The 144,179-nt window shown below is 34.8% G+C and overlaps 1 protein-coding gene, 1 long non-coding RNA gene and 1 pseudogene across 2 annotated transcripts; all 3 read left to right on the forward strand.

The window, feature by feature from the left end:
* The first annotated feature begins 35,461 nt into the window (after positions 1 to 35,461).
* On the forward strand, positions 35,462 to 83,363 carry LOC144371495 (uncharacterized). The gene is given in 6 exon segments (XM_078033801.1): positions 35,462 to 35,501; positions 72,262 to 72,388; positions 77,456 to 77,534; positions 80,484 to 82,398; positions 82,400 to 82,444; positions 82,446 to 83,363. Coding segments are annotated over 6 exon segments (2,775 nt in total). The 5' UTR covers positions 35,462 to 35,465; the 3' UTR covers positions 83,019 to 83,363.
* Positions 83,364 to 97,427: 14,064 nt separating this feature from the next.
* Positions 97,428 to 109,179, forward strand: LOC144371496 (uncharacterized). The gene is made up of 2 exons (XR_013431465.1): positions 97,428 to 97,577; positions 109,098 to 109,179. It is a non-coding gene; the product is annotated as an uncharacterized LOC144371496 (long non-coding RNA).
* A 34,143-nt stretch (positions 109,180 to 143,322) lies between these two features.
* Positions 143,323 to 144,179, forward strand: part of LOC144371249 (TNF receptor-associated factor 4-like) — a 1,640-nt pseudogene continuing 783 nt past the window's right edge.

Here is a 144,179-nt window from a genome sequence, read left to right on the forward strand (position 1 = left end):
CTATCGGTGCTAAAAGATAGGCATAGAAACAAATTAAAGACACTTCTTTGGGAGTGGTGATTCAGACACAAGTAGCCAAATTGCCATTGCAATATATTATATTTTTAAACAAAGTCACTCTTTTAAGAAAATTTAGCCATTAAATTTATATAGACTGTTATTTTTTTATTCCAGTGATCATATTCTTAGAAGGCATACACAAAATGTAGTGACAGAACATATATAATTTACATATGTGTCATGACTTCACATAAACATGTAAAAGAAGAGGAACATATCTTGAATTATATATTAGTTTGGATTCTTTTAATTTTTTGGGGGGGGTGCTGTGGATTGAACTCAAGGCCTTGTGCAGGTGAAGTAAGCACTCAACCTAGCCCTTGATTGGATAATTTGATTTTATTTAATAAATTTTCATAATATAATAGACAACTGAGTGTGTAGTTACCAGTAATTTACTGTATAAATAATTTTAAAAGTAGTATGTGTTTGAGAAAATAGAGCCATGTCTTTATGTTTTATTTTACTGTGATCTCTGCCCTACCAGTCTCTGCTCCAACCCCTTTTCTTACCTCAGCACGGGTAGTCAGGTGGATGGAGCAGGTGCAGAGATGCAGACCATGACCTGAATGAGGTGTGAGAGCAGAGAAAGCAGAGGGCCATGACAGGTTCACCAAGGGACACCAAGCCTTGCATTGGGCTGCCTGCAGGCTATGCTGGAGCAAGGTGGACAGTGAGGAGCAGGGGGGGACAGAGAGGAGGAAAGGAGCTGGAACAGAAGCCCAGCTGTCTGCCTGAAAGAGCTCACATTGGGATGTGCACAATGTAAGAACATGGAATTAAGTGTTCTTGCGCATACTGGGCAAGGTGATGAGGAACAGCAAGAAAGACTGCTCAGAGACTGGCGGGGCTGCATGGCCACAGACACCATTCTGGTTGCTCTGCAGAAAGGCTCTCTTTGCCTACATCAACCCCTGGTCACAAAGATGACAGAAAAATGGCTTGATTATTACTGTAGACCTGGTCTTGTACATCCCTAACTGATGAGAGAGGAATACAAAGATTATGACACATGATTTATAAAAACTAAGGAGCAGAAGCCCAAGGCTTCATGATCTGTGATGACCCTCAAGTGGGCCTGAGGCTCCACACAGAGTGCATGGAATGGGATGAACCAAATCTGGCAGGATCTGCTCAGAAGTGTTTTTGTGATTCATATCAGTGGAGATAATTAATGCATAAGCTGCATGAGGAATCAGATAACTTGTTGAACTACAGTTTGTATTTAACAAGTAATAATTTTAATACACAATTTTTTTCAAATTTTTAAATATGCCTACAAATACAATGCATGTGGTTGTGTAAGTAATTGTGTAATAGAAAAGCTGTACCAGCATCTTCATATCATTGAGAATTTTTTTTCCTATTATGGTCACTTACAGAAAGCACATGGCAGACCACTCTTATTCCTTTGAGATATTCTCCGCATTAGAACCTGACATTCTATTTCACCTTAAATGATCCATTTTACATTAAGTCTGAGATATGGAAACTGTACAAATTATCCACAGCAACACAGAGAAACAATCCACTTTTATTTTATTATTAATTTAGTTCCTGTTTTAACCAATAAAATCAAATCTTTTACGAATAAACTAATATATATATATATATATATATATATATATATATATATATATAGAGAGAGAGAGAGAGAGAGAGAGAGAGAGAGAGAACTTCACATAGCTTCTTTAAAGGGTATTTTTGTTTCCAATTCATCATATTTAGGTTTTCCAATATGCTTCTTTGAGCATTTAGATACTAGTGGATAGATAAGAAGGATTGCCCTCAAGTGAATGTTCTTGCTCTAGACTCTGGGCAGCAGTTTGGAAGAGAAGGAAGCAGGCATGCCTCTTACTGAGTAGATCATGTGAAATTTCTTTCTTCAACTTTATTCACATTTTTCTACTCCAAAATTGCCATGAAGAGAATCTTTGGATTATTCTCATCTTTAGTCATCATCTCTGCTCTAAACAAATGCTATTTGAAAGCCATGTTGATTGGGAATACTATACAATGCAGAAATATGATTTTTAAAATGCAGAAAAAACAATAGTAGATTAACTATGGCCTTTACCTTTAATGCTAAAGTAGTACTCATGATATACCATGTAAAATTAATATAATAGATACACTTGCCTTTCAATATAAATATAGTATCCATAGTATGCATCTAAATATACTATCCACAGTATGCATCTAAAACTCATATAATAACTACTCTGTAGATTTCAGTACTAATATATTATTTATACTGTGGCTTCTAAATCTAATATGATAACAGTTTGGAGGCCTTTATTTCTACCATATTCATACTATAGCATGGGAAACTAATAAAATATCTGTCATATGGCTTTTACTACTAGTGTGATTTTTATATTGAAACATCAAATACATAAATAAGAGCATTCAGAGAACTTTAATACTAATATGATATCCAAATTATAGTACCTAAAATAAATAAAATCACTGTAGTGTGAACTTCAAATCTATTGAGAAGCTCATATTCTAGCATGTTGAACTAATATAATATCACCACTCTAGCTTTTAGTACTAATATGATATCCATATTATGGGCTCTAAAACCAATGAAGTAGATATCTGATTTTTTTAATATTAACATAACATCCTTTTTATACCTTATGAAACCAAAATACTAACATCTGGGTACATTTTAGTATTCATTTTATATCCATACTATAGCATCTAACACTACTATTTTCCAAGATTTTATAAAGATAAAAAAAGTAAAAGAAAAATAAGCAAAACTGTTTCTCAAATGAATAAAAATACATTCTATCATAATGCCTTCAACCACTTAATCCTCAGATTATTTTCATGTTTCTCTAGGAGCCTGATATTGTTCTTTATAAAAAATATCATTCAGAGTCATGAGATGAATTTAAGTGCTGTATTTTATAGATGCCTTTAGATTTAAATATTCCTTAGTCTTTTCTTGACCTTCATGACCTTGAATCTTTTAAGGGAGAAAGCTCATAGAATGTGCTTAAGATTAATTTTCTGCTTTCTTTATGATTGGAACTAGATTACATGTTTTTTGGCAAGAGTATCATAGAATCAATTCTGTGATTTTCTCTTTGAATCACATCATATGACCTATAATATCTCATTACTGCTGATGCTAATATTGGTTATTAAGGTGGTATTTGCAGATTTTTATTTCTATTTTTTTTCTGAGGAGATAGTTTGAGACTATAAATATCTTAGTTAATTATTCATCACTAAATTTATTCATTTATTATACCTATACAGATTCATGGTTTATTTTATTGAATATGCTGTTACTTGTTAATATTTTAAAAAATTATTTTTCTTTCAGAAATATTCTACTTTTACAATCTCAGATTGATAAAACATTGAAAGTAGTAGTGAAAAGATTTTCTAAGAAATATTCCCAGAATGTTACTATTTTTGTTATCTTGTTGTATCTCTTCTTCTCCATTTCTAGATAAGTATAGGTACATAACAGTTTTTATCCCTGCACCATGCAAGATGCACACAATGTATTTTATTCCTAAATACTAATATTTTCTAAAAATGAGAAATTATCTTCTATAACTATGGTGCAATGATCAAAATAGGAAAAGTATAACTATATAGTCTGTAAATCTTTTTCAAAATTCGTCAGTTATTTCAACAATTGTCTTTAAACAAAAATAAATTCAATTTTGGGAAATTTTTAGTATTAATTATTCACTGTGTCCTTGTTTCTTTTTTTATTATTTTTTTTTATAACTGGGATTGTTCCTGAGTATCTCTGGACTATTCATAACACCTATGATTTTTGAATGATGTCTGTCAGTAGTAGTTCTGTAGATTTTCCTTCAGTTTAGAATTATATGTTTTCTCATAAGTGGATTCAGGTTATGCCATTAGAGGAAGACCATCATGCATACAATGCCTAGTTCTTACACTAGATTGTATTCTGGCAGCACTGACAGACATGATCACAAATTATGATTAGCCTCTAGCAATGGTGGACATATCCTCCCAGATTTAGAATTAGCCTCTACTTAAGAGTAAACAAATATCTGGGGTCTCATTCACATAAGCCCAAGAAACTATGGAAGTATACAGTGTCTCCATCACTGGTTATTGTTGACTAATTATTTGGGTATGTAGTATCTGCCAGTTTGGTCCATGATAATCATAGTATTTATTTGTGTTTATAATTTATAAATATTTTATGTGGAGATACTTTGAGAGTTTGTAAATATCTGCTTGGTCCTTAAGATTTCACCCACTAGAATTAATATATTTCATTGATGATTCCTCCTTGTGTCAAATTATTACTATGATGGTAGCCAACGAACAATTTATTTTCATTGATTCTACTTTAACAAATATAGCAAAACCAACCAAAAGTGAGCAAGAAGAAAAAGCTTATCATTTTGGTACTCACATACCCCAGATATGGACAGTAACTGCCATTTCAAGCTGATTACACTGATTTTTTTATGTGTTCCTATTCATCCTGGAGTGCTTTTGACTTTCTTGCACAACAAGATGTTTCAAGCACATCGTTTATTTTCTTGTTATAGAGCTGGAATTAGCCATTTTTTTCTAGTAGCTCTGTTTTCTCTTAGAGGAAAAATAGCTGACAAGTATTTGTGATGGTTGTCATTATTACTTTTGGGGTTTTCATGTTAAGGACATTTATCATATATATAATATAAAAATGTGTATTTTTTTCTTTTTAATAGTTTTTTAGTTGTCAATGTCCCTTTATTTTATTTTTTAATGCACAGTGCTGAGAATCAAACCTATTGCCTAACACATACTAGGTAAGTGCTCTGCCACTGAGCCACAATCCCAGGCCAAAATGTGTACATTTCATATAAAAAAACATAAAGAAGGGTCTTTTGTATACATTTCTGAAATATCTTGCCATTACTATTCCTGGAAGCATATTTTTCTTGATTTTATATTATCACAAAGTTTACAAAATTTTTGTACATATTTGTGATTTGAAAAAGATTTTGAGTCTTCTGACATTGCTTAATAAAAATATTTTTAAATAGAACAGTCAATTTATGAGTCTAGAATATTTAAATCTACTTTACATGGGTGTATTTGTTTTAATCAGTTAAATTAAATTACATAAATAGCAAAATCACTGTTTTCTAATGTAACAGAATTTAAAAATTGAATTTTTTCTTGTAATTTCATTGAAACTCTGAAAAGCCAACCTAGAGGAACATGAATTGCTGCAAATATCATTTGCCTAGAGAGTAGATAATTGCAAATTGATTCAAGATCAAACTAATAAAATAAAACAACAAGATCAAGAAACACACACACAAAAAAAAATTTTTTGTGTACATTGTTCATCTTGATTTTTCACAAACTGTTATGTCCAACATTTAAAAATTAGAGCAGTAACTTGGTGATCTTATTATATGCAATTAATACTCAGGCTTATTTAAGAATGAATACTTTTACAGAGCTGCTTATGTAATCTCCAATTCTTTCCAGTTATGCTTCATAATTTTATAAGTTATTTCAATTGCATTGTAGGTGAGATATCGCCAGTTATAGGTGATGAGTTCTGCTTCCCCACATGTTGAAGTTTTAATATTAGAGAAACATGCAGAGGCAAGCATATGAATCAGGATTTATATAAAAAGGGGTAACATAGACTTCTCCCACGAGGAAGAAGGTGGCCATAGCTGGTATCATGATATCCCAAGAATCGAGGTGTTCTGTCCTTTTTATATATCCTAGGCTTCCTTTGTTCTCCTGCTTTCCCCCTTTATCTTTCTTCTTTCTGCTTACTTGACAAGGTGCAGGAATGCTCAGTTGGATGCCCAAAGGTGGGAAACAAGTGGGCACGTGTAGTTCTGAAGGGGGAAGAGCAGGACAAGTAACCAAGGTTACTTAACAAACTTATAGCTCCCTGTAGGGAGGGGATATTCCTGGCATCAGGATGGAGCAGGGGCAGGTTTTTGATAAGATTCCTCAGGGGACAAGTCCCCAACTTCCCAGACTCACTCAAAGTTGGCTTGTTAAATGACCTAACTTGATTCACCTATCCACACTGACTGCTTGTCTAATTTTGACATCAGGTGCATATGCCTATAAAAACATGTTTTTGACATGCTGTAAATAGGTCTTAAAATATGAAACAGGAAACTACCAGTGATGTAGAAAGCAATATTAACAAAATGCATAAATGTTTATAAAAGTTAAAGTTAGAAGCTGATGTGTAGCTCTGTGGTAGCCCTGGGTCCAATCCCCTGAAAGAAAATATGAGAAATTATAAAATGTGCAGTGCTAATGAAATTTGGCTTCAAAATTGCTGAAGTCAGTAACAGAAACTTGAAATCTAGAGGCTAATATCCATATTTTTTTTTTAGTCCACCAGTTCAAGCTTAGTTTTCAGTCAGAGTTTGCAAGACCTAATGGTGATATCTTTATCTTCATAGGATTTGGATTTTTATTTTCATAAAATACCATAGTAGGGGCATACTATCAGGCAGAACTTTCAGACAGAAAATAGATGCAAGTATACAAACAGCCCAATTGGTTACAAAGTCAGCTATCAGGTTGCAGATGGTGTTTGTCTTTTTTTTTTTTTTTTGTCTCCCTGATGTTATTGGCTGGAACTTTCTGATAGTTAGGAGCATTCTTCTAGCTTGAATTTCAGTCTTCTAGATAGTAAACTAGATTACAAATGGTGGTTAATTTCAAAGTAACCCTGAGGGAAGGAGAGACAGAGTAGGAGCAGGGGTGCACAAAGAAGTGGAACAATGCTAAGCTCTTATGGAGTTGTAAACAACCCAGGATTTTTTGCTAAAGGGAGTAAGAGCCTGTACAGGAGCTTCCAGTCAAGTGGCATAAAGGCCCATGGGTATGCAAAAAATCATCCCACTAGAAAATGAGAGGGTGTGTGCACCTGACTTCATCACACACCTCAGCCACAGCTAAAACTTGCAGATTCTTTGTGAGACAAGACTCAGCAACAGCTCTATTGCTAGTTAAGCATCATGTGAGAGAAGTCACCATCATTTTTCTGAGGCTGTGGTCACTCCTCCAGGTTTGGCCAGGTTTAAATGTTTGTTTACTCTCTCAGGAGCTTAGGGATCAGGTGGTTCTCCATATTTGCAGGTGTTACACTCTCATATTCAATTAAACTTAGCTGCAACATATTATAAAATGTACTAATAAATGTAAATTTGTTCTTGTCATTACTGCTTAACTTATTACATGTTGTTTATGTTGTACTGAGTATTTTATGTAATCTACATATGTTTTAATGTATTCAGGAGGATATACAAAGAGTACATGCAACTAGTATGACATTTCATATGAAGGACTTAAGCATCCCTGGGGCTTTGATATCAATGGGGATTCTGGAACCCATTCAAGCTGGAAGTTAAAAGCCAGATTTCTGGTGATGCTGACCCTCTGCAAAAGGTTAGGTGAACTCTGCTTCCAGCAATACCTTCTAAGTCTGGCCCTTGTATTCTCATTGGCAAAGAGGAAATAATACAAGCTAGTGAGTTTAAACTGTTTCAGAGATTTAATCTTAATCATTCTAGTTAGCAAGTTGGATATTAAGAGCATTAATAGTAGTTTCATTTGGTAAATTATAATTATGTAATTTCATTTTACAATTCAATTCAAATTATTATAAATATATTATTTTTATAAAAAATAAATGAAATACTGAAAAACAATTTGCATTGACAAGTCATTAGAAAACATGAAGAATTGTAAAAAACAACAACAACAACAACAACAAAAATCTTCCAGTATACGTCAAAATCCAGAAAAAGCTGAGTTGAGGCTGATTGATCTTCTAGGACACTTTTGTCACAAGAGGAGGTGGGTAATGGCTTCATAATTAGGCCAATTACACAGTTACATAGAAGTCCAAAAAATAAAATGGTAGAGATTGACATACAAAATAAAAGGAAGAGGTGAGGGCTACACAGGGTATGATATAAGGTGATGGAGAGCAAAACAGAAGATGAAGGCAAAAAAAAAATGGTTGAGGGAAACACAAAAGGAGATGAGGAGCACTGCATAGAATATGTGATTATATGACACATGAGTACACTGGAGGCCATGAGAGAAGGAGGAGGGGGGGTTTGGAGGAGGTGGTGTAGTGGAGGAATACACAGGGGCTGTGAGAGGACATAGTGGAGGGCTAACCAGTAAGACAAAGAGGAGGTAGGGGAGGGATTTCAGCACCCTTGGGAAGAGGTGGTGTAGGCAGAATTACTAGGCCAAAGAGAAAAAGATGGGAGAATACATTAATTTTTTATAAAAATTTAAAGAAAATAGTGAAAAATAAATTTTCATTGTCATTACTCTTTAACCTGTTACATGTTGTTATGATCTACTGGGTATTTTATGTAATCTAACCAGGATTACACAGAGGGAAAGAAGGTGGGGGAGATCTTTCTAGGGCCCATGAGTTGTGGTAGTGTGGCTAAACAAGAAGAGGTAGAAGAAGTGGTCTAGGGATACATGGGAGATGACAGGATCCATGAAGAGCTATGCTGGAAGATGTGAGAAGAGGTAGTAAAGGGGTTAACTGGGGCCGTGAGACAAGAAAGGGTAGGGCATGCCATATATGTGAGGCAGTGGTTGTATAATCCACAGTAGAGAATGAAGAGAGGTTGTGGAGCTTACACTGACAGAGATAATAGGAGGTGGTATAGGGCCACACAGATGAGAAGAAATCATAAAGGAATGAAAGGAAAAGATGAGAGGAAATGATGGAGGTCTGCACAAGGGATGAGAAGAGTTGGTAGAGAGTTATACAGAGTGGGGAAGGAGAAGGATGTTGATGCATAAACAAGAAGCAGAGAGAGGCAGTGGTGGAGGGCTACACAGTAGCCTGTAAGAGATTGTGTTTGAGGGTTACACAGGTTGATGTGTAGGAGGTTGAGCAGAGATATACAGGAGATGAGAGCAGTTGGTATAGGAAGACACAGAAGTTGAAAGGTGGATGGCTGCAGAGAATAGGAAAAGAAATGAGGTTAGAGTGCTACTGTTGAACACACGATGCAAAGAAAAGACCACTGATGCCAATTTTAAACCAAATTAAAGCTCATCGTTTTCTGGATCCTGCCCAAGAAATATCACAGGGAGGCCTTAGGAAATTCATGCAATGAAGCTGAAACATTTTATTGATAACAATTTTATCCAGACCAGGTGTATTGTAGCAGATGACCTCCTAGGTGTGTCTCTGTTCACCTTGGTGAACATTGGGGCCAGGGATGGGGTGGGGAATAAAGACTAGGGCTAAGAGGCAGTGCCCTTGATGCAAGCAGGGAGAGGGCCTGGGGGGTTGTCATGGAGGGCACTGGTATGGACACCAGAGGAGCCCAGATTCCAATGTTGTCTCTTGCCACTTCCTAGCTTTGTGACTTGGAGACCATTGCTTAATCTTGCCACTCCAATTTTTCCTCTGTAAAATAGGGAGGATGGTAATACCCTCTTAGGGCAGTTGTGAGGATCCTTGGGTGTCTAAAGACCTCAGCTGATATGATTACTATTTTTACTACTTTTACTGTGTTCCAAGCTGGGGCTGAGGCTCCCAGGTCAAGGGCCTAGACAGGCAAATGCGCACAAACACCTGGAGGCCATGTGAGACCGAGGAGCTGCCTACCACCTGGGTTTTAATCCTTTATGGGGTGGGCAGAGTGGATTCAGGGGCGGGGCTGTGGATAGGAGGTCAGAAGAACAGCTAGTCCTGACCATCAGGCGCCATTGGCACTGGAAAGGGGAGGGGCCAAGTTAGTTCCAGGCCGGGTTTGCTCAGCGGTGAGGGCGGGGTAGTGAGGGGAGGACCAAAGTCTCGCGAGATCTCACTGCGTTGGCGGTCGTGGCGGCGAAGGAGGCATCATGAGAGGTGAGCAGCGGGCTGCTAGGTGGCGTGGTGGCCCTTGGGGGCTGAGGAGGGTGAGAGCAGCAGAGACCAAGGCCCCTGGCGAGGGGGAGCCGTTGGGCAGGCGGGTGACCAGCATCTTTGGAGGCAGTCCCCCACGCCCCGCGGCTGCAGCGGCCGCCTGGTCTGCACCATCCCAGACCTGTGGAGGTGGGGCAGCTGGGCCAGAGGCCAGTCCCCCTGCCCAGTCAGACCTCAGGATTGGTGCAACCCCGGTCCCACCTCAGTCTCCCACGGTGGCTTGGTAGGCAATGCTGGCTATGGCAGCTCCACTTTGCTGTGTGCCGGGCAGTTGTGCACTTCCATGCTCTGGCTGCCCAGAGAGGTGCAGCACCCTGCCCAAAGTTGCACTGCTGGGACGTGGTGGGATGGGGCTTCCAACACCCATGCAGGCTTGTGCCCTTTCCTTGTATCAGGCTTTACTCCCAGCAGTGCTTGCAGCTGGTTCCCTGGGCTCCTGGTGGGGCTTCAGAGGGTGTGTCTGGGACCTACTCTGAAATTGGATGCAGCATGGTATGTGAGTTTTTTGGGACAGGATTTTCCATGCCTTTTGTCTGATTCCCAGAAGGTCTTCCACCCCTAAACTATCATTTTGCCCTGTGTGAGAGAGCAGAGGTGGGATTAGAGTGACCTTTGTGTGCTAGGGGTGGGGTCAGTAGCCCAATGAAAGTGGAACACTGGAGCCCAAGGCTTGCCTCAGGCAAAGGAATCTTTGATTCCCTTTGAAGCAAGTGATTCTAGTCTGGTACAGGTTGTTGTCAACCACAAAATCAAGGCTCCTCTCCTTGGTGTTGAACGTTTAAGGAGCCTACTTTGCTACTGAGCAGTGAGGTTTTTAAATAACAGAACCTGCCTACACACATAAGTGAAAGTGGGTATGATACATTCAGTTACATGTAGAAGAGAAATAAAGGGAGAACAATGTATGATATGCAGTGCTGTCTCACTTATAACCAGAAATTTCAGCTGTGGTGGAAGACAGCATGCATTCAAGTGCTTGCAACTGCTGCTAATGAAGAAATTTGAGTTGGTTAAAAAAAAAGTATTAGGATCTAGAAAAATCAAAGAGGGAGATGAAGATGGAAACTAGGGAGAAAACATTTGACATTGGGATAATCTTATTTATGCTAATAAAAAGCAGAGGCTAGATTGAAGTAGGGATGACATGCCAAGGTCAGTTACAGGCTGCCTCAGTCTATCCACAGGTCATACTATGGCCCTTGCATGGATCCTATTTCCCACCATGTTGCAACACATCCTTTGTGTCTTGTGCTTTGAGGTACTGCTACTTGAAGGAACAGTAATGAATTCAATTGCTAGTAATAACAGTAAAATATTAACAAGATTGAAATTTTTGGATTCATTAGGGTGCAACTTATGTGCCATCTCATACTGTTAGTATATATACTAGTCTATGTATACTTGTTATAATTTTAAATTTATGTTGAGTTAATGTGTAGTGTGAAGAAATGAACACTAATTTTCAATTTCCTTATTCTCCTGAAGCATCGCTTATTAGTTTGTCTTACATAATTTGAGGCAATCTGTGGGGTTTCTTATGAAAACTTTTAAATATTGTGTCTTAAAGAAATGCTCATTTAAAGTGGGCTTGATTAAACCATTTTAAAGATCAAAATTCTTGTGACCAGGATTAATCTTGATGATGCAGATCCATCCTACCCAAAGATTGTGTGAAGCCCAGATCCTGGCCCCCAAACACTAGATTCCCCAGGGTGTCCCCCAAACTCTTTGATAACTTTTTTTTCTGGGAAATTATCATTTTTTCTGAAGTGTCTAACATATAACAAAGACATGGTCTTGGTTTGTGACACTTTTGTCAATTATTCTAGAATCGTGGGAGGAAGGTTATTTCCTGTCATAAAATTTTGTCTGTATTTGATGAGAATTCACATTAGAAATGTTGACAACTAAACACTAGAACAATTTTATCAGTTTGATGTGAGAAAAGAGTTGGGAGGTGACAGCACTGTGTATGATAGCAGGTCTGAGTTTAGTAGAATATACATTTTTGTCATCACTTAGGGGCTGGGTTACTTATAGAGTTTGGATTGAACCCATAGGCAATCTACCACTGAATTCCAGCCCTTTTCCCCCTTTTTGAAATGGGATCTTTTGAAGCTATTGAAGCAGTCTCAAACTTGGGATCCTTCCGCTTCAGCCTCCCAGATTTTTGGGATTACAAGCAAGCAGCAACATGCCCAGCTGTAATCACTTTTAAAATAACCCTTTCTACTTACTGGTGTTCATATTAGCAAATTTGGGAAATGTAGATAAATGTAGATATACCAGTCTTCGTGGTATGACTCATTACAAATTATCTTTTCATTTGAAACACTGCTAGTTATGATAGAGAAAAATTAAAGTTTAGCTTAAACTAGCTAAAGTGTAACAAAAATTTCTTCAACTTGATTAAGTCTAAAAAGGATATATATTTTGATTTTTAAAAAAATCTTGTAAGGTGTCTTTTGCTTATTACTATTGAAACGTGCTATGAAAACAAATATTTAAGTAAAGACTTCTTGGAAAAGGATATATTTTCAATTGTCTAGAGATATATTGAATCTCTTTAACATGAAAAGTTAGCCAAGTTGAAAATAATTTATTTTTATTATTTTGAGGAAGTAAAATGTTCCAGAGTAAAAGAAGTCAGTAATGTTAAAAATACTGTTAAAAATCATTCCTTTTTTTCATATTCACATGTTACTACATAAACTAAATAAATAACAAATTACAATGATTTTGAAAATGTTTCAGTTTCTAAGCATAGTGGATGTGTTTTCAATGGACAAAACATGCGTGACTTTATGGTGTTTTACATGTGAGAGACATAAGAGTTAGCTAGAAGGAAATCAAATAATTTACCCTACAATTCTGTGGTTTATAATTAAGGCATTTCATTGATTTTTAAGATGCCCATCTGAGATTGATGGAATCTTAAAATTGGCATGGTTTAACCACATGGCAGTTTTTCTTCTGAGTGGTACATAGAATAAGAATGTTTTAGTGTCTTAAAGGTGATGGCATCTCAGAGGCAATGAAATAGGAAATATATAAAAATGTCAATTTATTGGTTAATTTTAGCACCAAAAACTATTCAATGGTGACTTGCAAAATGAAGATACACATTTCTTTATCCTTCTTTTTTTGAGGGGGAGGTGGTGAGTACCAGGGATTGAACTCAGGGGCATAGAGCCACATCCCCAGCCCTATTTTATATTTTGTTTAGAGATAGGGTCTCACTGAGTTACTTAGTGCCTCACTGATGCTGAGGCTGGCTTTGAATTTGAGATCCTCTTTTCTCAGCCTCCAGAGATGCTGGGATTATAGGCATGTGCCACTACATTTGACTTCTAAATACTTCTGTCTAAACTAGAATTCTTTATTTAGATGATTCCTATAGAGATCTTTGTCCTCATGTAAAACAAATGGAAGACCAGTGTTCATAAACATGACTACCTTTTATTTTGAAAAGTGTTTGAGGGAAACAAACTTCTTGGTGCTTTTTCATGGAGAGCACATGGTGGGCAGTTAATTCATTTGAGGTAAAGTTGCTCAGAAAACACAAGCAGAATTTATGAAATATGGATTATTTTTGTTTCTTTCTCCTATTTCTGAAAGCTTGTAGGTTCACTTATATTTTTAAGACATCCTTAAGTTGGATTTTGATGATTCATAGTTGCTATTGATTTTATAAGAATGTATTTGAAAACATTTATTCTCTGAGTACATAGTTTATGTGGGAAAGTAGCTCCATGATATATATTGGCTAGGAAGCCTGTAAAAGGACTTTTTTCATTTGATACTGAGGACAGATCTCATAGGAAACTCAACCATATGAAGGTTACATACCTTTTTCCCTAGAAGAACTTCAGCTTTGCTTATCCAAGTGTGGTCTGAGGTCCTGGAGCTTGTTTGAAATGCAGACTGGTGCTGTTATGAACCTGTGAGAAGCACCAGACAACATATGTGACTCTCATGCTTGAGGGTATTACCAGCATTGCTGGACTAGTACAAAGTTTCTGATTCAGTTGTCTGGGTGTGAGCCTGAAAATTTTAAATTTAACAAGTTATCACATGATGCTGATGCTACTGGTACAGGAACGATACATGAAGAACCATTATACTAGAGGGCCCTCATTGTACATTTCTCTCCTCTTTTCTAATTTCTTACTCCTTCAAATAGCTTTTTAAAAACAGATTATCATATCCTTTAATTTGATTGAAAGGGGGAAAAACATTTTTTGTGATGACCATACCAAGATTACTTTTCAGCATCTAATTTCGGGACAGAAAATCTCTTTAAAGCTTGGCTTTAAGTCTTATTTATAGGTGTCTCTTTATCTTCTTTCTGTAAGTATTCTTTTTAATGTTTAAAAATTCTTTTAATATAAATAACATATTTTTATGGTTCAAAAGTTAAAATTACACAGGCATGCTTGGGAAAATCTGATTTCAAACAGCTTCCACCCCCCCTTCACTCCTCTTTCTTAGACAACCTCTTTTAATTTATTTCTCATAGATGTCAATTGTTTCCTTTTATCGTAGGAGAAATGCCAGTATACTATATTCTTTTTATATAAAATGTAGCATACTATGTAACTAATTCTGTTCCATGGCTTTTTCTTTATATGCTCTTGAGATATTTTTCTTTTAATATTTATTTAGAAAGAATATAATATTTGTTTATAGAAAACACTTTTTAACAACAGCTTTGTTTAAACAGCATCTATTAAGTACATTGTTTATTTCACCAGCCCCCTTGGTGTGTATTTGGGTCATCTCTATGTTTATCACAGACCATACTGTGGTGAAATAGCTTGTATACATATTATTTTATACATGTGCAGGTACATCTGTGGGATACATTCCTAGAAGTGGGATCACTACACCAGTGGGCATTGCATTTATACTTTTGTTAAATATTTCCTTTCTTAAGTATTGCACCATTTTGAACTCCCACAAGAACAGTTTCTCCTGTTATCCATGGAGTATTGGTTGTTTGTGGATATGTAAATTCAAGGATGATTGAGTCTCTTTTATAAAAAGGCTTAGTATTTGCATGTAACTTATGCACATCCTCTACATACTTTTAAATTATCTTTAGATTTCATAGAATACCTAATACAATGTAAATGACTTGTAAATAGTTGTTATTGTTTAGGGACTAATGATAAGGAAAAAAGTTGGTGTGTGTTCAGTATGACAATTTTTTAAAAAATATTTTCACCTATGATTATCGAATCCAGTCTGGATACCACAGATACAAGAGGGCAGATTGTAGTGTATGAGAGAGTTCCTATTTTTCTGGCACCTTTCCAATGTACTATGTTTACAACCCTTGAATTTGTTAACAGTTTGATAAATGAGAATTATCAATATAGAGTAGTTTTAATGTGCATTGCTATCATTATTAATAAGGCTGAGCATTAAAAACTAGTTGTATTTCTTTTTTCTGTGAATTCTCTGTTCATGTGTTTTGCACATTTTTGTTTTGGATTCTTTTTTTCCCTTCTCAATTTCTAGAAATTTATAATTTGGAGAGATTAGTCTTGTGTGATATAAATTGTAGTTTTCCCCAGATTTTCACTTATTTCATTTACATTCACATATTTTAGTATACAGAAGTCTTACATTTTTTTCTTTGAATTTCACAGTATATATTACTTATTATGGTATCTAGATTTTAAGTCACTGAAACTCTTTCAAGATTTTTAGAATTTTCCCATGGTTCCTTTTAGTATTTTTATGGCATCATTTTTACATTTAAATGTTCAAACCAGGATTTATTCTGGTGTTCAGAATGATGTGTAGGTTCAACTTTATCTTTTATTGTGTGCCTGTTATTTTCATCTGTTGGTTTTAGAGCCCTTATTTGAACACTCTTATTGTATTTTTAACTTTTGGATGTCCTGAAGTGTCTCTGAGTTTGTATGCTATTGGTCTTTTTCTTCATGTACCAGTATCACATTATTGGTTTTATAAAAGTTTTAATAAAAAACTAACTAGTTTTTCCTTCTTGCTTTTCAGAAAGGAAACAAACAGTCTTGTCTTCAAGTCCCTCCTGTTTATTGCTCTCTTGTGTGCACCCTAATAACAGTGCTACTCAGCATTTCCCAAAGGCCCCATGTGTCCTATGATGCCATCCTTTTCACCCAGAATCTTCCACACCAAATTCTGCCACTTAAGATATGTTATCTGACACTTAAGATATGTTATACTTCCAGCCAAGTAAAAACCAGTGTCTGTCACTTCAAGCAGCTTTCCTGTGTTGTGGTGTGAGCCTTGGTAGACAGGACACTCCTTGGGAGAAACTGTTGCCTGTTCTGTAAAGGAGAGAATGCCAGAACCCAGCAAAATACCCGACAATGTTCACATTGAGATGTTTGTTAAACGAACAAATGAAGAATTCACTTTGGACTTTAGCCTTACATGTCTGGGTAGCTCCTCTCACCCATTACACATTAGTCTGTGTAGAATACAAAGACTATGCCTCTTTTCAATAAGAGTTATAAGAAATACAATAAATAATAGGGGTGGATGTGGTGAGTGGCAGATTTTTTAATTATGTGAGAGGCTATAATGTTAAAACATTGAAAGTTTGTTCTAAGAACTATTTTAGAGCCTCTGATGTGGATTATCCCTCATATTCCTTAGAAATCTTCCTTATGGGCATTGCTATTATACATATAAGGAACAGACTCAAAGAGGGGGGCTGACATGACTTGCCCTTGGTCACAGGCAAGTGGGAGAGGCAGGGTCCAGGTGCAGGAGATAAGCGTGCCATGGTGCCCCTGACATATGCACTGAATGCAATCATTTACATAGGTTAGATTTGTAATAGTGCCCAACTTTACTTCCCAATTGTCCTATTCTGTTAACTTCTGTTTTGTTCTGATTGATCTCACATGTTCACATTCTCCAGGAGGATTTCTCTAACTTCCTTGGATGCTGGCATGTGTTTGATAGAAAATAATCTTTACTTTTCTATTTTCAGGTTCCTAATGAAGGTGATAAGAAAGAATGTAAGGCCGGAAAACAACTAAATATTTTTACTTTAGTAAGTATTTTATGATTTTACATTTTAAAAATTCTTTAATTATTATTTGTTTAGTCTGGTTCGTTAAGGTGTAAAAGGGATATTGTTTTAGGAGTGTTTGAGTTTATAGAACCTATGGGTGGTATGGTGAATGCCAGGAATATGGGCTGTTTGAATAATGATGTTTGCCTTTCTCTATCTCTTTGACTCTAATATTTTAATTTCTATTATCTTGTCATTTTAAAGTGTGGTTTTGAGAAGGAGATCCTGTATTACATCTACTTGCAACATTCAATGAATTCTTTTCTTTTAACTAGGAAGTTGAAAGTATTTGAAGTAATTTTGGTGATATAGAGGCACTTCTTTATCTTAAAAGTTTGTTGTGATTTTTTATTATAATAATTAGAAAAATTTCTGCCCATATGAAACAACATAATGACAAAAGTAAGTCCTCATCTCCTGCACAAAGAAATGGCCACCATTAACACACTTTTGGAAACTTATTGATGTATATGAAAGTATATATAGAACTTTAAATAAAAATCAGTCTCTCTCTCTATATATATGAAGCTATGTGGTCATTTTTAATGTGTTTTATATATCTCTATTTGTGAGTTGAAACTGATGTGCATAATTATCTGTGATCATTTTACTGGCTGCCTCTTTTTTTTAAAATTTTTTTTAGTTGTCAATGGATCTTCATTTACATATATGGTGCTGAGAATTAAACCCTGTGCTTCACACATGCCAGGAAAGTGCCCTACCACTGAGCTACAACCCTAGCTCTGGCTGTCCATCATTTAGAGGCATCATACTTTATGTATCTACTCCTTTGATAACCATTTAGATTGTTACTTGTTTTTCTTTCTTGTGAATAATGGTATGTTAATGACAGTATACTTATTTATTTATCTTCTTAGAGGTATAACTGCCAGGTCAAACATTATACATTTTAAATATTGATAAATATGGCTAAGCTTTTATCTGTAAAAACTATTCCCCTCAATTTTCATGAGAATACTATTTTCAAAACCCTTGCTCATACCAAGTTTTTAAAATCTTTTTAATCTTTGCTAATCCAATAGGAAAAAAAGAGCATTTTTGAGGTAACATGTTTTTTATTGGTACTGGAGTTTGAACCCAGTGGCACTTCACCAGTAAATTAGATCCCCAGAACCTTTTGTTTTATTTTATTTTGAAACAGGGCCTTGCTAAGTTGCTGAGGCTGTCATTGAACTTTTGATCCTCCTGCCTCAGTCTCTTGAGTTGTTGGGATTACAGGTGTGTTCCACTGTACCCAACTATTGAAGAAAACATTGTATTATTCAAAGACTTCTTTTATTCAATATTCTTATTAACATAAAGAATTCTAATCCTTAAGAACATACTTGTGATGCTTATTTGTGATATATTCTTAGGTATTAAATGTAATGAAAATATTTAAACATATTGAGTTGTTTTTAGGTCTTTTGCCTTGATTTTAACTTATTATTAATATTTGAAAACTTAATGGTTGGGGATGTGGCTCAAGTCATAGCACACAAGCCTGACATGTATGAAGCACTGGGTTTGATCCTCAGCACCACATAAAAATAAAATAAAGGTATTGTGTCTACCTTAATTCTTTATCCTTTATTTCTCCTGTTACCTGCATTTGTTAAAATTTTTTTATACTACATTTAAATACATATTAAGACATAATTACATGGCTGGGATTATGGCTCAGTGCTTGGCATGTGTGAGGCACTGTGTTAGATCCTCAGCACCACAATCAATCAATCAATCAATCAATAGAGCTATTATGTCCATCTACAACTACCAAAAAAGACTTTATTACATATTAAATGGGTTGGATTTTGTGCATTTGGAACAGTTTCTTCCTATATTAGACATAAAGCTTAGTTTAGACTGGCATAGTAAGTGATCATTTAATTGGAAAGTTGGGTAGACAGAGAAGTTCAGTCTTCCTGTGCACAATTTAAGACTTTGTACCCTTTGAGATGGAACAGCTAGGCAGTCAGGGTGGTAGTACTGAGCTGCAGTGGGAGGAGAGATGCCAAGTGCTGATGTACAGTGTAGATGAGAGCTGCTCAGGGTTTCCTTCTGTAAACACTGCTACTGACCAGGTCTCCCCCAGGGGCACTGTTAACTCAAAGTCTTATGGGTGGCGTTTTAGAAAAGGGAGGAAAGAGGAGTAGCTTTGGGGTACAAGGTCCATAATGAGCTCAGAGCTTAGTGAAACTCTTTGGGGATATTCCAAAGTTCTTAGGAATTCCCATCCCTCTGAGGAATTTCCTCTCTTCTAACACTGAAAGTTTTTTCCAGTGTGTGGCATGATGCAAATTTGTGTGGAGATATGCAGAGTGAGTCTATTACTACAGAGTCTAGATGGTGTCTTTAAATAGACATCCAGCAATCCAGCATGGGAGTATGGCTGCAAACCACTATCACCTTCCCCACACCTTATCTATAGCAGTGCAATTGAAATTTCACACAAGCTTTTCCTTCTTTGGTTTGTACAGAGAGGACACCTTGGTGAAGCTTCTGTTTGTGTATGTTAAACCCCATGTATTTTGTTTTAGATATATTTCAGTCTTTTCTAATATAAGAAAGTTTTTCAGTATGAACATTCTAGCAACCATCACTCAAACATTAACTGCTGTCAATGGGAAAGGATATGTTCCCACATCTTCTCTTGGTGCTTGAAACCATCCCACTTCATTTTTCTTTTACTTTAAGAGCAGATAACAGACACTTGGGAATTATAATCAGATTGTATCATTTTTTATGGAAAGTTTACCAATTATTACACTGCAAAATAGTCATTTCATTCTAATAGAGAGTGTTTCTCTCCATGTCTCTCTTTCTCTTTCTCTCTCAGTTCAGTGCTCTGAAAATACCTCATAGGTGAATGAATGCTTTGTGTCATGCCCTGATTTAATATGTTTAAAAGAGACATTATTGATAGGTTTTTCAAAAACCTATGTGGGAGGTGGATGAAGGAGAAAGATTATTCATTCAATGTGAAATCTTCATAGATATTTAGATGTCCACAAGTTAGAAGGATGGCCAATGTTAATCATCCATCCCTACTCTGATATAAGTTCTGAAATGAGTATTTGCTGTGAAGAGTTGTGAACAGTGAGTATTTTTGTGGTGGGCTGTGGATTGAGCATTGCACTGTGCTCTCTGTGTGCATTACTTCATTTTGTTCTCAATACAGCAAGGACTCAGTAAAATTGTGAAGTTTGTCCTTGGGCATGTAGCAAGCATGTTTAAAAAAAAATGAAAACAAACAAACAAAAAACTTTCACTTGAATTCAGTTCTCTCTATCTCTAAGATCAAGTGCTTTCTTATGCATACAGAAAAGGGTATTGGTAGAAGCTTAGAAAATTATATGCGACTTCAGAGGCTGAAAGAGGAAGATAGATAGTATAAGGCCATCTTCAGCAACTTAGTGAGACTCTGTATTAAAATAAAAAGGTCTGGGGATGTAGCCCAGAGGTTGTACATCTCTGTGTGGTTCAATCCTCAGTTCCACAAAAAAAAAAAAAAAAAAAAAAAGGAGAAAGTTGTTTGAATGTTTTCATGGTTGTAGTCTAGATGATGGAAGTGTTGAAAAGACTGACAATAACTTTATTCTGTCATCACCACTGCCATTATTAATACTATCCTCTTGGGATGAGGATGTGGCTCAAGCGGTGTCGCGCTCTCCTGGCGTGCGTGCGGCCTGGGTTCGATCCTCAGCGCCACATACCAACAAAAGATGTTGTGTCCGCCGAGAACTAAAAAATAAATATTAAAAAAAATTCTCTCTCTCTCCTCTCTCACTCTCTCTTAAAAAAATACTATCCTCTTTATTTTTAATGTTCTTCAACATCAACTAATGAAGTCTAGGAGCATGCCAGGGTGTCTGGCTCATAGGCTTGTATAATTTAGCAGCACTCCAAAATGAAAAGTTCATGCTGCCAAGTACAAACAGATGTTCTGTGGATTGTTAATTTGGTTATAGGAGAGAATGCTTGTTTTTCCTTTCTATGTGCTAATAAAGAATCTGGAAGATTTTCTTATAAATGTAATGGATTTTGACTTGTTTAAATCGATGTAATTGAAAAGAAGTGGGCATTCCTAATAAACATTTTTTTCTTTTGTAGTGTTTGGTTAGTTTCATTCTGTAACCTGCCAGCTAATTGTGAATTGCATGCTCATTTGTTCTTTGCTCTTTTTACTTTGGATCTGGTTTTATGGTTGGTTTCAATAAGAATTTATTGGTAGGAACATAGATTATTTTCCAATTTGAACACATTGTGTGTTTTTATGACAGAATATTCTGTCACAGGCAGAGTGATTCAACCAGACCCTTATGCAGAGGTGTTACTATATGACTTTGTGCAATCATTTTAAAAAAGAACAGTTTTATTGATATATAATTCACATTGCCATCAAGATCACTCCTGAAAAGTACAATTCACTGAGTTTTAGTATATTCACATAGTTGTGTGCCTATCTTGCTGTCTAATTCTGAAACACTTTTGTCATCTCCAAAGAAGACCCATACCCTTTAGTCATCACTCTCTGCTCACTCTTGCTTCATGTATCTATGAATCTCCTTTTTCTCTTTGTAGATTTACTTGTTCTGGATATGTTATATAAATGTAATCATTCAATATATGGCCCTGTGTGTCTGGCTTCTTAGCCTATTTTTGAGGTAGCCCATATCATAATTTTATTCCTTTTTTATTGCTAAATAGTGTTCTTTTATATGGATACACTACAGTTTGTTTATCCATTTATCAGTTGTTGGATATTTGGATGACTTGCACTTTGTGGTTCTTATGATCATGCCACTGTGAATATTTGTGTTTTTTAGTTGACTTATGTTTTCTTTGGGTAGATATTTAGGAGTGAAATTAATGGATCATAAGTAACTCTACCAGACTGTTTTATAAAGTGACTCTACCATTTTACATTCCCATCAGCAATGTTTGAAGATTTCATTTCTCCATATTCTTGCCAACAGTTTGCCATGGTATTTTTTTTTCATAGTAGTCATCTTAATGGGTATGAAGTGGCATCTCATTGTGGTTTGGACTTGCATTTCCCTGATAACTAATGATATTGAATATCTTCATGTACTTTTTAGCCATTATTTATCTTTGTTAGACAAATGCCTATTCAGATTCTTTGCCCATTTTAAAATTGAGCTGTCTTTTTCTTGTTCATTTGTAATAGTTCTTATGTATTCTGGATATACACAAATGTACTCTTATGAGATATGAGAAGTATAAAATTTTTCTTATTCTATAGTCTTTTCACTTCTTATGAAGCAAATATATTTTTTGTTGGAGTCCAATTTACCAGTTTTTTTTGACTGCTTATGCAGTTTTCTCTGAAATTTTCTATAAGTTAAAAAAAAGACCTTATTTCTCAACATCTGCTATTAAAATTTTTTTTCTACAGAAACTATGATCATTTCTTTAAGTACAAAATAGGTTAGAGATATTAGAAAATATTTTGTGTTTTCAAATATTTTCTTCAAATTTAATGGGTGAAGCCCAAGTTTTCAAACCTGATATCCAGTGTACTTTTTATTTTTTAATCAGAAAATGTCTTTGAGTGTTCTGCTTAGCTCAGAATGCACATATTATTCTGTAAACATTTATAAATGTCTAATGTATTCTGAAGACTTGACTGGGCTTGGAGATCCAGGGATGCTGGGAACATTGTCTTGTCCTTAAAAAACAAGAGGTCATGTGCCAGGCTACAGATTTCTATGGAGTGTAGCGGCACCAGTGGAGGAAGAGGGGCACTGTCTGGGTGAGAAAGCCTCACAGGGATTCAGTGCTGGTATTCTGTCTGCAGAGATGTGTGGGTGATCAGAACCTTTAGTTATAGTATACGATTCTTTTTTCAGACACTTGCTGTTGTGTGTGTTGTGTACCTTGGTGCCAGTTATATAACAGCAATATTTATGGATATTGATGTAATAAAATGTAAATATCAATATGATGACTTTGATACATAGAAGAAAGCCTGAAGAAAGCCACTTTTCTTTGATTTCTCCAGGTTTTCAAGAATGGGAACTTCCTAGTTACTAATTAATTCAGTGTGGGGTGTGTGTGTATCTGAGTTCCAGCCCAAACCCAAGCAGTTCTGGGTAATCAGAGCTAAAATGTGAGTCAAGGAGGAACAGCTATTTGGATGGAGAGAAGATTGTGTATAGACAGTGGGGTGAGTCCTGTTAAGGAATTTAGATCTTTCTTTAATAATGGAGATCCATTGATGAGTTTGGGCATATGTGGGGAACATGGACTCTCCTGTTAACTGTAACACAGATGATGGTTTTGAGGACTAGAGATAGGAGATTTGTGGGGCTGTTGGACTAGTCCAGATGAGAGCCAATGAGGACCTAAGCTAAGGCACAGATGATAGAGGTGGATACACAGACTGGAAATGTTTAGAAGGTGCAATTTGGGATGCTTTGCTGCAATCAACCATCATTAATTAAAAGGAGGATTATTGAAGAAGGAAGATTTCTGAAGAAGGATTAAAGGAATAAAATGCCACAGAAGCCAGCATGATTTTAGGCCCTTGGGGGTAAAAAGTGACATAGCAGGGGGCCATTTTCAGGCTCTCCCACAAGAGGGATGAAAGAGAGTCTCCTCCCATCTGTGTTTTTTAAAATCCTAAGAGCACTCTTTTTTAAAAAAAAAAAAAATATATATATATATATATATATATATATATTATTTTCTTTACTTGTTGATGAACTCTATTTTTTTTTACTTTTATGTGATGCTGAGAATCAAACCCAGTGCCTTATACATGCTAGGCAAGTGCTCTAACACTGAGCCAAAACAACAGCACTCAAGAGCACTCTTAGCTTGGATATTGTGGCCCCTGCTCAGGCAGAAGCTTTGATGGGAGTTCCTGCCATCATCACTAGCATTCCAAGAAGAGGGGAAGGATTGTGGAACAGAACCATCTGTTTCTCTTTGGTAATTCAAGCTGGCTTGGCCAATTGTTGAGATCTGAAGAGGAAAGTTGAGAATAGTTCAAAAGTTTGTGACATGGATAGCCCACGATTACAGCATTTCTGTGCAAGAACAAGGTTCACAAGTGAGTAGACAAGAATGCAGGAAATAAACAGAGTTTACCTTTAGACCAGTTTTGTTTTGGATGTGACTGTCCAGATGTTATGTTTTTGTGACTATTCCCCTCTAGAGACTGGTTGTTTTCTTTACTATGACTTTCCAGCATGGATTTTTAGAGGTACCCTTTTCAGCTTCTAGAAAAATTAATTCATTTTATACAGTGCAGCTTATTGAGTTTTTTGTTTTCTGCCTTTTTTTGTACTAGGAATTGAGCCCACAGTGCTCAACCACTGAGCCACATCCCCAACTTTCTTTTTTCTTTTCTCTTGAGACAGAGTTTTGTTAAGTTGCTTAGAGCCCCACTAAAGTGCTAAGGCTGTGTTTGAACTTGCAGTCCCCCTGCTTCAGGTTTGCAAGCCATTGGGATTACAGGTGTGTTCCACCAATCTGGTTGAACAATCTTTCTTAATGGACAAAGAACAGTAGATGCGGTTTAACTGGTTCTTGCTCCTATGTTAGTGAAGTGTGAATTTAAATTTCTTTATGCATCTCAAAGAGAACACAATATTGTACAGCAATTCTAAAAGGGTGGAAGTTATGTGGTTTCTGTAAACTACTTTTCTTGATGTTAGCCATGAAACATCAGTGTGTTTAGCAGTTAAATAGAAATTTTTGTCAGAGGACAGTGGAAGGCTGGACTGGCACTACACTGTTACACCAACAGCATCATTCAAAAACAAGCATTCTTGGCTGGGGATGTGGCTTCCCTCACATGTGTGAGGCCTTGGGTTTAATACTCAGTTCCACAAACAAATCACTGTTCTATGTTTTCATTAATGAAATACAAAGTCATTTTTGGAGGAATGAAGTATAAATTACTCGTTTATATATCTTATTTGTTATAACATGACATGAATCATTTGCTTATGTGATAAACACTGCTACAGTTAAGATCAGAATTGTCTTGAATATATAATGTAACTTTAAACATGGTCAGGATTAATAATAATAATGCTGGTAAGGCCACTCTATAGATGTCATTTTACTAAGGATCTTGATCTTGCCTAACTTTCCAAGATATAACAATAAAGGCTAGCTGAAAGCCAAAACTCGGAAGATAAATTGTTGCACACACTCAGCTCTGCCACTATGTTTTTTCTCCTCCATGCCACGGCAGATGGTCAGATTAAGGTGAATTCGAGAAAAATAACTGTACTGAGATTAAATTGGGAGTTACTCATGATGGGATGAATCCAGTTTCTCTGGCAGGTTTGGTCCAATTTGGAGCCCTCTTGTTAAAAGGTTCAAGATATACTCTGTGTTGTCAGTAATGGGAAGTAGCTCAGTGACCTTGGACAAGTTATTTAAGGTCAGTTACACTCTACCTTTCTAAAATATTCTCCATTGTAGCATTGGTTTGAGGATGAGCACAGCTGCTGCATATAAACTGGTAAGCACAGTGCCAAGCACATTACAAATTACAAGTAGATCTTACTCCAAGAAACAGTGTTTTTCTTCAAGGTAAAATGCAGCATGAGGGCAGTAATTGACATTGGACGTATCATGAGGAACCACAATTTGGCTCTTAGCTTCAATGGAACTCAAGCTGTAGCAGGTATTATTTCACAATTTTAATTAAAATAAGTATCAGAGGTAAGATGTAAAGCTTCATAATTTTAATTAAAATTGGTTAAATGTTTTTGCTTTTTTCACCAATTTACCTAAAGCAAACCATTTACATTTGTAAAACTCCAAAAATCAATAATTAGAAGATGCAATAACTGAATACTATGGTTTGTTTCATCTTTGTTTAGTGAATATTGCTTCTCCATGAGGATGAGAATTCTTGAATATTGTGCTTTCAGAACTCATGTTCTGCATTCCATGGTTACTGAACACTTAGGATTAGTAGTGTTTAATGTAGATATGAATTTGGGTATGATGTGTTTAGAACACATGCAGAAGAATCCTGTCAGTCAAAATTTACTAAAAGCTTATTGTTTAGCAAAACTCTATCTTTGAGAACACAAAACATGACAATTCTGAAAAACTTGAAGAAATTTAGAAGAGTGACTTTCTAAGCGAATCAGAAGCACATGCCATCCATAGTTATTGCTAACAATTGATTTTTATAGATTTTTTGTGTACCTGGCATGGGTTCTTTGGATTCTTTTTTTAAAATTATTTATTAGTTATAATCAGTTATACATGACAGTAGAAAATGCTTAAATTCATTGTATACAAATGGAGCATATGTAGGGTTCTTTTAGAGAAACAACCTTAAAGGATAGTATCATTTCAAGGGAAAAAGATAGTGGAAGATTTACAAATGGATTCCCTTGCTAAGCTGTAAAATGTCTTGTATATTGTGGCAGAGCTATGGATGATTTTATTTGTGATGTATAATTAAGCTTGTATCTTCTATAAGATATAGTAATTTCCATACTTAGTCCTGCTAACTGAACTCAGTAATGAAAAATATGCTGCTACAGAGTATTATCTTTGATACAGCTGTTAGAGAATTCACTTAAAACATCCTATTTGTTATTGGTGTTAAAAATCATTTGGGGTCTGTCTTTTCACATACTTTCATATTTCTAAGCCAGAATGACCTCTTAGAGCTGGCAGACTTCATACTCACTGTGTGAGAAAGTAATTTGTAATCTTTGTTCTGAGTTCACTTAAGATATGAGAAATACTTGTAATTTTGGAATTAAGCTGTTAGGATACAGTTCTTCAGTCATATTATCATTGAAATTTATTATTTTAACCTTTAATTAGGAGAGTCACTGTTCTTGGCTGTCTGTGGCCTGTTTCCATTGCTATTCTTTCATCATGTGATTTAAATGTTTCTAAATCTTACAAATTATTTCAAAAGAAGACATGGAATAACTTTGTAGTTCGGTACTGTCCATTCTGCATGAAATCCAGCCCTTTCAACAGTGGCATACAGAGAGCACATGTGCAGTAAACATTTATTTGAATTAATAAATTGTTTTAGGGCAGCTTGCAAAAGTAATGTTGTCAGTATTCAATCACTGAGCCTTCAGTACTGGTAGTTCAGCTAAACATTCAGACTTCATTTGAAGCCAGTAAACAGACAACTGTGCAATCCAGGGAGACCAATTTGTTAACTTTTCTATCCAATAGTAATTTACTTTTTTTTAAGAGAGAGAGGGGAGAGAGAGAAAGAGAGAGAGAGAGAGAGAGAGAGAATTTTTTTTAATATTTTTTTTTTTTAGTTTTTGGTAGACACAATATCTTTATTTTATTTTTATGTGGTGTTCAGGATTGAACCCAGTGCCTCACGCATGCCAGGCAAGCACGTTACCACTTGAGCCGCATCCCCAGCCAGTAATTTACTTCTACAATCATGTTTATGTAGAGTAAATGTCAAAAGAAAAGGTGTATTTGAAGCAGTTACATGAGTAAGTTTGCTACAGTGAAAGATTTTTGGTATGCTGATGGAAAAGGGACAATTTAAAATTTATATTATAAATTCAGGTTGCTCTTTTTAAAGACAGTTTTATTGAAGTCTAATTGACATCCAATAAACTTCGTGTTTAAAGTGTATGATTTAATCAGTTCTGACACATGTGCACACCCAAGAAACCATTATCACAATAAGGAGAATGAACAGATCCATCACCACCCCAAATTTCTTTGTTCTTCTATCCTCAAGGTCCTCTGTCCCTTTCTCCAGGCAACCACCAACCTACTTATCTACTATTACTGTAGGTTAATTTGCTTATTCTAGGGTTTTATGTAAATGGAATTATAAAACATGTGTTCTCTCTCTCTCTCTCTCTCTCTCTCTCTCTCTCTCTCTCTCTCTCTCTCTCTCTGCCTCTCTCTGCTCTTTCCCTCAGTGTAATTATTTTGAGATTTGTCTCTGTTTCTGATTATATCAGTAGTTTGTTCCTTTAAGTGCTCAAAGTATTCTATTGCATGGATGTGCCTGTTCACCACTGACAGACATTTGGGTGTTTCCAGCATTTGGCTCTTAGAACTAAAACCCATCTGAACAACTGTATTACAGATCTTTGTGTGGACTTAGGCTTTCTTTTCTCTTTGTTAAATACCCAGAAGTGAAATGAGTAGACCATGTGCTAGGTGTATTTTTAATTTTTTAAACTGCCAAACTATATTCCAAGTTATTGTTTCCTTTTACATTCCTAACAGCAGTGAATGAGGAATCAGTTGCTCCAAGTCTCTATCTTAAATATTACAGTGGTAGTCTTTTAAAATTTTAGTCCTTTAAAAAATACATAGTATTACCTCAATGTGATTTTTAAATTTTTTTTTAGTTGGATATATACACAATGCCTTTATTTTATTTATTTATATTTATACAGTTCTAAGGATTGAACCCAGTTACTTATATGTGCCAGGCAAGTGCTATGCCACTGAGTCACAACCCCAGCCTCTCATTGTGATTTTAATTTGCATTTTCCTATTGGCTGATTATGATGTTGAGCATATTTTCATGTGCTTATTTGCCATTCCTTGGTAAAGTATTAAATCTTGTATGTTATTATTTATTGAGGTATTTGTTTTTCTTATTAAGTTTTAAGAGTTCTTTATATATTCTAGATACAAATTCTTTATTAGATTTATGATATTTTGTCCCAGTCTGTCATGTTTTACATTCCACTAGCAGTGTCTCTCAAAGAACAGATGTTCTTAATTTTGATGAAATTCAATTTATGAATTGTTCTTTAATGCACTTTTGGTATCATATCTAACAACTCTTTGCCTAACCCCAAGTCACAGAAGTTAGCTCCTGTTTCCTTGAGGAGGTTTATTGTTTTCGGTTTTACACTTAGGTATATGACCCATTTTGAGTTAATTTCTGTATGTGGTGCAAGGCAGCAGTCAAAATTCATAAGTTTTTGTATATGGGTATTTAGTTCTAGCACCATTTGTTAAAAATGAACATTGTCTCTTTGCTGAATTGCCTTTGTACCATTGCCAAAAATCAGTTTTGTTTGTGTACATGGGTCTATTTTGGCCTCTATTTTGTATCATGATCTACTTGTTTATCTTTATATCAGTACCACATTGTCTGAATTACTTTACCTTTGTAATAGTGTTTTATTCCAGATTTTTTCTTTGCAACATTTTTTGGACTGCTCTGGGTCCTTTGTATATGCATTGGAAGTTTATAATCAGCTTACCTGTTTATACAAAACAGCCTGCTGGGATTCTGAGATATTGAATCTATGAATCAACTTGGAGAGAACTGACTTCTTAACATCATTGAGTCTTCCAACAAATGAACATGTTATTTCTTCCCATTTGTTTAGATTTTCTTTAATTTCTCACAGCAATCTTTTAAAGTAGAAGTTTTGCATATCCCTTTCAAATTTGTCTTAAATATTTGACATTTTTAGTGTTATTAAAGTATGTTTTAAAAATTCAATATAAAATTTTTCATTACTAACATAGAACAAGAATTCAGTTTTGTATCTAGCTCTTGTATCATGCAGCTTCGCCAAACTCACCTTCTTGCACTAGCTTTTTTGGGGGCATATTTCATTGGATTTTTCTATATAGATAATCTCATCATTTATAAAATGATGAATGTCAAGTTTTTCTTGCCTTATTAATCTCTGATATATTGTTGGATAGAAATGATGGGAGTGGTCGTCCTTGTCTTGTTCCTTATATTAAGAGAAAAACATTCAATCTTTTTTAATTATGTGTGCTGTTAACTCTAGGGTTCCCCCCCCCTTGGATTCCTTTTATCAGAATGAGACTGTTCGTTCTATTCCTAAGGTTTTTATTGTTGTTGTTTTTGAACTAAGAATGGGTATTGGATTGTTATTATTTGTTTGCTAATATAATGATGTGCATTGTGTTTTGAATGGAAAACAAGCTTCACAATATTAGCATAAATCTCATTTAGTCATGAGGTATTATTCATTTTATATATTATTATAATTAATTCATTAAAATTTTGCTTGGGAATTGGATGTGTTGGCATACACTTATAATTCCAGGTACTCTGAGGCAGGAGGGTCACAAGTTCAAGGATAGGCTGGGTAACTCAGTGAGATCCTGTATCAAAATAAAAAGGACTGAGGATGTGGCATTAGCCTAGCCACATTAGAGCATTAGCTTAGCATGTGTGAAGCTCAGGGTTCTATCCCTTTTCACAACCACCCACCCCCTCACAATTTTGTATAGGATTTTGCACCTGTGTTAATGAGGGGTATCCGAACCTCTTGTAATGTCATTGTCTGCCCTTGATAGCAGGTTAATGCTGGCCTCAGAATAAGTTAGGAAGTATTTCCTCCTATTTAGTTTTCTTATAGAATTTGTATAATTTTTTTCCCTATATATTTATTGGAATTTTCTAGTGAAGCTATCTGGATCTGAAAAAAAAATTAAGAGAAGATTTTCAAGCTATAAATTTTCTTAAATATAAACCTGTGACTATTCAATTCAGATTTTGATTTTAGGTGAGTTTGGTGGTATCTTTCTAGAAAATTTGTTCTCTTCATTTAGGTTGATGGATTTATTGGCATATATCCTTTTCATGTCTCTACAAACTATGGTGATATCATCTTTTCTTTCCTGATTTTAGTAATATGTATATTCTCTCTTTTTTTTTTTTCTCATTAGCCCAACTGGAGGTTTCCAATTTTTTTTCTGTCTTCTCAAAAAACCAGTGGTTGTTTTTGGGTTTTTTTATTTTATTTTATTTTATTTTATTTTTTTTGGGGGGGGTGGAATCAAGACAGGGCCTTACACATGGTAAGCACACACTGTACTATTGAGATATACTCCAGCCCAAGAACCAGCATTTAATTAGTTTATTATTCTGTATTTTCTCTATTTTTTGTTGTTTATTTATTCATCTTTCTGCTCTTTCTTCATTACTTCTCTTCCTCATTTGCTCTCTACATGTAATTTAATTATTTCTTTTGCCATATTTTAAAATTTTTATACATAAAATATGGTTCTTTGAAGATTATGATTTAAATTGTTCCCTCCCTGAGACATAACAATATTGAGGCACAGAGTAGTGTGTAGCTCAGTGGTAGAGTGCTTTCCTCACACATGTGAGGCACTAGGTTTGATCCTTAGCAGCACATAAAAATAAATAAATAAAGATTAAAAATAAATAAATATAGATTAAAAAAAAGAGGAACTAGGAGAAACTAATGTCTGAGGTACCTTACTTTGTTGACATCTGTGGAAACATTTCTGAGAACAAATCCTAAGTGTTACTTTTTTTGTCACTTTCTTTTACTTTTTTGCAGTGGCAGGGATTGAACTCAGGGATGCTCTGCCACTGAACTACATCCCCAGCCTTTTTTATTTTGGGGAAGGTTCTCAATTGCTGAAGTTGGCCTTGAACTTATGATTTTATTGCCTCTGTCTCCCAAGCAGCTGGGATTATAGGCTTGCACCTGTGTGCCCAGTTTTCTGCTGTTAGTTTTATTTTTTTTTTTAGATGGACACAGTACCTTTAATTTATTTATTTTTATATGGTGCTGAGGATCTACATGAGAACATGACTCTCTGAGGACTGGAAGGTAAATATAATTTGTAATTTCAAAGTGGATTCCTGGAATTAGTGAAAATAGTAATTAAACCACATCTAATGAAAAGTGGCATAGCACATTTGAAAGGAACCCTCTTTTATGATTTTTAGCTCCAGAATATGATGTCAATTAGATACTGCCTTTGCCTTATTGAGAGATTTGCATCCCCATGGAACTTTATTTCTGGCAAGGGTGACACTGACGTAGCTCAGTGGTAGACTAGCTTTGTTTTCAACATGTAGTAATATAAATAAATAGGCCTAAAATGTTGACCCCATGCTTTATTTTCCAAGAAAGTTCTGGCATAACTGGACAGGATATGTAACATTCCTTAACAAACTGTTATCTGCTGAAGAAATGCAGTTTCAAAATAATGTTTATAAGAGCAACTTAAGTGACCCTGAAGTGAAGAGTTTTGTGACCTTGCTATAGGCCAGATTCTGGAACTCAGAGAAATAAAGATAATTCTTAATAATCATAAAATCTGTGAGAGTTTATGCTTAAGAATTCAATTAGAAATGGTGAACATGAGCCTAATTAACCTAAAGTTGTCATGGCAGAGGATACTGGAGAGTTTGATGTTATCCTGCTGTCAGTCCATAGTCAAGAAGTGTACCTGGTCAGGACTCTTTGGGATCTTTTTTTAGATCTTCAAAAAAACTGAAGTTCAAGAAAGTCATGCTATTATCTTTTCAGAGAGAACACACGTTCTTCTGTCACAGTGTCACCCTGTTCTTCCTTCACATCACTTCTAATAAGCTCATTGCCTGCCACTCTTATTGATAAGTTTGGAAAGTTATGTCTTGATTGAAAAAAAAAAAGTTTGCATTTGAAGGGAGTGGTCTTCATTCTACCTCAATTTTTCAGAGTGTCCCAGCCCTGTATCACTAAAAGATCCTTGCCAGCTGAAGGGCTATGAGAGACTCCCTGGAGTGTCTTTACTTCATAGTTTATACTGCTCTCTAGAGGGAGAGACCCAGGAAATGATATTCACTAGATACTCCAAAAGAATTTAGACATGGTGGAGAGACCCAGGGAATGATATTCACTAGACACTCCAAAAGAATTTAGACATGGTGGCTCTTCAAACCTTTTGTTAAGCACTTATGAAACCCACAGGTAGGACAATGTAGGAGGTTAGAATGAGGACACATCACACAGGAAAATCTTAAAGGAGGAATTTCAAATCAGATGTTCCTACACATCCTGTCTGACAGGGTCACAGTGTGGGGGATTCTGTGGCAGGGCTGCACAACCTGGAACCCAGAACCATGGGGAATGTTAAGTGTTTTGTTTATGATACTCATGAGATAGATAATAGGGCATACAACAATCAATAATAAAAGTCCATGTTGCCTAAGATTGCAGGAAAATTCCCAGAATAGGATTAAGGATACGACCTGAGATGTATTTTAGTATCTTTGACAATACAAACAATAGTGTTTTTTTTTTTTTTTTTTTTTAAGAAATTCACAGGGAAAAGATTGCAAATCAAGGTTCCTGAGAAAAGCTTAACAATTTATACTAAGCCCCTCATTCTAAAGCCACAACCTATGCAACATACATTCCCTTTACTAACAGAGCCTTCTTTTCCCTACACAGGAATTTATGATGAAAATAGGAAACACATAGTCAATACTAATAGCAAATGAGTTGAAATGCAGAGCCTGCTCTTTAATTAAAAATTATAAAGACATTAGAATTCATAATTTGATGAAGGATCAAAGAAACTCTTTAAAAATCAGTTAAATGGGTCATGTGAAAAAAGAAAATTACTTTGGAAAAACAGAATAATGTAAAATTTTATATAGGTATATTTTAGAGTCAGTTCAGAGGAGTAGGCTTTTAAGTAATAGGCTTTCACTGTTTTAAGTGTGTATTATTAGGACTTTAGTTTAGAAGCAAAAAAGCTTACCAATAATCATATGTGTGCTTTAAAGTTAAAAGTTAATAGGTCATGATACAGGTAGTCAAGTTGCATAGTCTAGTACTTAGTGATTGAAGTGAAAATGTAAAAGCTTAATCATGATTGGCAAAGGTTACAGAAACATATTTTAAACAATTTGTTCAATATCTTATGAAGTTAATATATGTCAGAAAAGATTGCAACTTTTGAAAATTATGTAAATGAAAAAAGTTTTGGGCTTTGATGCTATTTTAACCACATGAATAAATACCTTTAAAAAGGGTAAAAAAATAAACACCCCTCTATGGGCATCAGATCCTTCTGAAGGCTGCTTGTAATTTGCAACCTGTTATCCTGTCTCCTCTTTTTTTGCTGAGACCACATATCCTTCAGTATCCAATGTCATTCATACTCAGGACCCCTGGATTCCTGCTAGGGCTGGACCCTGGCAATAATAATTAAAATTTTCTTCATTTAAATTTGAGGTTGACTCTGTTGATGGGCTATATTGAATTATAAAAATATATATATATATATATATATATATATATAGACATAATGCCTGTGATTTGTGCTAATATTCTCATAGTACCCCATACCAAAGAAAAAACAGACATCATAATTTATTATTATGCTCAAGGCAAAATTGCAAATACTTTATTTTTTAATTCCTTATACTCTAGGTTCTGGAATACTGAGAGATCTAGAGACCTGGCACCATTCACCTCTTGTTTATTTTTATTAAGCTAGAAACTTTAAAATTTTATTTTTGCCCCAGATTTTGTAGGGGAGTAGGGACAGTGCTGCCTCAGGGAATTACTTATGAGTTGAAGTCTCAAGCTCTTTTCTCATAAGGCCAGAGAACAGAAATATTAAATAAAAATTTAAAGTAATTGTGATATTTAATTTTTATATAAATGCACTTCTGTCTGTACTAGATCTAAATATTGGGATGAAACTCTGTCATGAAATAATTTTATCCTGAGGCACTTAATGCAATTCACAGCAAAAAAATAAAAATAAAAGTAAATAAAATAAAAAGATTCCAAGGCTGTGGAGCAGTCCTCTAATATTGTAATATCAGTTACTTGAAAAGCCATCAGAGGAGAATTTGTGACTCTTCCCCAGGACTCTGTGTATGTTTCTATCAATTCATCAATCCATTCATCTGTGGTCCTGGGATGCTGTAGTGAATAATACCCATGGGTCTGATCTCCAGTATTTTTTTTTTTCTACTGGCAATTGAACTCAGGGGCACATTACCACTGAGACCACATTCACAGCCCCATTTCTATTTTATTTAAACACATAATCTCAGTGAGGTTCTTAGTGCCTCACCATTGCTGAGGCTGGCTTTGAACTCACTGTCCTCTTGCCTCAGCCTCTCCAGTTGCTTGGATTATAGGCATGCACCCCTGCATGCGGTAGATCCCCAGTGTTTGAGAAATAAAACAGCAGACAAAAACCTGTCTTTGAGTCCTTATTTGATTGTGATCTGGATGAAATTTACTATTACTCAAACAGTAGGCCTACTGAATTAGGCAGTCAGTGTAGATAGGTAAATTGAGTCAGGATGAATCTAGGAGGCCAATTTTGAGTGAATCTGGGAAGTTGGAGACTGTCCCCTGAGGGATATTATCTAGAAACTGCCCCGCTTCAACCTGTTACCAAGGTAACCTGTCTCAGGAATTTCCCCTCCCTACAGGGAGCTATAAGATTGTAAATGTGTCCTTGTCTACTCCATCCTGCCATTCCCCCTTCAGCCCACCGGTTTTTTATTCCTTTTGTTTTTGGAGCCTGCTATTCATTGAATCCATTTCTCTGCTTCCAGGTTTCTGTGCTACACTGGAGCTGAAAAATATATATATATATATGGGGAACACTAAGCATCTTGAAAGCCAGGAAATGGTAAGTGTGTGTTCTTATTTTGAGACTGGGTAGGGAGGCTTTATGAAGCCAGTGGGATTTGCAATGATGGCTGGAAACTCCTCATAATTGTCACCAGAGTCTGGTGGCTAGAGGGTCTCTCTTGGCAGCTCAGGCTTCAGTTATCTCTGACAAGTCTAGTGAAGCATAGATCTGTATTTGAGACCTCAAGTGTTTTGTTCCATAATTGAATGGTGTTTTCAGGGCCTTCATGAATTTCTATGTGGGCATCTGTGTGGCATTAGCTCAGCATGTCCCTAGATTGTGTGGTGAAGTCTGGGATAATCATCAGAAGAGGACCCCAACTTCATCCATTGTGTTCCTGTGTGAGAGAAGCTGTGGTGTTTTTCAGGACCCCTGTTCTTATTGCTCCTGTTTATTGTTGTTGTTTATATGTTTGTTTATTTTGGACCAGAAATTATTCCCAGGGATGTTTATCTACTGACCCACATTCTCAACCTCTTTTTATATTTTTATGCAGAGATAGGGACTCACTGAGTTTCTTAGAACCTCACTAAGTTGCTCAAGCTGGTTTTGAACTCAACATCCTCATGCCTCCTGAGCTTTCTATATGCAGACTAAGAAGTATCTAAAATCCAGAATGGCTATCTGATAGTTTAGCTATTTATAGGTCTGAGATTAAATCTCAAATTTCCAGCTCTCTTCACATTCTCAAAGGCAGGGTTCCCTGCTCACCTTGATTGAGAAAAAAATAAAATAAAATAGATAGTAAAATGACCAGGCAGCGGCATAATGGACATCTTATTTAACCACACCTGGAGGATAATGGATAGATATGTTAATGAGCACCATTAAGGCCTATTCAAATTAAAAATCACTTGAGACTCACTTGTGGGAATACATCCAACCAAATTCTTTGTCCTTGGGGTGCAGCCAGTTGGAAGTCACTGGAAGAAGGATGGGTTACAGAAAGGACAATCAAGAACCCAGTTGGTAATAAGAATGCCTTTTTCAATACTTATGTAAAATATATTTTTCCCCATGGTCTGCCAAAAACCAGAAATAAACTTTGAAGCTGACACCAAAAAGAAAAAAAACGGGGGGGGGGGGTTCTTCTGCTTTCATGCCCTCTACCACATTGTGGGAGTTATATTTCTTCTTGCTAAAATAAATCCTATTATTTTACTATTACCTCCCCTGCGTGTCCATAGATTTGATTCTTCAAAACTTGTGAGACAAGATCCCAGAGAAAATTGGTTAAATGAGAAATTTAGTTTTATCTCAAAACTTCAGTTTCAACATAATTATTTTTTTCCATGTTTTGTTTTAAAGGGATGCCTTATTTGTAATATTTTCTCTAAGAACTGGAGGGCAGTTTTAAAAGATTTTGATTTATCTTTATGAGCCTTTCACATAAGAAAAAAGCAGGGAAAATTAGATGACATTAAAAATAATGACTTTTTTTCTAAATAAAATAATGTAGTCCATGTGTCCCAGTTTCCAGGGTTCAAAATTGTGACATATGCAGTCAAGGAGAGAAATAAAATGTGTCCCCATGCTTCTGCCCTTTCAATGCTTTATTCACTCAAATTGCACTCTATAGGTTCTTACTCAAGAAAATAACAATCCTGCATGCTAGGCACTGCAATAAACAATCCATTCACAGCAAAAAAATAGGTTGATTAATTTACTGCTAACAATCCTAGATTAATTCTAAACACTGAAAAACTCACCTAATCAAGACAGGCTATTGACAGACATTTCCTCTGTGTGCTAAGTTTAAATGTCAGATCAAAAGTTTTAAGCCTTAGGCTTTTAGTCCAGCAGATGCACACTCACTCAGACGATGGTGACCAGGTCCAGAACCAAGGCAGGCTTCTCCTGGCTTAGAGTGGACAACAGGTTGAGGAGAGAACCTATGGAGAAGTTGTGGCTTTCACCAAAGTTCAGATGAAGTGGTAGAGTTTGAGAGATGAGAAATTCATGCAGAGGATCAGAAGAACAATGAGAAGTGATGGGATGTCAGGTCCTCTTCAGGCTCTTCAGCTTGAGTGCATGCTAGTTTCTGCTGGCTAAATCCCCACTCATTAGCTCTATTATTTATACTAAATTTGGGGGCTTTTAACCTCTCTTTCAATTCTTATTAGCTATCATGGGATTTCTCCATGACATCATTTATCCTGGGGTCAGAAACTTCTGGTCTTGTGGTCTCCACTCTGATTTTCTTGTCTTTCTCTCTTATCAGGCAAGTGTAGCCTGCCAGATATTTCACTCTGTTTATAAAGTTAAGGGGAAGTAACTTTTTTTAGGCCATACTGGAGTATTCTGTGTGTGTGCCTGGTGCCACTGCATGTTTAAAACTGGAGTTTTTAAAATGGAGTTGTTTAAGCTCAGGGCTAAGGCCATCCTCACGGTCCCAATTAAAGACTTTTTAAAAATGTAATGGGACCTTAGTTGATGTTTTTCCCTCAATATATGTAAGACCACTTTATTAAAATGACCTGTAGAAGCATTCCAAACATTTCCAGGAAACATCTTTGTCCTAGTGTGGAGGAAAATAAAGATGGGACTGGACTTGATTTAAACTATAAGGAAGTTTAATCATAAAGACTAGAGTACATAGTGAATCTGAACATAAAAAGCCATGTGAGAAACCTGGTACATTAAAAAAATAGTTATCAAGGGACTTTTATTTTACTTACTGATATGTGGATCTGAGGATGAACCCAGTGCCTCACCCATGCTAGGCAAGCATTCTTTTACTGAGCTGAAACTCCAGCCCTAATTTTGTACATTTTTAATAACCTGTTTTACATAGACATTAACCAGTAGCCTTAATACTTTTTCAATATCTGTTTGGATTGAATTAATAACCCAGAAATCAGTGAAGCAAAGAATCTAATTTTATCTCCAACTGTGGTTTCAGATATCACAGTGTCTGAGTTAAGATTCCCCTTTGAAGAACTTAACTGTGTGTTGTGTTCTCATTCCAATGTCCCATATTTGCCCAGTCCTTAGTTTTAGAACAGTCTGACATAAGGTGTCCACTGTTATCAATGTCTCTAACCCTATTTAGAAAATATCATTATCTGAGTCTTATCTTCTAGAGATCAGTTTGAACTGTAAGTGTGTAGCATCTAAGGGGAGTAGTTCAATGCTGTGAAGCTGGAAGAAATCTTTTGATATTTTTTTCATCTAAAAGGATGTTTTTTGAAGAGGTGCATACCAGGAATTAAACTCAGAGGCACTCCACGACATAGGCTCATCCCCAGCCCTATTTTACATTTTCTTTGGAAAGAGTTGCTTAGTACATTACCATTGCTGAGGCTGCTTTGAACTCTCCATCCTCTGCCTCAAACTCCCAAGCCCCTGGGATTAGAGGCATTTCCCACCATGCCTGACTGGCATTTCATTTTTTTTATTAGATACTATGAATAAAGCTACAATAAAAATGGAATTGCTGTTATTTATTTGGGAAAAGTTTTCCAATTCATTTAGAAATATTATTACTAGATTGTATGGCACTTTTTAGCCAGATTTATCATTATTATTTTTATTTTTGAGTCACTATAGATTAACCCATGGGCACTTTTTCACTGTGCCATACACCAACCTGTACCCCTTTTTTGAGACAGCATCTCACCCATTTGGTTACAACCTTGCCAAATTGCTGAGACTGGTCTTGAATCTTGAGATTCTCCCTTCTTATACTCCTGAGCCACTGGAGCATGGGCATGTGCAGCCTTGCTTTGCTACCCAAAATTATTATTAGTGAATTATATGTCATTTTTATCTTGAGCTTTGGAAGAACCTTAACACTTTTTTAAAAAAATATATTTATTAATTTTTAAATTTTCACTAATATTTTTACATGTATATGTATACTGGCATAATTATAATATTTCAGAAATTGTACACCTTAGTTTGTTTGGCACTGGGAGATAAATCCAGGAGTTCTAACCACAGAGCCACATCCCCAGTCCTTTTTATGTTTTATTTTGAGACAATTTGGAGAAAACAGGAGCCACTTAAGTGAAACTAAAAATGTATCTGATCCCAAGAAAGCAATTTTTTCAATCTACAGCATTTATTTTATTTTGAATATACCTCCTCTTTTCACCTATTTTTTCTGGTTTCAACAGCATGGACAAACATATCTGTAGCCTTATGCTATCATATAACTACATATTATCAGGATCAGAAACACAGTATTTTATATAGGCTTTGCTACTGTTTGAGGAATATCATATATATTAAATAAACACTTTACATGAAAAATAATAGCAATTTATATTCTTTCTCTAATTCAAGAGAAATTGTTTCTTGTCCTCATCAATACTGTGTAATTTTTTTTTGGCATCAGATGTTCACTTGCATTTTTATAATTTGTTAAGGTGTTAAGAGGTTTTAATTTTTGAACATTTCTCCTACCATAAGTGTCATTTTCTTTTTTATTAAATATTCTTAACTTTTATGTGAGCTCATAAGTTCTCTCACTTCTCTTTATACCTTTTCTTAAAATTATGTTATTATTTAGTTGTGGCTGGACATAATACCCTTATGTTATTTATTTATTGCTATGTGGTGTTGAGGATGGAACCAAGGGCCTCACATTTGCCAGGTGAGTGATCTGCTACTGATCCAGAACTTCAGCCCATCATTGTACCACTTAATAAAAAAAAGTTTATTTCTTAATGTTGCTCAATTTATATTTTTTTAACATATTTATGTAACTTTCTGAAAATAAATAACTGCTCTGTTTTGTGATTCTTGAGATTTAAACCAAAGTTGCCATTACACTCATCAACATCCCCAGGCATTTTTTAAAAGTCTTATATAGAGACAGGTTGTTGGCAAGTGGCCAAGCTAACCTTGAAATTTTAACCTTTCTGCCTTAGTCTTCCGAATAGATGACATTAGAGGCAAGTACTATGACATTTTCAATATAAGTCACTTTTATTCATGCTGGGGATTGAATGCAGGGACAACTGACAAATGAATCACATTCCCAGGATTATTTTATATATTATGTAGTGACAGGGTCTCACTGAGCTTTTTAGTGACTCTTTTTATTGTGGCTGGCATTTAACTCACAATCCTCCTACCTCAGTCTTCAGAGTTTTGAATTGGAGGCATGTGCCACCACATCTATCATAAATTCCTTGTCATAGTAACTTTTGACAGATATAGATGGGTTATTGAATCTAGGGGTGGTATACCTTTAAGTCACAGCCATATACCCCGGTTATTCAATATTTTATTTTGAGACAGAAACTTCCTCATGGTGGTCATGACCTTCCTGTGTTGACAAGGCTTTCTTTGAAATTTTGGTTCTTCAGCCTCTACCTCTCAAGTCATTGAGATTATTTGTGTAATACCATCCACAGCTCTATTTCATTTTTATATTGAAGTATATAATACTTCTGAAAATGAGTTTCTTCTGGTATTAAGAAAGTGTATAATATAGTTTTCCCCAAAAATAATTTCTTGACCCAATGACTTTTTGGAAAGAATGTCATATTTCTATTTGTGCAAAGCACTTCAAACTTTCTCTAAATTTCAAGTTTCTTGTTGTTTGTTTTGTTTCATTTTCTTTTTCTTAATAAAGGTTCTCTGTTACTTACATCTATTTATTCATATTATTATAAGGTACGTAATTATTTCTATAAGTTCATATTGTACAACAATGTGTGTTAAAATTCATCTGTTGTTCAGTGATGTACTTCAAGTAAATATAATATGTAGCCTGAACATTTGGCAATACAAAATTCTAGATGTCAGTATTCACTATGACATATAAAAAATAAATAAGATAAATTTTTTAAAAAAGTTAAAAAAAATAAAGTTCATTTCTTGCAATGTATACTTATTATTAAATGAGGCATATTTGGTACAGGTACATATATATTACTATTATATACAATTAATATTTTATTGCTACATCTCAAATTAATCATATCTCTTTCAATTTAATTTGTCTTATAGAAACACCCATACATGACACTCTATGCAGATGTACATTTTTTTGTGGTGAGAAAATTTTGCTTTTGCTTAGTATGTTCTGCCCTTTACTCTCCTTTTTATGAAATTGTCATTTCAAAATTATACATTTTCCTGAATTTTAGACCTTTTAACTAGTGAAGTCTGTAGATTTTCTTTTTATCCTCAGCTTTAGGTGCTTCCCACTATATAAAGTTCTAATGTTCTGTAATTGACCTCTAATATTCTGTAAAATTTACCCCCAATTCTTAGCACTCTGGACTATTGATGTCTGAATGAAAAAATCTCAAAATTATTTATGCAAAAAGCAGGAAATGGATGGATCAGAATGTAAGACTGGTGGATGCTAAGTATGTAGGTGACATTGGTTTTTTTTTTTTTTTAAGTATTAGTGGAGGGGCTGGGCTTAGCTCCAGATTTCTGACCTAGTACATAAGAGGCCCTGTGTTTGATCATCAGCACCACATAAAAATAAATAAATAAAATAAAGATATTGTGTCCAACTACAACTGAAAATAAACACATTAAAATTGTGGAATATATGGGGGTTGGAAGGAAAAGATAATGAAAAAAAAACTTGAGCAGCAGAAGGGTTCAGATGCAACAAGTCTACAATGGCATCATGAGGTTAGAGGGGTAGTGTTCTTGGAAGCAGAAATAAAATTTGGGAAGAAACAAAAAGGTAACTCTTGCACTATTCCCAAGTGAGAGAGCCAGTTGAGTGGGTTCTGTTTTTAACTCTTCCCATCTATAAGTGGAATTTACAATTCATTAGGTATGTCTCAGCAAGTAGTAGAACACCATATCGAAGTACCTTTACACTTTTTCAAGGCTACAAGCTCTCTTTACAATTGCAGTCACATTACATCTTTTTACTTTTAAATTATTCATTCATTCATTAAATTATTTTTTCTTTATTTATTCACTTTTTCTTGTCATTGTTTTTATATTACTAGTGATTATATAATGGCATAAATATCCCGAATGTTAACTTCTCTAATATTGGTTTATGTGTTTAGGTATATACTTATTATTTGAACAATTTCCCCCTTGCCAAGCCTGATTAATATTAGATCTTAATCTTGTTTTATAAATACTTGATAAAAACACATTATTTTAAACAGCTTAAGGATCTATCTCCTGAGCATGATTCCAATCACAAACTAAAGTGGGCATCTGGGTCAATTAAAAGCTGTATCAAATATTTTCTTTGTTCCTATTTACACCTTAAAATAGGACTCCTCTCTCACTTGTATATGTTTGAGAACATACTAATTTTTGAATGTAGCATTTAATAAATATAGATGAGTTTTCATCAACAAACCCACTATTGTTTTTAAATTGTTTAAATCTTTGACACTGAAAGTTTCACTGATTACCCCCACATCTCTCTCTCTCTCTCTTTCATACTACAGATTGAACCCAGGAATGCTTTTCTTCTAAGAAACATCCTCAGCCCTTTATAAAATATTTTATATAGAAAAGGGGTTTTGTGGAGTTTCTTAGAGACTCACTAAGTTGCTGAGGATGGCTGGCTTTGAACTAGTGATCTTTCACCACAACCTCAGAAGACTCCAGAATTACAGGCATGCACAACTGCACACAGCTTTTGATACTCTCTTTAAAATAATCAGTCACAACTCTAATAATTGAAATTGCATTTACTTCACTCTTTTCTAATGCAGTAATATATTACCATCTAAAATATTTTTTGAAACAAATTTATTAGATGACTACTATTTTATTCCCAGAATTTATTCTGTTACCTTTTTAGGATTGATAAATGGTCTTCTTCCTCTTCTTTCTTCTTCTTAGATATGTGTGGTCTCTTGTTATCAAATGGGTCTATGATAAGTGTGTTGAAAATTATGATTCTAAACCTATCAAGAATCCCAACATTTCCAAGAGTATTGAGAGCAGAAAAAGAACAATATTCATAACTAATGAATCACTTTCAGTGGAAGCATAGTACCAGTGTCCAAGGTGGAATGCAATCAAGATGCTTCAGTGGTAAGGTGGTGTCAGAACACCACCCTAGGGATTTGGGGACCTCTAAAGCACCATGTCCATATTAGAATCTTTTATTCACCTTTTAAATACAGTTATTGCTGCTTGCATACAAAATAAAACACTATATATAAGAAATGTGAATGAGAATTAAATCCTCTGGAGACACCAAGATTGATCTTTAATTCTAGCAGATAATTAGTAAAATAAGAAAGACCTTGCAATAGCCCCATCTTTCCCAACTACATGGAATAGTACATTTAGATGTACTGAACTGAAGTGACAAAAATGCATTTCATGGAGGTGGTATCAAAGAAATTTTAATGGCAGAATCCTGGAAATGTTAGATAAAAATATACACATACAGTTATACAGAGAAAAAGATAAATGATAAGCTCATAAATGCAAGGGTAAATTCAGTGTACATGAGTTGTATGTACAAGGTAGTGATAACAGCATGAGTTGTATGTACAAGGTAATGATAACACTTAAAAGATGAAGAAAGTAGTAATTGAGGTGATTCAGAACTCTATAATTGTGGGAAATAATAATAAAAATTTAATAAAAATAGATACTGTTATATCCCTTTGGGTATGCCTCTTTCCTCTGCTTTTCATCTGAATTTGATTCTCTCAAATAAGCTTAGGTGGGTAAAGTGCTTTCTGAATTTTTGTTTTCTTTTGTTTTCAGGATTTTGTAAGCTAAGTCTTATAATGCCCAGTCCTGAACTCGCTTTTGCTGCTTTTTTTTACAACTTATTCTCATCTTCAGAGGCACAAACCCACTTCACTCATTTTGTTCAATGAACTGACTTTTTTATATCTTTGCACACAATGTTTGGAATAGTCAGTCTATACGAGGGTTTTCCATATCATATAATATGGTTCTCAGACCCTGTGGGAATTGAGGGTAGTTCCCTGCTGTTTAACTATCATCTTCCCTGTGAGAAGGCTTATCTATCTACTGTAATCCACCAACTCAGAAGAGAAGTATTTGTGGTCACAAGCTAAAGAACACTAGAAGCTATAAGATTTGAGAAAATGCAAGGAATAATTTTCTCTTAGACTTTTATAGAAAGTATGGCTATTTCATCAATTTGATAAAAATTTATATACTCACAGTCATTAACACTGTGAAAGTCTTGTATTTAAATAATCCATAATTGTAAGTAATAATTTCTGGTTATTTCATTCCAGTAAGTGACTTAATTTTCTTAGCCATATTAAAAATCAGAAATTACTGAAAATCAAATCTATGTATTCAAATTTTCATCATGATAATATGATCAGAATTAAGTAGGAATTAAGAGAACATTGAACAAAGTTGCTATAAAATATGATTGAAACTTCCCTGCCTTTTCTGAGTGTAAGAAGCAGGTTGATAAAGCAACATTAAATTTCTGAATAGTATGTAAGTTTATTTGTGATTCATTTTTCAGTACTAGTTTCCAGTGCTGAGGATATAGCTCAGTAGGCAGAGTGCTTGCCTTGCATGCATAAGGCCCTGGGTTCAATCCCTAGCACACACACACACACACACACACACACACACACACACACACAGAGGGGGAGAGAAGACCTGTTTCTTTGTGATGTAACTTATTGTTATTCTTTGCTAAACCATTCTCTTCGTATTAGATACTCACATGTTCTCTTTGATTTTAGTTACTTCTGATAACTTCTGCCTTAACTTTTATTTTCTTATGAATCTTATAGGGATACATTTTATTATTTGGAACTAAAAAATGATTTTCACAAAAGGAGGTTTTCTACTGTTATATATATATATATATATATATATATATATATATATATATATATATATATATATATATATATACTCTGATCATTCTAGTTTTATATTTTGGTGATTGGCTGTTTTATTTTCAGCTTTTTAACTTACTCAATTTAAACTTGGTCAATTTGTTGGCTAGTTTCCTATCATTTGTTTCATCAAGTGAATGTAGTTTGATCAATTTTATGGTCCCATTCTCTACTTTTCTACCTCATTGATATTGGTTTCTTCAAAGTTTCCCATCAAAGTCTCTGATTGGTGGTGGGGATAATTAGAAACTAAACTCAGGGCTACTGGAGTACTGAGCCTCATACCCAGACCTTTTTTGTATTTGATACAGTGGCAGGGCTTCACAGATTTGCTTAGTGCCTTGCTGCTGAGGATAGCTTTGAAGTTGAAATCCTCCATCCTCAGTCTCCAGAGCTACTGGGATTCTAGGCTTAAGCCACCTTACCCAGCTAGATCCTGCACGTCTTAATTTGATGTCATTTTAAACTTGCAAATACAACTATGTTGCACTTACAGAAATATATTTCCATTCATTATGCAACTATTATTGTGGTAGCAATTTTTTTTGGGGGGGTAATGTTTCTCTCTAATTATTCTGTTGTACTTACTAAATTAAATATATATATCATATTAATGTCATGTTATTGGCAGTGTTTTACAACATTTACTATTTTTGTAGTTATGTAGTAACTAAAAATGAATAAGCTCATATTTCTTTAATCTTATATGACCATAATGTAGCTAGTTTCAGACATACTTTTTACTGTTTGTACTCAAACTTTTCATTTTATGATGAGTATGCCAATGACAAAATTTAGTTTCATTCAAAAAATCAGTATTTAATTGTATTTATTCAGGTTATCATCACATCTGATAAGCCTATAAAGAAAATAGTAGTGTGACTACTTCATAGGTGATTGTGAGTTGTTTTAGTAATTAATATGTTACCACAATATGTCCATTAAAAACAGCTCATAATTTACTCAGTGTACATTCATTAAAATATGATATTTTGGGAGACCTTTAGCATGACAGCATGAAGATATTCATGAAAAGTTAGCCCAGCAGAACTAGTGAACAGGAAAAAAAATCCAACTATTTATAATTGCTGGTCCAGAAAAGTAGCTTAAGAAAATAGACAAGTAAAGGTACAAACAAAAGTATAAAAGGCAATAGAAATAAACATCTTCTAATTTCTTAATGGATATTAAAAGCAACATATAAAACTGCATATTTAGAATATATGTCCCTAGTTCCTCAAAAACCCTACACTCAAAACTAAAAACAAAAACAAAAAAACCTTTCACTATGTGGTAAGCATTCTTAGTATTCTTCTTTATATTGTTTGACACATATTTTGAGGTTTCTAAAAAAAACATGTAAATAAATAGAGAGTGTCTTCAGACTGAAGTGTTTAACATTTTTTTTCATCACCCATACACATACATTTGGCTTGGTACAAAAATCCTTGTTTAATTCTACTAATTTGAACTTTTTTTTTCAGAGTGCAACCAAATATTTCAGGATGTGTATCTTCTAGTCTAGCATGTACTTAGTGCCACATTAGTTATTCACCAATGGAAATCAGTCCTCAAAAGGCACTGATTAATTAATTATTTATTTTTAAATTTTACTGTGGAATTGACTTAAGTAAATGTGTGGCTCTTTATTTTATTCTTCTTATTTTTGTTCTTCTTTGTACTAGGGATAAAATCTAGCAGTGCTTTATAATTGAGCAAAATCATCTCTGCCTACGTTGCCCAGTTAGGTTTGTACTTTCATTAGTATCAGGAATTAAACCCAGAGGAACTTAACCACTGAGTTACTTCAAAAACTTTTTTTTAGTTAAATTTCTGAGGTTGCTTTTAACCTTGAGAATTACTTGCTTTTTCCTTCTGAGCTACTGGTATTACAGAAGTTCACCATCGTAACGAGGAATCTTGTACTTATTTGGTTGGCCTCACCATCACAACTTATTAAATTATAGATGTACACTGTCATGCCTGGTGCTTGCTGAGCAAGTTTGAGGTACTGGGTTCAATTCTAAGCATCACATATACATAAGTAAATAAAAATTAAAAGTCCATCTACAACAAGATACTTACTTCACATTTATTTTTTATTTTATTACTAAATTAATATTTGTTAATAAAACTGGTTATTAAACCCATACTATTATAATTAAGCTTTATGAAACTGAATAATGAACTAAAAGTAATGTATATGTCCTGGTCTCAGGAGATTACAGTTCATCAGTTATTTACAATATATATCATGTTCCTTTGATTTGCAACTGTTAGTTATCTCCTTCAAATACAAATTAAAGTAGAGGCTAAAAAACTTTTAGGCCATATTTGTTTCACCTAAGTGCTAATTTTGTAATTTAAAGAACTATTAGATAATTAATTTTTAGTATATTTCAGATATTAGTCATTTTAAGGGTTTTGGTGATTGACCCCATTGACACTTTACCAATGAGTCACAGCCTGAGAATTTTCAATTTTAAGATATGATCTCTCTGTGTTGCATAGGATCTCACTAAGTTGTTGAAGTTGGACTCCAACTTGCAATCCTCCTGACTCAACCTTCAACATTTCTGTGATTACAGTAGTGTTCCACTGCCCCCTAAAGTTATTAGATTTTAAGAGAAGACAATTGGAAATAGAATGACCTTGCTTAGTTTGCTTTGTATTTGTAATCCTCTGACCTCAGCCTCCAAAATGGCCAGTTTTACCAATGTATGATAAATTGTGTAATTTGCATCTTTGTGAATTACTCATATAACTTATGTGTAAATAACATGTCAAGAAACTTTATGCTCAGGATCTTATTTCTCAGGTTTCATTTTGTCTTTTAGTAAATGCCTTGTGACTCCTTTTTCATAAATCTGACTGTCCCTATGCATAGTTTCTTCTGTCTGAAAACATGGCTATGAATTATGGATGATTTTTGTTTGTTTTAATGCAGACTTGTTCCTTCTATGTTAGAGTAAGACACATGACATATGCAAGAGCATAGATAAGAGAGACTGCTAACACTGAACTAGAACAAAAGCATGAGTGAGGAGGCTGAGGAGCCCAGAGAACTGAGGATTGTGTGAGACTGAGCACACTAATCAGCAGGGAGATCAAGTTTATATTCAACATAAAATAAATAGGCAATACAAGAAAGCATATATGTGAAGTATTAGAAGATACTTGTTAATCATGTGAAATTTTTACTCTCTCATAAAACAGCAACAACAATCAACAGAGTATTAGCAGAATGTTAATTAGAACATAATAAATGTTTACTTTTGCAATAAGAAATATATATAATACAGTTGAAAATTGGCATTAGATATATTTTCAATAAGTGAAAATAGATATAGTGAGACACGCCTGTAATCCCAGGACTGAGGGCTGAGGCAGGAGGATTATAAATTAGAGGCCAGCCTAATACACTTAGAAAAACTCTCTGCCAAAAAAATCAAAAGGACTAGGGATGTAGTTCAGTGGTAAATGACCCCAGGGTGCCATCTGTGATCAAATATACAAAACAGAGAGAATGAGAGAAAGATAGAGAGTGACGGGCTAAGAGAGAGACAAAGAAAGACAGAAAGAAAGGGGGAGAGAGAGAGAGAGACAGACAGACAGAGACAGAGACAACCAAGATTAAAAATATATATTTTACATGGGTTGTGGCAAAACAGTCAAACACCTGCCATGCTTGTGCAAAATCTTGGGTTTGATCTCCATTGGTGCATGCACACACACACTCACAAAAATGAATATTAATTCATATAAGAATATTAAAAACTGACGACTTTACAATAGTGGTTGATGTATAGACATAGTTTTCTTATATACTTATTACAAATTATAAAGTAAAAATGAAAATTTTAAAAGTCACAGTATATTCACATAAATGTAAGTGGATCTCATAATGAAAACTCAGTGGTTTTTTTTAACAGTAATAAGTTACAATTTTATTTCCCCATTTTACAGGCTTTAATTTTGGCTGCTTTATGAATTCCATAAATTATTTATCTTTTCATTCCTAGAAAGCACATGTGAACTTAAAATTAACTTTATAAATATTTTCAGGGTGTAATTCTTTATCATTTAGTATATTCACATGTTTACCATCCCCAGAATTTAGTTTCAGAAACTATTTTAGATGAAAAGAAAGTAGTGCCCACTAGGAGTTTTTCCTTTTTGTATTTTTCACATAGCTCTAGGTAATGACTTATATGTGTTTTGGATTCATGAATTTACTTGTGCAAAAAATTAAATATAATATTAATTGTAAATCACATTACAGTTTCTCTGTTTACTTTCAATTACCTAAAGGTTTCCATGTACACAGTCATTGTAACATTTAGTGCTCTCATGAATCATATTTGCTCAATATGGCTGGGATAATAACTCAGAGGTAGAGTGCTTTCCTAGCCTGTGTGAGGCCCAGAGTTCAATTTCTAGCAACTCGAGTATAATATTCCTGAGTAACAGTCTACTGTGAGGATTTACATGTTTCCATTTATCTATTTACCTTGAATTGATTTTACATATTGGTTCTTATGAATAGTTCAGTTATAAATATTCCTATATGAATGACAGTCTCAATAATTTCCAGTTACTTTTGGTATATTTCAGAAATAAATGCTTCTTCATCTAGTACTTCTTTATTTTACCAAGAAACCATCAATGTAATTTTACTTTTGTATCAGAGAGGCATGGAATTTTCAATATTCTGCATATTTACATTTTTTTCTTTTCCATATTGTTTTTTGTTTTAGGGTATTTTTGCAAATATTTATAATTTTTTTTTACATAATATAAAACAGTTGCTTTGGATAGGCAAAAGGAACAAAAGAATAATGTCAAAAATAAACACATAGTTGTTCACTCAAAGGTATAACAAAGACATATTAGAACTGTGGTAGCAGTTCTATGTACTCTGTACTATATACTATGTACTATGAAGTCATCTAGATTTTAGGAATTTTTATTGACTTAACAGCTTAAAAATTTGGGGGTCTCTGGGATGTATAACATTTTTTTTCAATGGTTTAGTCCCTTATTGTTGGGTAATTATGAAGGGTGCATTTTGGCACTGGAGTATGAGAGTCTAAAAGGTAATTATTTGGGCTCTGGGCTCAATCATCCTCTCAATAAGGAGGAATGACTGCCCTCTAGCCAAGGCTAAAAACTTGGAAAAGATAGTTCTTAGCAAACAAAAAGGAAAACTTTATAATTATGTCTTCACTTTCACGGTGAGGTTATTTTTTGTACAGAAGTTTTTTCAAGTCCAATTTCTTATTTTTTATTTTTACTTTGGAAGCATAATGAAGACTCCACAGCTGAATCTGATTTATAAATATGTAATTGTTTTTTTTTCTTAATTTTTTAGTTTTAATTCTTGTATTCTAGAATTAAAACACATTTTTGTTAAATATTGTACATAATTTCATGTAAAATCTAATAACATTACTTAAATCATAAACATGCATTTATTTCAATTTACATTAAAGAAGAGACTACTTATTCTCCATTTAATTTTTCTGACACAATTGTCAAAATTAAATTGACCAGAGGTATGGAGTTTACTTATAGACTTCTAGTTTTCTTCCATTGTTGTGTTGTTCAATCTTATTTGTATATATACTCCCTGAATATTCAAATAATTATAATGATTAAGGTAATAGGATATGTCAATGTTAGTAAGATATAATATGTAATGACAGAACATTTTTACTTAATTTTATGTATCATTAACAAGAACAACTAGTAGAAAAAAATGAAGCACAACATTTTTAGAAAAAATAAACAACACTTTTTTTTTTTTTACCTTGGATTGAGTCAGAGGCACTTCACCACTAATCCACATCTCCATACCTTTTCATATTTATTTAGAGACAGAACCCCTCAAAGTTGCTTAGAGCCTCACTAAGTTGCTGATGCTAACTTTGAATTTATTATTTTTCTACCTCTACCTCTTGAGCCACTAGGATTTTAGATATGTGCCATCATGTTTTGTTAGTTTTTGTATTTTATAAAGATGAAATATTGTTAACTTTCATTATTGAAAATCATTCTCACAGAAGTGTTAATAATCAGAAAACTTTAGGATAAATGTCGCCTCTTTAGTTAATAGCTGGAACTGAATTTTTATCTGTATACCAGGGATTACTCTTGTGACAGAGGGGGGTTTACGTACCTCAGGTTTCTCTTAGAATTGATTTTTATTTAAATTATTTTTGGGTTTCTATTCATTTATATTTTTTTTACTCTAACTCATATATGGATTTCTCTTGTTATATTTAAAATAATTTTTGCAATTAAATTTAAAATAGTGCTCTATCAATGCATATATATCATAATCATGGAATGCATTTCCCAATTATGTCTATTTGAAATCCTTTTGTATTGACACAAGTTCCATGTAGCTTTATGTTCTCATATAGAAAGGCACAGATAATAATCTCATCAGGGATTCTAGTGTATTCCGTGGTATCTTGTTTAAAAGTGCTGTGTTCTTCTACACACTTTCATGGGTTTTTAAATTTTCATTTTTAGCAATTTTGGGACACAGATGATGTATTCTTTTTCTAAAATTTCCATAGAATATTTTAATGCCATGACTGTGGGATGCATTGTAGCATTTTCATATTTCTCACATGGTAAGAAATTAAGAATATATTGTTGATAAATGATTTTTTTTAATTGAGACATCAGTCATTACTCAAAATTATTCCAAGTTCTTTTTAGAAGGCTCAGAAGTACACTCTTGAGTATATTATCCCCACTAGTGATGTACACAATATGGATACAGATCCTGCTCTTTTTGGTATGTCTCTGTCCGAACCCTAAGAGAGTTAGCAAATTTGCATGTAGTATGTGGTTTAGTGAAAATCTTTGGGTTTGGAGTCATGCATAGTTGATTCTGAATTCTACCTGGTAAGCTTAATAGCTATGGATATACAAACACATTTTTTCCTTCAAACCATTATATAAGCTTCATGTATAAAATAGGGTTGAATGATATAGAGTGCTTGATATCAGCATTTCTTCCTTATTTTCTGCCTTTATAAAGTACGTATTGTGTTTTTCATCTTCACCTGTTAAAATGCAGAATCTAAATTCCTAAGTCTATCTAATATTTATTTCTTTTTTTTAATTGGAGTGGGGGTGGAGTACCAGGAATTGATGTCAGTGGCACTTGGGTACTGAGCCACATCACCAGCCCTATTTTGTATTTTATTATAGACAGGGTCTCCCTGAGTTTCTTAGTTTCTCAATATTGCTGAGGCTCAGTTTAAATGTTTTTAAGAATTCTCCAGCCACAGTATTAACACTTGTATTGAGACACTTGTATTAAGTTCAGGCACCACTGTTATTTGCATTTTTTTAAAATTTATTGTGGCTCATAGGAACCAGTAAAGATGAAAGTGAATAGTATAGTACCTACACTCAGAAGATCTTGATTTCTTTTGATTTTACTTTTAAAATCCTATTGTGTTCAAAATAACAAGAATACAATAGTGGAGGAATTATCAAACCAGAGAATCAAGGTGCTTCTTTTGAGGATGATAGCTAACCCTCTGAAGTTCACCAGCCATCAGCTAACTTTTTCTACCAGAAAAACCCAGATAAGCCCAGCTTGAATTAATAAAGCAGCCCAATCATAATCTAATAAGCTCTAGAGTCAATTATAAATCATTCACCATTTATAATTGGAAACCAAGATTCTGTCACATACTTGGAGAAAATTCTGTGGAAAACAGCAGTTGCCTATTGGTAGTGTTTTCTATTTCCCCTAAGTAAAGTCTGGACCATTATTGAGGTGCTTTTAGCTTATGCAGACATGTATACATCAGATTGATGCAAAAACTGTCACAATACCTCATACAAACTGAGGAAAAAATATCAGCCTAGGTAGGCATTAGGTCAAAGGCTAAGTTACAAAATAAGGTATTTGTCTTTAATATATTTAAGTTTTAGAGTCAAGGCTGTGAAAAGATATACCAAAATGAGACATCCAACTCTTGGAACTCTCTGTTTTGCTATCTGACATCTGAAATGAGAAAGAATCTGTGTCCAGCATCAAATAGAAAAAGAAATCATTATCTTATATACTTTGTCTTTTGGTCTTCCTTCTCTTTCTGAGGGCAGTGTCACTACTGATGTTTGGTTTTGTGAAAAAGCATTTATTATAAAGTGTATTCTCATATCTCTTGTATGGAATGCAGGGGTCCACACCCTTTGACTCCCCAAGGACAGGGAAGCCATATTCTCAAAATGGAATGTGATCATTATGAATTAATTTGTGCTAGAGCATTAAAATTGAGGGAGTTGTGAGGATGGAGTTCTAAATACATATATATTCTTTATTAGTAATTTTATATTTGTCTCATAATAAGAATACTCTAGATATATTCAGTTTTGTGATTAAAATAAATTTCAACTATGTCTATTTTATTTTATATACTAAAATAGTTAAATCTACACCTGTGCCTAACATATTATTTGTAGTTGGAGATTAGGGGAGTGCTTCCCAGTTCAGAGCTCTAACTGTCTTAGATCAAGAGACTTTAATTTAAAAAAAAATTATTGCTCATTATATAGTTTTCAGTAATTAACAGTATCTATGCATTTAATTCATACATTGATATTATCCTATATAAAAGGCTTAATGTAAATATCCTATTGCCAGGATAGATTCCATAACTTTTGGATAAACTCTCCTTTTAAAAAAAGCTGCTGTCTGTACACAATTATAATCACCTTTAAAAAATGAAGTAAATGCACACAAGAACATGCATTTCTTGACTCATTCTGGCTTCCTTCATTCCTGGAGTTGATGCCATCTACTGTTATTAGATAGTAGGCTCAGTGGATTCAGACTAGGAGAGCAGCAGTTTCCAATCGGGTGCTCTTGGATGGTAATTGTTTAATCCAACATATGATAAGTACAAAAGCTATGACTTACACTATCTGATCGAGTTTTAATTTCTGGAGCTTGTCATTCTTTCAGATTAATTTCTAGGCTTTTTTCACAGTGATCAGGAGACTGAGGTTCTGCTTCCACCTAGATAATAAAAAAATCTATTGGGAAAATGCAAGTCACCCTGAAAGCCAGGCAATAGTTACTGTGTAGTGTATTGAGACTGTATCTATACACTGTAAAGGGAGAAGCACTCTGAAATATTGTGTGGAGATTATCTGGAGAGTAGTTGGATGCCCTGCACCTGAAATAAATCTCCTGAAACAACCTTCGCTTAAGTCTTTTTTTTTCTTTGACTATTGGTAATACTGCTACATGATAATGGGCATGCAGTCATTTCTTTTACTTACTCATTTTAACTCCTTGAATTTATATCCAGAATTAATTTAACCATGTTATAGGTTATTTCTGTTTTAAATAATTCAAGTTTACATTATTTTTTCAAATGACTTTTTTAAACTTACATTTTCACCAACAGAGTGCAAGGGTTTTCTTTTTTTCCATATCCATAGTTTCTTGTCTCTTTGTTTGGTATTAGATTATTGACAAAACTATTCTTCTTTTTGGGGGGTAGGAACTCGGGATTTAACTCAGAGGCACATCCCCAACCCTATTTTGTATTTTATTTAGAGACAGAATTTAACTGAGTTGCTTAGTGCCTCATTTTTTCTGAGTCTGGGCATTGAACTTGAGGCCCTCCTGCCTCAACTTTCCAAGCTGCAGGGATTACAGGCATGTGCAACTGTGGCTGGTGACGAAAGCTACTCTACCACCTGTGTTCAGTATACAAGTGTCCATTATTTGACTTGTTTATCAAATATGTCAGGGAAGATTGTGGAGTCCAATTTGTCAAGTATCCACAGAGAGAGTGTGTGGAAACCTTTTCTGGGAATTAACAAATATATGTGCTTTAAACACCTTATCTGAACTACTGCTTGGGATTTTAGAAGCCCATTTAGATGCTTGCAAATCAATAATAAAAAAAATATTTTGTGATCTAGGGGAGATTTGCATATGATCAGTAAGCTTTATTCCCAGAACTTGAACATATGGAATGGCTTTTTATTTGGGGTCCTCTGCCTAAGCCTCCTACTTTTCTTTCTCTAGAGTGTTTTCTTATATGTGAGGAAACTAGTTTCTTCCATTGAATGGAAGATGTTGAGATACATCAGTCAGTACAAAAAATTTTTTCTGCTGGGAAAAATTGGCTGTCATGGAATTTTTAGAGGGGCAAGCTGAAGACTGGAGCTCTTTGTGTGCTGAACACCCATAAATGCATAAACCAAGTTATTTGTGATTTAACTTCTCTGTTCCAATCCCAGGGTCTTAAGCCCATGGATGCCCTTGCAAGAACTATCATTTTTTTTTCTGTATTCTTAGTAGTTTTAATGTGAGCATCCTTCTTCAGCACAAGCAAAATTAAGATCTAAAGCACAGAAAACAGTTTAGAGGTAGAGTGTTATATATATGGTCCCAATCTTCCTCTTCTTGGGGTTTCACTAGCTGTTGGTAATTCTGTTCCTTTTACATAGCACATTGCCTAAGCCTGGACTAAAATCCCAGCCTACCCTAGCTTTTTTAAATCATCAAAGTGTAGACATTTTCCAAGTTGTAGAGTTTATATAAATCTTTCAACTCATTTTTTACTTTGCCTAAGAGGAACATAAAATATAATATTTCCATTTAATGTACTCATTAATGGAAAGTGAGTCAGGAGCTACTACTTATTTATATTCCCAACATTGCCCTCACTTAATGTATGCCTTTTATTATTGGGCTATTATTGTAATCCTGTGTTTTGCAGATTGTACACAAACTATTCCAGTGAATTCTTCTCCCAAGTCGATCTTTCTTCAGATTGGCCATGTCAACCATTCACATGTGATGTTGTTCTTGAGGTGTTTAGATTTATGTTGACCTTTCAATTTCTATTAAGTATACATAAAGTTTTACATACATATACATTCATCTATGGATTTTGTTTTTTATTATTTTAAAATAAGTTCTTCTTTAAATTCAGAATTTGGGGGTTGCTGGTTTCATATATAACATATAACATTCCAGATGAATTTTAGAATTTTTTCTCTGGTCGCTTCTCTCATTAAAAGTAAAATATGCTAATATTTTAATTAAGTGATATTGTAGATTTAGGGGAAATTTTACATCTTGGTAATGATAAGTTTTATCATGTACACAATGATGTGTATGATAAAGTCTTTTATCTTCTTTTGTATATTTTTATTTTCTCAAACTACATATTTTTATACACGCATGAATGCAAAATAACACATGTACGACATAAAATTATGTGATGACTCACATATTTGTCAAACTGGATATGTTATGATGAAAATGGGTTTTGAAAATCATTTTTCTCACTGTATTCCCTTTGCCTTTCTAACCTTATTCTTGTTAAATCTTTCTCAGTGTACATTGCTTTTTCTCCATGTCTTGGATTTCAGCTGTTTGGGCCAATACAGCTATATCCTTATATGTTGTCATGGTTCAGATATGCAGTAATTTTAATAAGCATATGCTTCTGCTGTGGAATAGACATGTATTTCAATAGCCATTTCTTAAAAGAAATAACAATTTTTACTCTCTCTTTAGTTCTGAAAATTTTCTTGCTCCATGTTTTTATATATACTATTTAATTTTTGTGCCACAGATATGATTTTAATTGTCATTTTCAAATTTCTAAAGCTATTGAGCTATTTTATATTTATTGAACACTATGTTTCCTTTTAAAAGGTGGCTATTGAAGTCTTTTCCCTTCCTTTTATTGGCACGGAGAATTGAATTCAGAGGCACTTAACCCCTGAACAACATGCTAGATTTTTAAAAATATTTTCTTTTGATACATGGTCTCACTTGATTGCTTAGGCCCTTACTAAACTTCTGAGACTGTGTTTGGACTCACAATTCTCTTTCCTTTGTATCCTGAGCTGCTGGGAATATAAAAATCTGCCACCAATCATAGCTCTTACTTTCTCTATTTTGGAGTCTCTGTGTTTTTATTTACTATTTTAGTGCCCAGTTTTAAAATCAGGGATTCTTAACTACTGTGCAACATCCCCTAATATTTTTATTTTATTTTTTTAAGTTTTAGAAAGGGTCTCTAATTTGCTTATGGGCTTGGATGTGTTGCTATGGCTTGGGATACTCTTGTCCTAGCTTCTGTTACTCCTTTTTTATATGTGAGGCAATTAGTTTTTTCCCCAATTTGTTACTTCAGTTTGTACCCTTTAATGGTATCATATTATAAATATGATTTTCATTTAAGTATTTTCCTGGTTTGTTATAAAAATATCATTTAGGGGATGGGGATGTGGCTCAAGCCATAGTGCACTCACCTGGCATCTGTGGGGTGCTGGGTTTGATCCTCAGCACCACATCAAAAAAATAAAATAAAGATGTTGTGTCCTCTGAAAACTGAAAAATAAATATTAAAAAATTCTCTCTCTCTCTCTCTCTCTCAAAAATAAATAAATAAATGAAGGTATCATTTAACTTTGAAAATAAACAACCATATTTCTGTCTCTTAATGTTATTATTATTTTCATTCTTCATGATTAAAAAAAGGTGTGTCATACTACTCAGACACATTCACAGCCATTTCTAAAGTTTATTTTGAGTAAGGATCTCACTAAGATGATTAAGCTGATCTTAATTTTGCAATATTTCTTTCTTTTTCTTCCAAGTAGCTGGTATTACAGTCACCAACCATTAAGTACACTGTATAAATTTCTTTCTTGTAAAAACTTTGGCATAGTTTATATTTTTCTTTTATATTAAGGTGTATTTTACCAGTGAATGATTTATTAAGTAATAACAGGAAATGATACAATGGCATCTTTTGTTATGTAGATACTCCATTGTTTAAGCAGATTTTTTGGAAAGTTTATTCTTTTTTTTTTTCTCCTTCATGGTAGTTCTGTTTCTGTGTTATATCATTGTCTAAGTGGCCAGAGTCTTCTTAAGTATTCTGTCTTTAGTTCCACAGGGCTAATAACTCACCTCATCATGATATCTATATTGATTGCTATAATGTTAAATCCAATAGTCATATGTAGCACAATGTTTTCATTAATGATGGAATTTATGTACTCTAATGGCTAAATTATAACCTAGTTGTGTAGTGGTATATAGCATGTAGAATTATGTTAGTACCCTGCATCATTAGTAAAATAACAGAATCCCCTTATGGTGTGTTTCCTATAATGTATCCACATAATTAAATGAGGCATCATTATACATACCATACATTTTATAAGTATATAATATATAAATAATATACAAATTTTACTTATAAAATTTACCAGAGCTCTTTTAATTTTACTTGTGTTCTCAATGCAACATTTGGAATTACTGATAATTTCTATGCTATATTCACTGTTAATATGTTCAAGTATTACTCCTTTGTTAGTATTTTCCCTATACTCTCTACCTATAAAAATTCCCTTTCTCAAAATATTGAGACTGATATTTAGTGAATGAATTCTTACTTTAATTTTGAATTAGTCATTTAATAGTGTAATTTCTAGTAGCCTAATTTTTTAGTCTCCCTTATGCTCTTCCCCACCAACTTTTATGAAATTAATTTGATTATATTTAAAAATGCAAATACTTGATCAGCATCACACTCTACCGATTAATGAATTATTACAAGAGGAACATACTATATGACTACTATTTCTATTAAGAAATAGAACATTAATGATGCTACAGAGAACAGCTTCATGTCCTCTTGCTTTCACTATACACTCCAGTCACCCTAGTGGTAACTTCAACTTTTTTGTTTCAACTAGTTATTTTAAAGTATTATTCTTTAAACAAACAAACAAACAAACAAAAAACAAGTGGGACCATTTATTTATTTTATTAATTGTACAAGAAATGAGTAAAATATGTATCTATTTGTGTAGGAAACAAAATCTTACACCAATTATGCCTGAAGCTTTTTTGGTGGAGCAAATATGAGGGTGATTCAGGAGTCATAAAAAAGAGGGGTAGCTCAAAATGTCAGGGATGGAGCATTAAGTGTTCAATTATGAGAGGTTACCTGAGTTTAAGGATTGGTGGGATGGTTTGAAGAAAAAGAAAAAAAAAAGATTAGGTATGAGTTACTGAAGACAATCTGAGGGAGCTCAGACAGAACAGGTTCAGAAGTAGAGGACCAGCAGTTTTAAGTTGGATGAGCAGTGCCTGGAGAGGGATAAATTCGAAGTCTTGAAAGAAAATGAGAGTGACATTTCTGGTAAAGCTCTAAGAGCAGGAAGCCAGGTGTGTGGAATACTTGATTGATTACAGCATTATGGTTTTTAGGAATGTCCAAATATGAGGCCACTGGGGTAAGTATCTGGCTGCCAAAATATTCCCTGTCTTTTTCCCCATGGGATCAAACTCTTTTCTCATCTAATACACAGTTAGCAGTTTCTTCATCCTCCTTAGATTCATTCATTTAGTGAGTGGAAGATGGTGGCAGAAGCACTGTATTTTCATGATGAAAAAAGCAGTGACAGTAACCTGTTGGAAAATTCAGAATATTTTATTGTCCAAGAGTAGAACTGATGACTCATTGAGGTATACCTATGTAGGCAGTATAAAATCAATTTTCCACAAGGCTTGTAATTTCAGTCATTTTTTTTTTGCCATTCTATTTCATGTTCTCCTTCCTGATTGATATGCAATAGTAAATTTGCTTTTTTTGTAAACTTGTCTAAATAGTCATGATTTATACTCCTTTTTGTAAATTTACATAATGGTTTAATATTTCCTCTTTAATTAAGTGAATTTAGAAATATTTTGACTGAAACAATACTCTTTTGGTATGCCTTCTTTTCCTCACAAATATAAACCACTTTCATTCTGTCATCAACTTTTTGCTACATATGTACTTTGTAAGTATTTTCTCTCACTTTATATTTTAGCTTGAATACCTGAGTGTTCCTCATCTACAGTATTAAAAATTGGCCTTCACATACATAAATCCATGAAAATAAACAGGAAATGGTCTTAAAAATTGAGTAATATAGGTCACTTATATAGTTTCTCTTTTCACAGTATTCAAATAAGTACCATGCACATTCATTGTAAGAGGATGACCAAGGACAGGCAGAAAGTATAAATAGAGTATTAGTTGGAATAATCCAAAGCTCCATGTAATTGAAAGGGTTTACAGGGTTTCAAGAAAAAAATAAGACTTCCACTCTGTACACAGCTCTGTCCTCTGCTCTGCATCTGGAGACAATGTATTATGTCATAATTTAATCTATCATAGTCAATTTTGTGCATAATTAACCTGTCTTGCTATGTTCTCATGGATAAATGTCCCCTCTCTTCCTTCATCCACTGTGCATGAAATTTTATTTTTTGTGATTCTGTCAAATACTCTGTGCAAGAATAAAAATAAGCTCAATGGAGGATCTAACATCTACGTTGCTATAATTCTCAGATTCTATGAGGCTTGAATGTTGTAACTTGTTATGACAGCACCATTCCCTCTTGCGCTCGCTCTCTCGCTCTCTCTCTCTCTCTCCCTCTCTCTCTCTCTCTCTCTCTCTCTCTGTGTGTGTGTGTATAGTCTCTCTTTATTCTTTTGAAGGCTGTATTAGTACTATAAGAAGGGAAACATTTGTAACCACAGAAAAAATACTAATAGCCATTAAAAGCAGTAATGATTTTCTTCCAGAGTTTCTGAAGGAGTGTGTCTTTGCTAAAATTTGTTATTAATCCTCTATCCTGATAATAAAAACATCCATAACTATAAAAGAATGAGTTTCTATTATTTTAAGCTGTTATATTTGTGATTATTTCCTTTAGTAGCAATAGGAATCTAGGAATTTTTTGCAAGTTTAATTGACAATGTAACCAAACTGAATCCTCCTATAGTGGTAGGTATCAAATATAAATACTGGTTTTCCAGGTTGTTTATATATATTTGCAAGTTTAATTGAAAGCTGCCTAGCATATTTTCAGAAACAGAATGAGCTTGGTAAGGCAAATTCTTCAGTATTTCATTTATTTATTTATTTAAAATCTTAGCTGCTGTTTACTGCAGATGTTACTCTATCTTTTATATAACTTCTCATTACTTATTCTTTATAAAATATTTTGTTCAAAAATACTTTTTAATATATTTTATTTTTGCAGTTTTCAAAAGTGTAGGGCTGATTGTGACAAACTTTCTGAAAATGTTTTTATTTTTAAAAATTGGAGGAATTCTTTATTGCTTCTCTCATCTACTTAATTGAGAACAGAAAATTTACAGGTTCATGTTTCTTTCACTTCTTTCACTGAGTGGATGTATTTGTTTCTCTTTGGTGGTCTTGTTTTTTTTTGTTTGTTTGTTTGTTTTGTTTTGTTTCTGAATTGTAGATTTTTGAGATTCAAACCAACGTTTTTAATATGGTAAAAGTAAGGTATATACCAAGTAGCTTACTTGTGTCTCTTGCTATTTAATTTTGTTTTTTCCCAAAATGAGTTACAACAGAGCTAAAAAAGTAGATATTTTCAAGGTCACCATAAATGAAGTGTGTAAAAATAGAAAAAAAAATTAGACAAAATGGAAAAGTCAACAAAACATATGCACTTGGGCTTCTGACTAATTTGGTAGATTTCTCGCTGAATGTTATCTAAAGTGTGCTGTTATTGTGTACATAAAAATTTGAGAGTGAAGACTTAAATTCAGAATGGTCACATAGAAGTGTTTTTCATCTCTAATGTGTGTTAGAGTTTTTACCAGGGGTATTAAAGAATCTCTATACTCCTTATTGGGTAGTGTTTAGTGACTTTGAAATCGTTTATGAATTCACTTTCCTGAAAACTTTAAAATGCTGAGAAAAAGTATCTTGTAAAACATAAAACAATCATTATAAAAGTTCTGTTGTTTAAATGGTATCTCAACCTATAAATAGTGATATTAAAAATCTATACTTAGAAATATGTGCACATAGCAAAGAAAATTTACCAAAAACTACATACCTATTAATATTGCAGCCAAAATGTCACTAATAACATTTTATAATTTCTCAGTATTATCTATTAAATTCTGTATGTGGTGCATTATTGTCAAAGTTTTACCACACTGCCTAAATTTTGTAATATATTAGAAATCTTCTCTCCTTTTTTTTTTTTTTGGTACCATTGATTGAACCTAGGTACACTTAAGCACTGAGACGAATCCTGTGCTCCCATGCCCTTTTTATATTTTTATTAGAGATAGTGTTTTGCTGAGTGACTTAGAGCCTTGCTAAGTAGCAGAGGCACTATTTGTCCTTATGATCGTACTGCATCATCCACCCAAGTCACTGGAAGTATAGGTGTGTACCACCATGGCTAACATATATTAGCAACATTAAGATTGACACTTGTTTCTCTTTGTTTTATAATAACCTATGGTTATTTTGTACAAAAATTATGCAATGTATTTTGGGATGTATAATGTGTACATAAACATTTATAGTACTTGCACAAAGTGTACGAGAAAATAAATAGTCTGTGGTAAGGTTTTTATTTTGTATTTAGTAAACTCATATTGGCTCTAAGTAAATTGAAATGATAAGATGGGAGTTATAATTTTCTTAGCAACCAGTAAAAATAAAATATAGTGTCATTGAAATACTAGGAAAGAATAAGCTGAGTGGAATAATTATTTGTTTAAAATTATTGATGGCCCCACTCATCCTAATTGTCCAAAATAAGAAATAACTCAAATATTCTTGAATGTTGAAATGAACGATTTGTAGTGCATCTATAAAATACAAAAGCAGTCACCAATAAAAAGGAACACTTTACTAATGCACACATGATTATTGACTCTTACAGCAGCTGTATTTAAATTATATTGCATTATGACAGGCAAAATAAAATTATAGTTTTTATAATACATTACAGTAACATCATTCTGGGGAAAACAAAGTTGCATGTAAAAGAAATTTTTTTTTTTTGGGGGGAGCAATGATGTAAATACTTTGTGCTTAAAAGCAGTGAAGGTTTTTAACATTCTAATTTGTTAAAACTGTATAATGTATTTCTATGACATTCAAGATTTGTACATATGACCTCACTGAAAAATAAATATACAAGGAGGATGGCTGGCCTATGTTGTGAAATGGGTAGAAGCATAAAAAAATAAAAATGGCATACAATACACAGGTATTAAATCTGGGTAACTGGTAAAATATTTACTTTTTTAAGATGCATTTTACATTTATGTAATAAGACATTCCCATGCTAGTTATTAAGAACCTTTTTTCTCTTTGGGATAGTAGATGAAAAAACTTATTTAGACTTTACTGAGCAAGGCTGATACAAAATGTGTTTACTTTTGAGTAACTTCTGAATCTTTTCATAAATGCTTTATGTGGTTTTATATGTGCATCATACTTTAATAAAAATTTTAAAAGTTATGTTTCTGAAATAATTATGTTTCTCAGAATACTAGTAACAATTTATGATTTGGTATAAATCTCAAATTGGTTTTCTTTCTATTTAATATTTTATCATTCTCAAGCATTTATTCATGTTCTAACACTTGGACGTAACTTTATTTATTTATTTAATTCAGCAACCATTTGGTAAACATTATTTTTTATTCACTTTTTTCCACAGTACACAGGGTGGAAGTAAGTATCACCAAACACACACACACACACACACACACACACACACACACACACACACACCAGTGGATATATATATATATATATATATATATATATATATATATATATATATATATGAATATATATATATATATGAATATATATATTCATTCATTCACTGGTAAAATATTCACTTTGTGAATATACTTTTTTTCCTTTGAAATGACACCATACTATGTTATGAATTCTGTCATTGAACTTGCAATCCAAAAGCATAAGTTACATTTATTGCTAGGATTATTGGCATGCAGCACAACACATGGCTTAACACATTTTTAAAATAATTTTCTCCAATTAAATTATTTGATAAAATGATGTGGTTCATAATCAAGGCACTTAAAACTGTGCCTGGTGTATTTCCAGTAATTTTTAACTGAGTTGAATTGGCAAAATGAATATCAATGATCCGTGTATGCAAAGGATATCAATAATATAATATAGGCACTCTGGTTTGAATAATTGCCCAATAATAGTCCATATATTTACGGTTTATTTTCAAGGGTGTTTTATTTAGTGGAAACTTTACAAAAATAAATCATATTTGAAATTGTTTAGTTCATTGTACAGTATGTACTTGAAAAGAATTGTTGATACCTGGTGCTTCTGTTTGCCATGGGCTTCTGTCATAATGTGCTCACTCACCTCAAACATAAAGGAATAACACCAAGCATTTATCAACCATAATCTCCAGAACTTTGATTTAAAAATAAGATTTTTTATTTGTTAGTTGATTATCACAAGTATATTTCATAGCTTAAAAAAAAAAACAAAACACAAAAACAAAAAATACTGAGAAATTGGGTGGCCAGAGTAATGAGCACATATCTTATATGTCTTTGCAACTCATTCATCAAAAGATGTTAATTTAAAGTAGTAGTTTTTTGTTTTTACTACACATGATAATTTATTTCATATCTTTCAAAGACACACATGCCTGGGTTTCTCTCCAGGGATATGGATTACATTGTTTTAATGCAATATTTATTTATTTTTATTTTTGGAAATTAAGGAGCCCTTTAGGTGACTGTACATTTTAGCCAGAACTAGGAACCATTGGTTTATAGTTGAAATCACATTAGCTCTGTGTGGTTTTCTTGTGTGTTGTGTAGAGTTGCCCACTTCAGCCTTGCATGTGGGGGTATATAGAGAATAGATTTGCCATGTTGAAAAAAAATCAAAGAATTTTATATATATATGTCTTCAGTTGTTTAGTCAAACTAGTTGTGGAGGAAATATTTTTTTCAGTATACCTATCTTGTTCTCTTGCTTTCATGGTAAGAAACTCTTTAATTAAAAATAATATCTAGGGTTATTCTAGGTTAAAAATTATAAGTAGATATGAACACCAAAAAAAGAATAAACTAAGTTGAAGATACATTATGTGTTATGCACATTTTTACTATTATTTCATGATGAAAAGTAAAAATGAATCATTTAGCATTAATTTCAAAACATAGTCCAAATAGATTTACCCAAATTATTCCCTACTAAACACACACACACACACACACACACACACACACACACACACACATACACACCCACATGCACACAAACTTGAATGTTCTAAAAAGTGTTTGAATAGGAAAAAATAGTAAAGGATATGAGGCTTAAAAAATTGTGCTTCTATAACATAGGTGTAATTCTTCAGTTTCTTAATTCTTAGAACAATTTTTTATGATTTTTTTTGTGCTGGGAATTACACCCAGGGTCTTTTGCATTCAATTGAACTATATCAAGAGCCCTAGAAAAGTTTCATGATTATTGTGACCTGGGGAAAATCTGAATTCTTGAGGCAGGCTGTTGTGATTCTAAGTTTAAAACTTGAATAACCTTTTAGTACCTGTGGCATTGTAAAGTTTTATTAATTTAGAATAAACATAAAACTTATTCTCTGAAAAAAAAGAAAAAAGCATAAAATGCAAAAATATCTCCAGTTCCATATCCTTTCCTGTATCCCAGCAATTGTCAGTATTCTTTTATAACTGTCCTTATGAAGAGGCAGTATCTCTTTGCCAATATGTGAATTTAAAAATAGCTATTATATTACACCAAGTAGAAGAGAGAGAATATGCAAATGTACTGGTATTGTGCTTAGATCTAAAGTGTCTTGAATTCTTCCTGTTTTTGTCTTTGTAAACTTCATCATCTTAAGAAGAAGAAGCTCATATTAAGCTTATGAAGGAGAAGAGGTTATGTGAATGAGAATGAAAAGACCAGAGTGGACAGCCATCTCTCTTCCAGAAACAGGGTAACCATGTCAAGTAGCTGAGCTTACACTTGTAAAGTATCTGCTGAAATCAGAATAGCCCAGATAAACCCAGTCCAAATTTGCCTTGCTCATTAACTGCTCATTTGAATCATGAATTAGTTGGCTGGTAGTTTGTGATACTTAACAGCTTTGTAATACTTAATAGCTTAAATACATTTAATAGAAACAGAAAGCCAGAATTTACACATGCTAATTTCAAGTTAACTGCATAGATTTAGGCTTGGAAGAAGCACTGAATTTATTTTTCTTGATTTAATGTTGAAAGTCCTATAAAATTATATTGAGTAATGCCAAAATTCATGTAGACATGAAAATGTTATTAGTACATTAACTCACAGCATACTCTGCAACAAATATAAACCAGACAACCATAGCTGGATTACTAGGATGAAGGTCCAATGAGAAAACAAACAAAAAAAATTGATTTTTTTGTTCACAACTAAATTTCAGTTTCAAGGTTTTGACAGATATCAAGACATGAGAATACTTTTCCCTGGATTTTTATCATCCTTTGTTTTCTGTCTAATATATGAAAAGGCTACTGACCTTAACAGTTTTCAGTTTGGAAGAATGGCCTGCCTCAGGCAACTCTCACCTTATAGCACACTCCTGGGTCTAAAAATACCATTTCTTTCTCATTTGGTTTAAAGGAGAAATATTGTTAAAGAAGACACATTTCCTCACCTCTGATAAGAAAGAAGGGTTTTAGTCATTCAATTATCTGCAGTCCAGGGAATCACAGCATATCAGATATACACTTGTGATGTGACAGCCATTTGACACATGTGGCTAATGAGTTCTTGGAATGTGGTTGATCTTCATTGAGAAGTATTAGAAGTGGAAAGAAGTGTGAGATTTGAAAAAATTAATGAAAAATACATGAAGTTAGCAAACAATTTTCATTGTTTCTATATTGGAATGATAAAATTATGAATATTTGGGTTAAAATATAAAAAAATTACTTGGAAATTATAATCATGATTTTATTATATAATGTAATGTTTAATTATTTTATAACTTAAATTATTATAAAGTACCAATTATTTGTAATAACCTATAGGTTCTAAGAATTTATAGGAATTTATTTATACATTCTTATAATTATTTATTTATTTTTTGTTTTCCTTACAAACCCTAAAAGTTCAGTTACACGTATATTTATCATTTTATTTCTTCCAACTATGATGCTGTAGAAGATTGTCTACTTTTTATAAAATCTAGTTGCTTCAAAATTTCTGAACATGAGCTGGGCATGTTGTTGAATACCTGTAATGCTGGTGCATCAGGATACTAAAGAAAGTTAATCATAAGCTTAAGGACAGCCTCAAACACTTAGTGAGATTCTGGCAAAAAAATAAATAAATAAATACATTTTGAAAACAACTGGAGATGTTCCTCAGTAATGCATCCCTGGGGTCTATCTCTGGAACAAAAACAAACAAAAAGCCTTATTTAGCCAGAGTATGAAGGTTATGAAATCCAAAAATGTAAAGTAATTCTCGCTCTATTATTTGCATTTGTGAATCAGTCATTGGTATTACTGTCATTGATAATTGATATAAAATTATATTCAACATTAAATACTTATGTCCCCTTTTATGGCCAGGTATTCTTGCACATAGAAAGCTCTGTCTGAGAAGGAGTATAATTAACATTTTGTTATTTTTGGGTCCTACAGCCTGAATTGAAATTATTCACCTTGCACTCAGAGGCATAGGGGTCCAAGCATGGTATTTTTTTCTATTCAGGTAAAAATTATAAAATAAAAATTATTGAGGTGATAATTATTGAATCAGAGGGAAAAACAAAGAATAGAGGTAAGTCTTCAAAATCTGGGAAACAATTTATCTCTGTCTCAGGCAAATCTCTTGATACACCTCCAGGTTTTTGGATGCATGAATGGCTCTGTAATGGACCCTTTCCTTCTGACTTTCAGGGTCTAGAGTATTTAAAAATAAGAAGTCTTCAGGGCTGGGCATTATAAAATAAAAACAAATGGGCTGAGTAAAAGTATTCAAAACTAATTGTGAGAACTGCACTTTCCTGAGGTCACCTTTGTAATATTTTAACCCTAGTCTAAATTTGATAGAGCTCAATATACTGCCATGTCTGTCCCATGGGGTTGACAGTCAGGATTCTACTTTTTGTCCTCTGTATGGTGACCTCTGTCTGGCCTGAAACCAGCTCTGTACTTTCTTACCTACACCCCTTCAGAGTGGTTGTTAAATACAGGATCAGGACATGAGAATTTTGACTCATATAAATAATTCATATTTGAGAGGAGTTGTGGTCCAAGGAGTTTTCATTTTCTCTTTTTTTATCAGGGGGCACCCACTTTTTTAGATGCATCTTCCAATGTAGGCAAGCATGATTTTCCTAAATGCCATATTTTCTCTGCTGTATATTATGAAGTATTGTTCCCTGGAACATTTCAAATTACACAGAGTTTTAATTCATCTTTTCTCTTAGCTTTGTATGGAATTTTAAAAAGTGAGTGAGTGTGTGTGTGTGTGTGTGTGTGTGTGTGTGTGTGTGCATTTGTGTGGTTGTACTTTTACATGAGAGGAACGTGTGGTTATAACTTGAAACTCTTTTAAAAAGTATTTGTACCTAATGTCAGGTGTGAAGATGCAAGTTCATAATCTCAGCATTTTAATAGGCTGAAGTGAGAGAATTAATATATTGAGAATAAAAAATATAAAGGAGAGGTGAATGTTTCTCAGTGTGTAGGCACTGCTGAATTTAATCCTTGATATTAAAATTAAAAAAATCTTTAAACTTTTGTTTATTTGTCTTTCGTAAGCATAGACAGCAAGTTTAGGTCTCCCTTAAGAAAGTTTAGAATATGATGTCTCTTCAGTATCTGCCTTGTCTTTGAGTTGCTCTGGGGTAAAAATTACATGAAGCTGACTCAAGGTCTCATCAGGTTCCATGTTTGTTGAATTTCCTAGAGAATGCTAACCTGTGTGTAATCCTCTCTTCCTACAGAGCAGCTTTTGGTCAGAGAATGGAACACCTTGTTGGACTAGCTGGATACTCTAGATACTCTAGAGATTACAGGAATATCCTTTATAGGTTTCATCTAAATACTTCAGATATTGGAATATTAATATTATTTTCCCCAAATGTTAGGTTCAGCTCCCCAGAAACACATTACTGCTCAGATCTATTGATTCTGTAACTGAAAAGAAAGGGAAATTTGATTTTTATCCTCCTTTTTCTTTCTCATGCAGGGAAGATTGAGTATAAGGGGCCAGAATTTGAAATGAGAATAAGCTGTAGCAAGAATTTAGAAAAAACAACATCCTAGTGTTTTTGTGCACACGTCTTCAAGGAAAAACTCAGTATATGCTAATTGGAAGACATAATGTAATACCTCAAGTTTGGGGTGGTAACTAAATATTTAAATAAATAGGATGGTGGATTTAGCATGTCTCACTTAGTCTAATATTTTTATTACCTATAAAATGCAATTTATCACTAATATTTGAAAGATTAAGAAAAGTTGCCAAAGAGAAAATATACAGGCAAATTTCAAATAAAATTATACTCAAACTAAGGTAATTTTTTGAGCCTGAAAAAGAACATCATTGAAGGTTAAGTAAGATCTTAGTTGTATCTGTGGCTATAATTTTCTTTGCTGTGGAGCTATTTCTAGAATGTCAGATTGGAAAAAAATTAAGAGATAGGTAATAAGTAGCTTTTGTTTTTTTAAATCTACTTTGCAATACTTCAAATTCATCAAATATAAGATATGGATGCATCCAAAATCTTAGGCTGTCAAGTTTTTCTTTTTAGAAGAAATAGCAAATAAATAAGGTGAAATGAAAATGGACCAAAGAAAGTTAGAGCATTCATATTTTTCTGGGCATATTGTAACATGCCAGAAATCACAACAACCTGGAGGTTGAAGAAGAAAGATCAAAGCTGAAGCTTAGTGTAGCAACTTAGTGAGAGACTATCTCAAAAAATAAAAATAAAAGGCCTAGAATATATCTTAGTTGTAGAACACCCCTGTACCAAAAAAAATCAAAATTCCAAATGAAGTATCCTTTTCCCTGAAGCCAATGAATACTTAGGAGTTTTAAGAAAATTCTGTGTATGTTGGTTTGGGCTGCCATGAGATGGCTCAGTATTCTAAGGGTTTCATATAAAGGAAATTATCTAAAGAATATCAACTTGTTTTTTTTTTAAACAAATATTTTGTTCTTACCACTGAATGTAAAAGTGTTCAATTAAATATTATTTTATGTAAAACAATGGGAATATTCAGAATGAGTATCTGAATCAGCATATTTAAAATAGTTAGGATCTTCTAAATCACATTGGGAAAGGGCTCTTCTATGGCACTACATAAAAATTGGAGGTAATATCTTCAACCACTTATTTCTTAAAATGGCCTATATAGTGTCCCATTTTTCTCTGACTTTTTTTATATTCTATGCAAGGTTTCAATTGTCAACTTTCATATTTATATAATTTATCTCAAGCTGGTATACATAACTGTGTTATTTTTTTATCAGAATAAATTACTTGAGTGAGTAAATGTAGAGTCCCCTAATTTATAGGAAATTGATTATAAATATGAATATCGTTCTATTCTGGGGCTTGAAACTGGCACTTCATTTAGTAAAATTTGATAGGAGCGAACACCAAACTTTTGGGATCTGTACTAGATGGTATCAGAACTGAATTATTGGACTACTAGTTGTTGAAATATTGGTTGTTGAGCAAATTTACACATTTGGTATCAAAAGTAGTTGCAGAGTCAGAAACGGTGGCACAAACCTGTAATTATAGTGATGTGGAAAGATAAGGTAGTAAGAAAGTAAATATGATTCAAGACTCAGTAATTCAGAGACCCTAAGCAACATTGTAAGCCCATTTATCACAATAAAAAAAACAAAACTTCTTGAAATGCATTTCAGGGGTAGAGTGCCCCTGGATTAAATCTCTAAATTAAAAAAAAAAAAAAAAAGAAAAACATGCTGCTTCAGAAAAAAGACATCACAGATCAGAATGTTAAACTAACTTCATGTATGTGTTTGTTCACTAGTGATAATTGAGACCCTGGTAAAAGGAGTATTTCCAAGCTGTCAGAGAGGCATTTAGGGTACAAGAACCATTCAGAATTTTTTTTTAACTGCTTATTATTCTCTCACTTTCTACTTTGAAATGAGCCAAGTGAGGATAGAGTTTCACAGTGAGAGTGGTTTTACAAATCTGGGAATGGTAAACCTGATATGTCTGTTTCCTTATGAACTGAGAGAGTAACAGTCTATTCACTTAATTTGCTTTTTTATTTTTATATTTTGTTATAACTTTGTGCCATGTGATTCAAGTTCACCCAAGTACCTAAGTGTTTTGTAATAGTTTGATAGTTAAAAATTTTATTCTTTTGTATTAGAAGTGAGTTGTGATTTTGTAAAAGTAATTCTTTTAAATACAGTATAGATTTATGTTTTATTTAAATAATGAGAAGATAGACAACTTTGGTGATAAACATTCAAATAATTATGTGGACTGTTGAAAGTTTTGGTGTGTCTTTAGTGATCTCTTATGTCTTCTATACACTAAGGTGACCACTGTCATATGAGTATAGTTATTACTTACAATTTTGCTATGCATATTTAAAGTATCATTGATTTGTTTCATTGTGCTTCTTTTGAATATTCAATAACTAATTGCAACTATTATTTATCCTTTGGAATTTTGTTGGATTTTTTTCCACTTTTTTTGCTTCATTGATTTTCTTTACATGTGCTGCTTCCTGGGTTTTATTATAACAAAATTATCCACCAATTTTAATTCTTAAATTAAATTATTCAGGCTGAGGATATAGCTCAGTTGGTAGAGTGCTTGCCTTTCATGCAAAAGACCTTGGGATCAATCCCAGGCACCACAAAAAACGTATCTTATTGAATGGTTGATATCACTACCATTTGTGAAACCCACCTCTTTTAACTCTCATTAAAATTTGTATGAAATTAAATACTATGTCATTAATCTTATGATTTATGTATTATGTATTTCTTCATTTTTATTTCAGGAACCATTGACATTAAGGGATGTGGTCATTGAATTTTCTGAAGAGGAATGGAAATTCCTGGACTCTTCTCAGCAGACTTTATATGGAGATGTGATGTTAGAGATCTATAAAAACCTACTCTTTATTGGTAAGCCTAAATTTCATTCAGAATTTTTAATTCAAAACCAATATTTATTTTTCTAACTTTATACAGTATCTTATGATAGATTTTATTCTGCATTAAAAAGTTTGTTTCTTGTTTTTAGTACAAAGATTGGGAATTTGTTTATGTAGAAAAGGAAATATTAAAGATTTTTTTTTCTTTTTATGTTTAACTTATCTTTTCTAAGTAGTGCTCACAATGTAGAGAATGAAAATGGTTTCAAAGTATTTTAGAGTTTTTGTCTAGAAAAAAAATGTTTAAGAAAATAATTTTATAGACTCTTATAGGATATTTTCTCTTTCTTTTTATTCCTAATAAGGGTAACATTAAAAAGACTTCTTTAGTTTCCAAGAAAATAACAAAACGTGACATATTACATCAAAAAATATTGATGTCTCTATGTAATCTTTGGTCACCATTTGATCTCCAATGAAATAACCTTGGGATTTGAAGAGAAAAGTGACAGTAGACATATCAAATTGGGTAGAAATCAATGAAGCAAAGATTACAGATAAAAGGTCCAAAATTAAAGAGGAATTCACATTTAAAAATGTTAATTGATAAGCTAAAATCTGACAGAAAATATTTTTTCAAGCCTAGGTTTGTTTCAGTTGCAATCATTAAAGAGCATTTCATTCTCTCCATTTACCATGCATATCAATTATTTAAGCTCCTTTGCTCCTTCTTGTTCTTCAGTGATCTCCCTACATTTAAATTAACATATTGTAGGAAAATCAAAAGAAGAGGGGCTGGGGATGTGGCTTAAGTGGTAGCATGATTTCCTGCAGCCTGGGTTCGATCCTCAGCACCACATACAACAAAGATGTTGTGTCTGCCGGAAAAAAAATATTAAAATTCTCTCCCTCTCCCTCTCCCTCTCCTTCTCCCTCTCCCTCTCCTCCCCTCTCTCCCTCTCTACCTCTCTCCCTCTCTCCCTCTCTCCATCTCTCCCTTTCTCTCCCTCTCCCTCTCTCCCTCTCCCTGTCTCTCTTTAAAAAAAAGAAAATCAAAAGAAGACACAGACAAGAGACAGGAAATGTGACATAGTACAGAGAGGCCAAACTGCCAAGCTTTATTTATATCAACAGGTTAATTTAGGTCATTGGCATCACTAGTACATACTGTTTATTTTATTACTAGGCAAGTTACAAACTTAGCAACATTATGCAGCTTATTTCTCAGTTATATACTAAGTTGCAAAGTGCAGTGTTAGGAGTTTTGTGTAGCTCTCAAGAAATTCCATTTTATAAACTTACTGTTTTGTGGACAGGTTTAGGCTCAGTGAAACATTGTGCTTGTAAAAAACAGAGTTTCTTTATTCCAAGAAGTTGTGTGCCAGAGATTATGTTTGAGGCTGATAACATTCTAGTGCAGAACCTTTTCAAGCATGGCACTGCCATAGCAGCTTGACATTGCACATGTATTTAATTACTTGACTAGTTCCTAGGGAAAATTGAAGGGAATTCTAAGGCAGGGAAACAAAGTACTGTTACCCTTGGGAGTTTTCTCACCAGAGGAATGCTTCTCTGCATATTTCCACAGTCAGAATCCCTACAAATTATTCCACAATGACTGTGAGGATATGCATAACCTGGCATTTATTTGCATTTGGGGGGTCCCTAGAAAATCTGCTCATTTCCAAATATCTCTAGGTTAAACCATTGTAAGATATTAATATTACAGGAGAGTGTCTTTAATATAATTTAAATATTTATTTATTCAAATTTTTCTCATCAGAACTTTATATGAATGCTTATATTGAATATTCTGTGAAGTTTTTCTGCCATGTAATGAATAGCAGTATTTCACAATACCTGCTCCTAGTGGTTATGTAAGTATAGCTGATCAATGTGGTTCAAAGAAGAATTTTCAGGGCTAGGGCTGTAGTTTAGTGGCAGAAGGCTTGCCTCACACATCTTTAGCACTACCTAAAAATAAATGAATAAAATAAATGCATTCTATCCATCTATAGCTACAAAAAAATTAAAGGAAAGATTTATATTATAATACAATTATTCATATTATTGTAGGCAACATTTCTCTAATTCTTGTATCTTTCTTGAATCTCACTCTTTAGAAAGCTTTAGTGTTCATTATGTTTTATCACATTAGTGATACTGTTTTTGTTTTTATATCTATATGTAATAATTAAATAGAAATTATTATGACTTGTCACTTTAGGACAACATTAGGTAAAATTAAACTGCACGTGACCCATCTGCTAATTCTCAATCAAGTTTTCTATGCTTTTACTTACATGTATAAATATTTCCTCTGTTTTATATATAATTGTATATAGTGCTTTGATTATTTACTCTGCTTTTGTGCTTAATCATGTAATGTATCTAAATTTTGTTTATATACACACACACACACACACACACACACACACACACACAAACAGCAGATTGAACTCAGAGGTTCTTATAATATTGAGCTACATCATCACCCCTTTTGACTTTTAGTTTAAAATAGACTCTTGCTAAGTGGCTAAAGTTGGAATTGTATTTCCATGTTTCAGCCTTCCAAGTAGCTAGAATTAATGGTATATTCATCATCTCTCCATATATGCATCTGTTCTTTTGTCTAGGAGTAAGACTTGAGCTTTTTAAAGGTACCATGAATATTTTACAATTATTTTGTTTTTTATATATTTGTCAAATTTGTAATTGTGGTCAAAACTGTATATCTTTTCTGAACTTATTGTCTCATATATTTTAAATTTACTGGTCAGTTCTGTTCATTCAATTTTTTTGTAACTTTTTTTTTCTAGAAAATTTGTATCACATTTTTTCTTCAAACAAGTGCTCCTTTGTCTTACTTTTTCATCCCTAATGCCATTCCTTTTGGTCTGTATATTTGGCTACAGCAGATATCTCTCAGAAGTAGAATTACCTGGTATTTGTTTTATTTTATTTTTTATTTTATTTTTTTTTGGGGGGTGAATTATTATTTTACTTAACATACTCTCCTGAATGTTGATCATTGTAGATATTATATAATTTATTATATTTGAAAAGATTTCTAACTTTTTCATTCCAAATTGCCTTCATATAGTCATTTGAAATGATATTTGAATAAGTTGCCACATTTTTCTCTTTTGAATGTTGTTTAATGAGAATAGGTCTGTAAATATATTTTGACCATCTAGTTGAGGGCTAATTGATATACTTTCAATTTTATTACTCATTGCTTTCTCACTTAACTTCATTCCATTGAATATTGTAGCTTTTATTATTTTATATCAGGAAGTACTTTTAATTTTTTTATTATGTGTAGTTATTGATGTACCAAGAATATTCCAAAGAATTGTTCAAATAACTTATTTGGATTACACAAAATAATATTGATTGTTTGGTATTACATAGTCTTCTTAGATTTTTTTGGGTGCTACTTGCACTTCTTTTTAAAATAGGTGCTTAACCACTGAGCCACATCAATAGCTCTTTTTGGGGAAGGGTACTGGGAATTGACCTCAGGGGCACTTGTCCATTGAGCTACATCTCAAGCCCAATTTTTAAATTTTAAATAGAATCATGGTCTCCTTCATTTGCTTAGCACATTGCTGTTTATGAGGCTGGCTTTGAACACAATCCTGCTGTTTCAGTCTCCCAAGCTGCTTGAATTACAGTTGTATATTACTGTGCCCAGCTGGCAGCTGTTTTTATATTTTATTTTGTGACAGTGCCTAGGTAAGTTGCTTAGGGCCTTGCTTAATTGCTGAATTTGGCTTTAAACTCCTATTCATAAATTTTGAATATCACTTTCACTTTTGCTTTCCAACTTATTATTTTATGTTATAAAGCAACTTCAATATTTTAATATATTTAACATTTGTTTTGTATTTTTAACCCGATCTCTTTGGAACAATATTCCATACACTATAAAGAAGATTGTCTCTTTAAACCTAATTATTTTTTAATGCTTTTTGAAGATTTTCTATTTTCTGGGTACTAATGAAGTGATATATATTTTTTTAATTTGAATCAACTGGAGATTGATGTATCCTACTATTACTGTGTTTCTTTTTATGCTGTTGAATTTTTTCCTGTGATTTCTTTATATATATAAAAAATATGATTGAAGTTACAGTGTGCGCTGCTGGGGACTAAGCCTATTCTTTTGCATGTGGGGCAAGAATTCAAACATGTGAGCTGTGTCCCCAGCCTGAGACATTGTTTTTAAAAAATATTTTAGTATATAATTTCTAACTTTTATGTTGCTATTTTTTCTATTTTTTTAAATTTTCTACATTGATAGTTTATTAAATACATTTCAGGTGGATTTCTGGCATTAGTTAGATAATTAACAACATCAATTTTTGAAATCTCAATTACTAGTATTACATTGTTTGTTTGCTTGAGTTGATTATACTTTTTATTGTGTGAGCTATTATTTTCATTGGGATTTTTCTATTTAAAATCTGTTCAACTAGATCATTATAGTCATTTTGGAAAATATTTGGAAGTTACAAAGTAAACAAAAAAGGTGATGTGCAATGATATATAAATTTAATTCCATATAACTGGAAAGCTGAGACAGTGGAATGCCAGTTTAAAATAATTTTTAGCATCTTTTTGATAAACTGTCTTTAAAAAAGTATATAGATATAGAAATATAGAAATAGATATAGAAACATAGAAATGCCTGTGGATCTAGTTTGGTGATAGAATACCCCTGTGTTCTCTTATGAAATAATCCCCCCAAAGATAAAATATAAATAAAAAAATAAGAGATATTCATTTCCTGAAATATTTGAGTCACAGGTGGAGTCTGAATATGTTGAAGTGAAGGGCTATGATTTGACATTGTTGTAGCAATATTAGTCAGTTTGCATTTTGTCCTCATCTGTGGTGCTATAATTTCTTAAGATAATTTTCAAAGTTCTCAAGGCTTTTGTCATCATGTTGTAGTAAATTCTATATGTTTCTTGAGTAATAATATCCTTGAATCATACTGTTCTGTGGCTATTTCGCCTCACTTTGATAAAGTTTTATATAATTGCAGAGTTATTCACCATAGTAAGTGAAATAACTTCCTGTTATTTTTTAGGTATGTCTTCTAATCAAAACCAAGAATTTTCAGGAGAGCAAGAAATACAATATTTTTTGCAAAACTTGAAAAAGCAAAGGTATGGAAAGCAGGACAGTTAATACTTGGTTTTAAACAAGAAATTGAAATTGAAAGAGAGGGAAGTTCATAAAATTTGTCTTAATGAATGGAAAAAATACATGAAAATTATTTATTCAGAAAATTACAAGTTCATCAGGTTATATTATTACAAACATCTCAGAAGACTGACTGCTCAACTAGTGCCATTCAGTTTTCTTTGGTTAAAACTTTAAATTACATTATTGTAATTGTAAAATTTTTACTACTCAGTATTTTTTGTAAAACCACTTGCAATACACAATATTTTAAATTGCAAAAACATGTATCAAATTACATTTACACAATGTTTACAGGGCATTATGAAGCTGTATCTTAAAAATACCTTTAGAAAAATAAAGACAACCAGTTTGCTCAGCTTTAGAAATAAGATTAGAATAGAAATAGGCATTTTAATTAAAAAAACTCAAAAAGTTATAAAATGCTTATAGTCAGTTATGTTTTAAAAACTTTTAATAATCTCGACATAAGCGCAGGATAGAGAAAAGTGTACAGATCATTATTTTAAAGTTGCAGCATTCTAATCTGTCTTTCTTATAAAGTAATAAAAAGATTTTCTACACAGTATAGACAGATTGTCTAATTTAAACACATGCATAGTATTTCTACTTAAAAGAAATACATGCTGATTAAGGAAATGCTGAAACAAGTCTTACTAAGACATTTCTGTTGAAAAGAACAATTCAGTAATTAAATGTGCTTACAGGGAAAGTTTGGTAGGTATTGTGTTTAAATGCAGTAATAATTAAGCAAAAGAGAAGAAGAAGATAAACAGTTTAATCTTTCTAAAACACATCAAATAAGCATACAGCTCATCTATCATGTATGACAATCGAAACACAGGAAAGTCTCAGGACCTTCTAGCACAGTCTCCCAGAAAACCCACAGCCCAAATGGCTTGCAGGAATGCATCACACCCCAAAAGCAGAGATGAGGGTCTTGTGAGAATTGTGGAAGACTTCTGACACTTTTCTGGGCTCGTGCTAAGAGGTAGAAAACATGCCTGGGACAGAAGTACTAGGGCCGGTGTGGGGCAAATGAAGAACAATGAAGGGCATAAGCTAATAATTGTAAAACTCTTTGAGAAAAGTAAAGCAGCCACAGTGGTGAGGTAAGACCACCTTTGAATGAGAAATGGCTTACTAGAAACTTAACCTCTGTAAGAAAAAAAAAGATCTATAATTTCTTTGTCATTTCATGATTCTGTCTATCATTGCAGAAGCCCACTTTTGTAGACCCTTCTCCATGAAACTTGATTTGAGTCAAAGGTGCTTGTAAATAATTATTTATAATTTTAATTCAACTTGAAGCAGTCTTTGTGTAGTTACCAATATATTTATGGCTCATAAGTTAGCATAATAACTCCATGTCATGGGACATCAAGCATCCCACCTGAGAAATTTCTTTTTTAGAAGGTTATGAGCCATCTGAAAAAATATATATCTGAAATAATTAGTAAAGGAATATAAGACCAGGCAAGAACTTATGTTAAAAGAGGTAAAACATCTTATAGATTCCCTAGACCACATAAGTTCTGAAAAATAATTTCTAGATAATTTTTCCGGTTCTTTATTTAAGGAAGTGTGCATCAAAGTAGGAATAAGATTTCAAAAGGAAGAGTATTTCTTGAGACAGGTTGATTCGCATTCTGACATGTCTCACCATCTCTGTGATGCTATGTGGCTCCAATGGATGATACCATTTCCAATGCCATGCTGAATTTAGACAAAACTAGGTAGTACATAACATGTACTGGATAGTCTTAAACCAGCTGGATTTCAACTATGAGTTCTCAGATACCAGATTTTTTTCCCTAAAGGCTTCCATGCTTTTTAAAAAAATTTCATGCAGTTTATAGATATCTTTCAGCAGCTCCATCTGACATGCACTGCTTCATCTTTTATATTAACAGGGATTTTGACAAGACTCCAAGTGAATATTCCAAAAGATCTTTGGACTTTGTGGTTTTGGGTGGAATGGAAAAAGCATTCCAAGTGTGAGAAACAGAGACTTTCTGGATCCTATACATGTCCCTAATGAACTAAATCCTGTTGCCATTAGATTTTTCTGAGGCCAAGCACTACTTATCTGTGCATCTCAAGGAATATGTTTTCAACAAATCAAAAGTATTCTCTAATTAATTTCAGTAAGCTAGTTACATAGAAAGAATTTTAAAAACACCCTCAGTGATAGATATTTTTGTTGGAAAGTTGAGCAGCTCAGCTCACATGGAGTTTGCTCTTTGGCTTAATGAAGAATGCTCTGGCACATCAGGGCCATGATTATGTCCCAGTGCCTGCAGGATTCCCAGCAAATTAAAACTAGACAATAGTGTGTTGGAGGCAAGGTGGAACTCTAGGGATGTGGGGCATTGGCTAAGCTGGAGAGAGACAACAACACATATGGCAGTACAATTTGAGGACATTTGTGTGCTTTTAAATATATTTGCACAGCATTTTGTAATTATACCCTTCCTCTAGAAAATGAAACATTTCCTATGGAGTCTATTTCATGCTTTTTAGTCACTGGAATAATTAAAAATGCACTATTGAGTAAATATCCACAAATATTTCTTTAGACAGGATAGAAGAAAAAGAAGGAGAAGAAGAAGAAAAAAAAAATTCTGAGTTTTATTAGTTTGTCTGACTGTTACTTTACAAAAATGATGAAATGAACAGTTTCTCCTTGTGGCAATGCATGAAATTATAATGAATGTGAGAGTATTTGTACTTACCTAATATTGCTTAATTTAAAAGTAGACGTAGATACTCAGAAAGACCTATATTTACGATAAATCTTTTAGGACCTATAGACAGTCTCTACCCTAGGTAATTAGCAATATAATAGATTTGGTGTAAAACAATGTAAATTCTGTGAAAGTAATTAAAATTTTCTTTTTTTTTAATTCTAGAAATCACCCATATCATGGTTTAAAAGAGCTTTACAATGAGAAAAGTGTAAATTTTTTTAATCCATACCCAAAATTTATTTATTCAAGCTTTTATAATCAAGAGACAAATTACAGATATAAGGTATGTGAAAGCATTTTTAATAAAACTAGAAGAATTCCTGAACTCCAGAAAATTAATATTGGTGGGAAGCTCTACAAGTTAAAAAAATATGTAAAATCATTTAAAAATTCCTCAATTCTTTATCAGAGCAGTGATAAATCCTCCATAAGTAAAGAATGTAAAAAATATTTTAATCAAATTCTATTTGTTACTAAAAACAATAGGTTTTACAAAGGAGATAAACCTTACAAATTAAAGAAATGTGGAAATGTCTTTAAGTGTTGGTCAAACCTCTTTAAACACTATAGTAATCATACTGGAGAGAAAATCTGGAAATGTAAAAAAAGTGTCAATGCTTTTAATCAAAAATCACACCTTACTGAACACCAGAAACTTCATACAGGAGAAAAGCTATACAAATGTGAAGAATGTGGCAAAGCTTTTTATCAAAGTTCACACCTTACTGGACACCAGAGACTTCATACTGGAGAAAAGCCAAACAAATATAAAGAATGTGGCAGAGCTTTTAATCGAAAATCACACCTTACTGAACACCAACGACTTCATATCGGAAAAAAGCCAGACAGATGTAAAGAATGTGGCAAAGCTTTTAATCAAAAATATTGCCTTACTCAACACCAGAATATTCATACTGGAGAAAAGCCATACAAATGTAAAGAATGTAGCAACACTTTTAATAAAAAATCAAAACTTACTCAACACCAGAGACTTCATACTGGAGAAATGTCATACAAATGTAAAGAATGTGGCAAAGCTTTTAATAAAAAATCACACCTTACTGGACACCAGAAAATTCATACTGGAGAAAAGCCATACAAATGCAAAGAATGTGGCAAATCTTTTAATACAAAATCAAACCTTATTCGACACCAGAAAATTCATACTGGAGAAAAGCCATACAAATGTAAATCATGTGAAAAAGCTTTTAATCGAAAATCACACCTGACTGAACACCAGAGACTTCATACTGGAGAAAAGCCATACAAATGTGAAGAATGTGGCAAAGCTTTTAACCAAAAATCACAACTTACTAGACACCAGAAAATTCATCCTGGAGAAAAGCCATATAAATGTAAAGCATGTGGCAAAGCTTTTAACCAAAAATCACAACTTACTAGACACCAGAAAATTCATCCTGGAGAAAAGCCATATAAATGTAAAGCATGTGAAAAAGCTTTTAATCGAAAATCACACCTGACTGAACACCAGAGACTTCATACTGGAGAAAAGCCATACAAATGTAAATCATGTGGCAAAGCTTTTAATAAAAAATCACACCTTACTGAACATCAGAGACTTCATACTGGAGAAAAGCCATACAAATGTAAAGAATGTGGCAACACTTTTAATCAAAAATCAAAACTTACTCAACACCAGAGACTTCATACTGGAGAAATGCCATACAAATGTGAAGAATGTGGCAAAGCCTTTAATCAAAAATTACAACTTACTAGACACCAGAAAATTCATACTGGAGAAAAGCCATATAAATGTAAAGCATGTGAAAAAGCTTTTAATCGAAAATCACACCTGACTGAACACCAGAGACTTCATACTGGAGAAAAGCCATACAAATGTAAAGAATGTGGCAAAGCTTTTAAGAAAAAATCACACCTTACTGAACACCAGAGACTTCATACTGGAGAAAAGCCATACAAATGTAAAGAATGTGGCAACACTTTTAATCAAAAATCAAAACTTACTCAACACCAGAGACTTCATACTGGAGAAATGCCATACAAATGTGAAGAATGTGGCAAAGCTTTTAATCAAAAATCACAACTTACTAGACACCAGAAAAATTCATCCTGGAGAAAAGCCATATAAATGTAAAGCATGTTAAAAAAGCTTTTAATCGAAAATCACACCTGACAGAACACCAGAGACTTCATACTGGAGAAAAGCCATACAAATGTAAAGAATGTGGCAAAGCTTTTAAGAAAAAATCACACCTTATTGAACATCAGAGACTTCATACTGGAGAAAAGCCATACAAATGTAAAGAATGTGGCAACACTTTTAATCAAAAATCAAAACTTACTCAACACCAGAGTCTTCATACTGGAGAAATGCCATACAAATGCAATGAATGTGGCAAAGCTTTTAATACAAAATCATCCCTTACTCAACACCAGAGACTTCATACAGGAGAAAAGCCATAAAAATGTAAAGAATGTGGCAACACTTTTAATCAAATATCAAAACTTACTCAACACCAGAGACTTCATACTGGAGAAATGCCATACAAATGTGAAGAATGTGGCAAAGCCTTTAATCAAAAATCACAACTTACTAGACACCAGAAAATTCATACTGGAGAAAAGCCATATAAATGTAAAGCATGTGAAAAAGCTTTTAATCGAAAATCACACCTTACTGAACACCAGAGACTTTATACTCGAGAAAAGCCATAGACTTAAAAGTCATTTCCTGTAATATCAAACCTCATTGGTCACCAGAAACTTCATACTGGGAAGAACAATTACAATTGCCCAGAAATAGCTCTGTAGCATTGACTCCATAAAATTGCAACCCTTGCCCAAATGGCCATTACTCATTAGCCCATGGAAGTGGGCAGGAAGCATGATTGGATGCTTCACCTTCTTTCCTTTTGTGGACCTCTCCAGGTTCAATTGTCCTTTCCTCAGTTTCTCTGTATTGATTGAAATCAAATCATTTTTTTTTTCAAAAGCTATATCTGGACTTACAGGCCTATTTGTACCAAACCAACACATTAATAAAATTATCTTATGCCTGAAGTCTATGGTCACATCAATTTATTCCCCATAATCTCAGCTGGACAGCATGGTCCCATGTCGATGTCTTATTTTATTTATTTAATTTTGTTTTGGTTGTATACCGAGGATTGAATTCAGGGGCATTTAACCCCTAAGCCACATCCCAGCCCTATTTTGTACTTATTTAGAGACACAATTTCACTGAGTTTCTTAGGGTCTAACTTTTACTACTAAGATTGGATTTAAACTTGTGATTATCCTGCTTCAGGCTCATTCACTGCTTGGATACAAGGCATGCATCCCTGCACCCAGAAATCAATGTCTTTTGCTTTGTAGTTAGTTAAAAAATTTTACTCAGGATTTTATGTCCATAAAAAGATGGTTTTGTCACACTTCAGGCATCAGATTCTGGCTTTTGAAATGTCCTGCATGAAACATCTTAGCTTTCTACATCAAATGCAGAGATCACAAATTTGAAACCAGGTGGCTGAGAAACAAAGATATTGAACAGTAAAATGCAACATATGTTGTGGTTAAATCCACACATGTAGTGGGTATGAATGCTCACACTAAATAGACATCAAGAGGCCTGTCTATGACCCCTGAGGATCCTGAGCCTCCAGAGAGTCTGCAAAAATGAGAAAGAAGCACACTACATTTTCCCACCTCTAGACATACTATAGCTTTTACTAGACAGACCAGGGAAAGCACTGTGTGTCTTTGTAGCAAAGTGTGGCTCTGCTTGCATATATATGACATCTGTTTTAGAGAACACTGAGACAGTACCTGATAAAACATAGTTGCCCTTTTTTCTCTTAATAGAAAACCACAGCCCTGCAAATTTTTTAAATCAATAATTTTGTTACAGTTGAAAAATAATAATAATAATGGTTAAAAATGGTGTCAATGAAAAGCATTTGAACTAGTGAGTCCATCCTTCCAGTAATACTTACAAGGATACAGCTCTGTCACTCAGAAAAAAGTCTGTCCCAAGCCACACAGTGAAAGCTCAGAAAGTTACATCTTTTCCTGGACCCATCCTTGGCTCTTCAAATTGCTTCTTCCAAGTAAATGATGTTTTTAACAGTTAATAGAGTATGAGAAAATCTCTTCCACTGAAGTACTTCAGGTCCTCTCAGGATTCTGGAAGGCTGGGCACACTTTTCATCCAAGCAGCAGGGGAGTTCAAGGAAGGAGAATCACAGTTTCAAAACCAGCCTCAGCAATTTCACATGAATCTAAGCAACTTAGGAAGATCCTAACCCTAAATAAAAAGATTTTGGGATGTGGCTTAGAGGTAGAGAGCACTTTGGTTTGATCCCAAGTACAAAAAAAAATAAAAAAGACAAAGATGCTCAGGTCTTGTGGTCATCAGACTCAGTTTTTGCTGTACATAAGTCTGAACAATTGCATTATTTAAAAACTTTTTTTAAAAAAAATGTACTAACTATAGTTACTTAGTGATCACCATAGTACTATAAAGCAGAGATACCTCCACTAACTTTTACTGTCACAGAAATACCTCCATGATAATCCCAAATATTAATATGGTACCTCTGTTGATGGAGCGATTCATCTGTTCAATTACTCTCTCACAACAGGTGTGCACTAAATCCCTGAAAGTTTCAGTAATTTAGACTCAAAAATCATGCCTTACTCAATACCAGAGAATTCATACTGGAAAAAAACCCATACAAATGTAAAGAAGGTGGGAAAGCTTTTAAGAAAATATTATGCTTTACTCAACACCAGAAAACTCAAACTGGGAAGAAACCATTCAAATATCAATGATGTGGCAAAGCTTAGAAACTTATGAAGCTAAATAAAGCAGACTCCAAGAAGGCACAAAGACACCCATGCAAACTCCACTGCAGGTGTGAACTTAGTTTTTGTGCCTCACTGCTAAGTAGTTCTCAGCCATGGCAATGGTTACACCAAGTGGATATTGGGCATTCTAGAGGCATTTTTTATTTTCAAGTAGGGAATAGGATTACTAAACATCATCATGATGGGCAAGCCCCTTACCAAAAACAAGCTTTGGTCTCTAAGTATTACCATGCTGAGGCTCAGGGTAGATCATACATGCTGAAAAAAGAACTGATATTTCTCTAATTTATTTTTTCTCCCAGTGCTTTAAGCACAATGATTGTCTCCCAGTAGTGATGAAGGGAAGAAAGAAACAAAAGAAGGAGCAGAAGGAAACACACAGCATATTATAAGAAGAAACATAAAGCCTGCAGGCAGGAGAATTATTAATTTGGGCCTGATTGTGTTGCTACTAACTCTGTCAAAGAGTTCTACCAACCTTCTAAAACTTACCAGTCTTGCGTCAGTTGTCAGTATCAAGCCAGATGCCCCTACTTGAACAACAGGCAAGATTCTCCTTAGCAGAAACCCCATTCAATAAGCAGTCTTTCCACGTCTTCTTTTCCAAGAATGAATAGTGAGTCATTGAGGACTTCACCTGCATTCTTGTGTTCATTAGAGACATTTGTCTGTAGTTTTCTTTCTTTGAGGTATCTTTGTCTGGTTTCAGAATCAGGGTGATGTTGGCCTCATACAATGAATTTGAAAGCGCTCCCTCTTTTTCTATTTCCTGAAATAATTTGAAAAGTATTGGTATTAATTCTTCTTTAAAGGCTTTGTAAAACTCCGCTGTATACCATCCAGTCCTGGGCTTTTCTTGGTTTGCAGTCTTTTGATTGCTTCTTCTATTTCATCCATTGATATTGGTCAGTTCAAATTGTGTGTATCCTCCTGACTCAGTCTGGGCAAATCATATTACTTAAAAAATTTATCAATGTCTTCACTATCTTATATTTTATTGGAATATAGGTTTTCAAAATAATTCCTAATTATCTTCTGTATTTCTGTAGCATCTGTTGTGATATTGGCTCTTTCATCCTGTATGTTAGTAATTTGAGTTCTCTCTCTTCTCTTCATTAGCATGGCTAAGGGTCTGTCGATCTTATTTATTTTTTCGAAGAACCAACTTTTAGTTTTGTCAATTTTTTCAATAGTTTATTTTGTTTCAATTTCATTAATTTCTGCTCTGATCTTAATTATTTCTTGCTTTCTGATATTTGCTGTTGTTTTGCTCTTCCTTTTCTAGGGCTTTGAGATGAAGTATGAGGTCATTTATTTTTTGGTTTTTTCTTTTTGTGAGAAATGACCTCCAGGCAATAAATTTCCCTCTTAAAACTGCTTTCATTGTGTCCCATAGATTCCGATATGTTGTGTCTGTATTTTCATTTATCTCTAAGAATTTTTTGATTTCCTCCTTTATGTCTTCTGTAACCCTTTGATCATTCAGTAACATATTGTTCATTTTCCATGAGATGTATGATTTTTCCTTCTTTCTTTTATCGTTGATTTCCAGTTTCATTCCATTATGATTAGATAAAATGCATTGTATCAGCTTCACCCCTTTATATTTACTGAGGGTTGCCCTGTGGCATAATATATGGTCTATTTTTGAGAAGGATCCATGTGCTACTGAGAAAAACATGTATCCACTTGATGATGGTTGATATATTCTATATATGTCAGTTAAGTCTAGGTTATTGATTGTGGTATTGAGTTCTATAGTTTCTTTATTCAACTTTTGTTTGGAGGATCTGTCCAATGGTGAGAGAGGTGTGTTGAAGTAACCCATAATTATTGTGTTGTGGTCTATTTGATTCTTGAACTTGAGGAGAGTTTGTTTTATGAATGTCGCAGCACCATTATTTGGTGCATAAATAATGATAATTGTTCTGTCTTGTTGGTGAATGGTTCCTTTTAACAGTATATAATGTCCTTCTTTATTCATTTTGATTAACTTAGTCTTGAAGTCGATTTTATTTGATATGAGGATGGCCACCCCTGCTTGTTTACAAGGAGCGTGTTTGTGGTATATTTTTTTCCCAATCTTTTACCTTCAGCCTGTGTATGTCTTTTCCAATCAGATGTGTCTCCTGGAGGCAGCATATTATTGGATTTGTGTCTTTAATCCATGTGACCAGCCTATGTCACTTTATTGGAGAGTTTAAGCCATTAACGTTTAGAGTTTCTATTGATATATGGTTTGTACTTCCAGCCATGTTTGATTATTTATCTTTTTTTTTAATTTAATTTGCTTCTCCATGATTATCTTTCCCCCCACCCTCTGTCTTTATTGAGGTATTTCCCACTGTTGGTTTTGGTTGTTGTTTTTCAATTCTTCCTCATGTAGTGTTTTGCTCAAGATGCTTTGCAATGCTGGTTTTCTGGCTGAAATTTCTTTTAACTTTTTTTATCATGAAAGATTTTTATTTTCTTGTCATACCTGAAGCTCCGATCTACATATTGTGGGGTCGGGCTCCAAATTTTTTAATAGAACACCCATAGCACAAGAGTCAATAACAAGAATCAACAAATGGGACTTACTTAAACTAAAAAGTTTTCTCTCAGCAAGAGAAACAATAAGAGAGGTAGATAGGGAGCCTACATCCTGGGAACAAATTTTTACTCCTCATACTTCAGATAGAGCCCTAATATCCAGAGTATACAAAGAACTCAAAAAATTAAACAATAAGATAACAAATAACCCAATCAACAAATGGGTCAAGGACCTGAACAGACACTTCTCAGAGGAGGACATACAATCAGTCAACAAGTACATGAAAAAATGCTCACCATCTCTAGCAGTCAGAAAAATGCAAATCAAAACCACCGTAAGATACCATCTCACTCCAGTAAGATTGGCAGGCATTATAAAGTCAAAAACAAGTGTTGGTGAGGATGTGGGGAAAAGGGTACTTTTGTACATTGTTGGTGGGACTATAAATTGGTGCGGCCAATTTCGAAAGCAGTATGAAGATTCCTGAAAAAGCTGGGAATGGAACCACCATTTGACCCAGCTATTGCCCTACTCTGACTATTTCCTGAAGACCTTAAAGAGTTTACTACAGGGATACTGCCACATTGATGTTCATAGCAGCACAATTCACAATAGCTATACTGTGGAACCAACCCAGCTGCCCTTCAATAGATGAATGGATAAAAAATGTGGCATTTATACACAATGGAGTATTACACAGCACTAAAAAATGACAAAGTCATGGAATGTGAAGGGAAATGGATGGCATTAGAGCAGACAATGCTAAGTGAAGCTAGCCAATTTCTAAAAAACAAATGCCAAATGTCTTCTTTGATATAATGAGAGCAACTAAGAACAGAGCAGGGAGGAAGAGCAGGAGGAAAAGATTAACATTAAACAGAGACATGAGATGGGAGGGAAAGGGAGAAAAAAGGGAAATTTCAAGGAAATGAAAGGAGACCCTCATTGTTATACAAAATTACGTATAAGAGGTTGTGAGGGGAATGGGAAAAAACAAGGAGAGAAATGAATTACAGTAGATGGGGTAGAGAGAGAAGATGGGAGGCAAGGGGAGGGGGGATAGTAGAGGATAGGAAAGGTAGAAGAATACAGCAGTTACTAATATGGCATTATGTAAAAATGTGGATGTGTAACTGAAGTGATTCTGCAATCTGTATATGGGGTAAAAAGGGGAGTTCATAACCCACTTGAATCTAATGTATGAAATATGATATGTCAAGAGCTTTGTAATGTTTTGAACAACCAATTAAAAAATTGTTTTTAGTTTGAGGTGGATGTATTTTTTTTTTAATTTTATTTTATGTGGTGCTGAGGATCAAATCCAGTGCCTCATGCATGCTATGAGAACACTCTTCCACTGAGTCCAGCCCCCTTTAGTTTTTAAACACGAGATTAGGTATCACTTTAATCTCTGGAAGAGAAGTAAAGGTTAAAATGTTTACAGGGATTTACTCTTAGCTCTGGGTGTTGTGGTTGAAGGTCTTAATAAGGTTATTGCAACAGTATTCTGTGAACATCTCAGCAGTAGAGATCCATGCACCCAGGCCCTTGCATCTCAGGGTCGCTCCACCAGGGCTGAAACTATACAATTTTGGATTCATGTCATTAAGGTATAAGTTAGTGAGGTCAGAATAACTTTTTTTTGTAAAGTGGAGAAAAAAAAATTGTTCTTGGAAGAGAGACCAAATCAGGGCATAGATTGTAAGCCCCAACCAGGCAACTGAATAGATCATAAAAATTAAGATTTGTGAGCCACTGTGAGTCTCATATAATAAAGCTGAGCTGCAACCTGAGAACCCACATTTCTATCCAGTACTCTGATAAAACTGATGTTTGTCTGGGGCCCAATCTTTGTGATGTAGGATCAACAACAGTATGAGTTAGGCAAAACTACTTCTTGCCAAATGATAGGGGACAGATGTTAGTGGTGAGAGCATGAGGTTCAGAGAATAATTCTATAAAGTGGGGGTCACTGTGCTCACCCCCCCCATGCTTTTCTTTTCATGAAGAAATTAACCTGCTACCCTGCCTGCCTTAAGTGGACAGGGTATATCACATTTATCAGTAAACTGTCTGTTATCTGCAGGAGAAAGACAGGTATAAAATAAATGTCCATAATAGGAAGCCATGTTACCTTTAAGAAGGAAACTTTTTTGATTCTTTCCATATACCAGCTTCTGAAACTCAGAGAGATAAAAATATTTTTTCTAGCTCTAAAATCTACAAGAATTTATAGTTAAGAATCCAATTCGAATCACTTGCATTGGCCAAGGTGACTTAACGTTATCTTAGCAGTGGGGACTTGACAGTGAGATGCCATCCAGCAGTCAGTTCAAAGTTAAGTAGTAGGCCTGTGTGGGACTCTTTGGAAACTTCTCTGGGATACCCAACAAAAGTGGATTGCATGAAAGGCACAGTGTCTCTCTCCCCTCTCAGAGGACCCATGATCTACTATGACAGTGTCCCCTTTCCTTGTTTATCTATTTAATAAACGCATGCCTGTTATTCTGAGTGAAATGTCTGAAATCTTTCTGACTTAGTTACAAGAATTAGAGTTTGAAAGGGGGCCTTCTTACTCTCTCAGTTTATTTGAAGTCACGAACCTTGTATAATTAAACATTTACAAAGTTCTCATGATATACATTAAGCTTGCTCCAGCTACATTTTCAAGATTTACAAAGTTGTAGTCTCCAGCTCTTTCTTTTACCATTTTTAAATGGTGTGACTGTCTTTTTCCTCACACTCTAGTGGTTAGGACCACCAGGAGATAAGGTTGAGCCCAGTTCCTGTGCAACAAAGACCTTTGTTTCCCACTTCTGCATCCAAATTACCAATGAGGTTAGAATGGTCATCATCCACAGTATGTGAGGCCAGATATGAGATGTTTTCACAAGATACATGTGCATTTTCATTACTTTCATATAAAGATTTGCACGTGAGGTGTTTTATGCTAGAAACTCACCAAAACAAATGGTAAGCCTGTGCACTGGGGAACCAGAAGAATTTCATCAGAAGATCAGTTCCATCCTGTATCTCCAGCATAAAGGGCTCTGGTAAATGCTTGGCTCAATAAACCACTCTTAGTTTAGAAATAAGCAATAGTCTGATCTTCACCCACAAATTCTTCTCAGCCTATTCAAACCACTAGTACATGTAGCCAATCAGAAGTTATCCCTGCTCAAGGGACACTCAAGAAACTGGAATCCATAACATGGCTCTACCTGTTCTACTCACTCAAGAAATGTATCTCAGTTGATATGGTTTTAATATGCATTGCAGAACTAGTAAAAAAAAAATGTACCTGAAACTAGAAACAAATTATTGGTTATGAATGTATGTATATATATATATATATATATATATATATATATATATATATATATATATATATATATATATATATAAACAACACTTTCAGAGTTAGTTTATTCACTGAGCAACATCCCCAACCCTATTTTGTATTTTATTTAGAGACAGAGTTGCTTAATACCTTGTTATTGCTGAGGCTGGCCTTGAACTCAGGATGCTCCTTCCTCAGCCTCCAGAGCCACTCGGATTACAGGCATGTGCTACTGCACCTGGCCACAAATTTGTTTTCTTTTACACGTAAAATATCTGTGGGTAGTTCTGACTGAGGCACAGCTGACATCAGGAATCTGTGTCTTTTCATCTCTCACTTCCCATTTTATTTTCTGGCCCTGTAGTCATAGTTGGCAATAAGCTTTCCATGCTAACTTTCTATTTTTATTTGTGGCCCTCTGGATGAGTATGTTCAGGCCAGCTCAAACCCACTTTGCAGGTTAAGAGCATCTTGTTCAGGGGGCTTCATGCTATGACTTCCTGGTCTGAGTAACCTGTCTGACTCACCCCACATGGAGTGGACAGCAGAAGGGGATTCCCAGAAAAAAAACACAAGCAACTTCTGGAAGAAGAGAAAAGAGTCACTGGTGATAAATAACAAATCAGACTCCCTTCTGATCTCCAGGAAAGCCATTGTCTATACTGTAAAGCTGAGAATCTATTTTAGTTCATGACACTGTTTAAGCACTCAGGGCTCAGAACATCTCTATTTTATAGATGAGGAGACTAGAGCTCACAGGGAGTTTAAACTTTCTGTCAAATGCCACTGGCCTTGAAAGTTGTAGACCTGAATATGAAGACAAATCCAGACTGTTTTGAATCAGTGTTGAAATCCCTGCTCAAGGCTGTACTCTCCATCAAGTACAAGATGATTATCATTGACATAGAGGAGGAAGAGGGGAGGCAGGAAAGATAAAGATCCCCTGATAGAACTTCACATAGACCCTGTACTGGTAAGTTTGTTCTTGAGTTTGGGAGGTTTCCTGCCTACTAATATCTTGTAGTGGTTGATAAACATATATATTTCCACATCACCTTTCCAGTTTTGGCATTCATATTGTTTTTTTGTTCACTTATTTTTCTTAAGTCAACTTGTCTGGTATACTTACAGAAATGTCCTCAAAACCTTAAGTGTTTGTGGCAGTTTTAAATCAAAATGAGTAATGCTTGCCTCAAATAAAAATTACATTAAAATTCCATGAAAGAATTAAATAAAAGGCTAGCCATCTGTTCACCTTTTAATATCATCCCACAACTGAGGTAGGGTCTTCTGAATCAATTTGAATAATTAGAGCTACCAGGTCACACCAGAACACAGATGACCACTATGCTTCTCCTCCACATGCAGTTTTCCATTCCTGTATTATCCTCTGCATTCTTAAGAGCAAGTCTAAGGAAGTACCAGGTCCTCTAAACCAAGATTCCAGGTTACCCTACTCCAAATGTGGCCAAGTCTCCACACATTTCCTCAGGCACTAGATCCTGGCCACTGCACTCCCTAGTTTCTCAACACATAGTTTATAGGTTAATAATTTTATTCAGGGGCCTTGGTTTCTTCCAGCATTATTTTGTGTGAATACTATCATGTTGTAACTCCCATTTTACCTTTAGTGTGATTATTGCTTAAGTGCCCTTGGAAGAAGTCAACAGGATTGCATTGTGTATCCAGGAAGCCAGGCCGTGCTAGGCCTTGCACATCTTTTTCCACTTTTTTTCTGCCTATCTTTTGCACAAATGTCTGTCTTAGACGAATTTTCAGGAGAAGACAGAGAGGCTACCTACCTCAGAATAAAGAAGAGCCTTTGAGAGTAAGAACAAATACCAGTCAATATGAAGAGAAAAAAAGTCAGTCCTCAGGGACCTGGTCTAACAATCTTGCACAAACCACTAGGACAGAGCTGTATTTGATCAATATCCCCTGATTCCTTGCACAAGGATTTCTTTTATTCAACTGACATTATTTCTATCACGAATGACATTGATCTCCTTTCTCTGAGAAGAGAGTGTGCAAACTTCTCATTTTAAAATTGACTAGTCTCTGTGGAACAGCCATGTAGTCATAATGACTTTCTCTCACTTAGGAGATGAACCATGTGACCTCCTAGAAGCTAATGATCCTATAGAAATAGAAATTAAAAAAAAAAACTTGGAAAAACAAAAGGATATAGAGAGCCCCACCACACCTTGCCCTCATCCTGAAGACTCCAAGACATTTTATCCTGTGTATGGAGAAGGCTTCATGTGATTGCATAAACCAGAAGGCTGCACATAAAGTACATTTCCTCTGTCTCAGAAAGCAATATGAAGTCATTGTAGCTTGAACTCTTTTCTCTCACAGTTGGCCACTCAGCTCCCTTCTGCTCAACCATGTTTCACAACTGGGTTTCAGTCTGGCTACTCTCTCAGTGCTGGTAAGGGTCATCCTTAGGAGGTCAATACATCCCATCTGCTCAAAATCAGTACAACTAAACCAGAAAGAAAGAAGAGTATGGGTAAGAGACACAAAGAGTCTAAGGAGTAGAGGTCCAAACAATTTAAGGACAGATATTATCCCAAAAGCCTAGACTTCCAATAAAGTCTGGTCTTGTTAAAAAGGGAAGGGAGAGGAAAGAAATAATTCCATAACCAAGAATATTTTCTCTACACTCACTTCTTGTTTTATTATTTGGCATAAGATGTTTATTATGATTATTTTTAGAATGGCTAAAAACTATAAGAAACCCAATCACCCAAATAGTAATATGGCTGGGTATCTATGGTGCAACTATTCTACAAGCTCTTATGCAGACCTAAGAATGATGGTTTAAAAGTATGGATGATTTATTTCAGATAATGTTCATATGTAAAAACAAATAGTTAATTGTGTGTGTGATGAGATTACTACTGTGCTAGTTGACGCTGCATTTCTTGAGCAAATTATTTCAACCCATATACAACTATAGTGGTCCTAGTGAACTTCGTGCTAGTGCATACAAATATAGAAATACATGACTGAAGTATAATTTCTGTTTCCACTCAGTGCCTCAGAGTGACCTGGGATACCCAACTCTGGCCTGCATGCCCTGTACAGCTGTCCCTTAGAATTTATGCTAGGAAGCTCATCCAGGTACCAAACCTGTCCTGCTTCATAGGAGGTGCCACACAAAGAAGCATGACAATGTATTTTGCAGAGTGCATGTGGTCTTGAGGAATTTTTTTTTTAATTTAAGGCTTGGAATGGACATTCCTATGAGAATGTTTGTGTCAGTGTTGCTTGGGGGTTGAGCCCTGACCCTTAACTCAGGGGGTTTACAATTCAAGATGACTATTCACAGGTCTTGCTCATTCTCCAGTATTGTAAGAGAACTCAAGGTCACTAGTACCTGTCAAGTACCATGACCACAGTTCTCCATGTCTGTTTCTCTGTCTCTTCTTGCTGCCCATTTTTTTCAACAGGATCCCACAGGAAGTTTCTTCATCAGCACTATGTAAAGCCATATTTGGCATGTTTCATGTTAACACTGGGATGAAACTAGAGCTTCCTTGTTGGGGCTACTACCTCTACTGGTCAGAAAATACAAGGGGAGTGTGGGTCATGTCTGCCATTACCAAGAGTCTGTGCCAGCATTAATCTCAGCTCTTGGACCAATGTGCCCAAAAGGGGTGTCTGCATTAATTAAACCTTGAAAATTCAAGAGGATAGTTACCTCAAGTTGTAACTTCCAGAGATACATGGCACACCATAGCTGGGAGCATCTTGGGAACATTGCTACCAATCTCAGGTTGGCTTAGCTAAGCAACTGGTCTTTGGAGAAATGGCCCATCCCTCTCCTATACATCTGAGGACCAGGCCTGGTTTGGATTCACTTACACTTAATTGAGGAAGATATATTTCTTTGTCCCCAATATGTTTAAACTCTTTCTTGCTCCCTACTTTTTTCCCTCTTCTCACCCTATATTCATTTTTTCCATAATCATGGTCATGACAACAGTGTAAAAGTCATCCATGGACTCATGGTCATGTGTATTAAGCTTCAGAGTCATTCCTTCAAGTGAAATCTTGTTCACACTTCATAAATAAAGCAAAACTGGTTCCCAAAATGCCATAGATGCTGCTACCAAGAAACAAAAGTCAAAAACACTGAGAAGGCAGCGCCTCTAGCATTTAGAGAAATGCAAATTAAAACTACACTGAGCTACCATCTCATTCCAATTATAATGCCAATTATCAGGAATATAAGTAAAAGCAGATTTTGGTGAGGATATGGAAAACAAAAGGAAACACTCAAACATTGTGGTGAGACTGCAAATTTGTGTAAACTCTCTGGAATGCATTGTGGAGATTCAAAAAAACAAATATCTAGTATTTAACTCCCCGACTTTGAACCAAATATCACATATATATATATATGACTTGGTATCAGCATAATACAGTGTTACAAAGTCACATCAATATTTATAGCAAAACAATTAACAAGAGTTGAGCTATGGGACAAAGCTAGATGCTCATCAACTAATAAATGGATAGAAACATTGTTGTATATATAAACAATAAAATATCACTCACCCATAAAGAAGAATGACTCTATTACTTATCCCAGTAATTAAATGGATATGGAGACTCATTGTGAGCAAAAGAAGAAAAAAAACATAGGTGGAATGTTTTTGCTGATAATTGGAGGCTAAACCACAATAAATGAGAGAGGAAAATGGGAGAAGTTCAGTAAATTATCCAAAGAAACCTTCAAGAAAGATAAAATAGATAGAAATAGGAAAGACATTAAAAGGAATAATTAAAATAATTATGAAGTATTTTTTTAACTGGACAAGATATCATTATTTATTTTTATGGTGCTGAGGATTGAACCAGATCTTTACATGTGAGGCAAGCACTTTACCAATGTACTATATTCCCAGGTCGAAAAAATTATGAATTATAAATGAGAGTTTCTATGCTTGTATAATTTTATCAAAATGGATTCTGTGCCATGTAAACTTATGAATAACAACTAAAATAAATTTAAAACTAGGAAATAGGAACATGAAACAAAATTGATAGAATAAAAGTCTGATGATTAAATGTCTTTAGGTTCATTTCAGAATTTTCTGAATCTCTCCCTATGTGGAGTCTGCCAAAGGTATTCAGGACTGAAAGAAAGGTAGAAGTTCAGGATGCTGCAAAGAGAAGAAGAAGGGACTGCACCCCTGCTGCATTGATATACAGGTGAAGGCATCCAAATGAGAAGATAATCTCAAGGTCCCCCATGTTTAACTAGGGCAGAGAGGAGCAAGGTGCTTGATTATATGTTTATTTAATGGCACATACATGGAGATATATATAGAATTATAAAAATCTGAAATTAGTTTTCCTGGATTTACAAATGAAAGCCAAATGTTTTTTCCTTGAAAAAAGAGATCCTTGACCCTCTTTTAACACTAAGTCTTATCTATATTATATGACTTTTTGCACCCCTGATATTTGGGGAGAAAGATACAGATCTCTTTTTTGAATCTTATCAAAACAAGCAGGCAGAGGTGAGAAGTAATGCTGTTTTTTTTTTTCTTTGTAAAGTACAGAGTGTCCAGATGCAATTAAGGATGCACCCCTTGGCAGGGCTTTTTTGACTGTTGTAAGAAGGCAGGTGAGCACCCAGGTCCCAGAATCAAGGTGAGTGGTGGGAGGCAGAAAGATTGCCCAGGTTTGCCTTGTTCTGTGGAAAGCTGCCATCATGTGGCCACCATAGGTATTTCTTTCAAAAAATGTCTCACCAGTGACCAAGGGAGCCCAGGGACAGCTGGATTTTACACGTCTGTGCTCTCCGATGTCTCTTCTTTGCTAATCTTCTTATTCTGCCTCCAGAATAAACCACTTAGAGAAAAACCAGGCTCTAATTCTGACATCCACATCCAAGTCTACTACAGGGCACCTGTAAAGGCTGCTGGAAGCACTCACCAATGTGGGCAAAAGGCAATGTGTTTATTTGGCAATGAATATTTCTTTTCTGTTTCTACTGTTTTTGTTTTAGCTACCTGCCCCAGGTAGCCCATGTATCAGTCAATTCTACTGGCCTTCCAGTAATTTTACAAGATGTACTGACAACTTTCCAACAAAATGAAAGGCCATATTCATTTACATATGTTTAAATATATAAAAGATGAAACGTCAGCACTCCAAAGAATGCTTTGTGATAGTCTTATTATAGGAAGTGGCCCAGGTAATGAAGCTTTCAAATCAACCTCAATTTTTTAGCATTAGAACCAAATAGAACTTAGAACTCTGGTAACCAGGCACACACATTCCATAGAGGGTGCATTATTTATCTCATGTAAAGGGAGATGAACAAGATAAAGAGATGTTTTCATGATGTATTCAAACCTTTCAGGGTTCTAGGCCGAAATATGTCCAAACCACATTTGCACGTTGGCTCAGCCGTCACAGCAGGACCTATGACTATTTATCAGAAGGCATTTATGGGTAAAAGAGAGAAGTTCAGAGAAGACCAATCCAGATAAGTCCTCATCTGGGATCACAGCTGGTAAGTTTTTTGACATTCCCTTTGTGTGTGTGGGGGGGGAGTAATTGAGGGAAGAATTAGGTTATATCAGGACATGGGTGATAAGGTGGATATATAAATATTGGGTCCTAGTTTTTTTTTTTTTTTTTACTGAAATTACTATTCAAAGACCTTATTCTGTAATCCAATGTGTGGAGGTCTATGCATATATTCATCTATTTATAATCTGTCTAAAAAATTTTTCGGTAGGAATGTCATCTTTGGAAACAGCCAGTATTAATTATTGTCCTACATGTAGAACAAAATTTTTGCCAAGCTCCTTGTAGACCATAATGAAGCTACTTGTTAATTCTGTCTCCTGGGGAAAGAGGAAGTGCACCAGAAAACTCACAGTGATATCTGTGTTGCAAGGTTAGCTAAGCCTTCTGGAGAATTTTCTCTTCAAGAGAAAAAAAAAAAAAAAAGCTGGAGATGGCCAGAATATGCAGAACAAATACCCATGATGAGGAATCTCCTAAACTCTAAGAATTTTTCCACTTGAATAGTCTACATGCCCATTTCAAAAGAATTCTAGATTGTATTATTCTCCCTTACAACATAATACATGTAAATCTTCAGATTATATACGTGGAGAAATAACAGAGAAATCATTTTCACTTTGTTGTCAGTGTTTATTGGGCACTTATATTTCTTTTCTGTTGCTACTGTTTTTGTTTTAACTACCTGCCCCAGGTAGCCCATGTACCAGTCAACTCCACTCACCTTCTAATTCTTTATGAAACTTATATATGAACATCCTTACTAGGAAAGTTTTGACACAAAGAGAAGTGGGAGTTACACAAACAAAGAAGGTAAATGTAGTCTATATTGTTTTATGGATGTGCCATACCAGAAAACAAGTCTCTATAGCCCCATCCGGTAAGAAGCTATGTCCTTGAATGCCTTTAGAATATTCTAGTAAGAAATTTATTTATTTATTTATTTTTGCAGCAGGTCAGCCTTTCAATGCTGTTGGAATGTGATTTGATCCAATTGTACATTCATTCAACCAAGGGGCAGGGACAGTATATGTGTATCCTAATGGGCTGCATCAGTGTCACAGGGATCTCATTAGACAATGAATAGATTGAGTTACACAGATATTTATTTGTCCTAATTCTTGAATTTTTATATCGAGATACTTGCTGGAATGATTTCCTTTGAGACCAACTTTTTGAGATGTAGATTGCCATCTTCTGTCTCCATGTTTGCAAGACATTTTTCTGGGCTTCTCTGTGTCCTTAGAAAGTAGGTTGCTCTAAACATTAAAGCTTCAAATACAATTGATCATACCTCCTGGCACCATTTGCATATTAAGTGAACCAAATAAATTACCAATAATTTGAAAAGAATATCCTCATTTAAGAGTCGTAACTCAGTCTTTATTGAACAGCTATTTTGAGAATAGCTTTGTTATTTTTCAGCCAGTGCCCATGTAACATTATTCTTTGCAGCTCATAGTTCTGTTCTTCAATAGATGTTTAGGTGTCACTCTTACCCCTGAATTTTGTCCAGCTTCTAGTATTAATTTGGCCAGGCCTATTGTTTACTTGTACAGCTGTGGACTTTCCCTCGTTTTTTTTTTTTTTTTTATTGAGCTGCATTTGATATCACTTTCTCTATCTTATCAATCTTATCAATTTTATCTTATCAATTTTATTTACTTTTGTCTAATTAAAGGCAATCTATTACAGAATAGTCTCTTTGTGATTGGTTAAGCATTATTTCAAGGTTTTCTTTCCTATCTCTAATTCAAGATATTTTTATAATGCCAGACAGGTTTTTTTTATTTTGAGATTTAAGTTGTTAACAACAATATTTGGTATACATTTTAAAAGATTGTATTTTTAATCTAAAGACAATATTCTGACTATAAAGGTTTTTAAAAATAATAATTTTCAAAAGAATCATGAAAGCTTGGATTAAAATATATTTATGCAGCCAAGTGGCTTCACTTAAATGAAGAAATTTTATGTAAGTGTAAAAAGATTTTGTTGTGCTTTGTTGTTGAAAGCAGATATTCCTAAGACAAATTTCTGAATAGATTTTATTAAAATTATGAAAGTAACTGTGGTATAAACTTTTATTCTCCCATAATGAATCACCAATGAAATCTTCTCTTTAAGCCCAGTTTGGTCATTTGTCCACCTTGGCCTCCAAAGACTGTTTGAATCTATAGTATTTTTAAGCTTATTTAGCAAATATTTCCATTTTGGTTATTGAAACAGGAAAACAATCCTGAAATATATGTAAAAGTCATATTTAAAAATTCTAAAAGTATTAATTACCTTAGAAAATGTGGTAACTGCTATCATTTTTATTTTTTATGAAAAGTAATTTAGATATAAACTTTATATCAAATTCAATCATAAGAGATGCCTTTTTTGTTTGGGTGAAACAAAAAAGAAAGAAAGAAAGAAAGAAAGAAAGAAAGAAAGAAAGAAAGAAAGAAAGAAAGAAAGAGGAAAGGAAGGAAGGAAGGAAGGAAGGAAGGAAGGAAGGAAGGAAGAAAGAAAGAAAGAAAGAAAGAAGAAAGAAAGAAAGAAAGAAAGAAAGAAGGAAGGAAGGAAGGAAGGAAGGAAGGAAGGAAGGAAGGAAGGAAGGAAGGAAGGAAGAAAGAAAGAAAGAAAGAAAGAAAGAAAGAAAGAAAGAAAGAAAGAAGAAAGAAAGGAAGGAAGGAAGGAAGGAAGGAAGGAAGGAAGGAAGGAAGGAAGGAAGGAAGGAAGGAAGAAAGACTCAATATCTCATTGCCTTAGAAAATTGTTAGGCTGAGCAAATGGCAGTGCAGAGTTTTATAGAAATATTCTAGCAAATATCACTCAGAGTTACTGAAGATTGAACTCAGGGTTCACTGAGTTACAACCAACCCCATTTTTATATTTTATATAGAAATAGGGTCTCACTGAGTAGCTCAGTGCCTTGTAATTCCTGAGGGTGACATTGAAATTGTGATCCTCCTATCTAAGCCTCCTGAGCCACTGGGATTAAAGGCATGCTCCACATGGCTAGCTGTGTATGATATTATAAATCAGTATATGCAAGACATTTTTTACAAGTTTATGTGTTACTCAAAGATGTATAGTTTTTTGTTTCTAATGAAATTCTACTTTTAGTTGAAGATGGAAAGACAGTCCTGCATTGCTCCTGCCCATATTGTTGACAGGAAAAATCATATGTCATCAGATGTGTTCTGTACCAGCAGAGGTGCTTTTTAGCCTGAAAGATGTTGGGAACCTCTCTGGACAGTACACACATTTAAGTTCTGAGTAAGGGGTACTGAATGATTATTGCACCCCACAATATATTTGATTTTTACCCTCACTCCAATAATAAGGTGTGGTTCCAATTTTGGAAATCACTCAGTGAGGTTGAGTTACACACTCCTGTTCCTTAGGAATCCTATCCCTTTGCACTTTTTGGGATAAAATGCTCCATGGAACTTCCCCTTGTGTGTCCCCTATAAAAGAATAAAAATTTCAAGTGGCTCTTTCTCTTTCCATGGAAACTAAAGGTTGGAGAGCCATCCCAAAGTGTATAATGGTACCTTTTTTTGTCTTATGTGCTTCTTTTACCATTTTCTTACTTTTTGAAATAGTCAGAGTTGTGAACACAGCATACGTCACCAGCTCCATTGCATGGCAATAGGAATATTTGTCTGGAAGCATCCTACACATTAAAAGATTGCATCAGCTTTAAATTTCCTCAGTTTGCAGACACAACAAGAGTGAGAGATTTTTATCGAGAAAGAGGAACCTCTTCTCCACTCCTACTACTTGTTAATGTTATCTCATGTTGAGCTTTTATGCTTACATGTAATTTTTTTTCAGTTTAAAGGGAAACCATAAGTCTTATTTTCCAACTTGAAAAATTACTTATATAGCCTACTAATAGTTTTAGTGGCTATTATATATTGAGGACCTCTTGAAACATCTTTTTTACTTCCTCCAATTGGATTCTGAGGCAAGTATAATTAGTTTCACTTAGAATCCTCACAACTGCAGATTAGAGCTGATAACTTACCCAAGAGCACAAAGGATGAGCTAGGATTCCAACCCAGGTCTACACACCATGCTCTCTTCTGCATCAGCCTAATTCTTCTTTACAATTTTCTCGCTGAACTTTTTTCATGCTCTTGATAATTTTTTCTCATATTGTTTTTCTTTTTCTTCTTTTGTGTAGAAGATTGGCTTTCAACTTGAAAAAAAAATTTCACTTTTGGCTAAAGATGGAAAGGCATTTTACTTTTACTGTTGCCCAAATGGTTTGCAGGCAAAAATCAGATGGCTTCAGCTGTGTTCTGCACCACTAGATATTTTTTTAAAAACTCTGAAACATTTGACCAAAAGTTCATTGTGCAAAATAAAACAATTTTATGCTTGTTATGTAGGTTTTATTTAGACTAACCTCAGTTTGTTTAGCAGTGTCAGTTATTTCTGTAATTCAAAACTATAATCAATAATATTTTTTGATATGGTATTGGCAAGCAGCCATGGATAACACTTAGGATTTCTGGCCTGATCAACTGATAGGATAGATCTTTTTCTGAAATGATGAGACCCTTTTTATATTTATTTATTTATTTGTTTGTTTGTTTGTTTGTTTAATTATTTTGAGATGCAAGTTTGTGTGTGTGTGTGTGTGTGTGTGTGTGTGTGTGTGTGTGTGTGTGTATTGATGGTTGTGTATGCAGTTTATTTTGGACATTTGAAATTTGAAATATATATTTCTTAGTGAATGTTTAGAGAGTTGTATGTATTGAATCCAAAGTAAGCAAAGGTATCTAGGTTAATTTTGGCATGTTAATAAAATTTAAAGTTTTTTTACAAACCTTTAAAACATGTGAGGCAATAGGTCCAGCTCAGAGACTCCCATTGCATTAGGCAAGCTCTTATCTTGGAGTCACAGTGTTGATTTTGGTTTTTTGAGTCTATAAAAATCATTGACATCCCATTATTGCCTAATTTAGTACTCTAAATTATCATTTACCAGTGCTTTTTAGAATTTTGCAAATTTTGAAATCTACATCATTCCAAGAACTTTGGAAAAGTAATTCACTCCTGATACATTTATTAACATTTTTTTTCTTAATTTCAGTCTGGATAGAAGCTGCCATATTTGGACTAAAGTTACTTAGTGAAATTATAGCTAAATTTAAGAATTTTGTAGAAATGAATTTGAAATGTACTTGTGTCAATTCAATTTGAAGTGAAAAAAGATATTGGCAACCTGCCTTTGGCTGATCTCTGATCCTTGTTTGTGAGTGGACTATCTAGTTATTTAGAGCTTGGCCTTCAGCTACCAGACTGTTTATGAATTTGAAAAATTGTAAATGCCATGGGTACAAATTAATAATTTATCTGATTTTGTGATGAAATAAAGAATATTCACTGTCAGGTAATTTTGAAAAGCATTTAGTAATTAAAATATAAAAGAATTCTGAATTCTTCATTGAAAACATCCTTTATTTAATACAATTTTGTGTTGTTACTATTAACGTCTTTAGGAATATATAATAGTTACAAATTGAAAAGAGGTAATGCAAAATGTTAGGTAAGAATGTGAACTTAGAAATCTGACTGACTGCCTGGGCTCAAATTCTGGCTCTGCCATGGCACAGCCACGTAGCCTGGGCACACTACTCAACATCTCAGGATTTTTCTTTCCTTTTCTGTAAAGATGGCATAATAATAATGCCTGTGTCAGGATTGCTGTAGGATACCTGTTGAAAAATGTGTAGAAATATGTAAATCTTTGGGCCTTAAGTAGGTCATAGAAAAGACCATCATAACTTTTCTTTCTTTCTTTCTTTTTCTTTTTTTTTTCTTATCACAGGAGGTCCCTCTTATTCAGTTTCCTTTCCATAATTTTAGTTACTAGGTCAGCTGCAGGTCTAAGTTGTTGCATGGAAAATTCCAGAAATAAAGAATTCATGAGTTTTAAATATGTGCTATTCTGAGTATAGTGATGAAATATTGATCCTTCCCATTGAGGAATAATCTGCTGGCCACTCTGAAGATGCTCATAATGCCCTGATTCACTGGGGAGAGCTCCAGCAGATTGTTGCTGGTGTTTGCATGCAAGCCACCTATGGGACCGTCTGGGAGCACCTGTATGTGGAAGCCAATTCCCACGTTGTAGTATAGCTGATGTAGCCGCTTGATGCCTAGCAGGTAATTGCTGGTGCCACTCTGGATGGCAGCCTCTATGTGCTGTGAGGCAACCAACAAGCGCGCCAGCAGGCTCTCCCAGAGGTGCTCCAGCTCCGCCTCCAGCGTGCTGCAGTGAGGTGGTTCCTGCAGCGCCCCCTCTGCCTGCCTGGGGCACCATCAGGGTCAGCAGGAGTGCCAGGAGCAGAGCCTCCCCGGCCTTTCAGGCCCGCCATCCCAGCCCAAGGGCCTTTGTGTCTGTCAAACAGTCCATGCCCCTGGGAAGCAGGGAGCGAGCTGTTCCAGAGGCGCCCAAAGGAGCGCATGGTCTGGGCCCAGAGGAGTGGCAGAGAAAGGAGCTGGCAGTGAGCGACTGGGTACCCTGGCATGGATGCTAAGCTACTTGGGCTGTAGAGAGATGTGTGGCTGCAGCTGGGATTCTACCAGGCGGTGCATACCTCCCTGCTCACTAGTTATGCAGGTTTTAAAGTTACTATCCAAATTTCTCACAGTGCTTTTCAAACAACATTGTTCTTGGTTACAGAAAATTCTTGGCTTGATTCTTCGTATGAAACTGGAAGTGAAAAGCACATCTTCTCTTTGCTTCCTTTTCTCACCTTACACATTAACCCTGAAAGTAAAACCCATTCTGTGGACAACCCTTCAAAGGTGCTGTCCATCATTCAAGACCCTGTTTTAGCAGACAGAGAAGGTGCTGGTGATCCAGACCTTATTTCTTGTTATTCTGAGGAAAAAAAAATGTTGCTTAAAATGCCTGCTGAAGGGAGGGTCCCGCCCTCACAGTCTAGGTCAGAGAAGGAGGTGCACAGTAACAATGACAGATATTTTGCCCTCTGCATCCTCCAAATGCATCTCATTTTACATGGTAAAACTATGTAATGTATCTTCAAGTGTGTGTGTGTTTGCACAGATGTGCATATGTGTATCAGACAGCCAGTATATCCATTTTATTTCATTCTGAACTTTGATAATTAGACTTGATAATTTCAATTTGATGATTAAATAATCAGATTATTTCATTTCCATATATTTAACTTATTACAGGGTAAAAAGCTTTGATTCTTGTCCATGTTTCAAGTAAAATAATTATATTAATTTTTAGACTAAGATTTTTATTATTATTATTATTATTTTGGTGCTGGGGATTGAACACAAGGCCTTTTGCATGCAAGGCAAGCACTCTACCAACTGAGCTATATCCCCAGCTAGAGAAAGATTTGTAATTAAAATAAAATATCTCACATCAGAAAAGTGAACATACATGTTTTTTTTTCCAAGTGTTGTAGTTTCAGTTGAAGAATAAAAGCAGAATCTCGTTTCATACATACCGATCATCCTATTAACATTTTTAACTAAAAACGTTCATGGAAGTAGGATTTAGGTTCAGAATATATTTCTTTGGTCTCACGGTTTGTTGCTCTACTTTCTTTGAAGCTGTTCTCTTAGAAGTTTCTGCTGATATTGAGCATTGTTATATTACCACAAAGGATATCTTGAAGAGAGAGAGACCATTTAGACCATATGTCTAGAAGTTGCACATGTGAGTGTAGGGTAACCGGATCAATTTATTTTGCCCTACATTGTCCCTGTTTCAGTGGTTAATATTTTTTTAGTCCCTGGGAATGTCAAGGTGGTTGGCCACACTTCTTGTTCACTGTTTCTTGGGTTATATAACTTGCCCTATTGTATTTGTCTTTTATTTACTACTGTCAAAGTTTCTATATTTCCAAGGAACTATAGAAAGTTCAATGCTAAGCAAGGCTGAAATATTTTGTGAATAAAACTGAATTTATTTCCAAAGTATTATTCTTAGTAATGTACCATTATCCCTACAGTAGAACTTACTATAAATTCCACTTATATAACATTATTAAAATTAGAAGATGACAGGCTGTTGGGGGTTAGTGAAGTAGGGGAGAGCCAAAGGTTAGTGGACTAGAGAATAAGAGCCCAATGGAGCCTTATGGCCATGGAAATACTCTGCATTGACTGTTTCACAGCAGCATTCTGGTCAGGTGTCTGGTTATTATTTTTCAGGATGTTCGCATTTCAGGAAATTTGGTAAAGGGGATGCATCATCTGTGAATTATTATTTCTTAAAAAAACCTGTGAATCTGTCATTATGTCAAGAGCTTAGACACAGGGAATGGGAAGAGAAATATTAAAGCTGCTATCAGTATTATGCAAGGTTTTATTTCCAGGTTTGGTCAGTGGCTTAGTGGCAAAATAGCTTGCCTAATATGTGTGGGGCACTGGGTTTGATCCTTAGCACCAAATACATGAATAAGCAATAAAATAAAGGCATTCTGTCCATCTAAAACTACAAAAAAATAAGGAAAATGTTTCATTACCAAAGTCTGGATGGTTTCCATAAGGAAACTCCTTTAGAAATTCTTTATAGCTGTTCCTTGACAGGCAGTGTATTAAGAACTTTGAGACCATGGATACTCATTGTGGTGATAGCACAGCTACTGCTTAATTTTTTGTTTGATGCTGTACATACCATGTTTAGCATATTAGTACTCTTTCAAAATGTAGAGGCTTCTAAGTATTTCTTAGAAATGTGATATGCTGTCTCATTGCCCCAAAGAGCAGTGGAGTGAAAAGGAATCTGTGGTCAGTACAGTCTGGTGGTGCAGAGCCTGGGCTCAGACACCACACCAGGGTTCATGCCTTAGCTCTATTTCCTCTGGGTAGTATAATCTTTGGCAAATCAGTTATGGTTTTTGGCATTGATTCTTAAATGTAGCACGAGATCAGAAAAGTCAGTTGTGTCTCTACAGGGTAATGTGAAGAATAATTGAGACAATAAATGCATTCTATGAGTGCTTTGTAGATGCCAACTTTTATTCAGTTATTATTTGAAGCAGTTATAGTAGTGGTGCAGGAAAACCAAGAAATATAGTTCTTCTTTCATTTCAATAACTGTGATTTGTAGAAAGTCTCTTAGCCTTCCATAACTTTGTTTTCTTCTGTGGAATCTCATAATGTCTTAGTACATGAAAAGTCAACAGGTTTCTTGGTTCCAAATGCTTGGATTATAAGGTGAACTTTCTAGAGGCAATAAAGCCATGACTGAAAGCACAGGCTAGAGTCTCACAGGCTTCAATTTGTATCTTGCCTCTGCCTCAGTTTCAAGGCACATATATCTCACTGCTTATCCATATCTTTTCCCTCTGCTTTTCTATAAGACTGCAATTTTCTTTTCCAGAACAGAACTGTAATCAACCCACCCCAGGTGAAAATCACAATTACTCCTACAGTTCTACCTCTAATATCACTACTCATTCTCTACTCAAACTATTACCCAATAGGCAAATTTACCATTGCCACCACCTTCTGCATTATTTTTGACTGCATTTACTGATTCTTTACACCTTGGCTTTCCTTCTTTTTCAGCCCTGTGGTTAGAGTTGGGTAAGTGGAAGAAACCATAGAGTCTGAAAATTATAGCTCTTTACTCTTTGGTTCTTTGTGAAACATATTTGCTGACCCTCATCTAAGAAAGTTATGACAGACACATCCTTCAGTTTCTTGGTTTGCATTCCACCTGAGGATTTGTGGCATGTGTTTTCCTCCTCCATTTTCTGGTTGAGTTGTATTAAATTGTTTTAAGGTGAGATGTTTTTGGTGTGATAACCCTCCATAATGATATAGCAGTGAGCATGTGGACAGGCTAGGTGAAGTGGAGCAGAAGGAGGGCAAGGCAGAATTCTCCACAGCCATGCCACAGCTGCTTTCTTGCTCCTAGGCTACCTATATTAAGTGTTTTATTTTATATATATATATATATATATATATATATATATATATATATATATATATATATATATAATATTTTTGTAACACTTTTAAAACCATTGGTTGTTGTTGCCTGTGACTAGATGAAACAGACATAATATATAGTCTTATTAGTAAAATTGTGAAAAAATTGTTTGACTTCTCTAACCTTCAGATTATCTATCTGCTTCTCATTTTAATAATAATTATGATGATAGGTTATCAATATAAAGCTTTGTCTCAGTTATTTTTTGTGAAGTAAGCAAGTAATTGGAAGTTATTATTTTTATTTCCTAATAAGTCTATACATTATTTTAAATTTCTTTGAGTCTATGTCTATGTGGGCATATATTCACCAAATTAAGTACCTTTATTTAGAAATGATTTGACAACCAGAACATGTATTTTAGCTGCAAACAAGAAAATATTTCCTCTGTAGATGTAGTTAATTTGATCATCTCTGTGGAAATAAATGTTTTGTATTTGAGTTGAGCTACAAATATTTTTGCTGAATGTTTTAGAAAACATATGCATCCATTTTTTAGAATATTGTCTCAAGCAAGCATTCAAATGTCATTTATGCTATTATGTAATGTTTACAATTTATAACAGAAAACAATATCAAAATTTTTTTCTTTTTAAAAAATAAATGATATTAGTAATAAAAAAATGATGGATACTAATTTGGGCAGGATCTGAGATCTAAATATAACATTGTTTTAGATATTTATTTCATGGTACTTAATCCATAAAACTTGTTAATGGCAATGCCATGTAATGATGGCTATTTGAAAGTACAAAATTCAAGAGATGTGTTCCTTAGTATTCCTATGATAAAGAATTCACAATTACTGCTTTTGACTGGGAGGACTTTAATACAAAAGTAGCCATATATTTTTTCCTGAGTTGTATTACATCAGGGATTTGAAAAAAAATTATAATTATTTTAATACAAGTATATCTAAATTGTTAGCTGTAAAGAATTTTTTTCACAATATTCAGATGATCTGTTTATACCCAACCCCAACTAGGAATAAAGATATTCAAATAATGTATTGCTGCATTAAACCACCTCATGTCATGCAGGCATGAGATGTCCATAAAATGACTTAGTTTTCTAACCAAGTCACCTATCTGGGATTTCAAATTGGCCAATGAATCTCAATTATAATGTCATATTTTAAGCAGGCTATCTCAAGCCTCATAAAATTCAGGAAACAGAGATAGGTACGTGGCTTCTTGGAAATATAAGTGTTATGATTTAGATATTAATTTTCCCCCAGAAGCTTATGTAAGAGACAATGCAAGAAGGTTTAGATGTGAAATGATAAGTTCATGAGAGTTTTACCTATTCAGTAAATTAATCTTCTGATAAGGATTGAGTGGTAGCTAGAGGCAAGAACGGAATAGCAAAAGGAGAATTGTCCATGGTGTCAGGTCTTTGGGGTTTATATTTTCTCTCGAATGAGCCAAATACTGTCTGTTTCTTGGCAACATCTTTTCAGCTTCTTTTTTCCACCACCCTCTACTGCCATTGTATTTTTTCTCATTCCAGACCCTGAGGAATGAAGTTAGCCATGTCTGCACTGAGACCTCTGAAACTTTGAGCCCCAAAATAAACTCTTCCTCCTCTAAAATTTTTCTTGTACTTAATTTTAGTCACAGCCATATAAAAGCTAAATAAAACAGTAAGATGCTTCCATATTTGGGTACCTAATTTTAGACTAATAGGCAATATATGCAAGGCCTTACAAAGTTCAGATAAAGTGTTGACTCTGCATCAGAATTTCAAAATTCCTTTGAAAAGTTAAAATAGCATCATGACAGGACCTGCCATAGGCTAGTCTGGCACATATAAAATGGTAAGGCTATATACATATGAGAAACAATGTATACTTTTTGAAGATCTCATACAAACATTAAAGACATACTGTGATCAGTAACCTATGTGTCAGAAGACCTTGACCATACAGTTAAAAAGGGTTTTCCTTAATTTGGGGTATAGTTGTCACATTTTTAATAGCACAAAATATTGAGAAACCCACTCTCAATTACTTCTTTGGGGTAAAATACATATCAACAGAGTACTGTAGAAATGATAATTTTTTAAAAATCACATAGGAGGAAATATTCAATTGATACATAAATATATGAACACGAGTACAAAGCAACACTATTTGAGGAGCTAAAATTTAAGCCAACAGAGAGACTATTGTACACTTACCAGAAAGAAAAAAAAAAGAAGAAAACACACAGAAGAGACTAATTGTAACAGACATGTTAAGTGATTGGAATTGTCTAGTCTGCTCTGGCAAGGTAAAAGTTAATGACACTTTGAAAATGGGGTGGTAAACTATCTACTAAGGCATATACTATGGACCATTAATTCTAATCCCACACAGAACTGAAGTGGAACAAGCATTCTATAGAAATGCTCTAACTGACCCCCATCACTGTTGCCTTTACCACTGGGAACTAATCTGCCAGCTTCCACCACACTCTTCTGTCTAGGATTCTCCAACCTGGACACTGAGACCTAGTTTTCAAACAAATCTAAACACCACTTTAGCACAATGTCAGAGAAGGTCAACAGGTAGTGCTCTTTTAATACCAGGGACCTGAAGAATAAGAAAATGAAGAATAATGCAAGCAGGAAAGACCAAAATAAAGAATGAGAATGAGAATGAGGAGAAAAAAATTGTCTGATAAGGATTTAGAAGGGAATAAATAGGATACAGAAGGTGAGGAAGAAGATAAATTGAAGCCCAGTTGGCATAAATTAGAAACTGTGGTGACAGTAGTAGAACCCTTCCAGTGGGTTTGGGAATAGGTTCCTCTTGGGTAATGAGAGTGAAAAAAAAAGTGTGAACATTTTACCTGCTTGTAGCTTGGATAGCTGCTCCAGAGATGACACTTTTTAAAATTCAGGCTTTTTATTTTCACCTATCTAAATGCTGACCTGCTTGCCCTACCATTGTTACACCAGCTGACCTGTTCCATTTGAGCTTTACCCTGGTTTCCAATTTCCTTTCTCCTCTTCTTTTCTCTTTTTCTGCATCCTACCACTTATTCTTTTGGATCCTCTCTTAGCAGGCCCCAGCATTATGTCCTACCTTAGCCTCCTCCTTCTACATATCAGGATTTACCTCAATCCTCTTCTATCAGAGAACAGTGGGCTGATGTGAGGTCAGGGTTCAAAAGAACCAAACAGATTACCTCTTTTTATATTGAGTAAAAAAGGAGTAACCCTTCTTTTTTATTATTTGATTTTTTGAAAGAAATGAATAGCCCTATATAGAAAACAAAAAGAGTAATCACCATTGGGGATTATGGAGGGGTTTTAAGAGGAAGAGAGAATGAAGTGATTTTCAGAACATCATTAATGTTCAATTTCTTGATGTAGAGAATAATACATGGTTTGTTTAATTTGTGATAATTCCAGGATCCCTATCAGTTTTATGTTTGCCTATTCTTACTGTGTTCAAGAATATCAGATTTATTAGGTAAAATATTGTAAAGGAGATTAAAATGTGGGATTTAAAGTAACTCTAGGAGACATAGTAATGGACATGATAATTTTGTTGATTTTGATGCTGGTTTCATGGGTTTGTACATATACAATAAGATAAAAATATACACATAAGATATATACAGACAAATATGTGCCAATTAAACCTCCATAAGGCTGTCAAAAGTGGCATGCCTCTAAAGTCAAGTTTAAAAAAAACATAAATTAGTAAGCCATAAAATGACTAGGAATTTGTTAGTAAATTATTTATCTAAATATTTGGAAAAGTACATTTTAAAAAACTAAGGGGAAAGAAAATCTAAACAATAGAGCAAAATTAGAAGCTATTGAAAATTAACATACATGAGAAGAATGTCAATGTTGGTTCTTTTAAAATGCAAATAAGCAGGGCTGAGCCTGCGCCTCAGTAGAAGCACACTTGCCAGGCATGTGTGAGGTAATGGGTTCAGTTCACAGCACCACATAAAAATAAATATAATAAAGCTGTATCAACAGCTAAAAAAATTAAAAAGCAAATAAGCCACAGTAGTGGTCAAATCTTTTAATTTCAATGACTCAGAAATCTGAGGCAGAAGGATAATCATTTCAAAGCCTGTCTCAGAAACTCAGTGAGGCACTTAGAAATTCAGCAAGATCTCTTCTCTAAATAAAATACAATAAAGTGCTGGGGATGTGACTCATTTTTTAAGTGTAGACTTCATAATAAAATAGATAAGTGGAGAACTCCCGACAAAACCCTTTCTTGCTATTTAGGCAGTGGTACCTCATAGATGTTATAGTGTATGGAAGAAGAAAAATGGCATTCATTCCAAAAGAAGATGTTAGAGTATTGAGACATCTGTGTGATAACATAATGCTATTGTGCCCTTCACTAATACCACATAACAGCTTATTTTCACATACTAAATATTGAATATAAGAATTAATAATAAATATTCTTTAATAGAAAAGAAAACACAAAGAATTCATAAGTTAACATAAATAAGAGAGACATACAATTTATATTTTGTGCACACCTGAAATATTCTGTACTCTGAAACCAATAGCAAGAGCATCACAATTCTAAAGTAAAACCACACGACTGAGCAAAACCTCATCTCATAATAAAATTTTAAAAATAGTTCAGTATATAGCTCATTAATAGGACACCCTGGATTTAATCCCCAATATCACAAAAAATAATAAAAAATAAAATCACATCATTTACACAAATATTATTGATTAACATATGAAATAAATGCATTCTCAAAAAAAGAATATAGAGTTTAAACTCTTATTATCAACTTTTAGAAAATTTTTGTTATTAAACATACATGATACACTCCTACCACATACAGAAACTAAATTTATAAAACTTGCACATATGAGGATACAGTTATATTCCTTCAGATTTCAAACCCAGGGCATGTTTAATGTGAATGTACATTTAGGAAGAAATAAATAATATATTGGGGAAAATAATGACTATAGAAGCCAGATACTTTTATCATATTTCATTTAGTTTAACAAAAAATATGAAAAACCAGGTACATTTTTTATAGATGTCACATGAATGTTGCATTTTATATGTAAGCATATTATAAAAGGAAATGTGCACAGTTTGAGAAAATCAAAATACAGAAAGCACACAAAAGACTCAATGTACACCCTATTTATAGATGATAAAACTGTCATTATAAAGAAGACCATTTTCCCCAGGTTAACCTATAATACCTCATCAAAATTTTACCATACTTTGCTTTTTGTTAAAAAAAAAGTCAAAACAAAAATTTTAAAATTCTCTTAAAAGGTTAAATGTATATAAAATTTGTCAAGGACTTTCTGATATATAAGAGCAAAAGTACCAGCTGTCTTTACCTGACACTAATATATGTTATAAAATTAGAAATCACCATAGATAAACTCATATGCATATAAATCACACTTTTATTTTTAAGAGCAACAAATTTTTAGTGCACCAGCCAAGTGTAAGATCTTCTGTAGCCAAAGCACAGCTGTTAGAATGGCTACTATATAAAAGTTAAACAATTATATGAATGTGGAAGAAGGTAACACTTTCACAATATACGAGAATAGTAATTTAGTGGAGACATTTTTTTAAAGCAGTGGAATTTGAAATTTTCTTTCAGCTACTTTTCTGAGAAAATATACCTATTATATTTAGACTTATCTTTAACAAGAAAAGATCCAAATATTGACATGAACAAGACTCTCAAAAGACATAAAATATTCCAGCTGTGGGATCCTCATATCAGAAAGTTCTGAAATACAGTACCAAGAAAATACCAGAATGGGGAATGAGAACACTCTGACATAAATTTCACAAGAGGGATTCTCTGAACAAAGACACTTTGACAATGTGACTGCTTTTGGAGAGACAAAGAAAAAACAAAGAGACACATTTTTTTCAAAGGTTAAGTGATTCTTCTCCAATTTTCTATCATGTAAAATGTTCATAAACAAAAAATCAAACATTTGATGTTGAGTTTTTCCAGGATACTGGGAATTTGAAATAGAAGCATGGTAAGTCTGAGGTACATATCTTGTCCTTGTTTTAAAATTTGAGAAAAGTCTTTCTAACTTTCCCATTGTCTAACTTTCTCATGTTGACCTTGAAAATGTAATCTGTGCAATTATATGCATTTGTCATTGCACCCCACAAGGAAATCAATCCTTTAAAACATTTCATGCAGGGGCTGGGGATGTGGCTCAAGTGGTAGCGCGCTCGCCTAGCATGCGTGCGGCCCGGGTTCAATCCTCAGCAGCACCACATACCAACAAAGATGTTGTGTCCACCAAGAACTAAGAAAAAAAATGAATAAATGTTAAAATTCTCTCTCTCTCTCTGTCCCCCTCTGTCTCTCACTCTCTCTTAAAAAAAATAAAATAAAATAAAACATTTCATGCAGCTTTTAGTAAAAACAAATAAAAATACTGGGCTCATTTTGTATTTAATATGTAAAAAGTAATTGATAATACCCGGAAAATGTGAAGTTGTCATTGGGAATGTGGGCACACGCATACACACACACACACACACACACACACACACACACACACAAACACACACACACAATATTTAGTCTGGAAGACAGTGTTCTAGATTTGAAATTTTGCTTCTCATCAATTTAGAACATTCAAGAGTATGCAAGCATTGTGACACAAACCTATAGCACCAGAAACTCAGGAGACTGGGGCACAAATTCAATATCACACTCATCAATAGTCTCAAGATTAAAAAAAAAAAATCAAAAAGTACCAGGAGTGTAGCTAAGTGGTAAAGGTAATCTAGATTCAATATACAATACCATGATCTCCCAAAAAGAATAAGAAAACTCAGGAAGAGGAAAAAAACTAAGGCACCTACAGGCCACAGACCCCACCTCATGTAGAAAAAAAATCGTATATTTCTGATTTTGAATTTTTTAAAATATACAACATATGTTTGAAAAAGATAGACAGAAATCAAAACAAGTTGAAAGAAAATGTCGGAAACTTCCCAAGGCACAAAGGGAGCAGAATAGTAGAATGATGTCAGAGTACCATGCATATGTGATTTTTAAAACAAGTGAGGTGGAATTTAGAGGAGAAGCCAAAATGAGTACTTCCGGTTTTACAGGCTATCTTATTTATCTGTAATGTGCTTTAATTCATTTCACTTTAAATTGTATTTTGGATATATACATTATATATATATACTCTATACCTCTTGAGGAAAGATGTTTTGTAGATTTCTAAAAGGAAGAATACATTTGATGCCCCCTTCTAATATCTCAGTTTACATTATTCTTATAGCTAATTTTAACTGAGTAATGATTTTCTTAAAATAATCATGTGATATTAGATAATAGTGGGCATAAATAAGACTATGATGAGAAAAGAAAAAATGTGATATAGAAATATAATATACTTTTAAATTGTTAGATTAAATTTTTCAACTTTTATATTTTGAAATAATTCTATTATTTTTTAAATTGTCAGATGATCTCAGTACTTACATGAGAATGATTCATGACTGAGAGCACACTTCATGGTAGATACCTAGCCTAGCCTGTGCCAGGCCTTGGGTTCCATTCACAATAGAATGGAGGTGGAGAAGACAAGAGGGGGAGAGAGGATGGGGAGGAGGAGGGGGGCAGGGGTTAAAGAAGAAAAGGAGGAGAGGAAGAACTCAATTATTATTAGTTCAGATTTAGTGTAATTGATACTGATGACAGAAGTTTAAAGTCTAGCATGTTTTTTTCTTCACATTTAAAATTGCTGTCTGAATTTTTGACTCAGAACTAAATGAAACAAACACATAATAATTATTTGGATTCTAATTGATTTTAAAATATATTATTTTTATTTTCTATAGACACAAGCAGCAGCTGCAGAAGTTACAGAGTAGTTAAGAAAGACTAATTTTGCTTCAATAAAAAGTTAGATGCACATCAGAATTAGCAATCTGGAATCTGAAGGAAAATTCTAAGAAATACAACTGAAAGAATATAGGCACATTTGTATAGAAAAATCCAAATTTTATAAGTATCTCAAAACCTAGAATAAAAGATAGCAACCTAATCTCATTAATTTGTCTCTAGTGCATAACTTTGAGACAGGTTCCTGAGATCAGTAGCATACAAAAGCTAACTAGACCATATAATTTGTTGAAGCAATGTTAGGAAATGAGTGTATTTTTGAAATATTTGTATAGAAAGTTTATCTCTCACCCCACTTTGCATTATACATTTTTAAGTGAACTATCAACCTTTTTTCCTTAGTTTTCTCCTATGTGAAATCTGGTCTACTTTTTGAAGTTTTCTAATTCAGATGGTTATATTTTGACCAAAATTTTTCTAAGTATTCCATTACATGGAAACATGAACAAGTTTAATGATTTTAAAATGATTATAACATAAACCCTTAGTTTCCAGTGTGGCTATAACTACACTCTGTGCAAATTCTGACACCTGATCGATTTACTGCTTTTATTTTAATCTTTGATATTATCCTTAGGTGATACCTAGAAACAAAATATTCTATATAGTTTTTTCCTCTCTACATTGTCATACTGGTGAAAAAGGGAAAGATAATCACAGGATAAAGGGAAATATAAATTAAAAAGTGGTTAAAAATATTCTCATAGTCAGTTTTGGGTCTTGTAAATTACAGAATAAATAGGCAGGAGTCTCTTAAACCCCTGGTAACAAATTCCTGAGCCTACTTTCTTGGCAGCAGCTTTAATCTATCTTGATCACCAACCCAACTATCTTGTTCTGCACCAGTGATTTTTGCTCTGAATTGGCTCAGTGCCAAATGCTTAATTTATCTAGGTAATGGGTAGAATGTACATATGGCAGTAGTAAATGCTTAAAAACATCTTTAAGTCCTTGAACTGTTTCTCTAAATATGAAGTTTCTAGCTTTACTAAAATTTTCTGGTTGCATATTTTTAAGAAAACCATGATAATTTAATACACTTTCAACATATTAAAATGGCTTTGGTATTCAAATAAACTATGGTATAGATCATCTGCTCTATTTATCTTTAAAATACCATTATTTCTAATGGCATCCTCAAGAATCTTCCAAAGAGAGTCTTTCAAGGAGGCAGTATTGTTACTTGCAAAATCATACATCTCTGATTGCTGTCTCTCATCCACCTACATTGCTTTACTTACAAGTTTGAAGCCTTCCTAGAATTATGTACAATTCTTTTGAGTAAGTAAAAACATATAATTGCATGCATTACCTCTTCTCTCACTCTTTATATTGTGTGTAACCTTACTGTAATCTCAGTGTCTACTTAGAATTTCCACCTGCTCTTTTTTTTAAATTTATTCTTATTTTTTTATTGGTTGTTCACAACATTACAAAGCCTTGACATATCATATTTCATACATTAGATTGAAGTGGGTTATGAACTCCCAATTTTACCCCAAATGCAGATTGCAGAATCACGTCGGTTACACATCCACAATTTTACATAATGCCCAATTAGTAATTGTTGTATTCTACTACCTTTCCTATCCCCTACTATCCCCCCTCCCCTCCCCTCCCATCTTCTCTCTCTACCCCATCTACTGTAATTCATTACTCTCCTTGTTTATTTTCCCATTCCCCTCACAACCTCTTATATGTAATTTTGTTTAGCAATGAGGGTCTCCCTTCATTTCCATGCAATTTCCCTTTTCTCTCCCTTTCCCTCCCATCTCATGTCTCTGTTTAATGTTAGTCTTTTCTTCCTGCTCTTCCTCCCTGCTCTGTTCATAGTTGCTCTCATTATATCAAAGAAGACATTTGGTATTTGTTTTTTAGGGATTGACTGGCTTCACTAAGCATAATCTGCTCTAGTGCCATCCATTTCCCTGCAAATTCTATTATTTTGTCATTTTTTATTGCTGCATAGTACTCCATTGTGTATAGATGCCACATTTTTTTTATCCATTCATTTATTGAAGGGCATCTGGGTTGGTTCCATAGTCTAGCTATTGTGAATTGTTCTGCTATAAACATTGATATGGCAGCATCTCTGTAGCATGCTCTTTTAAGGTCTTCAGGGAATAGTCTGAGAAGGGCAATAGCAGGGTTAAATGGTGGTTCCATTCCCAGCTTTCCCAGGAATCTCCAAACTGCTTTCCAAATTGGCCGCACCAATTTGCAGTCCAACCAGCAATGTACAAGAGTACCCTTTTCTCCACATCCTCGCCAGCACTTGTTGTTGTTTGACTTCATAGTGGCTGCCAATCTTACTGGAGTGAGATGGTATCTTAGGGTGGTTTTGATTTGCATTTCTCTGACTGCTAGAGATGGTGAGCATTTTTTCATGTACTTGTTGATTGATTGTATATCCTCCTCTGAGAAGTGTCTGTTCAGGTCCTTGGGCCATTTGTTGATTGGGTTATTTGTTATCTTATTGTCTAATTTTTTGTGTTCTTTCTATACTCTGAATATTAGGGCTCTATCTGAAGTGTGAGGAGTAAAAATTTGTTCCCAGATGTAGGCTCCCTATTTACCTCTCTTATTGTTTCTCTTGCTGAGAAAAAACTTTTTAGTTTAAGTAAGTCCCATTTGTTGATTCTTGTTATTAACTCTTGCGCTATGGGTGTCCTATTAAGGAATTTGGAGCCAGACCCCACAATGTATAGATCGGAGCCAACTTTTTCTTCTATCAGACGCAGAGTCTCTGATTTGATATCAAGTTCCTTGATCCATTTAGAGTTAACTTTTGTGCATGGCGAGAGGAAGGGATTCAGTTTCATTTTGTTGCATATGGATTTCCAGTTTTCCCAACACCATTTGTTGAAGATGCTATCCTTCCTCCATTGCATGCTTTTAGCCCCTTTATCAAATATAAGATAGTTGTAACTTTGTGGATTAGTCTCTATGTCCTCTATTCTATACCATTGGTCCACCCACCTGTTTTGGTACCAGTACCATGCTGTTTTTGTCACTATTGCTCTGTAATATAGTTTGAAATCTGGTATCGCTATACCACCTGATTCACACTTCCTGCTTAGAATTGCTTTTGCTATTCTGGGTCTTTTATTTTTCCATATGAATTTCATGGTTGATTTATCTATTTCTACAAGAAATGCCATTGGGATTTTGATTGGCATTGCATTAAACCTATAGAGAACTTTTGGTAATATCGCCATTTTGATAATGTTAGTTCTGCCTATCCATGAACAGGGTATATTTTTCCATCTTCTAAGATCTTCTTCTACTTCTCTCTTTAGGGTTCTTTAGTTTTCATTGTATAAATATTTCACCTCTTTTGTTAGGTTGATTCCCAAGTATTTTATTTTTTTGGAGGATATTGTGAATGGAGTGTTTTTCCTCATTTCCGTTTCAGAAGATTTGTCGCTGATATACAGAAATGCCTTTGATTTATGCGTGTTGATTTTATATCCTGCCACTTTGCTGAATTCATTTATTAGTTCTAGTAGTTTTTTTTGTAGACCCTTTTGGGTCTTCTAAGTATAGAATCATGTCATCTGCAAATAGTGATAATTTAAGTTCTTCTTTTCCTATTTTTATGCCTTTAATTTCTTTTGGCTGTCTAATTGCTCTGGCCAGTGTTTCGAGAACTATATTGAATAGAAGTTGTGATAGAGGGCATCCCTGTCTTGTTCCAGATTTTAGAGGGAATCCCTTCAACTTTTGTCCATTCAGAATGATGCTAGCCTGAGGCTTAGCATAAAAACCTTTTACAATGTCAAGGTACTTCCTATTATCCCCAGTTTTTCAAGTGTTTTGAACTTTAAGGGATGCTGTACTTTGTCGAATGATTTCTCTGCGTCTATTGAGATAATCATATGGTTCTTATCTTTAAGTCTATTGATGTAGTTAATAACATTTATTGATTTCCGTATATTGAACCATCCTTGCATCCCAGGGATGAATCCTACTTGATTATGGTGCACAATTTTTTTGATGGGTTTTTGTATTTGATTCGCCAGAAGATTATTGAGAATTTTTGCATCTAGGTTCATTAGAGATATTGGTCTGTACTTTTCTTTCTTTGAGGTGTCTTTGTCTGGTTTCGGAATCAGGGTGATGTTGGCCTCATAGAATGAATTTGGAAGAGCTCCCTCTTTTTCTATTTCCTGAAATAACTTGAAAAGTATTGGTATTAATTCTTCTTTAAAGGTTTTGTAAAACTCCGCTGTATACCCACCTGGTCCTGGGCTTTTCTTGGTTGTTAGTTTTTGATGGCTTCTTCAATTTTATCCATTGATATTGGTCTGTTCAAATTGTGTGTATCCTCCTGACTCAGTCTGGGCAAATCCTATGACTTAAGAAATTTATCGATGTCTTCACTATCTTCTATTTTATTGGAATATAGGTTTTCAAAATAATTTCTAATTGTCTTCTGTATTTCTGTAGCATCTGTTGTGATATTGCCTTTTTCATCCCGTATGTTAGTAATTTGAGTTCTCTCTCTTCTTCTCTTTGTTAGCATGGCTAAAGGTCTGTTGATCATATTTATTTTTTCGAAGAACCAACTTTTAGTTTTTTAATTTTTTCAATAGTTTCTTTTGTTTCAATTTCATTGATTTCCGCTCTGATTTTAATTATTTCTTGCCTTCTGCTACATTTGCTGTTGTTTTGCTCTTCCTTTTCTAGGGCTTTGAGATTAAGTGTGAGCTCATTTATTTGTTGGTTTTTTCTTTTATTGAGGAATGACCACCAGGCAATGAATTTTCCTTTTAAAACTGCTTTCATTGTGTCCCATAGATTCCAATATGTTGTGTCTGTATTTTCATTTGTCTCTAAGAATTTTTTTATTTTCTTTTTTATGTCTTCTGTAACCCATTGATCATTAAGTAACATATTGTTCATTTTACATGTGATGTAGGATTTTTCCTTCCTTTTTTTATCATTGATTTCCAGTTTCATTCCATTATGATCAGATAAAATGCATGGTATTATCTCCACCCATTTATATTTACTGAGGGTTGCCCTATGGCATAATATATGGTCTATTTTTGAGAAGGATCCATGTGCTGCTGAGGAAAAAGTATATTCATTTGATGATGGTTGATATATTCTATATATGTCGGTTAAGTCTAGGTTATTGATTGTGGTATTGAGTTCTATAGTTTTTTTATTCAACTTTTGTTTGGAGGATCTGTCCAATGGTGAGAGAGGTGTGTTGAAGTAACCCATAATTATTGTGTTGTGGTCTATTTGATTCTTGAGCTTGAGGGGAATTTGTTTTATGAATGTCGCAGCGCCATTATTTGGTGCATAAATATTGATAATTGTTATGTCTTGTTGGTGAATGGTTTCTTTTAACAGTATATAATGTCCTTTTTTATCCCTTTTGATTAACTTAGTCTTGAAGTCAATTTTATTCGATATGAGGATGGCCACCCCTGCTTGCTTACGACGACCGTGTGCGTGGTATATTTTTTCCCATCTTTTAACCTTCAGTCTGTGTATGTCTTTTCCAATCAGATGTGTCTCCTGGAGGCAACATATTGTTGGATTTGTTTTTTTAATCCATGATACCAGCCTATGTCACTTTATTGGAGAGTTTAAGCCATTAACATTCAGAGTTACTATTGATATATGGTTTGTACTTCCATCCATGTTTGATTATTTATTATTTCTTTAAAAAATTTAGTTTGTTTCTCCATGATTATCTTTCCCCTCACTCTCTGTCTTTACCGAGGCACTTCCCTCTGATGGTTTTGGTTATTGTTTTTCATTTCTTCCTCGTGTAGTGTTTTGCTCAAAATGCTTTGCAATGCTGGTTTTCTGGCTGCAAATTCTTTTAACTTTTGTTTATCATGAAAGATTTTTATTTCGTTGTCATACCTGAAGCTTAATTTTGCTGGATACAGAATTCTTGGTTGGCATCCATTGTCTTTCAGTGTTTGAAATACATTGTTCCATGACCTTCTTGCTTTCAGTGTCTCTGATGAAAAATCCGTTGTTAACCTTATTGGTTTACCCCTGAATGTAATCTGTCTCCTTTCTCTTGTAGCTTTTAATATTTTCTCTTTGTTCTGTATATTGGATATCTTCATAACAATGTGTCTTGGCGTTGGTCTACTGTGATTTTGTGTGCTCGGTGTCCTGTATGCATCTTCAATTTGTATATCTGTTTCCTTTTATATTTCTGGAAAGTTTTCTGTAATTATTTCATTCAGCAGGTTACTCATTCCCTTGGTTTGAATTTCTGTACCTTCTTCTATCCCGATGACTCATAAGTTTGTTTATTTTATGTTATCCCATAACTCTTGGATGTTTTTCTCGTGATTTTTTACCAGCCTTTCTGAGTTGGCTAGACTCTTTTAAGATGATATATTTTGTCTTCATTATCTTACGTTCTGGCTTCTACTTGCTTCACTCTGTTAGTGATACTCTCAATTGAGTTTTTAATCTGGTTTATCATTTCATTCATTTCTAGAATTATTGTTTGATTATTTTTTTATAATCTCTATCTCCTGATAAAGATGCTTAACTTCTTCTTTTATCTGTTTATGTAATTCATTCTCAATGTGTTCTTTTGCTGCTTGAATTTGCTGTCTCGTATCCTCTTTAAGGTTCCATTCCATCTGTCTAAGGTGTTCCTTGAGTTATTTATATGACCATTTTTCTGATGACTCTAGGTTTTCCTGAATATTTAGGCTGTCCTGCATTGTTTGTACTCCTTTTCTTCATTGGTTTTTAAAGCTGCTCATGTTACTTCCTGTTCTGTTTGACTGCTGAGTTACTGTTTACTCCTATAAATTTATTTGATGCTTGGGAGGAAAGGTATTAGAAGGGAAGGGAAGAAGTCACTAAAGAGTACGAGAGTAAGCAGGTAGAATTCAAGGAAGGGGGGATAAGATAATTGAAAAGAAATGAAAAGACAAAAGAAGAAAAAAATAGGAAATAGAAAAAGAAAAAAAAAATTTAAATAATTAAAAAAAATTAAAATTAAAATTGGAAGAAAAAAAATTTTAAAAAATTTAAAAAACAAAAAATAAAAATAAGAATGAAAGAAAACCCCAAATCAAAATTAAAACAACAACAACAACAAAAAAAACTAATAAATGCAGTCTTAGAGTTTGATTAACTTCTCTTTCAGTAGGTGGCTCTGTGCCCACCAGGCCAAGTTTCTCCTATCAATACGTGGGAACCAATCACTGTGCAGCAGCTCCTCCTTCCAGACTGGGCGAATCTCCAATCCTGGGTGCGTAGGGCCTCCTCTTGTGTGTAGTCACTTCCCCACTTTTCCTCCAGCCAGGCCCCTCTCACCGGTGCTGCTCCCCACAATACTGGCTACACGCCAGGTCTGTTGCTTCCGGGAGCCCTGTTGTCATAAATGACTGGGCACACTCTTGCAGTTTGCCATTCCCTCAGACCCTAAGTTTGTAGAGCTTGGGGCTGAGAATCCTCAGCGAATTTTACTGCCCCTCCGGTAGCCACACCCCCGGTAGCTGGTGCAAGAGACCTCAGCTATCAGCACTGGTGGGAGTGGTAGTTCCGAGCCGCGGGTCCCGCGCCACCTCTAATTCCCTCGGTCTTGCTACCGTGCTCACGGGAGAACTGGGAGGGGCCCTTACGGGAGAGCTAGAATTGGCCCTTAAGGTTTCCCCGATGTGTGGAGAGGGAAGGCTAGGGAATTACACACCTGTAGCCGCAGGTTTTAATGAAGTTATCTCCTCAGCTGCAGTCTGATGACGTCAGTTCTCTGCCATGGTGGTATCTCTTGCAAATGGCGACAGTTTGTTTCCCTTTGCCGGGTGACCAATGCAACAGGTGGGTCCTTACTGTCTCTCCCAAGCCCCGTTTCAAACCTGTGGCCACTACCTATGAAGGCTCGGTTGGCATTTACCTCCGTAGGATCAGAAGGGCTGACCGGTTGTTTCAGCTGGATGGATTAGTGCTGAGTCACAGCTGTTTGTCTGCGGGAAGCAGGCAATCGGGAGCTTGAATTTAGCCGATCCGGGTTCAGTGTGTGTTCTGAGAGGCCTAGACTGCTCGCCCCAGATCCACGTCAGCTCAGCATTGCCTAGTGATCTTGAGCAAACAGATTTAGGCTGTTTACGACTCCCTATGCCTGCACAGCTGAAGAGGTCAGAGACTTGATCTCTCCATGCCCGCCGCCATGTTGAAATCCCTCCACCTGCTTTTTTTAAAGATATTTTATTTAGTTGTAAATAAACACAATACTTTTATTTTGATTATTTATTTTATGTGGTGCTAGGATTGAATCCAATGCCTCACAGGTTTAGGCATGTACTCTAAAACTGCACCACAATACTTTCACTAACTCTTCTGGCAACTTTTAAATTATTCTTTTTTTGATGAAAATTTTAATAGTGTATTTAGATACACATAATATTGAGGTTAATTTTGACATAATTTAACAAGCAAAAACTATAAAGTGCTCTAATTCAATGACCAGTATTTCCACTTTATCGTCCCTGCTTCCCATGTGTTCTCTTTCTTTTTCTCTATCTCTTTCTTCTTCTGATCTATCCTATAGATATTTGCATTTTTAGTGGATTATCGATATACATGAAGATGAAATTTAGTGTTGTATGTTCATATGCATACAAAGAAAAAAAAATTATTAGATTCATTCCACTATTCAACATTGAGTTCTTTCCCCAAATTTCTGGGTTGGTTTGGGGTAAGGATTAGGGTTAGAGTTAGGGTTGCATTTTTTAACAGAAGCCCTTCAGTATATCTATGGGATTGTCTTGATTTTAAGATTTCATGTGGGGATGTCAAATCTTATATCAACAATGATGGGCTATTTTTTTAAAAGCTGACAAGAAAAACAATGTTCAATTATGTTGAACCCATTTAAAGATACTTCCATAATATTTAATCATTTTTTAAGCAGGACAAATATTACAATAATAAAATATCTATTTGAAAATAAAAAATAAAAGCCTCTTGCTTTCATTGTGTGTTATTATTGTTATAATACCCATTTTATGGCTTCTTCATTTAGAGTTTCCATGATGTTTTTGATGTTGTGTGTTTGTTTGTTTTAGTACCAGGGATTGAATTCAGGGGCACTTGACCTCCAAGCCATATTCCCAGAACTATTTTGTGTTTATTTAGAGACAGGGTCTCACTGAGTTACTTAGAGCCCCACAGTTGCTAAGGCTGGCATGAACTCAAGATCCTCCTGTATCAGCCTCTTCAGCCACTGGGATTACAGGTGATCAATAGCACACCCTGCTTCCATGGCATTTTGATGGTCTTCATAAAACACAGTGAAGCCATGCATGTCTATTTTAAATATAGCCTCAACCTTAATCACTTATTTGGATTGTTGACCTAAAAAAAATCACAGAACAAATCTAAATTTTATAAAGAAAGTGCTGCATTCAAATAGGTTTGACAGAAAGAATTAAGTTTTAATACAAAAAAAGAATGTAATTTAATAACATATATGTGTTATCTTGTTTACATAAATATATTTCAGGTCGACCTGAAAGAGTACTTCTGACTGGATTGGACAACACAATCTTTTCTGAGGAATATTTGGGATGATCTAATGATGAACGGGGTCAATTCTCATCAGACAACTGCAGAATTTCCTTTGTGGGTGGAAAGAAAAGTCTGAATACTCAGGCGTGGCTCTTTTCATCACTGTTAGAGAAATTGTGGGTCACTCGCGAACCAGAATGCAGTGGTTAAAAGTGAAACTGAGACAGTGAATTTTTCTGACCATTCGGGTGTGATTAGGTGGGCTCAGAGGCTGCCCCAGGGGGACAAAGAACAGGGCAGCAGGTAGGGCAGGGCTTCCTACATATATTTTGACCAGGGCAATGTTTATGTACTGAGGGTTCACATAAAATTTCAGGAAAGGTTTCTGCAGCTAAAAAGTTTGAAGACTCACACTGAACCTGGATCAGCTGAATTCAAGCTCCCGTTCGCCTGCTTCCCGAAGACAAACAGCTGTGACTCAGCACTAATCCATCCGGCTGAAACAACCGGTCAGCCCTTCTGATCCTACGGAGGTAAATGCCAACCGAGCCTTCATAGGTAGTGGCCACAGGTTTGAAACGGGGCTTGGGAGAGACAGTAAGGACCCACCCGTTGCATTGGTCACCCGGCAAAGGGAAACAAACTGTCGCCATTTGCAAGAGATACCACCATGGCAGACAACTGACGTCATCAGACTGCAGCTGAGGAGATAACTTCATTGAAACCTGCGGCTACAGGTGTGTAATTCGCTAGCCTTCCCTCTCCACACATCGGGGAAACCTTAAGGGCCAATCTCAGCTCTCCTGTAAGGGCCTCTCCCAGCTCTCCCGTGAGCACGGTAGCCAGACCGAGGGAATTAGAGGTGGCGCGCGACCCGCCGGCGCGGGACCCGCCAGCGCCGGACCCGCCGGCGTGGGACTACCGCTCCCACCAGTGCAGACAGCTGAGGTCTCTTGCACCAGCTACTGGGGGTGTGGCTACCGGAGGGGCAGTAAAATTCGCTGAGGATTCTCAGCCCCAAGCTCTACAAACTTAGGGTCTGAGGGAATGGCAAACTGGAAGAGTGTGCCCAGTCATTCATGACAACAGGGCTCCCAGGAGCAGCAGACCTGGTGTGTACCCAGTATTGTGGTGAGCAGCACCCGTGAGAGGGGCCTGGCTAGAGGAAAAGTGGGGAAGTGACTAGACACAAGAGGACGCCCTAGGCACCCAGGATTGGAGACTCGCCCAGTCTGGGAGGAGGAGCTGCTGCACAGTGATTGGTTTCCACGTATTGATAGGAGAAACTTGGCCTGGTGGTCACAGCGCCACCTACTGGAAGAGAAGTTAATCAAACTCTAAGACTGCATTTATTAGTTTTTTTTTTTGTTGTTGTTCTTGTTTTTTGTTGTCGTTATTGTTGTTGTTGATGTTGTTTTTTTAATTTTGATTTGGGGTTTTCTTTCAGTTTCATTTTTCTTGTTTTTTTAATTTTTTTTTTACAATTTTTTTTTTAATTTTTTTTTCTTCCAATTTTAATTTTTTTTATTATTTAAAAAATTTTTTTTTCTTTTTTTATTTCCTATTTTTTTCTTCTTTTGTCTTTTCATTTCTTTTCAATTATCTGATCCCCCCTTCCTTGAATTCTACCTGCTTACTCTCATTCTCTTTAGTGACTTTTTCCATTCCCTTCTAATACCTTTCCTCCCAAGCATCAAATAAATTTATAGGAGTAAACAGTAACTCAGCAGTCAAACAGAACAAGAAGTAACATGAGCAGCTTCAAAAAGCAAGGAAGAAAAGGAGTACAAACAATGCAGGACAGCCTAAATATTCAGGAGGACCTAGAGTCATCAGAAAAATGGTCATATAAAGAACTCAAGGAACACCTTAGACAGATGGAATGGAACCTTAAAGAGGATACGAGACAGCAAATTCAAGCAGCAAAAGAACACATTGAGAATGTATTACACAAACAGATAAAAGAAGAAGTTAAGCACCTTTATCAGGAGATAGAGATTATAAAAAAGAATCAAAACATAATCTTGGAAATGAAGGAAACTATAAACCAAATTAAAAACTCAATTGAGAGTATCACTAACAGAGTGGAGCAAGTAGAAACCAGAACGTCAGATAATGAAGACAAATTATTTCATCTTGAAAAGAGTCTAGCCAACTCAGAAAGGCTGGTAAAAAATCACGAGAAAAACATCCAAGAGTTATGGGATAACATAAAAAAGCCAAACTTACGAGTCATCGGGATAGAAGAAGGTACAGAGATTCAAACCAAGGGAATGAGTAACCTGCTGAATGAAATAATTACAGAAAACTTTCCAGAAATAAAAAAGGAAACAGATATACAAATTGAAGATGCATACAGGACACCGAGCACACAAAATCACAGTAGACCAACGCCAAGACACATTGTTATGAAGATATCCAATATACAGAACAAAGAGAAAATATTAAAAGCTACAAGAGAAAGGAGACAGATTACATTCAGGGGTAAACCAATAAGGTTAACAACGGATTTTTCATCAGAGACACTGAAAGCAAGAAGGTCATGGAACAATGTATTTCAAACACTGAAAGACAATGGATGCCAACCAAGAATTCTGTATCCAGCAAAATTAAGCTTCAGGTATGACAACGAAATAAAAATCTTTCATGATAAACAAAAGTTAAAAGAATTTGCAGCCAGAAAACCAGCATTGCAAAGCATTTTGAGCAAAACACTACACGAGGAAGAAATGAAAAACAATAACCAAAACCATCAGAGGGAAGTGCCTCGGTAAAGACAGAGGGCGAGGGGGAAAAATAATCATGGAAAAACAAACTAATTTTTTTTTTTAAAAAAAAACGATAAATAATCAAACATGGATGGAAGTACAAACCATATATCAATAGTAACTCTGAATGTTAATGGCTTAAACTCTCCAATAAAGCGACATAGGCTGATATCATGGATTAAAAAAACAAATCCAACAATATGCTGCCTCCAGGAGACACATCTGATTGGAAAAGACATACACAGGCTGAAGGTGAAAGGATGGGAAAAAATATACCACGCACACGGTCCTCGTAAGCAAGCAGGGGTGGCCATCCTCATATCGAATAAAATCGACTTCAAGACTAAGTTAATCAAAAGGGATAAAGAAGGACATTATATACTGTTAAAAGGAACCATTCACCAACAAGACATAACAATTATCAATATTTATGCACCAAATAATGGCGCTGCGACATTCATAAAACAAATTCTCCTCAAGTTCAAGAATCAAATAGACCACAACACAATAATTATGGGTGACTTCAACACACCTCTCTCACCATTGGACAGATCCTCCAAACAAAAGTTGAACAAGGAAACTATAGAACTCAATACCACAATCAATAACCTAGACTTAACTGACATATATAGAATATATCAACCATCATCAAATGGATATACATTTTTCTCAGCAGCACATGGATCCTTCTCAAAAATAGACCATATATTATGCCACAGGGCAACCCTCAGTAAATATAAAGCGGTGGAGATAATACCATGCATTTTATCTGATCATAATGGAATGAAACTGGAAATCAATGATAAAAGAAGGAAGGAAAAATCCTACATCGCATGGAAAATGAACAATATGTTACTGAATGATCAATGGGTTACAGAAGACATAAAGGAGGAAATCAAAAAATTCTTAGAGATAAATGAAAATACGGACACAACATATCGGAATCTATGGGACAAAATGAAAGCAGTTTTAAGAGGAAAATTCATCGCCTGGTGGTCATTCCTCAAAAAAAGAAAAAACCAACAAATAAATGAGCTCACACTTCATCTCAAAGCCCTAGAAAAGGAAGAGCAAAACAACAGCAAATGTAGCAGAAGGCAAGAAATAATTAAAATCAGAGCGGAAATTAATGAAATTGAAACAAAAGAAACTATTGAAAAAATTAACAAAACTAAAAGTTGGTTCTTTGAAAAAATAAATAAGATCGACAGACCTTTAGCCATGCTAACAAAGAGAAGAAGAGAGAGAACTCAAATTACTAACATACAGGATGAAAAAGGCAATATCACAACAGATGCTACAGAAATACAGAAGACAATTAGAAATTATTTTGAAAACCTATATTCCAATAAAATAGAAGATAGTGAAGACATCGATAAATTTCTTAAGTCATATGATTTGCCTAGACTGAGTCAGGAGGATACACACAATTTGAACAGACCAATATCAATGGATGAAATTGAAGAAGCCATCAAAAGACTACCAACCAAGAAAAGCCCAGGACCGGATGGGTATACAGCAGAGTTTTACAAAACCTTTAAAGAAGAATTAATACCAATACTTTTCAAGTTATTTCAGGAAATAGAAAAAGAGGGAGCTCTTCCAAATTCATTCTATGAGGCCAACATCACCCTGATTCCGAAACCAGACAAAGACTCCTCAAAGAAAGAAAACTACAGACCAATATCTCTAATGAACCTAGATGCAAAAATCCTCAATAAAATTCTGGCAAATCGAATACAAAAACACATCAAAAAAATTGTGCACCATGATCAAGTAGGATTCATCCCTGGTATGCAAGGCTGGTTCAATATACGGAAATCAATAAATGTTATTCACCACATCAATAGACTTAAAGATAAGAACCATATGATCATCTCAATAGACGCAGAGAAAGCATTCGACAAAGTACAGCATCCCTTTATGTTCAAAACACTTGAAAAACTAGGGATAACAGGAATGTACCTTGACATTGTAAAAGCTATCTATGCTAAGCCTCAGGCTAGCATCATTCTGAATGGACAAAAGTTGAAGGCATTCCCTCTAAAATCTGGAACAAGACAGGGATGCCCTCTATCACCACTTCTATTCAATATAGTTCTCGAAACACTTGCCAGAGCAATTAGACAGACGAAAGAAATTAAAGGCATAAAAATAGGAAAAGAAGAACTTAAATTATCACTATTTGCAGATGACATGATACTATACTTAGAAGACCCAAAAGGGTCTACAAAGAAACTACTAGAACTAATAAATGAATTCAGCAAAGTGGCAGGATATAAAATCAACACGCATAAATAAAAGGCATTTCTGTATATCAGCGACAAAACCTCTGAAACGGAAATGAGGAAAACTACCCCATTCACAATATCCTCCAAAAAAATAAAATACTTGGGAATCAACCTAACAAAAGAGGTAAAAGATTTATACAATGAAAACTACAGAACCCTTAAAAGAGAAGTAGAAGAAGATCTTAGAAGATGGAAAAATATACCCTGTTCATGGATAGGCAGAACTAACATTATCAAAATGGCGATATTACCAAAAGTTCTCTATAGGTTTAATGCAATGCCAATCAAAATCCCAATGGCATTTATTGTAGAAATAGATAAAGCAATCATGAAATTCATATGGAAAAATAAAAGACCCAGAATAGCAAAAGCAATTTTAAGCAGGAAGTGTGAATCAGGCGGTATAGCGATACCAGATTTCAAACTATATTACAGAGCAATAGTGACAAAAACAGCATGGTACTGGTACCAAAACAGGCGAGTGGACCAATGGTATAGAATAGAGGACACAGAGACTAATCCACAAAGTTACAACTATCTTATATTTGATAAAGGGGCTAAAAGCATGCAATGGAGGAAGGATAGCATCTTCAACAAATGGTGTTGGGAAAACTGGAAATCCATATGCAACAAAATGAAACTGAATCCCTTCCTCTCGCCATGCACTAAAGTTAACTCTAAATGGATCAAGGAGCTTGATATCAAATCAGAGACTCTGCGTCTGATAGAAGAAAAAGTTGGCTCCGATCTACATATTGTGGGGTCGGGCTCCAAATTCCTTAATAGAACACCCATAGCACAAGAGTTAATAACAAGAATCAACAAATGGGACTTACTTAAACTAAAAAGTTTTTTCTCAGCAAGAGAAACAATAAGAGAGGTAAATAGGGAGCCTACATCCTGGGAACAAATTTTTACTCCTCACACTTCAGATAGAGCCCTAATATCCAGAGTATACAAAGAACTCAAAAAATTAGACAATAAGATAACAAATAACCCAATCAACAAATGGGCCAAGGATCTGAACAGACACTTCTCAGAGGAGGACATACAATCAATCAACAAGTACATGAAAAAATGCTCACCATCTCTAGCAGTCAGAGAAATGCAAATCAAAACCACCCTACGATACCATCTCACTCCAGTAAGATTGGCAGCCACTATGAAGTCAAACAACAACAAATGCTGGCGAGGATGTGGAGAAAAGGGTACTCTTGTACATTGCTGGTGGGACTGCAAATTGGTGCGGCCAATTTGGAAAGCAGTTTGGAGATTCCTGGGAAAGCTGGGAATGGAACCACCATTTGACCCTGCTATTGCCCTTCTTGGACTATTCCCTGAAGACCTTAAAAGAGCATACTACAGGGATACTGCCACATCGATGTTCATAGCAGCACAATTCACAATAGCTAGACTGTGGAACCAACCCAGATGCCCTTCAATAGATGAATGGATAAAAAAAATGTGGCATCTTTACACAATGGAGTACTATGCAGCAATAAAAAATGACAAAATCATAGAATTTGCAGGGAAATGGATGGCACTAGAGCAGATTATGCTTAGTGAAGCTAGTCAATCCCTAAAAAACAAATACCAAATGTCTTCTTTGATATAATGAGAGCAACCATGAACAGAGCAAGGAGGAAGAGCAGGAAGAAAAGACTAACATTTAACAGAGTCATGAGATGGGAGGGAAAGGGAGAGAAAAGGGAAATTGCATGGAAATGAAGGGAGACCCTCATTGCTATACAAAATTACATATAAGAGGTTGTGAGGGGAATGGGAAAATAAACAAGGAGAGTAATGAATTACAGTAGATGGGGTAGAGAGAGAAGAAGGGAGGGGAGGGGAGGGGGGATAGTACGGGATAGGAAAGGTAGCAAAATACAACAATTACTAATTGGGCATTATGTAAAACTGTGGATGTATAACCGATGTGATTCTGCAATCTGCATTTGGGGTAAAATTGGGAGTTCATAACCCACTTCAATCTAATGTATGAAATATGATATGTCAAGAGCTTTGTAATGTTGTGAACAACCAATAAAAAATTAAAAAAAAAATAAATAAATATATTTCAGAAAAAATGAAAGAATCTGATTTGAAGTGCTTGAGATTCATGAAATTGAATGACCATGTACAAAAAGACAATAAAATTCAGTTGTTATGCAGGCTACAAAGTATAAGTTTTTCTTATTAGTCCTTACCAGAAAAATGAGATAATTGATTATTTTACAAAACAATGTGTGTAAATGTAGAAACAATGCAAAGGGAGATCAATTATTGTCTAATAATTTCTGAGAGAAAGTGATGTTTATTTTTTTTACTTATTAATAAACTAGTTTACTTAAAAATTAATTTAATAGTTTCTAGATTTTCTTATGGAACATTAATTGTCCATACCATGCTAGCCTTAATAAGAGAGTGTAAAAAACACTGTTCTATCAAGATACAATAATATGTCTTCTTAATCACTGTAGAATGCCTTCAAAGGTAAAGGGAGAGGAAGAGAGGGAAAAAATGTACTAGAGATAAAGATCAAATTATTTTTAAGTGAATCTGTGAATATTTAATAATTAATTCCACTATTATGTATAATTAAATGCACCAGTAAGCATTTTGTTTAAAATAATTTCACTTTAAAAAAAGAAAAAAAAAAGAAAAACAAGAATGGGAATTCTGTCAATAAAAATCATTTGTTTTCATTCATGTGTAAAGGAATTGGGTATAACATTATTATTATCACTACAATATAATACTATGATCAGTAATCTATTTCTGACCCTGTTTGGGGAATTAATAAGTGAACAACTTTTATACAAAGAACACTCTACATAATGACACTTATACAAGAGTTGACATATTTTCACACATTTCTCATCAAGTGCACACCTATAATGAACCAAATGCTTCAAAAATTTTGGTCATAACTTCTGAGAAGAAATCAATTACAATTAAAGATCTATGTATTTTTTCCAAGTCTGAAAATCAATGTATAAAAGATCGTAAGTTTGAAACTCCCTCTTTTTTCACTTCTGCCCCACTATGAAACTCTCACCCTGCATGCTGAAATTCTTCTGTGGAAAACAACAGCATCACCCATTTTCTATGATTCAGTTTTTATTGAGATGTTTTCAAACTGTCTAAATGCTAACATTTAAACTTCATTCAACAAGCAAATGGTCAACACTAATTTGGTGAATCTAAATATCACATTAATGATAGATTATTTGTATTTTATAAAATGTATCCCTGAATATGGATCCAAAAATTTAGGAAACATTACTTTGGTATTCCATTACTATATTCACTAATGTGTTAATTTATTAGAATTATTATACTGCCATCAAACACACAGCCTTTCAATTTTTAGCATTAATTTGAAGCATTGACTTAAGACTTGTTTCTAATAAAATCAGTGTTTGCTTAATACTTTTTTTCTTTTCTCGTTGTTTATACAATCTTGGAAAATAATAGTGAAGTTTCAGTTTCTAATATAAAGTACTTTTCTTCACTGAATAATTTTAAAGTGAATTGTTGACATATGCTGTCATTCATGATATTTTTAGTATTTTCTATAGGTCAGAACATGCTACATAACTACAATACAACCTTCATTTCTTATGAATGTGTTTTTCAAATGTTACCAAGTAACAGAATACTTGTTAATCATATCAGTTTTATAAAAAAAATGCTGTATTGTAGTTATCTAGCATGATCTGATTGTAGTAAAAACTAAATGTATCATGGATGATTTCATATGTCAGCAATTCACTTTAAAATGTTTCAGTGGACAAAAGTACTTTTATTAGAACCTTCAAATTTACTATTATATTTCAAGATTATATGAAGAAAAAAGGCAAAAAACATTAAGCAATTGCTTTTTCTCAAATCAATAATAATACATTCTATCACAATGCCTTCAACCACTTAATCCTCAAATCATTTTCATTCATTGCTAGTAACCTGATATTGTCCTTTATGGCAAAATATTTTATTCAGAGGCATGAAATGAAATTTATTGTTGTATTTTAGAAATGCCTTCAGATTCAAATGGTTCTTAGTCTCTTCTTTACCTTTGAATCTTTTCAGGAAGAAAGCATGTAGAATGTGCTTAAAATAGATTTTCTGATTTCTTTATGATTGAATCTAGATTACACGTTTTTTGTCAAGTGTATCACAAAATCAATTCTCTTATTTTCTGTTTGAGTCACATCATGTGACATATAATATCCTCATTACTGCTGATGTTAATATTGGTTATTAAGGTGATATTTGCAGTATTTTACTTTGTAATTAAATTTTTTGTAGGGAGAGAGTTTGAGACTATCAATATCTTTGTAATCATCCACCACTAAATTTTTTATTTAATTATACCTGTAGAGATCCACAGTTTATTTTATTGAGTATCCTTTACTTTTTAACATTTTAAAGAAATATTTTTCTTTCACAAATATTCTCTTTTGACAGTTTCAGATTTATAGAAAATTTATAATAGTAGTGCAAAAAATCCCTAGGAAACATTTCTCAAATGTTTTTCTTTTCTTTTTTTTTATTGTTGGTCGTTCAAAACATTACATAGTTCTTAATATATCATATTTCACAGTTTGATTCAAGTGGGTTATGAACTCCCAATTTTACCCGGTATAAAGATTGCTGTATCACATCAGTTACCCTTCCATTGATTTACATATTGCCGTTATAGTGACTGATGTATTTTGCTGTCTATCCTATACTCTACTATCCCCCCTCCCTTCCCCTTCCCTCCCCTTTTCTCTCTCTACCCCCTCTACTGTAAATCATTTCTTCCTCACTTGTATTATCTTGTTTTACCCCTCCTTTCCTCTTATATGTAATTTTGTATAACCCTGAGGATCACCTTCCATTTCCATGTGATTTCCCTTCCCTCCCACCTCTCATCCCTGTTTAATGTTAATCTTCTTCTCAAGCTCTTCGTCCCTACCCTGTCCTTGGTTACTCCCCTTATATCAAAGGAGTCATTTGGTGTTTGTTTTTTAAAGATTGGCTAGCTTCACTTAGCATAATCTGCTCTAATGTAATCCATTTCCCTCCAAATTCTATGATTTTGTCATTTTTTAATGCAGAGTAATACTCCATTGTGTATAAATGCCACATTTTTTTATCCATTTATCTATTGAAGGGCCTCAAGGTTGGTTCCACAATCTTGCTATCGTGAATTGTGCTGCTATGAACATCAATGTAGCAGTGTCCCTGTAGCATGCTCTTATTAGGTCTTTAGGGAATAGACCGAGAAGGGGAATAGCTGGGTCAAATGGTGGTTCCATTCCCAGCTTTCCAAGAAATCTCCATACTGCTTTCCAAATTGGCTGCACCAATTTGCAGTCCCACCAACAATGAACAAGTGTACCCTTTTCCCCGCATCCTCTCCAGCACTTGTTGTTGTTGGACTTCATGATGGCTGCCAATCTTACTGGAGTGAGATGGTATCTTAGGGTGGTTTTGATTTGCATTTCTCTGACTGCTAGAGATGGTGAGCATGTTTCCATGTACTTATTGATTGATTGTATGTCTTCCTCTGAGAAGTGTCTGTTCAGGTCCTTGGCCCATTTATTGATTGGGTTATTTGTTATCTTATGGTCTAATTTTTTGAGTTCTTTGTATACTCTGGATATTAGGGATCTATCTGAAGTGTGTGGAGTAAAGATTTGTTCCCAGGATGTAGGCTCCCTGTTTATCTCTCTTATTGTTTCTTTTGCTGAGAAAAAACTTTTCAGTTTGAGTAAGTCCCATTTATTGATTCTACTTAACTCTTGTGCTATGGGTGTCCTCTTAAGAAATTTGGATCCCGACCCCACAGTATGTAGATCATAGCCAACTTTTTCTTCTATCAGATGCCATGTCTCTGATTTAATATCAAGCTCCTTGATCCATTTTGAGTTAACTTTTGTGCATGGCGAGAGAAAGGGATTCAGATTCATTTTGATGCAAATGGATTTCCAGTTTTCCCAGCACCATTTGTTGAAGATGCTATCCTTCCTCTATTGCATGCTTTTAGCCCCTTTATCAAATATAAGATAGTTGTAGTTTTGTGAATTGGTTACTGTGTCCTCTATTCTGTACCATTGGTCCACCTGCCTGTTTTGGTATCAGTACAATGCTGTTTTTGTTATTATTGCTCTGTAATACAGTTTGAAGTTTGGTATCGCTATACCGCCTGATTCACACTTCCTGCTTAGCATTGTTTTTGCTATTCTGGGTCTTTTATTATTCCATATGAATTTAATGATTGTTTTATCTATTTTTACAAGGAATGCTGTTGGGATTTTGATTGGCATTGCATTGAACTTATAGAGGACTTTTGGTAATATCTCCATTTTGATAATGTTAGTTCTGCCTATCCATGAACAGGGTATATTTTTCCATCTTCTAAGGTCTTCTTCTATATCTCTCTTTAGGGTTCTGTAGTTTTCATTGTATAAGTCTTTCACCTCTTTTGTTAGGTTGATTCCCAAGTATTTTATTTTTTGGAGGGATATTCTGAATGGAGTAGTTGTCCTCATTTCCATTTCAGAGGATTTGTCGCTGATATACAGGAATGCCTTTGATTTATGTGTGTTGATCTTATATCCTGCCACTTTGCTGAATTCATTTATTAGCTCTAGTAGTTTCTTTGTAGACCCTTTTGGGTCTGCTAGGTATAGAATCATGTCATCTGCAAATAGTGATAATTTAAGTTCTTCTTTTCCTATTTTTATGCCTTTAATTTCTTTCATCTGTCTAATTGCTCTGGCCAGTGTTTCGAGGACTATGTTGAACAGAAGTGGTGAGAGAGGGCATCCCTGTCTTGTACGAGATCTTAGAGGGAATGCCTTCAATTTTTCTCCATTCAGAATGATGCTGGCCTGTGGCTTATCATAGATTGCTTTTACAATGTATGATCCTGTTATCCCTAATTTTTCTACAGTTTTAAACATAAAGGGATGCTGTACTTTGTCAAATGCTTTTTCTGCATCTATTGAGATGATCATATGATTCTTATTTTTAAGTCTATTGATGTGGTGAATCACATTTATTGATTTCCTTATATTGAACCACCCTTTCATCCCAGGAATGAATCCTACTTGATCATGTTTTTGAATCGATTCACCAAAATTTTATTGAGGATTTTTGCATCTAGGTCCATTAGAGATATTGGTCTGTAGTTTTCTTTCTTTGAAGTGTCTTTGTCTGGTTTGGGCATCAGGGTGATGTTGGCCTCGTAGAATGTATTTGGAAGTTCTCCCTCTTTTTCTATTTTCTGAAATAGCTTTAAAAGTATTGGTGTTAGTTCCTCTTTAAAGGTTTTGTAAAACTCTGCTGTATACCCATCCAGTCCTGGGCTTTTCTTAGTTGGTAGTCTTTTGATGGTTTCTTCTATTTCCTCTATTGTTATTGGTCTGTTTAGATTGTCTATATCCTCCTGACTCAATCTGGGCAGATCTTAAGACTTAAGAAATTTATCTATGCCTTCACTATCTTCTATTTTATTGTAGTATAAAGATTCAAAATAATTTCTGATTATCTTCTGTGTTTCTGAAGTGTCTGTTGTAATATTGCCTTTTTCATCCTGTATACTAGTAATTTGGGTTCTCTCTCTTCTTCTCTTTGTTAGCATGGCTAAGGGTCTGTCAATTTTATTTATTTTTTCAAAGAACCAACTTTTAGTTTTGTCATTTTTTTAATTGTTTCTTTTGTTTTGATTTCATTAATTTCACCTCTGATTTTAATTATTTCTTGCCTTCTACTTCTTTTGCTGTTGTTTTGCTCTTCTTTTTCTAGGATTTTGAGATGAAGTATGAGATCATTTATTTGTTGGTTTTTTCTTTTTTTGAGGAATAAACTCCAAGCAATGAGTTTTCCTCTTAGAACTGCTTTCAGTGTGTCCCATAGGTTTCGACATGTTGTGTCTGTGTTTTTATTTAACTCTAAGAAGTTTTTAATTTCCTCCTTGATGTCTTCTAAAACCCATTGATCATTCAGTAATCTATTGTTCATTCTCCAAGTGACACGTGATTTTTCCTTCCTTTTTTTTTCATTGATTTTCAGTTTCATTCCATTATGATCAGATAAGATGCATGGTATTATCTCTACTCTTTTATATTGTCTAAGAGTTGCCCTGTGACATAATATATGATCTATTTTTGAGAAGGTTTCATGTGCTGCTGAGAAAAAAGTGTAGCTACTTGATGTTGGGTGGTATAGTCTATATATGTCAATTAAGTCTAGGTTGTTAATTGTGTTATTGAGTTCTATAGTTTCCTTATTCAACTTTTGTTTGGACGATCTGTCCAGTGGTGAGAAAGGTGTGTTGAAGTCTCCCATGATTTTTGTATGATGGTCTATTAGACTCTTGAACTTGAGACGAGTTTGCTTGACAAACATAGCTGCACCATTATTTGGGGCATATATATATTTATGATTGTTATGTCTTGTTGGTGTATGGTTCCCTTGAGCAGTATGAAGTGTCCTTCTTTATCCCTTTTGATTAACTTTGGCTTGAAATCTACTTTATTAGATATGAGTATGGACACTCCTGCTTGTTTCCACAGTCCATATAAGTGGTATAATTTTTTCCAACCTTTCACCTTCAGTCTATGTATATCTTTTCCTATCAGATGCGTCTCCTGTAGGCAGCATATTGTTGGTTTTGTTTTGTGATCCATTCAACTAGCCTGTGTCTCTTAATTGGTGAGTTTAAGCCATTCACATTTAGGATTATTATTGAGATATGGTTTTGTTCTTCCAGCCATATTTGTTTATTAATGTTACTAAACCTGATTTGTTTTCCTCTTTGATTACTTTCCCCCCTTTACTGTCCTACCTCCCACTGTTGGTTTTCAATGTTATTTTTCATTTTCTCTTTCTGTAATGTTTTGCCAAGTATTTTTTGAAGAGATGGTTTTCTAGCTGCAAATTCTTTTAACTTCTGTTTATCATGGAAGGTTTTAATTTCATCTTCCATCCTGAAGCTTAATTTCGCCGGATACACGATTCTTGGTTGGAACCCATTTCTTTCAGTGTTTGAAATATGTTATTCCAGGATCTTCTAGCTTTCAGAGTGTGTTGAGAGATCAGCTGTTATCCTGATTGGTTTACCCCTAAATGTAATCTGCTTCCTTTCTCTTGTAGCTTTTAAAATTCTCTCCTTATTCTGTATGTTGGACATCTTCATTATAATGTGTCTAGGTGTGGATCTCTTATGATTTTGCACATTCGGTGTCCTGTAGGCTTCTAGGATTTGGGATTCTGTCTCATTCTTCAAGTCTGGGAAGTTTTCTCATATTATTTCACTGAATAATTGTTTATTCCTTTGGTTGGGAGCTCTGTGCCTTCCTGTATCCCAATGACTCTTAAGTTTGGTCTTTTAATATTATCCCATAATTCTTGGATGTTCTGCTCATGGTTTCTTAGCAGACTTGCTGAGCTGTCTATGTTCTTTTCAAGTTGAAATACTTTGTCTTCATTGTCTGTTGTTCTATCTTCTAAGTGATCTACTCTGCTGGTAGTATTCTCAATTGAGTTTTTAAGTTGGTTTATTGCTTCCTGGATTTCTAGGATTTCTATTTGTTTGTTTTTTATTACCTCTATCTTACTGTGAAATTGATCTTTTACTTCCTGGATTTGTTTATGTAGTTCCTTGTCAATGTGATCTTTCATTGTCTGATTTTGCTGTCTCATGTCTTCCTTGAGACTCCAGATCATCTGAAGCATGTATATCCTGAACTCTTTATCTGACATTCCATCTGTTGCAGCTATTACCTCTTCTAAAGTTGAGTTGACCTGCATTGCTTGTGGTCCTTTCTTTCCTTGTCTTTTCATACTGCTCACGTTTTTTTCTGCTTGGTAAAACTGTTGTATTTTTGAAATTTACCCCCTATTTATTTATATTGCTCTTGTATAGCTGGGAAGTCTCTCTTGCAGGGTGAGCAGTGGCTGTGCTTCTCCTCTAATTAGGGTGGTCTGTCTACCACGCTGGTTGGTCGCAGGTCTGCCACCACCCTGCGGGCGCGGGTGGCGGCTCTGCTCTCACCCACTCCAATTGTGGTGACGTAACTACCACACCCTCGGGTCGTTGGTCCTGATCCAGATGTGGGTGGCGGCTCTGCTCTATCCCCACTCCAATTGGTGTGACGTGTCTATCACGCTGGCAGGCCTCTATACCTGTTCCACCGGTGGGTCGCAGGTCTGCCCACCCTGTGGGCTCGGGCAGCAGTTCTGCACAGCCCCCACTCCCAATGGGGGTACCTGACTGCCTCTCCAACTGGTCGCTGAGCCCCCTCCGGACACGGGCGGCGGCCCTATTCCACCTCCACTTCAACCAGTGTGACGTGACTGCCTTGGTGCTGCGTGTCCTCCACGTTGGCAGGCTACCAGGCCTGTCCTGCCAGTGGGTCGCAGGTCTGCCTACCTTGCAGACTCAAATGGCGGCTCTGCACAGCCCGTACGCCAAATAGAGTTACTTGGCTACCGCGCCGTCGGGTCGCTGGTCCTATTCTAGGCGTGGGCGGCTAATCTCTTTGGCCCCAGCTGCAGTTGGGGTGTCGTGATACCACGCCGGTGGGTCACTTGGCCTACTCTGCGGCAGCTCCACTCTGCCCCCCCGGCCCCCACAGCACCCAGCAGGACCCTGACCGAGAAGCAGTCACCGCAGGTTCTCCAGCCCCAGGCCAAAGCAGCTCCGGGAGCCAGAGCCCGGCCGCTCCAAGCTCTCCAAACTCGGTGCACGCTCCGCTGGGCACAGGCTCAAAGACACAGTCCCCGCGGGCTCCCCAGCCCCTGGCCAAAACTGTTCTGGGAGTCAGAACCCAGCCGCCCCAAGCTCAGCGCACACTCCACTTGGAGCTGGCCTCCACACGCAGTCTCCGCAGGTTCCCTAACCCTGAGCCAAGGCAGCCCTGGGGACCAGAATCCGGCCACTCAGAGCCCGGTGCACGCCTTACCAGGAACGAGCCCCCAGGAGTATTCTCTACAGGTTCTCCAGCCCCAAGCCTGAGCGATCTGTCTGGGAGACGCAGGCAAATACCAGCCTGAAATCACCTGTTCTGTAGCTGAATGCGTTGAGGTCAGTAGAAAACAGGGATGATTACATCATTTCTCCAAGATGGCGGTTGCTGTCCTCCTCCGTGGTCCGACCGGTGTCGGGAACCGAACTGGACCACTTCTCTCCTCTGTCTCAAAGCCGGAACTCAGCACTAAGCGTGGCCATTGTACCACTGGCGGGAGCTGCACCCCTGCTCTGGCACCTCGCCGATTCCCCACATGCGCCGCAGACTCGAGCTTCGGGGCGTTCCCCCGATCAGGCAATGCGACCCTCTGTGTGGAGAAATTGCGGAGAAATCGCCCTCGACCGGGCTCCTGCAGCCGAACCTCACACGATGGAAATCCATCCACTAGATTCTAGAGCACCTCAATTTCACTGGAAATTCCCAACACGCTAGCCTTCAGCCGTTTCACCTTGTCTTTCTCCCACTCAGTGACACGGCGCACTGGGATAATGCATTCCCTTCGCCGCCATCTTCCTCCCCTATCCGGAATCTCTCAAATGTTACTATTTTATTAACTTGTTTTATCTCTTTTTCTCCATTTCAAAAAAAGGTACATAATAAGAAAATTAAATTATGAATATCTACTCTACAAACCTTATTCCAAATTTGACAGTTATTTCAACAATTGTCTTTGAACCAAAATAAATCCAATTTTGGGAAATTTTAATATCAATTATTCACTGTGTCCAGTAGTCTCATTTTTTTCTGTCTCTTTTAATCTGAGACAATTACTAAGTTTTTCTGGGCTATTTATGATATCTATGATTTGAATGGTGTACATCAGTAGTAGTTTTGTAAATTTTCTTTCAGTTTAGAATCATACAATGTTTTCTCATCAGTGGATTCAGATTATGCCATTAGAGGAAGACCATCATTCATACAATGCCTAGTTCTTACACTAGAGCATATTCTGGCAGCACTGACAGACATGGTAACAAGCTATGGTCAGCCTCTATTAATGGTGGAAAAATTCTAGGATCTAGAGTTAGCCTCCACTTAAGAGTAAGCAAATATCTGGGGCCTCAATAACACAGGCACAAGAGACTGTGGAAGTATGTAATGTCACTTTGTTCCATCACTGGTTAGTGTTGCCTAATTATTTGGTTAAGAAGTATTTGCTAGGTTGCTCCATTATAAACGTAGTATTTGTTTTCCCTTTATAATTCATAAATATTTGGGGTGGTGATATTTGTGACTTTTTAAAATATCTGGTTGGTCCTTAAATTTTCACCCACTAGAATTAATATTTTATAGATGATTTCTCCTTGTGTCAAATTATTACTATGTGGTGGCCAAATGATGATATTTTCATTGATTCTACAAAAACAAATATAGCAAAAACAACTATAAGTGGGCAAGAAGATGAAGTTTTTCATTTTGGTACTCACATACCCCAGATATAAACATCAGCTGCCATTTAAAGATGATTACACATCTTTTGGATTTGTTCCCATTCATCCTGGACTACTTTTCACTTTCTCACAAAAAAAGATGTTTCAAGCACATCATTTATTTTCTTGTTCCAGACCTGTAATTAACCATTTATCCTAGAAGCTCCCTTCTCTGTTTGAGGAGAAGTGTCTGACCAGTATTTGTGATGGTTATCATAATTGCATTTGGGGTTTTTATGTTAAGGACAATTATCATATATATATATAACATAAAAATGTGTATATTTTTTCTTCTTAATATTTTTTAGTTGCTAATGACCCTTTATTTTCTTTATTGATGTATGGTACTGAGAAACAAACCCAGTGCCTCAAACATGCTAGGCAAGTGCTCTGCCACTGAGCCACAACCCCAGTCCAAAATGTGCATATTTCATATAGAAAACATGCATAAAGAATCTCTTGTATATATCCTGCTTTTGCATATAAATATTTATATATAATATGATTTATACTGATATATTACATATGTAAATGTAAAGAATATTCGTTACAGAATTTTCTTATGAATTAGAAATAGTCCAAATACACTTTAAGAATTCTGTTTTTATATCTGTAAAATAACATATGATGCAATCATTTTTTAAATGAAGAGAGATTTATAGAGTATATACTATTTCAAATATAAAGCATATTTAAAATACTTAGTGGCTTTGGCTGGGGCTGCCAGTTGGAGCTGCCCAGAGTCGAGAGTGCGGCTGGGGCGAGGTACAGGCTGCGGGGCAACTATGTGCCCAGCACCACTTGTCCATGCCCGCCACTCTCCTGCCATGTCTGGCTTCAACTACAAGTTCCAGAAGGCTGTGCCCGCTGTGCTGGAAACCAATGTGCGAGCCCCTGTAGGTTTCTACCTGGGGCAACCACTTCTGTAACACCAGCCTGCAGGAGTTCCTCAGTGAAGGAGAATTCAAATGTCCTGAGGACCAATTTCCCCTGAACTATGCCAAGATCTACCCAGTCCCAGAGCTGAAGGTCCAGGTGCTAGGTGTGCCCATCTGCTGCATCCACAGTGAGGAGGGCTGCCGCTGGAGTGGACCACTTCGTCATTTACAGGGACACCTAACTACTTGCAGCTTCAATGTAGTTCCCTGCCCCAATGGCTGTCTTGCCAAGCTGAGTCTCTGTGATCTGCCTGCACACTTGCAATACGACTGGCCCAAGCGGCACCTCAAGTGCAAGTTCTGTGGCTGTGACTTCAGTGGGGAAGACTATGAGAGCCATGAGGGTATGTGCCCCCAAGAGAGTGTGTACTGTGAGAGCAAGTGTGGTGCCCACATGATACAGCGACTGCTGGTCCGAGATGCCACTTCTGAGTGCCTCAAGTGCACCCAGCCTTGTACTTATTGCACAAAGAAATTTGTCTTTAACACCATCCAGAGTCACCAGTACAGTGCCCTAGGCTGCCTGTTCCCTGCCTAACCAGTGTGGTGTGGGCACTGTGGCTCGGGAGGATCTGCAAAATCATCTGAAGGACAGAGGTAGCACTGCCTTGGTGCTATGCCTGTTCAAAGACTCCAGTTGCAAGCACAAGGTGAGATGCCCCTTTTTCCTGTCAACCCCTCTTTAGCCCATTAAGTCCTAGATGAAGGCTAGGTTTCCTGGCAGTT

The sequence above is a fragment of the Ictidomys tridecemlineatus genome, chromosome 16 (assembly GCF_052094955.1).
Source record: "Ictidomys tridecemlineatus isolate mIctTri1 chromosome 16, mIctTri1.hap1, whole genome shotgun sequence".
Taxonomy (NCBI): Eukaryota; Metazoa; Chordata; class Mammalia; order Rodentia; family Sciuridae; genus Ictidomys; species Ictidomys tridecemlineatus.